At 34.7% G+C, this 144,179-nt stretch overlaps 2 protein-coding genes across 2 annotated transcripts; both read right to left on the reverse strand.

The window, feature by feature from the left end:
• Positions 1-8,807: 8,807 nt before the first annotated feature.
• LOC145692326 (uncharacterized) lies at positions 8,808-9,155 on the reverse strand. Its single transcript, XM_081767624.1, has one exon. The coding sequence runs from the start codon at positions 9,153-9,155 to the stop codon at positions 8,808-8,810; it is 348 nt and encodes a 115-aa protein (XP_081623750.1).
• A 107-nt stretch (positions 9,156-9,262) lies between these two features.
• Positions 9,263-9,784, reverse strand: LOC145692327 (uncharacterized). Its single transcript, XM_081767625.1, has one exon. It carries the CDS (start codon positions 9,782-9,784, stop codon positions 9,263-9,265), a length of 522 nt encoding a protein of 173 aa, XP_081623751.1.
• Positions 9,785-144,179: the final 134,395 nt, after the last annotated feature.

Below are 144,179 nucleotides of genomic sequence, written 5' to 3' on the forward strand. Positions count from 1 at the left end.
AATGCAAAGTGAACTAAAAAGTAAAAACGAAAAGAGAAAGAAAGAACGAAAGATAAAATTGAATGAGTGCTATTTTACTGCTAATTTTTTATCAGAAATATCCTATATTAAAAGTCCAAACCGTATCATAATGAAAAGTTACCAATGTTCAAATGGAAAATTGGATGTTCCTTATAGATGTAGCAGACCTTGCATGTTTCAAATTTTAACGTGAATAAATCACATTGAATTATAGGATGGAAACAAATTTGTGTCGAACTAGTATAAATAAAATTTTGTTTTCAAATAACCAAAGAGGTTGCCATTTTCTAGTCTTTTCCGAAGATTTATCTCTTCCGAACATCCAGCATCACTTTCATCTCTTGCGAATATAAGTAGTCATCTCTCCTCCTGGCTTCTGTTTTCTTCCCTACTTGATAATTATCTTGTTTTGCTTGGTGAATCCGTTTACTTCAATCATCAGAAATGTTGCCTAAACTATTGTTTTTGCAAAACTCTGCTTTCTTTTAAGCCCCAAACGGAAACATGATGACAGCAAGTTTCTGAAATTGTTCCTATTTTCATTACTATCTTCTAGTTTTAGATAGTGTATATTTTAGATAGTGTGTGAAGATGAAGAGTGCACGTGCCCCGGCGCACCCACCTAAAACCGGCCGTGTATATATTTTATATACTTCATGAATATTTTATTAAATTTGCTTTGTTTTCTCTTTTCAGCTTTGTTTTCCTTTACAAGTTTGTGTTCTTGCGTCTGTGTATTGTACATTTTTAAAGGTGTTGATTAATTAATTAATTAATAATAAAGAAAAGAAACTAGGGGTCATTCTGTAACAGAAAAGCAACGTCTTAATCTGACCTGAGGAAAATGAAAGAGGAGACCTATATGAAAAAACTAAAATAGTACATATATATAGAGGAAACAAGACTAAAGAGGGCAATTGAGTCTGCCATAAATAAAACCTTAGGAGAAGGCAAAGGCTGGGGGAATTGGAGGAGGAAACATTTTTAGAAAATTTGTAAATAAAACAAATCGCAAATATAGTAGTTGGCTGACTTTATATTGTGTATACTCTTTACTTAAAATCAGTTATGATGAAATAACACAGTGTATGACAAAATAATTTCAGTTATGTTTCTAAATTAATATTTTTTAGGGTTTCAAATTTGCCGATTTTGATCGTATAGCTCCATTTAGTCGTAAAGTAAAAGATCACGAAGCTCAACAAAATCTCTCTCTTTTCTTCTTCATTTCCACAGAGAATTCTGCAACTTCCGAGTCAATACTTACTTTTCTCATACTAAATAATTTTACTATAGCTATTTTATTTCCTGTATGGGATTTTTATGATTCTCTTTTGAAAGCGAAAGAAACGAATATCCCTTTCTGCCCGAGCCCGCACAATTGTGCGGGTAGCTTTACTGTGTCACACAAGCGAGAATTTTTCATTTCTCACGCTCACTACGGCTTCGAAACACGCACAATTGTGCGGGTCCACCTTCTCAGAACTTACGATGGACCCACGGATTTTTTAAATAAAAATGTTGTATACATGTTTCATGTAATATGGAAAAAACCGTTTCATGAAAATAATCTAAGAATTTCTACTCTCATGCGGAAAGGGATAAAAAAGAAAGAATACGTAAATTGATAAAAGTAAAACAAACAAAAAGAGAGAAAAGAAATCAATAAGAACATAAAACCTCAAACAGTAAATATATTGCTACTGTCTGTCGTCGACTCACGGCCGACTTCGGTTTTAACTGCCTATCGTAAGTTGGCCAGGTGGTAACCTACTATTAGATTCGTAGCAAATTCTATTTCGATCAGTCGTCTGCCGAATATTTATATTATAGTTACACTAAATTAGAATTTGCTGAAAATTGGAAAATATTATTTAACAACATTGTTCAGAGATGTCGTTACCTTACTTCTGTCTTCTTTACGTAACTAAGCTTCTATGAATGTCACTTCATTAGTTTAATTCTTTAATGAGACATTATTATTATTATTATTATTATTATTATTATTATTATTATTATTATTATTATTATTATTATTATTATTATTATTATTATTATTATTATTATTATTATTATTATTATGAAATGAACATATGTTGCGAGAAATAACAGCAATTTTTACAAAAATCAAACTCTTTTAACTTTATCACAAAGAACTTGATTTTATGGTTATTATGTATCTTCAGAATATATTTAGTTATAATCTTTTATTCAAAGAACCAGTCTTGTATGTTGACAATAAGTAACCAGGATTCTTTGCATGCCGGTTATAAAATTTTAAGCAAGTTTGAATCATTCTTTAAATGATAATTAAATGAAACTTAATTTCCATAATTTTGTAAATGATATATTAAGAAATCGACTGTTTCTATTTTAATCTTGTTTTATAATCAGCTTGAATCTTCTAATTTGAATATATTAACCTTCTGACAAGGGTCTTAACCTGTTACTATTCATTCTATATTACAAATTTTCTGGTCTGTTTTAAATTATTGTATAATGGTTTTAACATAGTGCTGAATCTTTGCCAATGAGCCGCTCACAGCTCTGAAACTGGAGTTATTATTATTATTATTATTATTATTATTATTATTATTATTATTATTATTATTATTATTATTATTATTATTATTATTATTATTATTATTATTATATGTCGTAGTTAATAATAACAATTTGACCAAATGTTTAGAACTGATAGAAGTCGATGACTAAGTCTGGGTACATCCATTGATGAAACAGGTCACAAACTTAATAGTCCCTAACTCGGAAGAACTGGAGGAAGTCAAACGCATGACCCACTAGACCTGGTATCCGGACAGGTCCGAATACATCTATGACCCGGAGTCAGCCGGTTTGACATGATGATCCAACAGGACTCGGAGGCGAAAAGTTCGCATATGCGTAGGGAGTATGTCTGATGCTGCTAAAGCAATTCGAACAAACATGATTCTCTCTTGCCTCAATCTGTGCGTGTGAAGCATTGCAGTTAAAAAAAAAAAAAAAAAAAAAAAAAAAAAAGTTTATCAGAATACTAAAGTGTCAGAATTATAGAAAAGATAAGCTAGATATTTCTCTTATGAGGGATCATCAAAGTTTGTGAAGCGTGTCGTTTAGGATATAAAAACTAAGAATAAACTGAGTTTTTTATTGCCTATGTTCAGAAACCACGTATTTGAGGACGATTACTATTTCTGTTTTATCGTAATCAAAGTAAAAACTGTAAAGGGCTGATTTCCACTACTTTCTGCTTAAATATAGGTATAAGGAAGGAGATAAAACTATTCTTGGGACGCTGAATCGATTAAAAGAAACTTGGATATCTCCATCATTAAATAAACCGAAATAATAGTAAATTTTAACAACTTACGGCTTTGGTAGAATGTTCTAGGTGATGATGGTAAAGAAGAACGCTTGTCATTATATCTTACGATTTTCTTCTATGATAATCAACATTGAAAAGGGAAATAGTTTATTTCTACCACTATTGCTATGAATAGAGACTTCCAAGTTTGTATAGATAGAGTGAAACCTATCCTCAGGTCACGGAATCGATTGCAACAAACTGATTCTTGATATCTATACTATGTTTGCTTTGTGGTGATCAGTAATGAAACCGGAAATACTAATAAATTTGAACCACTTCCGGGTTTGGAAAAATATTGCTGGTGCTGATGATATGCTCCCTTGAAACGCTGAATCGATTGAAAAAAACACTTGTCGCTGTATGTTACAGTTTATGTTATATAGCAATCTACATTGAAACTGAAAATGTTTTGGTTTTACTACTTCCGGTTTAAGTAGAACGTTAGTGGAAAGATGGAACCAATTTTAGATACGCTAAGTCTATTTCAAGAACCAATATCTCTCAATATATTTTACCATTTTAACTCATATACCTATCGACAGACAGACGGACGGACATAGCTTCTGTAATACTTTCGAAATTTACAGATAGCATACTTTTGAAATCTAAAAAATCTCAGACACGTCTTTGATTATTCACAAAATGAAAAGTTTCAATACGTAATTTCATGTCAGTAACCTCAACATTTTTCGCGATATAGCCTTCCTGTTGTAACAGTTATGACACCATATTCTTTTTTTATTTCTAGCTTTTTTCTTCCTTTGCAGGAAAAATATCAAAAACGATGAAACACATGCCTAATTATTTAAAATGGAAATTCTGTATACCAAATTTCATATCTATCCTTCAGAGATTGGGACTTTTTACTATAATTATTGCTACCCCTATTACCCGCAGCCTTTCTCATCGAGTTTCCAAACATCCCTCCTTAATGGTACCTTACGTCAAAAATCTTCTGAACTGTAAAAATTTAAAAGTTCTAGCTTGAGTGCTTTGGCCTCACGTTGACCAGTCAGTCAGTCAGTCACTTACTCAAGATCTCATCTATCTATCTATCTATCTATCTATCTATCTATCTATCTATCTATCTATATATATATATATATATATATATATATATATATATATATATATATATATATATATATATACAGAGAGAGAGAGAGAGAGAGAGAGAGAGAGAGAGAGAGGAAGAGGTACAAATATGGAATACCATTTACTTTTTGTTTGACGAAATCAATATATTTGCATAAATTAACACAAAAAACTCTATAAATACTGTGTAACATATCCTTAAACAATATCCAAATTTTGTGCTGCGTAAAGGAATGGGAAATATTTATAAACATCAATTTCCAATAAAGTTGCAAAATTCTTACTTTAGAAAACGGGGTACAAATATGGAATACCTTGAACATTTTCGAACAAACACTTTCAACAAGCAAAATTAGTGAGCTAAAAAAGTTGAAAATTAAACCAAGTTATAGGAACAAAGTAGAAACGAACACCATTGAAATATTACGTCATTGTATAGTTCTCTTACATAAGTCACAAACGTAATAACCATGTTCATAACCTACACAAGCAGTGTGAGCCCACTCAGTGCACATCTGGCACATAACCCATTCTTCCCCTTCCTTATCACATGAAAATTTGCCCGAGCAGAAGATGCATTTAGCGTCCTCGGTTTGTTCCTGTCACCACGGCATGGCGCGTCCTCAGGTTGCGGATCGAGGAGAAGGCCTCTAGATATAGAGGTTAGCTGCGAATATACCGAATAAGCAGTCGCGGACAGACGACTAGGAGTGGTCCTCCAGCTTGGGGGTTTGGGTAAGGCTAACACCCTCATCCTGTAAAAAAAGGTACTTGTTCAGAAACATTCACAAAAGCCTCGGACAAGGTCTGATAACTTGGCACGACATCAGCAAAAGAAAATGGACATGAGATTTGGAACATGGAATATTAGAAGTCTTTATAGGGCAGGCGCGTTAAAATCTGTAACGAGTGAGTTAGAGAAATACAGGATGGACTTAGTAGTAGTTCAGGAAGTTAGGTGGGAAGGAAATGGATCTGAGAATTCCGGAAATTTTACGTTCTTTTACGGGGAAGGAAATAAAAATCACCAGTTAGGAACAGGGTTTTTCGTTCACAAACGAATATTACCAGCAATTAAACGGGTTGAATTTGTTACTGACAGACTTTCTTTTATTACTCTTAAGGGACGGTGGTGTGATATTATTGTTTTAAATGTACATGCTCCAACTGAAGATAAGGGTGACGATATAAAAGATAGTTTTTACGAAGAAGTGGAACGGATATTTGACCAACTCCCGCGATACCATATGAAGATTCTATTAGGGGACTTCAATGCGAAGGTAGGACGAGAGGATATTTTCAAACCGATTATAGGGAACGAAAGTTTGCATAAGGAAAGTAATGACAACGGTGTTAGACTCGTGAACTTTGCATCATCCAAAAACCTAATCGTGAAGAGTACAAAATTCCCACATCGCGACGTTCATAAATATACTTGGACATCACCAGATGGAAAAACACATAATCAAATTGATCACGTTTTAGTAGATAGAAGAAGACAATCTAGCATAATTGACGTCCGGTCGTTTAGAGGGGCTGATTGTGACACTGATCACTACCTGGTAGTAGCGATAATACGGGAGAGATTATCGTTGAATAAAGGTAATATTCAATGTCCGAAAACGGAGAGATTTAATTTAAAGAAATTAGAAGAGAGCCAGGTAAGAGAGGAATACCAGATTGAAGTTTCGAATAGATTCTCGGTCTTAGAAGACTCGGAGTGCACTAGTGTTGAGGATACTTGGATTGAAATTAGAGATAGCATTAAAAGTTCAGCAATAGAAAAATTGGGACACGCGGAAATACGTAGGAACAAACCATGGTTCGACCAAGAATGCATTAAACTAGCAGAGAAGAGAAAACAGGCAAAATTACGGTGGCTACAAAATCCGAATGAAATAACTACACAAAATTTCGCAGATATCAGGCGGGAAATTTCCAAAACTTTTAGAACAAAGAAACGGGATTTTTTGAAAGCTAAAATTAAGGAACTTGAAGATAATAGTAAAAATAAAAATATTCGGGACATGTATAAGGGGATCAGCGAATTCAAGAAAGGCTATCAACCTCGTGCTTATATATTAAAGAAATCTGACGGAACAGTTCTCACTGATACGGATAGCCTCTTAAATAGATGGAAAGATTTCTTTGACGATTTGCTGAACACGCAGCCAAAAACTAATGTGCGTGGAGAAAAGGAGATACACACTGCAGAACCGTATATTCCAGAACCCAATCGAATAGAAGTGGAAGCCGCTATAAAGAAATTAAAGAAACACAAATCTCCGGGTGTAGATGAAATTCCGGCTGAGTTAATTTTAGCTGGAGGCGAAAAATTGTGGAACAAGATACACAAACTCATTCTCCTTATCTGGTACAAGGAAGAATTGCCACAAGAGTGGAAAGAATCAATCATTGTTCCAATTCACAAGAAAGGCGACAAAACTGACTGTAATAATTATCGAGGCATTTCTCTTCTGTCAACATCCTATAAAATCCTTTCAAATATTCTGTTAGCAAGATTGACCCCATACGCAGATGAAATTATTGGAGATTATCAGTGCGGATTTAGACGAAATCGATCAACTATCGACCAAATATTTACCATTCGCCAAATACTCGAAAAGAAGTGGGAATACAATACCCCGGTACATCAACTATTTATTGATTTTAGAAAGGCTTACGACTCGGTTAGGAGAGAAACATTATACAACGTTCTTACAGAACTTGGAATACCGAGAAAGCTAATTAGATTAATTAAGATATGTTTAAGTGAATCCCAAAGTAAAGTCCGGGTAGGAAAATTTTTGTCCCCGAGCTTCCACGTCGAAAATGGCCTGAAACAAGGAGATGCGTTGTCGCCATTATTATTTAACTTTGTGCTGGAATACGCCATAAGGAAAATCAAAGATAGCAACCAGGGCCTAGAGTTGAACGGCATTCACCAGGTTATGGCATATGCTGATGATGTAAATTTAATAGGGGATGATAGGAGAACAGTAGAAATAAATGCAGAGATCTTATTAAACGCTTGCAGGGACATGGGTTTAGAAATAAATGCAGAGAAAACTAAATACATGGAAGTGCGTCGGGACTGTAATACGGCAAATTGTGGAGGCGTTAAAATATTAAATAATGCTTTTGATAAAGTGGATACTTTCAAATATTTAGGATCAATATTAACAGACGAAAATCATATTCACGAAGAAATTAAATGTCGACTAAAAGCAGGGAATTCGTGTTACTACTCGGTTCAAAATCTCTTGTCGTCGCGAATTCTGTCGAGGAATTTGAAGCTTAAAATATATAAAACGATAATCATGCCTGTAGTTCTGTATGCTTGCGAAACATGGTCGCTTACTCTGAGGGAAGAACATAGACTGAAAGTATTTGAGAACAGGATCCTGAGAAGAATATTCGGACCCAAGAGGAACGAGAATGGGGAATGGCGGAAGCTTCATAACGAGGAACTACATAGTTTATACGGTTTACCCAACATTGTTAGGGTCATCAAGTCTAGGAGGCTTAGGTGGGCAGGTCATGTAGCTAGAATGGAAGAAAGTAGAAACGCTTTCAAAGTCTTGACTGGTAGACCCATAGGAAAACGACCATTAGGAAGACCTAGGCGCAGATGGGAGGATAATATTAAGATGGATCTCGCAGAGATAGGAATACAAAGTAGAAACTGGATGCAATTAGCTAAGGATAGAAGTCAGTGGAGAGCTTTTGTGAACGCGGCACTGAACCTCCGGGTTCCATAGGCCATAGAGTTAGTTAGTTAGTTAGTTAGTTAGTTAGCTATAGGGTGTTCCACCTTCACCAATATCAATATCAGAAGAGTCGTCTCTCACACTAAATGAACTATCACTATCACTCGCAGTGTCGGACGTTTCACATCTTGCTGGTCTTCGTTGTCTCTTGTTTCGTTTGGCACATTGCTTCCTTGCTCCCAGAGACATTTCAATGGACGCTTTATATGGTGATGAAGTCAGAATATTGGCAGTTTCTGATTTTCTTCCCCTGCTTCCCCTTTTCTTCCCTACGTTAGGCATAGGCGATATGTCCCATGGAGTAATCACTGTACCGCTATTAGATGCTCCTGCTTCATCGGCACAAGAAACACTCCCACTGCTTGGCCCAATTGCTTTCTGCTCAGCTTCACTGACACTGTCCGTTGTTCCACTAGATGCAATGAAATCACCATCTGTGAAAACATTCCGATTTACTGGGTAGAGCCCTGTAATTCGAAAGCCATTCACGGCGATCTCACCAGTCTGGCATTTGAGATAGGCCTTACCAAAGAGTTCAGCAATGTCCATGTTAGTCAGAGGGGCCTATCATGAAGCCTTAGCCACATCCGCACTTCCTCGCTATAGTAAGACTTCAGTAGACTCATGAGCGTTCTGTCCAGTGGCTGCATTTTGTGAGTAGCATGAGGGGGGAGGCACAAAATGCAGACATTATTCTCTCGACCCAAGTTAATGACATCTAAATTTCTGGAGTGGCTATAATGACCATCCAAAATCAAGAGAACAGGTGACTCAGGTGACGATTTCACTTTGTCGATGAAGTGGAGGAACCATTGGGTAAAGAGATCATTCTGAATCCACACTGAGGGATGACAAGCAGCGACAGACCCAGGCGGGGCACCTCTCATCAGCTGATTGTTCATGTTTTTGCGGGGGGAAATGAACATGGTGGAACGAATATTCCACTAGCACTCATGCAAGTTACGACTGTCACCAGAGAACCTCTCTCAGCAGAACTTAGTGCTGCCACCTACCGCTTATCCTTCACTGCAAGAACTCGTGGTACTTTGCTCTGCACCACACTCAATCCAGTTTCGTCAACATTAAATATCCTGTCTGCTGGGTATTTTTTCTTCTCCATTTCTTCAGTTAGGAGGTCGAAAAATTTGTTGACATTTTCCTTTGTGAAGTCGTTGGGCCGTTGGAAAGAAGTTGCTGTTGGCTTTCGAAACGAGCATCTATCCTTATGCCTTTTCAAGAAGAGGCGGAGCCATCCTCTACCAGCTCTGTCTCCCAGAAATGGATTTGGAATCCCGTTACTTTTGGCTATCTGAAAGGCCATGATTTGTAAGTCTCGTCTGGTCGGTCCAAAAAATTTGCTTTCCATTGTTAGAGCATATTGAAGTAGTTGTTCTTCGATTTCTTGCGACAAAACTGTCTTCCTCCCAAGCTTGGTTTTGGTGGCTTCATTCACTGTCACGTCTGATTTAGCCAGTCGGAAGAGAGTTGCGCGTGGAACATTAAATGTCTTGGCTGCCTTCAAATAGCCCATCTTTTTTTGTCGCACCGATTTTATTGCCTCCTGCATAGTGATTTGTAAATTCCAGGGAATATATTTTTCGGGAATATTCCCTGGGAAGATTCCCAAAATGGAAATATATTCGGGAATTTATGTACAATGAGAAAGAAAATTGCATTCTATTACTATATTATGATTTCAAAGTTGAATTAATTTTTATATCACATCATATTATTACTGTTTTCCCCAGAGGATTCTTTAAAATGTATATTCTGAGCGGTACTATGTTACCACTTGATTATATTTAGAGAGTACGCATAAATGGATATTTATTTACAATATGTTCTATCAATTAAATATGTGTGAAAAAATTATATAGTAACAGTTTAAATTTATATGTAAGTGGATTTGCTCAACTTGACTCTATTACTGATATTTTAAACACATTAAATTTATAAATGTTATAAACCAATTAGATTGGGTAAATGCTAGAAGATACATGTCTCAGCAATTTATCAACATTTGCGCATACAGATTTACGTTCACAAAATTTTCAAGATACTTACTTATCTTTATATTTTAGCACGTAACATTGCCATACATCACCTTTCATTCTACCTATTTCTCGAAATTTCATACGTAAATTCACATGTAAAAGAAGTCTGAGTACCTCTTCAGAAATTCGAGTCAGAGAGAGGAGACAGACCGACGTCTATTACTAATGGTGGTTCAGGGTTTATTAATAGTACTTCATCTCTATTTCTACATAATTCTAAATTACTTTACAAAGTGGTTACTTTTCATCATTTGTAAATTAGTGCTTTCGTAATTTTGGCTGTTCTTTAGCATTGGGGGCCAGTTTTTGCACCTACTTTTTTGCGATATTCTATTCCGATAAGGTTGTTTTATGGTTTCATACGTTAAATTACGTTACCAACATTAAATTCAGACAGCATTGCGGAGCGAGCGTTAGCAAATGAAGGCGGGTTAGAGCCCTGCATGGCACGTTGTTTTCTATCTTCGTTATTCGCTTTCTTTTCTCACATAAATCACTTCCACTTACCTTTCCGTTTTGCATAAATCTCGTACTGCCCTAAAAAATTGTGTTCGATACTTTCTTGACTACTTGAACACCACTATCAACTCATTTCTTCCGTAAATCATCCTACTTTTTTAGTTTTGGCCCCCCAATACTAAACAATTACCTTACTTTTTAGTGCAAATGGAAATGGAACTTAAAAAACATATTATTAGTTATATAATGTACTGTCAAAGAATTTTAAATTTTTAACCTCCAAATTCTTTAAAACCTAGAAGTAAATCATAATATATTAAAATAAAGTAATTAGTCATATGGTTCTTATAATTTGGAAGATAAAGAGAGAAATGAAAATAAATTCCTTCCCGGGAATTTATAGGCCAGGAAAAAAAAACGGGAATATTCCCACTGCCCATCACTACTCCTGCATAGCAACCTCATCCCACATTTTTCTAGCAGGTGACAATTTTCTACCTTTCGATGTTGTCGCCATATCTACAGTTGAAACACAGTTCTAGAATAAGGGTCTAAATATGGAATACCAGGTATTCCATATTCGAGCCACTACTGTCTTGCGAAACAAAACGTCAAAACACTCACAGTTCAACAATAGAAAAAAACTAGATATATGGTAATGTCGCTACAAATGTCCTCTTTCCAAACGAACAGAAGTGTATTTGAATAGGCACGTGTATTAGAAATATACGACGAAATGCTCCTTACCTACAAAAAATTCACTTCACCGGGAAAACAATCAAAAGAAACCGACGCGTTGCTTTCGGCTTTAAACTCAACAATGACTACTTTTGTTAACAAAGGAAGGAAGGAGGGATTGTTTCACAGTTTGTTCGCTAGAGTACTCACGTTACTTTACGAGATATTATAGTATTCCATATTAGTGCCCCTATTCCATATTTGTACCTGTTCCTCTATATATATAGGAAGGAGAATGCATTTTCCAACTTGAGTTTATTGGAAATGTCGAACATTACTGACAGTTGAAGTGCAGTTGGTGTGATCATCTTTCTTAGTCTAATATTCAAGATAAATTAATTATTATTTTAATAATGTAAGTAAATGAAAAATATCTTTGTTTATTTTTAATAGTAGAATAATAGTATTTAGTATTGAAGACAAAGTTATGGGCATTTATCAAGGATATTATTACAATACTATTTTAATTCAAGGATCTAGGAAATACAGGAAGCGTTGCATTTCTTTAACACCGCATCTATTCCCATAAATACGTTAAATATTATTGAGCTGTATTTACTTAAATGAATACAATAAACGTACGTTAAATACAGTGTAATACAAACTATTAATATTCTCAACTTTAAAGAATCGATTCCCTACTATCTTATCTTAATAACTATGTCCAGTATCACTATAGATATCATACATATATTGCTCATGCAGTCGATACATAAAATTAATTAATAAGTATATTGCGGCTTTAGTGCTGAATCTAGGAAAACTTGCGGTGAGTTCTAGCCCCGTGAGCTCCTGTTACGGTACTTGAGCAAAATACATTAACATAAGTTTCTACTGTGGTTACCTTTTGTTACTTAAATGGAAAGTATCTTCTGAATTTCAAAGTGCCATCTTGGATTTTTAAATGCAATACAGAGAGGAATTTTTCTTTGCGTATTTCTCAGGTTTTGGAATTTGAATAATATTCCAAAGCTTTAAAAAATTCAGATTGAGGAAAAGGCTAAATTGCTCTACTTTGGAATAATCTGGATGTTATAAGAAAAACTAAGTTTGGAACTTTATGTGTATAACTTTCATGCTCACAAGAATGCGACGGTAGCGTTAACTCTATGCATTGTCTGGTTTGATTGACTATGCCAATTTATACTTCCAGTGTTTCAATGTAAACAAACTAAATAAATCATCTTTTGAAATCTCATTTTCACAGAAACGTTTGTTGCTTTTAAAACATTATTAAAAGAAATGATACAGATAACATTGTAATTCAATGTCATAATATTGTAACCTTAAATTTTATTATACAGATATGGCGGGTATAAAACACTCTTAATAAAATAGGAAGCCGTTGTACATTTGAATTTGTAGACAAACCAAAGTGTTATTAGATACATAATGTTTGTGTAGTCCTACATAAAAAGATGTATCTCGAAAAACTGCATGAATATGTTCGGCATACAGTTTTCCTGCAGATACACTAATCCACTAAATCACTAAAAATTTTATGTTTCATGTTTGGGATTACTTCAAAACGCTCAATGAAATACTAGTATGAACACATAGAATTCTGTTCTGATACGCTTCGTTAGACTTAACGGATCTGACAGCATGATCCTTTCACCAATTCTTAGATCACATCTCTACATTAAAAAAAAAAAAAAAAAAAAGCTTTGCTTGTTCCTGTTCAACTACAAAAGTTATTAGGGAATCTGTCCTAAGCAGAAATGTTTTCCTGTGGTCTTTGTGTCTACATCGGCGGTAAATTACTGCTACATTATAACCACAATTAGGCGTTCTATTTTCATAATAAATAGAGCAACCCAAAAGCACGAAAAGCATAAAAAGCATAACAGCTGTTCACACATATGGTTGGTACCTTAAATATGGTTGTGGTTGTCTAAGGGTCCAGAAGAAACTAATTTTAAAAGCATAATAAAGCATAATTTTAGAAAATAAAGCATAAAGCATAATTTAAAATATATAGCACAATTCTTGAAAAAATCTCTTTAACTATGAGTTTAACATACTGTATTAATATTTTTTAAAACCAATATTTACAATACAAAATCATTGAGAACATAACAATGCAACAATGAAAAGCTTATTTTTATTTCTGTAATTTTTTTGGTGTAGTCCTTTGATATGGAGAAAAGAAACAAGGAGAAGAAGAAAACTTCGGCCAACAATGAATAGTACAAAAGAACTCCACACTATATTGTTATGTGTACCTCTTGAACTTGAGCACTTTCTGTACTTTTTGGTGGCATCTTTTACTGTCCCTTTCTGTATATATGCACCTCTAAGGCGCACACAAGTGATAAGAAAACTGACTCGAGTAAAACATCTCTTTACAATGCATTAAGTAGAAAGTTCGTTAAATATGAAAGAAACTGGTTGCATAAAATATTAATAAATAGATCAAAATATTTAGAATATTTAATGTATAGTATATATTATGCATTATAGCTACACGATTAATGTAAAACAACGATTGAAATTAATAATAAAGCATAATTTGGAAAAAAATAAAGCATAATTAAACGAAAAATAAAGCATAATATGGGTTGCTCTAATAATAAATAAAGCGTACGTAAGTACATGGCACTAACACTAACAATTATCGAACACTTACAATCCATAATAATTAACTTCCACGTGTTACCGTAAGTTGCGTTTGCCATCATACTACAATACTACTTTATTTTGGGTATAAACCCGAAATATAGACATAAAGCACATTGCTTCCTTTCTCTCTTCGGAATTCAAAGAAAAAAACGTCGTTTCTATGGAGAATAAATGTTCATAATTTCCTGAATAATTTATTTCTCTTGTTTAGGCCACAAGCTTTTCCTCCTACAGACCCATTAGAAACCTTTTCAAAATACAAGATGAAAACAATATGCAATCCTTGACGAAAGAGATATATTATATAAGACGTAGTTAAAATTGTTCCTGATGAAAAGGGCAATATTAACTGGAAATTGTTTGATTAGGAGGAAATTAAAATACATTGAGCGTTTCTTTGTATTTTAACCTCTACATAACATTTTATTTCTTATCCTCTACTACAGACAAAAAACGAAAAAATATATACTGATTGCAGCTTATTATCGTTCTATAACATGTAATTCATGGCTTGGAAAATGGAGATGACATATTACGTGTTTCATTTTTTTTATGCTGCAGTAGTTAATAATAATAATAATAATAATATTAAAAGGAATATGCGTATCTTTGCTCAGTTAATTGACGTCAAACTTGAAATAATACTGTATTAGGTTGTTAGTGACTTTTTTGCATAATATTTGTTGTTTCAAAATAATAAAATGGTTAGCAACTGATTTCTGTGCTCCCAACATTGTACTGGAGTTTGGAATATGTATACATTGATGTTTACTTAATCACGGGTATTGTAAACATTTACATTAAATGTTCAGCCTTACTGCTATTTTACCTGGGTCGCAAAGGAAAGGTTAATGTGTAAATACATGTGTTGTTATATAACCGTTTTCGTATTTACATACATTTTATGACAAAATATGAACAACATTTCTAATAATATAAAATTTTAAAAGATATTTCATTGTCGAATATTTACTCAATAAAATATTCAATATTTTATTCTAACTTAATTTATTTACTAACGACAGAATATCACATAAATAATTATTATTATTTGGAATATAATATTCAGGTTGTGAAACGATTATAACAGAGGACCTTAGGGGGTCCGTGAAGGTAAGCAGAAAGATCACAAAGGAAATCCAAGATAATAAACAGGTTTGGCTAGATAGTACAATTTAAATCACTTTCTTTGATGTCCCCCCCCCCCCCAAATTTTACATGCCAGAGACGCCAGTGCACCTGAACACAAGTTAATGTCATTACGATTTTGATCGAGTGCGAGGTGAAACTTGCTACCACATATGGTAGCTTGCTTTAATGTTTTACATAGAATCTAGTCAATTTAATTGAATTATTAAATAGAATATTTTCAGTGTTGAAAAATTAAGTTTCCAAAAGACGATGAGATAAATAGTGGAAATACTTTAAGTTAGACGTTTCACATTTATTTATGGTAGATATTGTAGCTGTTACTAACCATTTACAGATTCATGATTAATTATGACAGTTCATTTTTAAAAACCTTCTTTCGGAATTAGGCATTATCGAATATTTACTTGTTTTTGTATACTCTAAGTTGTTCAACTCTTGGGCCGTATTTATTCTACAACCCTTTGATTTATACATAGAAGATATCTCTTTTCAATGTATTAAGCTTGGATTTTACTTGTATGATTTTACTGGCTTCTTGTAGAATAAATACGGCCCAAGAATTCTGGTTTATTTAAATGTTCTTTGGATTGTGAAAAATGGATTTTCATTATACATAATTTTAGTATTCATTAAACTAGATTTCATTTCATATAAATACTAAGAATGTATGACGCAAATTATAATTTTCACAAAGAACGGAAAATTTAATACAGATTTAAGAACAAACTGCAGGGTGGTCCGGAAGTGGGCATAGCCCTCCTTTAGTTTCAACAGTATAGTGTTAGTTATGGCAGAATGTCTGTACACAGTTACTTTGAAGTCTTAAGAGTTTTAAGAGTCATAAACATCGGTATGATCACCAGCCATGTCCTAACACAGCTGAATTTTGCTCCAAGCTCTCGCAGATGTTTTGCGGACATACTCTGGAGTCACGAGGGTGAAGGCGTGTTCCACAGCTGCTCGTAATGCCTGCGTTGTGTGATATCGAGCGTTTCTTACTTCTTGCTTTACGAAACTCCAGAGAGCATTGTCTGGCGTCGTCAGATTGGGACTTCTTAGAGGCCAGGCAAAGGAGGAGGAAGATGCTCAACCTCTTTCAATCCAAGAAACATCTGATTCAGGTAATTGCGCACGTGAATCTCGAAGTGCGCAAGTGCTCCATCCTGCTCTATCACAACAGTGCTTTGACCCCATTTCTTCCAGTTGAGGCACAAACCACTCATAAATATAATGCGGGTAAAACCTAAAACCGTCAGAAAACACCAATTAGGAGTACGCCCACTTCCGGACTACGCTGTACAAAATCAAATAGTTAAACTTTGCAATTATTTCAGAGAAAATACGAAAATACTTTGTCATATAAATCAATGATTGGAGAAGCTAACGTGACCATTAAGATCAATACGAATTATTCGATTTTAAAGAAGTAAGACCAATAGTACACAAGACGTAGACTACATGAGATACAAAGATATCCAAATGGCGTCCTCAAGTGAAATAAATATTTATTTTCAATTTGTGTTTCAAGATTTAACTATAAATAACTTCGAAACGATAACATGTACGAGGGAATGTTGTGAAGTAATTATTTGTCTTTTCAAGAGCGTTCCAACAAGCTCAAAATCATTGTTGTACTTCTAACTGTCATCATGAATCTGTAAATGGTTAGTAACAGCTACAATATCTACCATAAATAAATGTAAAACGTCTAACTTTAAAGTATTTCCACTATTTATCTCATCGTCTTTTGGAAACTTAATTTTTCAACACTGAAAATATTCTATTTAATAATTCAATTAAATTGACTAGATTTTATGTAAAAACGTTAAAGTAAGTTACCATATGTGTTAGCAAGTTTCATCTTGCACTCGATCAAAATCGTAATGACATTAACTTGTTTTCAGGTGCAGAGAACATTTTTTTTATTTAGGTAAATATCTAAACAAAAAAGAGGAATATCACTAAACCAGATTGCAGGCCCGTATCCACGGTGGGGCAAGGGGGGCCGGGCTCCCCTAAACTTTGGCTGTCCCCCATAAAATATCACGGTAGGCTTGAAAATGAGCTATTATATGGTAATAAATTCTAATATGATTGGGTCGCCTGTGCAAAGGTCATGCTGTGCATATGGTGGGATATGAAAGGTGTGGTGTACTATAAGCTGCTGCAACCGGGTGAAACTATGAATGGAGAACGTTATCGACGACAATTAATGCGTTTGAAGCAAGCTCTGGCCAGAACACGACCAGAATGGGAGAACAGACATGATAAACTTATTGTTCAACATGATAACGCTCGCCCACATGTCGCAAAAACGGTCAAAACCTATTTAGAAAATGTCGGATCTGAAGTTTTACCCCACCCGCCGTATTCACCAGACGTTGCTCCTTCGGACTACTACTTGTTCGATTGCATGAACAACGATTTGATTGGACAGCGGTTTACTTCTTCAGAAGATATCGAAACATGGGTCTCTGACTGGATCGCTTCCAAGGATGAGGACTTCTTCCGCCACGGAATCCGTACATTGCCTGACAGATGGGCGAAAGTGGTGGCTAGCGATGGACAATATTTTTCTTAAGGTATTTATGTATTTTGTGTTTGTACTACAGCTTCAATGTGTGCGTACCAATCGCACGAATTAATTCCTAGACCAAAAAATATATATATTATATATGGGAACAGAAATACGAAAGAACTATATATGTCACCTACAAAAATAATTTCATTCATATATATATATATATATATATATATATATATATATATATACCTGATGAATATGCAAGACAAACAAATACTTTTCAGTTGTTTTTCAAACGCTTTTTTCTGTAAGCTTTTGGTTAGTTTCTTATGCTTTTCTTCAGCCGTTTGTCTGTTTATGCTCCAGCAATAGTCTGCCATCATGCTAGCACTCCAACTACCCTGGTATCTATGCTCCATATCTCACATATAATGGTAAAATCTCTCATCTTGCTTCTCGCTTACTTGATCAAGATTTTCTGGAAGTCAATGCAAGACACGTATCTTAATATTCATGTCGCATCAAAGTTGAAATTTCAACAACATAGTTTCCACTCGTACAATGTTCTTATAATATGGACTTTTGTAACTAACGAGAACATTCTGTTACACTTTTGAATGCCACCAAGGAATCGCTCTCAGCTGGATTCATTGTTGCTTTAAAATCTCTGTTTTCCATAAGTTTTCGTACATCGGGGCCAATAAATATGCCTTCTTTCACTTTTCCAAAGGCCAAGGATAATATATATATAAAAACTTGAAACATTGTCCCTGTTTGTCAAATGCTTTCACAAAATGTTTAGTGAGTTACAACATGGGCAAGTCAAGATGTGCAAGTAATATTTTGTTCAAACGAACTAAACGTCCATGTGCAATATTTTTAGATACTGGATTCCAAAGTAACCATTATGGCCATTCCCTTCTTACCCAATGCTCACTTCTTGCCCTACTATCCCACTCGCAGATGAAACATGGCATTTTCGTATATCAAGATTGGGGTTCTAGTAAAATGCCCAAAATCTTGAAATCACCACACATTCCCCACCCATGTTCATGATATTTAATATTCTTTAGAATTAATTTCATCTTTCTTTCAATGAAATCGAAAGGGTAATAGGTACAAATTAGTACTTATTTTCTTTGCGTAAAGGACACATTTTAAACTTGTTTTGTTAGAATCAATAAAGAGTCTCCAGCTAGTGCAAAGTAGAGAAAAACTTAACTTACACTGTTCTACAAAATAAATAAATAAATAAAATAAAATAAAAAAGTTCTATTTCTGGGTAACAAAGTAGTGATTCTGAAAGGATTTTCACTCCTAATTCAAATCTGATTTTAGTTTTTCTGCATCAGGGATAGTTTTTGACTAATCAGCACGTAATGTTTGTGTTTTTAAAGCATTACTATATATTGTTGACACTATATATTACATAGAATTGTAAATATGCGAAACAGCTGTCGACCGTACATAATAGTTTACTTTTTTCTTTTGTACTGAGTGTCTCTCTTGTCTCTAATGATACACCAGCAACAGTCTGCCAGCATGGTGGGCATCCACTTCCCTTCATAGCGTTTTTTAATGGTGGATATATCTTTATGAAATCTTTCTCCGTGTTCATCGGGAATGTCACAGCAATTACTGGAGAAGTAATCCAGATGTGAGTCCATGATATGCACCTTCAAGGACATTTTGCACCCTAAATGCTGATAAGCTGCAAGCATTTCATCAACCACCTTTTTGTATTTAGTGTCCCGTCTTCTCCCAAGGAAGTTTTGGGTTACTTTCGTAAAATTCATCCATGTGCGCTTTTCTTTCTCTGTGAGACATGCCTCAAAACCTCTATCTTTCTGTAGTTCTCGTATCTGCGGACTTACAAACACGTCCTCTCTTATTTTTGCAGCTGACAGTCAAGGAAATTTGTTTTAAAATATGCAAAATCTGGCCCATTGGGATCCATTGCCTTCACAAGCTGTTTAATAAATCCAAGTTTTATATGTAGGGGTGGAACAAGAACATTTCTAGGATCCAGAAGACTGTCCCGTTGCACATTCTTTTCACCAACTGTCCAATTGCGTTTAGGCCACTCCTTTTTCACATAGTGGGAAGTTCTTTCCCAACTATCCCATTCACACAAAAAACATGCATACTTCGTGTAACCTTGTTGCATCCCTTGAAGTCACAACACAACTTCCACTTATGTTCACTGTACTTAATTAAGGTCAATATCTTTCTGAAAATTTTCTCTCTCTCTTTGGTAAAAGTGGCATATGCAACTGGGAATAAAGGCAGTTTACTCCTGATATGCAGCAATACACCTTTTAAGCCATTCTTCGAAGCATCCAAAAATAATCTCCATTCACCAGATGGTATGTTATGTGCAAGGCTGTCATTAATCTATGAACATCATTGCAGAATGTCACAGAACTATCACTGGCAAAATAAGACACAAAAGCACGTCCTTTGTTCCTGAAGGTTATGTTGGTTGTTTCGTGAAGACACTTCAGGTTATATTCCTGTAACCTGGAGCCTAACAATTCTGCTTTCTGTTTACTGAGTCCTAAGTCTCGCACTAAATCATTTAAACCATCCTGCTGTAACACACATGGCGTGGACGTACTCATGGTTTGATACGGGGGATCCCTTCTTTTTTCTGGAGAAGATGTAAGTTCTGTAGTGCTACTTTCTTCACTATCACTCATCTCTTCTATATTTGTGGGCCTTGAAGAAACTGGTAAAGCTTCCGAATGTGCCACAGGTCGTCTTGCTGACGGCAGATCCGGATAAACAATATGTTTCTTTGATTTGCTGTTCGTGAATTCCTGAATTTTGGTTAAGCAGAAATAACAGCCTGTCAAATGAACCCTTGGTTCCCTCCAAACCATCGGTACAGCAAATAATGAAACATTTTTTCCTTGCCACCACTTAATTAATTTACAATAACACGTAGCAGAACACATATTAGGTGACCACTTATCAAAATCACCAGCTCCGACGCCAAAGTACTGCTTATATGCTCTCTTGATGATGGGTGTGATTTTCTTCCTGTTCCTCACGAAGGTGAACTCGCCATGAAAAATTGAACTTTGAATTTTGATAGCTCCATAACTATGGGACTTACCGTAGTCGGGTCATGACTTCACTTAGGAACTAGTATGTGCCCTATTCAAATATCCAAGTTTCAGAATCCTGCGGTACTTCTGCAACAATTTTTATAGTGGTAGTTGGTAAGCACTTCAAATTATATACCTGTAGCCTAACTCCCTCTATAAGAATTGTTGCATGAGTACTGCAGGATTCTGAAACATGTATTTTTGGATAGAGCACATATTAGTTCCTAAGTGAAATCTTGACCCGACTACGGTACGTCTCATAGTTTTGGAGGTATGGATCTTTAAAGTTCATTTTTTTATGTTTTCAGCAGCCTATAACTCCGAAAGGAAGCATTTGTGGACCCCAGTTGGTCTATACTTTTTGTCTTATCTTGGTGTCAGGAATCACCTCCCAAACGTTTTCGGTGTTGTTTTGAAACAGCCTGTATATTACTTAAGTATACATGCTCTTGTCTTAGATGAATATGAAATTGTAGGCGTTCTTTCCCGTAACTGACTACTAAGTGTACCTAACCAAGATTTGTTTTTCTTCAATGATTGAAAAGTTGCAGCTGAGTTCTCTTCTTATATAAGTTCTATTATTAAAAAAAGAAATCATAGAAAAACTTTTTTTAACACATGAAATGTAAATGGTTACTGCGTTTTCTACTAACTTGAAGGTTGAGGTTTAGTTTCTGTTGTAAGCTTACTTTTATTTTCTTATTTTTAATTTAATTAAAACTTGCATCTATTTTCACTTCGATTAAATGTAGCCAAAGACTTTCGCCAAACAATCTTTTACAGTAGCTTTAGGCAGTAAGTCTCTATTCCGTAGGAAAAGACATACCGAAGATACCTCGCGATCGAGGTCTAGTTTTAAATCGCGGTCCTTACCTTGATGTTTAGGTCTAGATGGATGAAAGGCACACATAGGGAGGAGGTGGCATCCTCACTCTAAGTTCTCAGTTTGAGGTGAAACATTACTGTGACACGTGTGCAATTTTTCGTCAGTGTATAAAAATCACTGCAAAACCATATTTTGAAATTGAAAGGACCAAACAGTTTATAAATGAGGATGGACGTGAGACGACATATGACAAATGCTGAAGTCTTGTCTCTTGTTTTCCAAAAAAATGTTTGAGTCTCATCTCTTGCCCATCTCCATCAATAAATCAAAGATTTATTTTACATTTTTTTCAATTTTCTGTGAAGAAATGCCCTGTTTCAGCACTTAGGCTTGAAATCATATCCCAGTAATTTCTTTAAAAAAAGAAAAAATAGGTAAGTCTTCAGGTTTCGAGGTAAAAGGGGTGTTAACTTCAGCTAGTGATGTTTCGTCACTGTAATTTCATTATTCTACGTTCCCTCCCTATGGATACGTGGCTGTCTTTACAGTTTTTTTTTTGTTTGCCTTATATCAGTAACGAATTTAGAAGACACTTTTTTTTTAATTAATCTCCGGATTGCGGGGTGCGTGGAGTATTCAAGCATAGATATGATTAACAGTTCTTTTTTTCTTTAGAAATTCCGGAATTTACGGACTTCAGCCCGAAAGACCTCTTCCTGTAACGGCCACTGCCTTATATAATAATACTCTACAAGTAAAATTCTCAAATAAATATGAGTAACTTATCGGACATTCCCATTTCAGTTGCTATTTTCTTCTATTCTCTATTTAAAACGTGCCTATTATGATGTTTGTACCTCTAGTCCTATATTACTGGAACATTCCTCACTATTTTTATTAATATGTCTTTCATAATCAATTAATACAGCAGCAAAACCTCTTGAGCATAAACACACACAATCCTCTGCAGACAAAATTCTAAACAAATGAAGACTTTATTCCGTGTAGCGCTTCAGGAAGAACCAATGAGAATACGAGTCACAGAGATGCTTCCGCTGAACACCAATGTAAAAACAAACTTGGTTGTCTGTCATCGCAAACATTAATTCAAACTCACGGTCGACCTCTATGTCGCGATGTAGCGTACATTTTCGGCATGTGCTTACCCATATGAATCAATGTGTTTGTGCCAGTATCGAGGTAGCAACCTACTTAAACCTCGACCTCGATCGCGAGGTATCTTCGGTATGTTTCTACCCTTTCCCTTTGGTTCTGTGTTGTCACATCCACAAGGACAGATAACAGAGTGCTGTTAAGAATTAGCTACTTTATTCAGTTTGAATCGAAATTGTGACTGTCTTGGTTTCTATTATTTTCTGCAGGAAAATACTTTTCATAAGAAGAGGAACGGGTTTGGAATTTTAGTTTAAAGTGGCAGTCATGTGGATGTAGTATAACTTCAAAATTATATATATATATTATATAATTATATATATATCTGTAACGCCTTATATATTGTATGTACACTAAGCAATCAGTTACGAGAAAGCAAGTTACGAGGTTTAAACACATAAAATACACGAAACAGATTATTTTGTACCAACGGAGCGCACCACAAAGGAGGTAATATTACAAGTGTAGATTTAGGCCTACACCTTTTCTTTGTTTTACTAACATAACCTACGTAAGTATTGTATTATTGGTATTCTTTAAAACCGTGCTGGAAAACTGAAAATCTCCACCCGAGCGAATCAGCGCACAATTTATAGTAATTTACTGTATACCTGTCTCGTTTCTGCAGGTACTTTTAATTTTACTTGAAATTAACTAAATATCCTTCTATATGAAATTAAGTATATGTCGAATCCATACTTTTGGATCCAGTAGATGTTTAAGAGAGAAGATGGAATAACCTACTCTTTGGAAGCTCAATTGATTGAAAAAACTGCGTCTCCATATATATCCTATCGTTTTACTGTACATAAATTAGTATTGAAACCGGAAGTAATAGTAAATTTCAACCACTTCCGATTATTGCAGTTTCCCCTGTTATGATATGTTCGCAAGACACTTTTAATTGATTTCAGAAAACCACTTGTCGGTATATATTATCATTTTGACATATGATGATAAATGTTGAAACGAAAATTGTTAATTTGAACTACTTCCGGTTTGAATAGAGGCTTAATGAGGAAGATGAGATCTATTCTTGGGATAATGGATCGATAGCAGAAAACCACGTCACGATATCTCTTACTGTGTTTGCTTCGACACCTTTCGAAGACGAACGGACGGACAAAGCCATTCTGTAAGACTTCCAACACTAATGCATATATAGTTCGGAAGTCTAATAATTGTGGAATTAAGTTTTCCTACTCTCTTACTTTGAATTGACAAGGGAACACATGGACCAAAGACATCCAGTATAAGTCTGAAATGAAATGAAATCTTTCAGTTTTAGGTCCCACGATTATGCCGCCTAGACTAAAGGAGACGATGGTGCTGATGAGAAATGAATGGGATGGTGGAATGAGTAAAGTGGGAGGAAACGGGAGAACCAAGAGAAAACCCACACATATGGTGTTTGTCCATCACAAAGTTCACCTAGCGCGAGCTGGGATCGAACGAGGTAACCAATGCATCAGAGGTGAACGCTCTACCACTGAGTCACCGCGGCCCCTCCAGTATAAATGTCACTTCTTATTCTGTTTATGAAGCTCAACAAGGGGCATTTATACCATAAATCCTGAAACCAATGTTAGTATGTATGATAGGCTAAATTTGAACACCTGACTCTTGTGCAATTCTGGTAACATACTGTTTAAAACATTTCACTTAAAGTGTGATTCTAGACATTTGTTTCTTTCAACATTTCTTCAGGTTGTATGCTCTTATGCATAACAACAACATTGTTCGCTTGCCATGAGACTCTTTCTTAGAAAAGAATGAAAGAAGAAAAGAGCATTTCATCTTCTATAAAGGTCGAGTTACCCGGAACTCATGCCGCATAACTATAACGAACGACAGGTATTTCAAAACATGAAACAAAATCATCTTCGTATTACTTTCATCTACCAAATGTATACAGCTAGCATTAGAAACCTTTAGGATAGACTCGCTCCTTACCTCTCTACCAGAGAATGTTGCAAAGTATTTTTAGAACGATGTTCAATAGTAGTTCCTTCTTCTCGTTGCTTGAAAGAAACACTGGGTTCTCGCTGGTAATAGCTAGCGCCACAGGCAAGAACAATATCACATGCTTGAGTGAATGTTGTGACATCAACATGGGAGCATTTCCAGGAATTCAAACTAAACATTAGGTGACCTTTCCATCCCTTCGAGCCTCTCTAGCTTGCTTCTTGCAAAAATAATGCACTTTCCTCACACACACACACACACACACACACACACACACACACATATATATATATATATATATATATATATATATATATATATATATATATATATATATATATATATATATTTCAAGAAACGAAAATTTTGATTTTGATTCTAAGAGTGAGGAGCCCGCGGAAGTGTTTTATAAAATGTTTTATCCCTGACAAAATGTGAGTTTCGTTGCAAAATGTGAAACAATGGTAGACCTCCAAACTATCCGAATTCAATACACAAAGTTGAAGTAGTACACTTATAGCTACTGGTTGTTTATTTATTATTTATTTATACATATTTTTAGGTATTATTAGCAGCTATGGCCTTAAGCCCGTCATGTATGAGGGATGACATAACTCATCCAGCACATTATCCGGGGAAAGAGGAAGGAAGGAAACGGCCTGTTACATATTAGGTAATATCTGAGTATTTACCTGATAGAAATTAGAAAAGCCCAGGAAAAAACACTCACTGGAAATGACTTGCCTGAAAAGGAGCTCTGTTACTTTCGATCGAGTTACCCTATCGGGAATCAAACCGTGTACCACTTGCATCAAACTACCAATATTAAGTTAGCTACTACGCTGCCCGTGTCCACATCCTACTGATTGCAACAGAGAAAGAAGGACAGAAATAGAATCTGTTCCCGAACGCTGAATCTATATAAAGAAACCATTACTTGCTATCTCTTACTGTTCGTGTTCTATGAAGGTAAGTTGATTATTAACACTTCCAAAATTCTACGATCGTTGTCCGAAGAGGAAATCGTAGTTTTTTTTTATCACTTCTAGTTTGATCAGAACATAAAAGTCAAGAAAAAACTAATTCTCGGGACGCTGCATCTTTGTAAAAATCATCTTTCGTTTTCTTAACTTTTTTCTGTATGAAAAAGTATTGAAACTTAAAGTACTAATAAATTTCAACTTCTTCCAGTTTCGGTGAAGTGTTGTGGGTGGTCGTGGTATGTGTTACTGGATACGCTGAATCAAATAAAAAAAAAAACAGTGTGTCAATATCTGTTACCTTTTTTGTTCTATACCGATAAACTCAAAATGACATTAAAATACGTACATGAAAGGTTGTGGCAAATCTTTATCAACTATGTATGTGTGTACAAAACTAGGCAGAAAAATAAAAAAAAAAGCACATTAACTATCATACTGTGCAGTGCAAAAGCCTGCGAGGGTTTACTTTTCACTTTTCTTCTTTGTAGTGGGTATTTTCGTCGCCACATCATTTTCTAATTTCACTATGTATAATAAGCATTGTAGAATTTTCTACGGAACGGTCTCATATCGCAGCTTTAAATTTGGAGGAGGTGAATTCACCCACTCATCATTCACAGATTTCATACCCAATCAGTAGGGCTTTGGAATAGCATTATAAGCACATTCTCAGAAAGAATGGGAACAATGAAAATACTCCAGAAGACATACTATCTTTCTGTAATTCATATATAAACCTGTGAACATGATTTACACTCAGGGAAAAGCATTTAAGTCACGTTCAAACTCTTTGATATACTAATGTTTTTTTTTTCACATCGGTATACTGCAAACATTATACTATGCATTTCAAATAAATGCTATTTACATTGAAATTAGTATTTTTTTCTTTTGTATAATTTACCTACAAATAAGTTAAGGAGTAAAAAGTTGATCCTTTATTATACAAATTATGATGCAACACGATGCTTTAGTAAAGTCAATTTATTTCCATTTCTTGTGGTATAGCTACCTCTCTCACTAGACCCCTCAATTAAGTTTAGAAGAAATTTATAAGAGAGAAACTGTGTGAGAATGTGAAAATGAGATAATTTTTAAGAGTGAATGCGAGTGAGTAGGGGTGAGTATGAATGAAGGTGAAGGCAAATGAGTGTGATTTGAATGGTGGGTGTGAATGAGTATGAGTAAGGTAGTTATGTGTGAATTGGGAATGAAGGCATTGAGGGAGTTTCATGCCAAGTCATTTTTCTAGTTTCAGCCTTCAGTTCTAAAATGGATTTCTAGGTTTAAAAGCTAAACGTATTTAAAGAAAATAAAAAGTAAGTTCATAGTGAATTAGTAAATTTAAAAACATCAAAGATATATCTTTACATTACAGAAAAACCCGATTATATCAGAATACTACTTGACTCGTTTCGTGTAGTTCTGGGTTAATTTTCCTCCCATCTACATTTTGTGTTGAAGTCCAACAGCGTGAAATATTATATGAAATTGATACTTTTATTTTAACGTTAAGACAGTAAAACTAATTTTATTAATTTGGATAAATGCTAGAATTGACACCATTAGTAAAGATTGACTAGACAGGGTTCGATTTCGAGTAAGACTTTATTTGGTACGAATCCCTCTTTAAAATGTAGGTCTCTGCGTCTTGAAGCATTTCAATTCAAATAATATTTATTTTCTTCTTTGTTTTAAAGGGAAAATTTCTACCAACTAGGCAAGACATAAAGAATTGCGGATCACAATGAAAAAGGAAGCTGTGCGATATAAGAAAGTAGAAACTACAATAAATTCATTGCATTTGGTAAGTTTACCGCTATAACATTAGCATACATACAGTACATTATGTATCAGTTCATTTTCAATATTATCTCAGGTATAAATAAATAAATAATAATTTAGAGGTGTCTGCGTGGACTCAAGTCGCCTTCAAAACTTAATCTAGAATAAAAGGCGCGCGCCACCGTTTTAGACTTTTCAGTAATTTCTTAAACTAAATTATTTTATGCTACAGTAATTAGAAAAACTTTCGTTTGTTGAATACAGACAAAACTTTAATACGGAAAATTTCATCAGGAAACTCAGCTTACAAAGAGAAGTACTTACTGTGCAGTTTTCCATGAGAAATGACTATCTCATACTATAGCGTGATTAAGGAAACATTCATTCGTGAGACATGAACACAACCACAATAGTTGTTTCAGAGAAAATCATCTGGAAAGTACTTATCCAAGAAGAGTGAGTCTAGGGAGTTTTTCATGAAAAATAATTTATCTCGCATTGTAGAACTATATATGAAATATGAACAAAATTGAGTGACTTGTTTATTAGATATCGCTCAATAGAATACACATCAAGAATAAAATATCCTTTCTTATTTTATCCCGGGAAGTAACTTATATCACAATATAGGGTTGTTAATAAAATTAACAAACAAAATAATTAAAGACATTTTCGAGGAAATCGAATTTTTTAAATCACCCTTATGTAGCTACCTTCTTTTGGGATTAAAAAAAAATTGTGAACCCTCCTAGGAATCCTATGAGAAAACTAATTTTAAATTTGGGCCAGATGTGTTATACGGTATTGCCTCTAAACGTGTGTACGTAATAAGAGAAGTACAGAGTCAGACATCCTACTTAGAGACTATGAGACGTGTGAATCTGTTGAAATCACGCATTCAGCTTTTACACGATAACGGTAATTTTTCTCTCCTATCCTCACTCGAAAGTAAAAATGGAAGTGAACGTAAGATAACGAAAACTGGAAAACCATTTTGAAAGCTTTTTCTCGTTTCCCGCTTGTGAAGGTGTGCTTATAAGAAAATAAGGAGGAGATGATAACTGCTGGTTTTGTTGAACAGGCAAACTACATGAGAAGTTGAATGTGAGGAAACTGAGAGTGCCTTCAAGTGTGTGAATGAATGTGACTGAGTGAGTATGAATGAAGGTGAAGACTATCGAGTGTGATTTTAAGGGTGAAGGCAAATGAGTGTGAGTTAGGGAATTGAGTAGGTGTGAGCTTGAATATGAGGGTGTCAAGAGCAAGTAAGGGTGAGGAAGTTTAATGCTAAGTCATTTTCCGGTTTCCGCATTCAATTTTGGAATACATTTCCAGGTTTAAGAAAGTATTTCCGGAAAATAAAAATAATTTCATAACTCGTTTGCAAATTTAAAGATATAAAAATTGTATCACTACATTACTGAAGATACGTACCACTTGATATTTCATGTACTTCTAGGTATAGTATTCCCCTGATCGAAATTTTGTATTGTAGTTTTACAGCGTGAAATATTAAATCAAACTTCTATTTTAATATTAGGTAAATAACAACTAGCGATGTCGTGTATACACCAGACAGTTTTGAAGAAGTTTTGATTGTATAGTGTCAGGTTCCTCGATTATTATTTAAACCGGAAGAGGTAGTAGATTAATACCACTTCCGGTTCTAGCAGAGAGATTAGAGTGAACGTGGAATTTATTCTTGAGACACGTAATTGCTTACAGAAAACTACTTGTCTCTAACAACTACTGTTTCTATCTGTAGCTATCAATGTTAAAACCGGAAGTGTGATTTCTGCCCTTTCAGATTCGAATAGAGAATGACGAGTAAATATTATACATGTATATTTTCTTAGAACGTTAAATCGGTAAAACAACAACAACAACAACAAAAAGCTTCAAACTGTCTTTCTTTTTTGTTCTATGTAGATCAATATTGAAACCGGAAATTGTTGTAGGTTTCTATCACTTCTGGGTTTAGTAGAGAGTTAAGGATTGAGATAAAAGTTATTTTTTACGACGTTTAATCGATTCCAGAATACCAGTTATTGACCTCTATTGTCATTTTCGTTCTGTAGTGATCTTATTAGTGCCATTCCTAATATTACCTCCATCGACAAACTTTATTCCTAACTTCAGACCCTCTACATCTTGATCAAATTTCGCGAGCACTAACGTAGTTCTTGAGTTTTTTTCGGACAGACGGAGAAACACACATGAACAGGGTAAATATTGGGTCAATGCATAAGTTGGTGCTTTTCTTATATTTTATATTTTATTTTTATTCTGCAGTTCTTTGAATTCAAATATAAATACAACATAGACACAACATTAACATATTCTACAAGTGTAACAATATATTTCACATATTTTACTGTCACTCACATTAACTCACAATCACTCAGTGATGTATTCATCTCCACTATCTGTGACCTGCCAACGTTCAGGTAGCAGTTCAATGTCTCGCCTATAGAACGGTTTTGGTTTTGACTGGAAGAAATCTGTTAGCCATTGGTCAAGGGAAGCTTTTCTGTGGTGTTCTTTCAGCAGTTGCTTCATTCCCATACACTGCACAAATAGTTCTCGAAACTTCTGCCGCACCGGATCCTCGGTTAAACTTAAAGAGTAAAATCTGAGGGAAATGATCACTTTTCTCAACTTGACATTTCATATTAGTTTTCTGAAATATATACAATAATACGTTCACAATCAAGAAGACCTGTGTTTCACAAACCACAAACTCCAAACTACGGGAAAACAACGGAATAACGATAAACAATCGCTTCACGCTGCATTGTTGCCAACTCAAAAGAAAACCGCAGGAACCCCAATATATAAAGAAGTTTTGATAAGCAAACTACTTTAAAACGAAATTAGTTAAATTTAGAGTATTAGTTAAATTTAGACCTACCATTGATTTTTCTTCTATACGGGAGGTATAAAACATGATATGTACTAGTTTAAGCAGTTAAGCAAGTTCCAACCTAACGAATTAAATTTAAAACACTCAACTTTTATACAGCTAAACAAGAATATATATGTTTCTAGTTGAAACTAGATCATCCATTGCAACGAATGTTGTGATGACTTATGACATTGACACGTCATCCAACGATGTTTTTCTAAGAATTGCAGATTTAAACATTTGATTAATTTTCCCGCTCGTTCGAAATTTTTAACTTGTTCCTGACAAAAAGAATGTGTTTTCCGCATGAATAAGTAAATGTTTCAACAAACAAAGTATCTGATTCTAGTGATTGCAGAAAGATTGAGAAGGCAAATGTTCCATAAACTGTTTTAAGTCAGATGACAGTGAAATTTTTGTTTGGTTACAAAGAATAAGTTTCTTTCTTTTTATATTTCCCTGACCATTCGAAAAAAATGAAAGGTGGAAAAAGATTTCCTTGTCAGGAATGAAGTATGCCTCTCTAGGGAAATACATTTTTGTTACAGTAGTTATCTCTGACATATTTCCCTTCAATTCGTACACCGGGCAGCTGGGACAAGTAAATTTTCAAACAAAAATTCTTCGGAAGTTTACCCCGGTGATGGGCATTTTTGATTGTTTCTGCCCCTCACTCGTACTCATCCTTATTCGACTACTTCGTTCTTACACTCACTCTCCTTCACCCTCAAATATTCTTGATGTATTCACCCTCAATCTACTCACTCACACTCAAATAATATTGATGCCTTCACACTCGCCCTTAGTAGCCCTCAACCTCATCCACCCAAAATGAAGGTGGGTGAGGGTGGCCCTCATAAGGAAAAATTGAGTGAGGGTGTCAATCTCTGCATCTGACCAAGAGTTTTTTTCTTTCCTATGCGGTTCCCTAGTTTTGAGCCGGAGTCCGTCACACTCTGTGTTGTTCAATTTGTGATTCACCATTTCACTACTTTCACAAATATTTTCGTTCATTTTTACTCCATATCAATTCATTCAATTTTTTGTCATTTTATTTTACTTCTCTATCAATGAGATCATATTTTTGTATCATATTTTTTTAGTAATTATAATATCTAACATCTATTAATAACATCGCTTGCATTTCACTATAGAGTTACATGTGAAATAAATTCTATTATTTAAAAACTTGTATTGTATTCGGGAACTATCTCATTGTCACCTGAATCTTTGTTTTCATTTATTTTAAGGTATAAATTTTTACTACATGCTTATGAGTTCTGTCATTCTTTGCTAGAACGAAAGTGACTCTTGTACGGGCATCTGTATATTGACACACTTTTTCCTTAGTTTATACTACGCACCATATGTTAAAATTTACTCTAACTGTCGTGAAACTATTTCGTACATAACTATATATTGATATTTATTGTTCTGCACCCCCCCAAAAAAAACAGTCACCTAATCTACACGCATCTTCACACGTGGCCTTGAAATGAAAAGTGTGCTATTATTGCTATTATTTAGTATGATATATCATACTATGGCCATAAGTAAGGAAATTAATCTTATTGTGGACTGTTTGCCATAAGACATTTGTAATGAGTAAGTTGACAATGAAGGATGAAGAATGGCGAGCTTGGAACTTAACATAGGAGGAAAATGATAGGGAGATAAGACACATTATTGGATTAAAGATGGTTCAGAGAATATATCTTAGTATTTTTCCTATGGATATATATATATATCAACTAATGGCGCTGAATACAGCAATATGATGTTTTGAAAAGGGAAACTTTTTCGTATTTTTTCCTATTATATACAAAGCTAAATGGAAGTTTGTCACAAATAAAAAAAGAGAAGAAATGAAACACAAAACATGGTTTCAATGCTAGTCTTCTCTCCACCTCCATTAGAGTATTCTGTTCCGCATACGGAAACCAGCCAGGTGTATAAAATATTGATCTCCCCACTAGTGATGTAATTGATGGTCAAATCCTACTGGGAGGTACACAGTTTGTGACCTCGTCAGGACAGAGGCCCTTGTCCATTACGAAAAGAGAACTGATACATCCGGTTACAGTAAATTTCTCTATATTGACGTCGAAATTTCAGGTAGTTCAATTGTATTTGTTTTTGCACGTATCTAAACGTTAGTGGCATAAGGGCTCATATGTGATATATCTGTGTCTAAACTAAATTCTCTAAGCCTCTATTGAGACAATTGTTTGACGTAATCTCACCTTCACCAGTAACTACTATCTCTTTGGATTCGTTAAAGAAAAATGACGTATATAGTTTTTTTAGAATTGTACTGAGATATCTACTTCGGAAACATGAATAAAATATGCTGTATTAATTCTAACACTCCGAAACTTCCTCTTCATCAGTAAACTGGAAAGAGACTAAGTAATTATATGTTCTATGAAACCCAAAAGTTCAATAGAGCTTTTGCAAAACCTTTCCATTAGCTCCCGCCCATAGCCAACAGGATTCAGTTCCTACTTTCTGCTCATATTTCTTGAAGATCTACCTTAGCGCTACGAATTCAGAGTTATTTTAGGTTCAGGTCTTTATAGTTAGCCGTATTCTTCGAAAGAACGTAGTGTATATATATATATAATTAAAAGTAAAGGAGGTATTTTATATTTTCCCCATAAACATCCATGTACTCTTACATATAAAACACATGAAACTTATTTTTATTAAGTTTCAATATTCTTTCTTGATGTCGAGCTGAGAAGAAAGTTATTAAAACAGACGTATCTGTCGCAATAATATAAAAGTGTATTCTGGTTGATCCGTGTCGTCAGATACATACTTTATTTAATTCGGAGGTACAGAAGATGAGCCTCCTTCTGTTCATTATGTTACCTTTGAATATTTATCAGATATAGTCTGATAAGTAGATTAAATTCGTTACGATGTTCAAATGAAATGGATACAAGCAGTTTCAAGAGAGAGGGAGCTCCTTGAGGGTTATTTTCTAAGCTACTTATGAACTATTTTTTCACATTAGCATTTTACATTGTCTAAGTAAATGTAATTAACAAATAATTGAAAAGGATCAACTAGCTGATAACATTTTGTTGCATATTTTTTAAAACAAAAATTACTTTTTGGGTTCGAGGTTCTTCCTTGCGATTCATTGGGTTATTATTGTCCTCCCATGTGGCCTAGGCCTTTATAGCGGCCTTTCTGCATATTGAGTTTCCAGTCAAACTTTTGAACGCTTTCCTACTTTCTTCCATTCTGATTATATGACCTACCCACCTGACCCTTACGTAAGTGTCACATTATGCAGTACCACATTATGAAGTTTCCGCGATTTTCCAATCACGTCCCTCTTGGGTCCGAATGTTCACCCCAGAAATTTTTTTTTAGTTGGTGTTTTTGCACCAAAGTAAATGAGCATGCTTGTTTTATATATTTTAAGCTTCAAAGTTCTTGTTCTTCTTCAAGAAGAGTTTCATTTAAATACTTCATGATGTAGTTTAATCTAACTAGTTTTCTAAGTAAACCACATAACGTAAGAATGTTTTATGTTATCCTTCTAATAGAGTCATGGGCCTGTATGAAATCAATCAATAACATGTAACGGGGCGTTGGATTTCCATTTTTTTTCCAGTGTTTGGTGAATGAATATTTGATCGAAAATTGATCGATTGCTCCTAAATCCGCTTTGATAATCCTCAATAAGTTCGTTTGTGTGTGAAGTCTATCTTGCTAACAGAACGTCCGAGAGGATTATACAGAAAGTTAAAAGAGTTGATATCTCTATAATTATTTCAATAAGTTTTGTCGCCTTTGTTTTGAATTGTTATTTTAACTTGTTGATTCTTTAAATTTTTGTTGCAATTAATGCTGGTTTGTGATGAGGAGAAAGATATTGTGTCTCCAAATTCACATTTTGTCTCTCCAGGTAAAATTAATTATGTGGGAATTTCATCTACATCCGAAGATGTGTGTTTCTTTAATTTCATTAAAGCAATTTATATTTCTCTTCGATCAGGCACTGGAAATATATGGTTCTGCTATATGCATCTCACAGTCTTTAAGAACATGATTTTTTAGCTGAGTTTTTAGGAAACTGTAATGAAGTCTTTCCACCTGTTCAAAATATTAGCCGTGAGAATGGTTCCATCCGCTTTCTCTAATCTCTTGAATAATCTTAATTTTCACAATATCCACCTATAAAATAGCCTTTAGAAAGACTGCCTTTGAGAAAATAGTATGAAATAAACTCACCTACACCAACAAACTAACAATAATATATATTGCAACATTTAAAATTGACGTTGTCTTGTGTTTGAGATCGCATTACGAAAAGAAATGAAATCTGTAAGTTTTACGTCCCACGGTTATGCCGGTTAGGCTAAAGAAGACGGTGATGATGAAAGATGAGTGAAATGAAGAAAGTGGGAGGAAACGTGAAAACCCCCACGAGCACGTTGTTTGTCCACCACAAGGTCCACACGCTGCGAGCTGGGATCGAACCAGGGACCCCAAGCACCGGAGGTGAACGCTCTACCACTGAGCCACCGCGCCCCTCAAACTACGAAAAGACTATTGGTCTGTGTGAAATGCATTTTGGAACATAACTAGTAATATTATAACCAGTAATAATATTTGAATCACGACACTTTGATTAAAAGTCGTATGCTAAGGGGATAGAGTTGCAAATTTATATAAAATGAAGCAACTTATAAGTTTTTATCATTATATATTCCAGTATACTAAAACGCAAGGAAATCCAAAAAACTATTCTCCTTGTGTTAAGAAATTAAAATTCGTTGATACCTTCGTTACACTGGTTCGTACACCGACACTTCTGCTATATGCATCTCACCGTCTTTAAGAACATGATTTTTTAGCTGAGTTTTTAAGAAACTGTAATGAAGTCTTTCCACCTGTTACACTGTAACAAGAAAGGTGATCGAAAATAAACAGATCGAAGTAGACAGTAAAGATTGTATAGTAAAGATAAAGCATGTATTGGACCATCTTAAATATTTAATTTGCTTTACATCATTATTATTGATTATATCATGTGGTGGGACTAGTAATTATTTAATTTTAGTAATTATTTATTTATTTAATTTTCAACTACATTATTCAGCAATTGTTCATTACTACGTTTGTTCTTGATTTTTAAAAAGGGCAATCGAACGAAACTTTATTGTACTTACGAAAATTAGAAACGTTCAAATTATCAACTGTTTCTACTATTTAATTCTCAAAATAGTTAACAAGAAAATCATAATATAGATATGGTATGAAACAAAGTGCAAAAATATTTTCAATAAAATTTAAGTTTAGTAAGGAATTTTAATTCTACTTCCGTAGTATTTAATGTTTTAACAAAAAAAAATTGTACTTGATAACATTAAATTTATTTATGTTCAGCATTACTGTATTATAAATTATTTTGGTCTTAGTTATTTTTCTCATAAGTGCTTAAACCAAAATTAGTAATATTTCAAATTCTCATTTAAAAATTCTATATATCTATATCTATATCTATATCTATATCTATATCTATATCTATATCTATATCTATATCTATATCTATATCTATATCTATATCTATCTATATCTATATCTATATCTATATCTATCTATCTATCTATCTATCTATCTATCTATCTATCTATCTATCTATCTATCTATCTATCTATCTATCTATCTTTCTATATATCTATACAGTAGGTACAGTTCGAAGCATAGAAAATTTTACAAAAAGTTAAACTTAGGAACAAACTCATGCGGCGTGTGCTTATGCATTCCGAAATACATTTCTCATCGACTAGTTACTTCCAGTGTTCAACCCAACTCACCCCCATCCTACACCTTTCCTTGTCTAAAGCGGTGTGTGACGTACTGTACTCTTTCCATTCAGGCGGAAAAAACTAAAACCAGTTTACAAGGTTTATTGTTCTAAAACCGTCTTTTTCATTCGTTTGATCTGAAATGCCTTTCTAGAGCCTGAATAAAACAATACGTCACAAAATGTTCCCATTTCTTCATAAACACCCTTATTTGCATTCTTTCCCTTCTTCAAAGGCTGCATATCACATCAACCTAGGAAGGTGCTTGTGAAATCTATGGAAATTGTTAATCATGGCAGTAGGTTTTGTGCTTCCCAAAATCTGTAATGCGGGTGCAGAGCTCTAAAAACTACTGACAGAAATGAGCGTTATTCATTTCTTATCAGTAATTGCAGGCAAATGTTACAGTTGACGTCATTTGGACAGAAAAGAATTGTGTAACTGCCCCCTCAATTGAGCTTGAGAAATGCATATCGTTTGATGAAATGTGTAATAATATAATAAAAAAGGTTCGATCCCAGCTCGCGCGAAATAAACTTTGTGGTGGACAAAAACTGTGAGCGTGGGTTCTCCCGTTTCCTTCCACTTTTTCATTCTACCATTTCCTTCATTGCTTATCGTCACCGTCTCCTTTATATTCCCCGCATAATCGTGGAACGGAAAATTTAAAGATTTTATTTCATTTCTTTACTAATAAAAAATGAAACTTTTATGTTGGTGGATAACGTCCGCCTTCCCCCCGGACCTGGGCAAAATCTAAAATTACGCTACTTTTAACTACAAACCTATATAGTTACGACAGCACATTGCTTGAGCGCTTACATTTGGTTTGAAGAGCCTAAGTTATCATCCCAAGCCATAACAGTTCATGGACGACATCGAGAGGGAGAGAAAGATTCAAATATGGAGACAGAAATGAATGATTTACATATACAAGTTTCGAATTAGAAAAAAATGATCGGACAGCATCCGTATTAGTATGATGAAAATTGTAACTTTGTGAAACGGAAGAAGGAAAGGTTCCGAACTACGTAATTTCGACATTTATTCTAGTAATCATCAAACGTTTCCGGTCTCCCTAGCCTTAACAACCCCTCTCCAATCCGGGGGTATAAGTTACGTCACTGATAAAGGAATATATGGGATGTATTCATGTTGCGGCCAGAGCGCCAATCGGTATACCTTTCTTGTGGTGACAAAGATACTGATTAGTGTTTGAAGTTAAGGTATGTCATGTTACTCTCCTGGTAACCCATAACCCGGTCGAAATTCAAATAAATATATTCACAATGGTTTTATAAAAAAGCAGTTAGTAAGTACGTAAGTTGTATAATATCAACTATGCGTATATATTAGTATAAGCCATTCTCTTAAGTTTATATTAATAGAGGTAAAGGTAAAGAAATCGTTGGAGTCGTGTTTGAGAAAATTATATGATATTCAAACAAACTGGGAGATAAACGTGCAAACCTTCGATGTACGGAATTTAGACGTCAGGAAACATGAAGGATTAAGGAAAATATTGATTTTGTCAGTTTTATAAAATATTCACATCTGCAGAAGCTTGAAAATGAAGACTGATTACTGATCAAGCACGAACATAGTTCATTAGCTCTTCAGAAAGTCAAGACATTAGAAGAACATTAAAAGAAAAGCTTATGATATATTAAAATAGTTTTTCTAACTTTAAAGTCTTGTATGTCAAAATGACGAAGAAACAAATTCGTTCTTGATACTTTCAGTTAATGTATATTTGTTAATAAAAAGTGAAATCAAAGTTCTTCAGGTGGTTTCCGTTCTTCCTTTTTTGGTAAACAAATATTGAGTTCGTGTTCCTAAGTGAAAAGTTAATCCTCTTACTAGTACATTAAAGTCTTACTTAATCCGAGGTGTGCCGATGAATTATTAAGCAAAGTGGATTACTTTTAAAAAAGAAGAAAAAGTGGTATCTTAGGATGTAAGGAATCAAACTTCAAATGCACTTTGTAAAACAGAAATAACCAAATAATCAATGGTGCTGTATCATAGATTCTACGACTAAGTACTGGGTAAAATGCAATTTCGTTTTATTACTTTAATTAACTAACAGACTCTCTACAATTATTCGTTTTACTACACAACATAAAGAAAGGCATGTAGGAGAAAACAATGATGAGTAAATAAATAAACTAGGTTTATGAATTAGAACATACCAACATGTAATTTCATTTGGATATGGATGAGAAATCAATAAACGTTTCAAATTACTCTTAAATAATAACTCAAGGATACGAATTGAAACTTCTGTTTTCCTGTCTAAAGTGAAACAGGATCCTTACCTAATTTTAGTGTGGTGATTTGAAATCAACGAATCGTTTTCCCATATCAGCAAAGGTTTTCTATATGCAAAGGTGGAATATATAATGATCTACTGATTTGTAATAAGCATTCAATAAAGAGTTGCAACCAACCAGAAAATATAATGACAAAAGTTGTAAACCATTAAAGAAAATTTGACTTATGTGAAGCGCACAAAATATACATTATCTGCCCCGTCATTCAGTTGGCGACTTGAGTTTGTGGTCTTCATGGTGCTTAATCTCGCACTAGGCACGCCTCCCCTTTCCTGATACGCTTTGCTACCTCCTTAATGTGTTTGTGAAACCTCTTTCTTGTACTTCACCAGTGCACTGAAGTTTTATGGAAAGTATTTGAGGTGAGACTGGAGAGTGAATATGAGTGAATGAGTGGGAGGTGAGTGAATGTTCCTTTTTGAAAAGGTTCGCACAATCTATTCATATCGGTCATGTTTGACATTGCCCATATCTTGTTGAGAACATCGGGAAACAAGTCTCGTGCCTGAAGCTTCACGCTGTTCATGGTATTTCTGAATACAGAATCTTTAATGAGCTTGCAAGTTTGCAGGTAATCACTGGCGTCTCTGGCACGTAAAATTTGGGGGGGACATCAAAGAAAGTGATTTAAATGGTACTACCTAGCCCAACCTGTTTATTATCTTTGATTCCATGTGTTACCTTTCTGCTTACCTTCACGGACCCCCTGGGGTATATCAGGAACTCTGTTACCTATTATATTGCAAATAAATAAAATAATTATTACTTATATGTTGTTCTGTCGTTAGTAAATAAATTAAATTAGAATAAAATATTGAATATTTTGTACTTCAAAATATTGGGGGGACGCGTCCCCCTCGTCCCCCCCGCCAGAGACGCCCATGCAGGTAATTAAAACTGTGCTCCTTAACCTTTACATAGAACAAGAAGAGAAGTATTGGACTAGATATTGAAAAAATCTTTGTACGACGCTTATATAAGTTAGTCCATCTTTTTAACATCCCACGATTATACTCCGAGTCTAGGGAAGATGATGATTATGACAATGAACGAAATAGTAGAATTGAATTGGTAAGAGGGAGCGGGGAACCTTAAGGAAACCCCTACACACTGTGCTCCCCTATTGTAATACCCAACCAGGACTCTTAACTCACCAGAAGTGAGCGCTATACTACTGAACCACAAGCAAACTTAATATGTAACGGAGATAATAGAACGTTGTGATTGTCAATGCATCCGTCCTCAGATACCACACAAGCTTGATATGATGTTCGCGAAATGTAACAGTAGAATGTAGATTCGAGTGGACACGTGCATTATTACTTGTCTTGACAGACTATGAAGTAGATCAAGGATGTCGTTTGCGGGTAGGAGGGGTAAATTTGCCACTTGGGTTTGAGAAACATATAATTTTTAATGGTCTACTAATACAACAATAAAAAATGTGAAATTCTTAGGATAGTACATGATCTCCCGCCCTCCCTCTGCTCCGTGACAAAATCTAAAATTACACTACTGAAGCAGATAACGCAACAAACATGAGTGGTCGAAGAACAAGGGCCACTCGTAGCCAGTTCTAGTCTTCGAGAAACGAACTTATATTCATAAAGAAATACACTAAGTTTGGAAAAGATACACTTTAAAATGTTTATGTAGTTGAAAATAGTTCTACAAGTGCTGATAAAAACAGTACTTATCGCAAGACACGTTACGTACTACGGTAAAAGCATCCATTGTACAAAATCTGTAGGTGATAGGGCAAAACAATTACTAGTTTTGTACTCACTGCGTAAGATTTGATCTATCTATCATAGCGTATTTCATGTCGCAAAATCTTAGTAGGGTTGTGGCGCAATTTTCGAAAAATCCTAGAGAAAACTATTTATTTCTTGTAAACTTAATAGTTCATACTGTTTGATGACCACTTTACCAATTAAGATGAAACCGATAATAAATATACACGAATTAGAGTTTGGATTTTGACAGTACAAGACAGTAAGCAATACAGTTAATAAGATACAACCTAATATTACAATTAGCCCTTAAACTTTAATATCTGTTCCACTACAGCATTCTTCAAAATATGATGCATATATATTAACTGATCAGTAGCATCAACCTGAATAAAATGGTCTCTATCAGGATAAATTCTAATGCATAGGTATCGAGAAAAATTATTTTTTTTTTTTTTACATCGATAAGTATGTCGTTTGTTAACGATCTGTTGTAGTTTATAGTTTTCGTTTGATGTTATAAATTACTTGTTTACTGATTTATTGTATGTGAAAGTTATACACTATTAAGTAGCAGATTTTATCTATTTCTGTTCAGTTTAATCTAACAGTAACACACATAGCTCTAACACTGACGTATATACTTTTGAAAGTAACTCACACATTCCTAACAGTAACCAAAATTTGCAGGTTTCCTTAAGAAAGTTTCCTTCGACTGAGAAAATATTCCCTTTCTTTGTCTAATTTTCCCTGCATGGTTGAGTGTTCAATTCCTATGACAGAAGTTACATGATAAGACCAATTTAACTATGTTAAAGAAAGTGCCAACCACATCTGTTTTACTCATTTGCTTTTTGCTTCTGTTTTTTTTTCCTTTACTTTTTAAACAAATAAATACACACAAATACATCCAGTCTACAATGTCTTCAAATTATGCTTCTTTGAACACCCACTCACCCACATAGAAACTTGGTTAATTTCTGAAGAAACAAGAAACATTTAAGCATTTATACTAGCCAATCAGTCAGCGCGAGAATTTCTCTGCATTCTCACGTTCTATAAAAAAATTCTCATGTTCCCTTTTGGCTAAAATTTACCTATGAAATTTCCCTACATAAGGAAATTTCCCTCAAACTACGAACACTGATATTGGCGCACATATTACTTGTAATTCTAGTGTATTGTTACCATGTAACGAAACAAGTCTTACATATGAAATGTATGCCAAACGGTAGGTCTAATTTGAGCTAAATAAAATGATTCATGTGAGTGTAAACCTCATACGCAGTTTTCGACAAGCTAGAGAAAAACGAATTTCTTTGCAAACCCTGAAAATTGACCCAGGGTAAAAACCACGCTATGTGTTGAGGTGAAACCGATCTAAAATATACGCTCATTAAATTCTTCATAGTAACACTAGGAAGACGAGTGTATACTATGGTTAATGAGTTATAGCCTAAAATTATCTTTAACTCTTAGATTTTTATTTCTGTTTAACCATATTGTACAAAGATTATATATATATATATATATATATATATATATATATATATATTATATATATTGCTGGCGGTGGCTCACTGGTAGAGCGCCAGCCCACCAGTACTATGTTGAGCTATTTGGATCCCAGACTGCTCCAAGTAGAACTTTGACACCGTGTGTGTAGGTTTTCTTGGTGTTCTCCCACTTTCTTCATTCTACTCTTATAATCCATTTCATCACCACCTTAATTAAGCTCAGTGCATACTCGTGGAACGTTAAACAAAAAAGTAAAAGGTAAGATATTGTGCAAAGATAGACTACCCTGTATCAATCGTTAGATCACACTGAGTTCAACAAAGTGACATGAGTGAAGTTATAGTTTTTAACCTACAGATTACGAATCTGAAGCCGGTTATCCTGTTCCGAGTCACTTTTTAAACAAATGTTTAAACGAACATTTTTAAAGGAAATCCCATTTTTTTATTTTATTTCTTTTAATAAAATTATTATTTTATGTACAATGTAAACTAGATGAAGAAATGTGTACATGGCACATTTGGACAATGAGAAGAATAAACCAGTATTTATAACTTACTCTTGTAAGTATTGCGTGCAATTTTGCATGAACAATAGAATGGAAAAATGATAACAAGCAAAAATTCACATTGTGAAATAATATGTATACGAACAAAAATGCAACTGAAATCAATACATTTATACATTGTCAACCAAAGAAAAATGATACTCAAGTGGCAAAAAATAAAAAAATAAAAATAAATAAATAAATAAATAAAGTGACAAAAACATAAATTGATGCATATAAGCATATATGATAAGCTCAAAATAAAGAAGAGACATCCACGAAGCTTTCCTTTAGTAAGATGTAGGGAGCGTCACGTGTCAAGTCCCAATAATAGTTTGTGAGTATTGAAATCATATTTTCCTTTGTATCATTGCTGAAGGATCTGAATTGATTGGTGAAACCTTTCGCCATAGTCATTAGACACAGTTCCTAGGTTTCCGGAGAAGAAAGCGTCTGAGATATTAAGGAACTGGTGATACTTAAATCTTTGTCCTTCCTTTTCCAACCCTTTTACAAATACCTTCATAAGGCCCACTTTAATGTGAAGAGGATACAAAACATTTTTTGAGATCAATAAGAGGTTTCTCTTTCACATTCCTAATTCCGGGAGTGATGGATACATGAGTAGGCCATTCCTTTTGTGTATAGTGCGTTTCACTTGCTCTACTGTTCTAAGCACAAAGAAGTCAACAGTACTTCATCTAGCCTAATTGTAAAGCTAACACCAAACCAATCACCTTCAGGTCTTCGTTCACTTAAACTTATCATATTTTAGTTTCTGCATCAGGAATTTCAAATTTCGATAAATTTCCTTCAAGTTTATTGTGTAATAGCACTGTTCATCACACTGTATGTAGCTCCTGTCTTTCGAAATATCTAGTACTGCGCAACGGAAAACTTCTATTTGACAGGGATCGTAAGAACACGCATCTGTAGATTATTTCATTTCTGATACGTTGATATCGAGTGTGACACGTCGGATTGGGACTTAAAGACGACATACTGGGGCCAAAATCCAGAAGGCAGCATGACACGTTATTGACAAATTATTAATAAAGATCTCAATAGACAATAATCAAAATTTAGAATAGAATTGATATTATATTATCACCAAACTAATATTAATACAAGAAACAGATACAAAAGAAAACAAATGAAAATAATCAAGGATTTCTGATGTAATTCTTAGCTATGGACGACTTCGGTATGCATCTTCTATGATGAATCTCAATTTGTATAAAGTTTCCATGCTTCTTATTTAATTTATGAATATTAGTAGAAAAAAAAATAAAATAAAAAGGTAGATTATGTGAGGTTAGATTTCATAACATGATACATAACAACATCAGCAGCAGTAGTTGAAGTAGGATGGTAGATATTATTCTTAGTAACAGAAGTGCGATGATGAGTGATTATAAGTTTATCATTGTTGATCCAAGTGGGCTATTAAAGTCGATAGCGAACAAAAATACGATGGTAGAACAATAATATACACATCGTTAGTAAATCAGTTCCTATTCTCCCTAAGTTAATAGGCATGACTATCTCCACGAAACACAAAATACAATAAGTATCTACTATTTATACAAGATGCGATATGCCTCTGCGGTCATATCAAAGTAATTCATTCGTATTTCATATTTACTATGTAATATTTAACTTCACCTTTAATACATTTTTAAAATTCGAAGAAGACATATTTGTGTTCTATTTAGATAGCCTTAAGAAAATCTGGAGAATAACTATGAAATTCCTCGATAGATATATATTTGCTTCGATACCCATGAATCACCGCAGCACATCCAATATTTCTTGACCTGATATACATTGCAAAAGATCCAGATAAAAGAAAGACGTATTCAGTAATAATCAGAAAACTTACCATCATTTTAGAATACATACTGCAATACTTATTGGAGTACGGGAATTTTATCAACTATTATTGCAAGTTTAGTACTGATAATTTTGACAGAATTATCCATATTAAGATTATATCATGTCTGAAGGCTTCGGTGGTGTTGAGGGAATGGGACCCTCAAGCCTTAAAAATTTAAGCTATCATTGTGTTTGGCATATTTTCTACGACAAAACACTCAATTCTTACTTGGGCAATGCTATCTGCTTCAATCCACACTGAAGAATAGAATTTCCTCAATAATTAGTTTTATTGCGATTCTTTATCTGCACAAATTTTATAAATTCCGTTAACGTTTAATAATTGCAGAATATAAAACGTATTTATTTCAATAACAGAATAATATATTTTCTTTTTTTTTTATTTCCGAGAATAAGTTTCTTAAAGAGTGTTCATGGTCTATTTATAATGATGTTCTGAAATGAACTTAAGTACAAATATATAATCTGGGTATGATTGGAAATATAATTATTTTATTACTATTTCATTTCATTTTTAGTCGGCCCGGATAGCGTGTGGTCTAAAAGGCCAGACAACCGACATATTAGCTACTGCGGGTTTCAATCCCGCCTCGGACATGTTTTTGTTGTACTTTTCACCTTACATTTCAATGTTATCTTTCTCTTTCATAGTGGTTCTGACCCCACTTTACACTATATAGCTTCGGAGCTGACAAAGGACGTAAAAATGGCATCATTCGATTTCGTTTTCCAAATGCATCAATAGTTTGTGACACTGCTGACATTTTGCTATGTTATACTATCGGTGTTATGCATTTGAACTCAATTCATAGTATGAGACTCAGATTCCTTTATTATCATCTATTGCCACATATCAGACTTCTTCATTCTACATTATAAACACACGTAGCTCCAACAGTGTGCAACACTGCATCACTACACTTCACAGTTACGTTTAGTGATAATAGTGCATTTTAAATGTGTGCACTTGTATATGGTGCTATTTCAAAGAAAATATTTTTATGCTGAGTTGGCAACACTGCTTCACCTATGACAACACTGTTTGCGGTTTTCGATAGGGCATTTTGTTCTCATTCTATTGTGAAACTTTTGTTTTGATTGCTTTAAGGGTTTTCAAGATATTTACTTTAAATGTACATAATTCCATTATATATATATATATATAGGATATTTAAATTTTGAAGCCCCGTAGCTTCTATCCTTAAATTTTGCTCATTTTCATTTCTCATGATGCTCTATCAGATGTGTTATGTGGCAATAAGATTTTAGCGACAGTTTATGGGATCTTCCTGTGACAGGAGAAACTAAACGATCTTGTTAGAGACTTAAACTTACCCACAAAACAAGCTGCACTTCAAAGTTATTCAAGACGTCAAACCCTGAAGCTGCAAGACTTCAAGGTTAGAATTTTCTTCAGAAAGAAACCAAAGTGAGATTCTCCCCTGATAGGCAACATGACTTCTTTTTCTTTTGTAAAAAAAAAAAAAAAAAAAAAAAAAAAAAGTACAGCAGAAGTGATAATTGAATATATTGCACAAGTTATAGGACTGATGTATGTATTACAAATATAGTATAAAAGAAAAAAGTGGCGGTTATTCTCGGGCTCATCAAAAGCAAGAATGATGTGTATCATTCTCCTCAACGGTAATATGCACCTTTCTATTCCAGTTAAGTATTCAATTGTAGTGCTCCACTACGTGCGTTACAACAGTTAATTCTATGACTTGATGTGCAATCCGCAGATCATTTTAATGTTATATGTGAATATGATAATATTACAGTGTACAGACATAATCATATGATATGTAGGAGAGGAAGTTAAAGAATATGCCACTTAACACGAAAGACATAAATCAAGAAGTATTCTTCCAGATATTGATAAGATAATCTGGAGAACCAGTTTACAGAATTAGAAAACATGTGTTTCTTTTCTCGCGTGTATCATTTGGTCTTCGAGAGTTGTCTGTTTATTCATGAGACAACAGAAGTATAATGCAAATCCCTCAGTCTTTTCTAATGCATTATTATCTGTCGCCACATATCATACTTCTCCATTGAACATTTTCAGCACCTGTAGCTCCAGCAGTTTGCAACACTGTACCACTACACTTCACTGTTATGTTTAGTGTTAATAGTACATTTTAAATCTGTGCACACTTGTAAATGGTGCTATTTCAAACAGAAAATATGCTGAATTGGCAACAATATTTCACCTATGGCAACACTGTTTGTGGTTTTCGATAGGGCATTTTGTTCTTATTATATTGTGCAAAATTTGGTTTGATTGCTTTAAGGGTTTTCAAGATATTTGCTTGAAACGTACATAATTCCATGATATAATTTTTGGACATTCAAATTGTGAAGTCCAGTAGTTCCTATCCTTCTGGTCCATAGCACCTTAAATTTTACATATTTTCATTTGTCATGCTGCTGTATCAGATGTGTTTTGTGGCAATCAGATTTTAGAGATAACTTGTGTGGCCTTCCCGTAGGAGTAATCAAATATGCTTCCCTGGCACGTATCTTGAGTGTAGGATCCTCATGTTCATTACTCATATCACATTCACTGTCATCAACATCATTGTTGTTTTCTGTATATACTTCTGGGCAGTAGCCCAAGGAAACATCATGTGGGTTGGGTCGTCTAGCTGTCTTATAGAGCTGGGTATTGAACTGATTTTTCACCCTTGGACATTATTCCCTGTACATTTGAAAGGTAAGAATTGCAGTCATTTAAGTGATCACGTGATTAAAATCATAACATTGGTGTAGCGAATGGCATACAATTGTCAGCACCAAATAAGCATCCGTTTAGATTTACTTCACAGGATTTACAGGAAAACGTCGGTGTTCAGGACTTGCCGATCTTCGATGAAAAGCAAAATTCAAACACGTTTCTAACAATAGGTGTTATGCTCGTGAGCTTCAGTTTTGGAGTTATCTGTCCCGACAAATCACAGAAGTTGTCATCGATTGTTCTAACATTAGTAGACATTGTAAGAAATGTACAATGTATATTCACACCACAAAACAACGTTTGCAAATGTTACATACTTCCTGCACAATGAAATATCCAGACGTTAATGTGTCGCAAGAACAGAAATTTTAATATTGCCTACCTGCTGTAGCACATTATTTGAACAATGATATGAACAAATTGTCAATGTGGGAAGGTGAATTCCTCACTGAAGTCACTTTACTCTTCTTTCTCTTAAATGTTTCCGATCATCTTGTCCGTGACGGGAGGATCATTCTTGTTTAATATATTAAAGTGTATGGATAATTATTATAACTGGTAAACGTTTTTCACTTATTTTTCCAAGCTAGTTCAGGAAAATTGAATCCCAGTTTAAAACACGTCGTTCAAAAAGAAGCCAAGTTCCGAACAAGTAAAAGCAAGTAAAATTATCTATACAGCTAAATTCTTCAGCCAAGGTAATTTATGATATTAATTCTGTCAAGTTTTTAAAATAAATTTTCTCACTCGGAAAATAATGGATGAATTTGGGCAGCTGGTTACGTTATCTATACAGCCAAATTCTTCAGGTAAGGTAAGAAATGATTTGTTGTAACCAGTTGTACGAGTTCTTTAAATACTTTCAGGGTGAGGAAGTTTATTTCAAGAACTAGGCAGATTTGATATGATAACTTATCTTGGCTTAAGAATTTGACTGTGTTGATAACTTAAAGGGGATGTCCGTGTTTTGGCTACTTACTAGAAATTTGCCAACCAATACCTTGTTATTGCTAGCAGAAGCTTAATTTTTGATCGGTAGATGTGTATAGTAGTTCTATGTGTCTGTATTAATTTTTTCCCCTGAATCTTGCCTTTTACGCATATGGCATGGGCTCAGATTTTTAGCACAGCCCTAAAAATGTTTACACCTTTTACTTGGAAACTAGTGAACGGATTCGTTTAATTTTTATACCACGCACCCTACACTAGCTGGTAATGCTACCGAACTAGGATTATTTTTCTAGGTTACATACAAAGCTAATAATTAAGTTTTTAAAAATTCGAATTTTATTAATGTGATTTTGTATATTCACCAAAGAGTAATTGAGAGAAATAAAGCAACTGTGCTACAATTCTAGTTCAGTACACAGAGGTACATATAAGTAAGATTTGTGCAAAATTTGGCTACTTTAGCATTAATAGTTTGTGAGAAAATGGTACATGAATGTCCAAAAATGCAATTTTGAGAAATTTAAAATTTAAAATTTACGATTGATTTTCAACAAATAAGGACGATCACAACATTCAGAAAGCACCATAACCATATTCTTCGTCTTTGGCTGTGTCTTCTTCATCCTTCCTATTCCTTCTTTTCCTCATTCTTGATTCCTTGGTAAGCTTCAAGTCGCCAACTCAAGTTTCGATATACGCTTTCTGTCCATGTCTCGCAGTAGTTTGGAGGTGTATTCGCCGCTTGAAATTCCCATCTTTTCCAAAACACCAGTTCTTGCTTCATGGCCACTATTAAAACACAGAACAGCATCATATACTGTGATTTGTAAGATTTTTGAGGCCGCAAATGTAAATTTTGGTCATCGTTGGCATATCAGTGCATTGGAACTTTCATTGGGGTTCTGTGTTTTCCTATGCAAACATTTTCACAAATGTGCGGGATCCACAAGAGCTCTGCAGATAGGTTAGACAGCATCCGTCACTGCAGCACGCAGTGACTGCTTATGTTCATGATGTTCTTCAGTTGCCTGAGATCTCTTATACCCACACCAAAATTTTCTCCTTTGGGACAAAGCATATGCATTGGTTTCTTGCCAATTGAATATTCATGAAAGTTGCCCAAACTGTTTTCTTCATCTCCTGTAGATTGCCAACGTCCTCCCTGATTGCTTTCCCATAATATACCTTTAAGTTATCAATTTCTTTGGCACTAAGTTTACTAACACAGACTAATAAGGAAAACAAAGAACTCTGAACGCAGAACATTGAACAACAATAAACAAAACGATCTGTGTATTCTTTTCGGAACAACAACAACAACAACAAAAAAAAAAAAATACTATATATTTACATCATTACAGAAGAGTGTGATGATCAAAATGCCTGGAATAATCGTCAAAACTGAATGAAAATACAACGGAAGCGCACTATAATTTACATTTCCCGAAGGGAATCTCATGTCATTAAACATGAAACTTCAAACTATACAACTTCAAAGACTGTAGATTCTGAAAATGCTACTTTTCAAAAATCGAAAATTTCGACCCCAAACACGGACATCCCCCCTTAACCAGTGGGCCAAATTCTTCCAATACTTTCAGAACGATACAATTTATTTGAAGAACTTGGCAGAATCGATATCATAATTTACTTTGGGAAATTGGCTATATAAATAACTTTATTTTCTTGTATTTGTTCGAAATTTGACTTCTTTCTGAAATAAAATGTCTTGAAGTGCGATTAGCAAGTTATTAGCAAGCTGAACGTTTTGTAGATTTAATTTGATAGATTCAACATTAAATTTTCTGTAACTTGATAATCCAAATGACCTTTTGCATTTTGTTCTAAATTTTGGTGTCATTTCTTTAAGATGGGAGCAAAAAAAATATATTTCACATATTTACATTTATGTATGTTTTAATATGTTGATTGGATGAGTATTGACTTCACTTTAAAGCGAAAATCATTTCTGTGGGAATTAGTTCCACCTTTTTCCTATTTTGACTCTACTTAAGGGGCTCTAGGAGGTTGAAGATGCTGTTTTCCCATTGTAGTGAGAACAACAATTTTCTAGATGTGTAAATGTTACGCTCTCTCACATGAAAACTGCAGTTACAAGAGGTTCATAGGTTCATATCTCAACCTCCCATGAACTCCTGCACTTAAGCTTTAGTGGTTTTGTGGAACATGGCATTATTAGTAAGCAGCGAGACAACGAGAATATCGCTTATTTCTCGTGCATGTGATCCTTCATTCAGTCCTGGCTCGTGCCATGTAGGCTTGGTGGTGGATAACACGGTGTGCGTGGGTTTACTCAGGATTTGAAAATATGTTTTCAGTATTTTTTTTTAAAAAATCTTTGAGTTCCTTTAGTTGAGGGACCCTGTAGGTGATTACTGTCACTGAACATGGGCTTGCTAGTAACTGAATATAATTTTGAGTTGCTAACATTATTAGTTAGTCAGCAATCATATCGGGTGCAAAACATAAATTTGGTCTATGCAAGGAGTAATCTGGGGGTTTCATGGCGTAGTTTGCCCCCCTTAACTGTGGTAACTAAAATGTGGGAATTTTCTGAAAATGTACATATTACTCTCTATCAATGTGTGTATTTCGTATTCCTAGCTAATCGGAAACGTGTCAAACATTTATGTCAATCAGTTAGTCAATGAGTGAGATAATTGATTACTCTGAAGCGATTGTATTGGCCATGGCGTGTTACCTCCTAAGCAATGTGCGTGCTACCTCCTACGATGTACAAATTTTCGTATTTCTAGCTAGTCGGTATCATACCAAGCACTTATGTTAGTGAGTGAGTCAACCTAAAATTAAAAAAAAAAAAAAAAAAATGAGGCAGTTAATATCTGACTCGGATTGTTCCCTATATGCAAGATTCGGTACTTTTCTACATGTCACTACTAGTAACTGTGAAATTTGACATTGGTGACGTTAGTTTCTGAGCAGCGATATCTTGAAAATTACCATATTGGTCAATATAGTCGTTTGTGTCAATAAAACCTAAACCTTCGGCCCCTGGTTCATCACCATAGTTTTAAATTTGCAAATTCCTTGTACGCTAGCGATATGTGCTGCATTCAGGCAGTCCTGTGATCTACAATTATTAGTTTGACTATTTACTATTACATTATATTGACTTATATTAGAAATTAGCGTTTAGTATAGATTGGCATGATTTGATTTTATAAATAGGATTTACACTGTTATTGATTATTTTATAGAAATAGAAAAAACAATATGTGTGTGATTTTACTTTCGTGCGTAAAATTAAGAAGTGGTGACATATAATTCGTATGAGATCTCTGAAGTTCCTAGGCCTAAAGTGTTAATGTCACAAGTACTTGACTAATCATGTGGCAGAGTATAGCTATTGCGTATAGTAGTATTTTGAAAAATCTATTTTAGTGCTCGTCACTGTACTAATGATGAACCCTTTCCAGTTACCTTATCTTCTTTTAAATAGACTCAACTTCTTTTTATGTATCCTACATTTGGAAAGTTTCTACCTTAACTTCCTGCCAAACTTTTGACACTGAAACGTTGTTGACATAAATGCTTGACGTTAATACATTTAAGAATGAATTCACAATCTTGCACAAGAGAGTCTGGTATTACCTGTACACAACACCCGGTTTCTACAAAGTTATTCAAAAGTTTCAGAAAACACGTAACTCAGAGTTTGTTTTATCTTCATAAAATACTTTCATGAAAATTTCCCTAGGCACTTAACGAGCGTAAGAGTCTTTGTTCCTTTGTATACACATTATTTTCCTTTGGAATGATCAAATACATTCCAATTTTGTTGTTGTTGTTGTTGCTGGTATCGTTCCTTTGTTTCTCTGAATACTTTTGTCTCTTTTAATTACATTATGTTCTTTATACAATGAAATTTTCTGTTTTCCTTTTTTCAAGAGGAAGCAATCAGCAAAATTATACTTTATAGCTACAACACTTCATGCAACAGCTTTTAGCCATATATGTTGCCTTCTACAGTACTCTTTTGTAGATTGTCATTGCATGGAAAAGATATTCTTTATTTTAATATCAGACTGCATCTCAAAATTTGGTTTGCTACCTAATATATTTGACGTTAATGCGATTCACTTTGAAATGAAATAAAATCTTTTAGGTTTATATCTCATAGTGATGCCATGTAGGCTAAAAAAGATAGGTGGTTAATGAAAGTGGATAGTTATAAATGGTGGAATGAGAGCATTGGCGGAAACGACAGATCTCAGATACAATCCATAGGCATGGTATCAACTACAAACTCATTAGCCTAATATTAAACCAGGTCCTGTCCCCTGTCTTATTAGCCCAAACTGTGTTACTCACAAGCAAAGCGTACGATGTCAGGACTATTGTTGCGCAATAAGAGTTATATGTACTTAAAGAACGTCAAATAGTTAGTCAATTAGCAAGTTATTACCTGCAGTCCGCCAACACAGAAAAGGTGATGGTCTCACCTTTAGAGAGGTGAGAACCTCAAAGGTAAAATTGGGGTCTATGCCAAACACAAGAAAGAAAACGTTTCTCCCGTCTCTTCTATGTATTTGGGAAGGCGAGATAGTGATTCGAATGACATGTTCAAGCCATGCAGTTGATGTGGAAAGTAGGAAGGATCAAATGATCCAAACAAAAGCTGTTTGTACAGTGTGCACACCTTAGAATGACCATCGACTCGCAGCGATAACACAATGCAGTAGTAACGGAGTCGAAGCAGTATTGAAAGCATGTCTGGAGTGCTTCAGATTCGATATCCAGGTATCTCGTTTTGTAGAAAGCAAATCAAACCATGTTGTGAAACGGCGGAGCACAGAACTGATACACCGTAAACGACTGGGATTCATGAACTTGTCACTGTGTCAGATGTTCGTTTCCTGATAAAGTACGATTGTGTCAGTGACAAATTTGACAAAGTTCTTGTAAGGACGGAAAAAGTGCACGTCCAGGGGTTGGACTAGTCCTGTACATCCAGCCGGGATTAGTTTCTTCGTGTACGTCACATTCGCAGGAATAAATTTACAGGAAATTTCGTTGTGTTTGTTAGTTATTGCAAGATGTGCACATTGTACAAACTACTTTTGTTTGCATCATTCGATCTTTTCTTCTTTCCACATCAACTGTCTGGCCTGAACATGTAATTTGAATCGCTATCTCACTTTCCCAAATACATAGGAACGACGGAAGAAACTCTTTTTCTTGTGTTTGCCATAGACCCCCATGTTAGCATTGAAGTCTCACAACTTTTTCACTATTGGCGGACTGCAGCTAATAACTTGGTAATTAAGTAACTACTTGATGCTCTTTAAGGATATATAACTCTTATTGCGCAATTCGAGACCTGATATCGTACCCTTTGCTTGTCAATATTTCAACTGAGAAGTATAGAACATAATCGCGGGACGTAATATTGAAAATTAAATTGAAAGAACTAGAAGGCGGTAGTAGAGGTAGTAGTCAAGATTAATCCTCTAGTTTACTCTCATATAAATTTGCCCTACAGCCATCCGGATTTCTGTCAAGCGGGTACATGAGTACGTCCTGGGAGATTAAGACAACTGAAGTTCAATGCAGACCTAATATGTTTACTATATGTGGCGAATTGAAAGCATGTGTCCTGACATTCAGATAAACGGAAGATCACTGTCGACTGTCCCTACACACCATTACGTTTTAGTAATATTTTAATTAACGTTCCTTACTTCCATTTTTGGTACTTCATGTACGTAAAACTAGGTTTCAAGGTAACTAATCGAAGATCGGTTATAACGAGGTATTAAAAATGAAATCTTTCAGTTTAACATCCCACGGTTATGTCAGTTATTCTAAGGGGGATGATGACTAAAGCAAGTGAATGATGATGGAAGAATTGTTGGAATGATAAAGTGGAAGGAAACGGGAGTACTCCGAGAAAACACACAGACACGATGTTGTCTATCACAAATTTACTTAACCGGGGATCGAACTATTGATCCTACGCACCAGGGTCTACCAGGCACCCTAGGCACCCTACTTTACCACTTTTTTCATTCATCATTTATTCTATGTAAGAAGCAATTACAACGAAGTGTTTATAGAACTTTTGTCACAGAATAAAAAAATCAGCTGAAGAAAAAATCTTACATCAATAGCGGTAGAAGTAAAGAGAAACATAAACTGTAAAAGATGCAAACTTCTTATTACGTACATCCTGCCAAAATTGTGAGTACTGTTGTTTTAAATGTTGTACGTAGAATGCTACCCCTGCTTCTAAGTTAGTAGTAAAAATTTATTTTATAGTCGTTCCTATATACCAATTGACACTATGTTGTTTAGTAGCTGTATAAAAACAATACTCTGGCCCTAAAATCATGTTAATATTTATATTGTTCACGGAACTACGAGGGAGAAGGGCTAAAATTAGCGCAATTGAAACCATACTCTTTGGGATTCAACACAGATGATCCATGATCCAATGTATTTACATTATTACATTTTTGACAAATTGAATCAACACTGAAACTATATTTGCTACTTTGTCCTTAGTATCAATAAGATTGTATAAATCGTAAACAAAATGATTTGCTAGTGACATACAAGGTCTTACCATTGATATTTACTCAGATATATAAATCAAACTGCTGAGCAAGATATATATATATATATATATATATATATATATATATATATATATATATATATATATATATATATATATATATATATATATATATATATATTGTCCACCCCCTTGTCGTGCCTTTTGTAGCAATTTATTTAGGGAGATTGTCCTCTGAACATCTCTAAAATGTCCAGGAAAATTTAGTGAACTTATCTCAGGAAAGCAAACACAATGCCAAGTTTCATTATTAAAAATTTGTATTTTCATTAAAGTGATTTGTCATTAATGTGTAACGTGTATTGTGTGTAAGGAATATGCAAAACATTACCAGATCACAACTCGCAAAGCCTGATTATTTTCTCTATTTGACAACGTTGATCAGATAGCAAACACATACCTCTCGAATTGATGTACGAGTAGTTGATTGTCCTATGGAAACAAGGTGCAACTTAGCAAACTCCAACAACTTGGAACGATGTAACTACAGTAAAAAGTGTCTATGTTGGCCACCATCCGTTCCATTGAAAAGTGGCCAACTTAGACAGGTGGCCAACTTACAGAAAATAAGTGTGATTGGTGTATTTTTAGAATAGAATTTCTAGTATTATTTGATCATAAAATTTTAATAAGCAATTCCACGACATCTACTTTTAAATAATGTATATTAAGTAATCATAACAATATACAGTACTAGAAAAAATACTACAGTATATTTAATATATGTGCCTTTTTCTTCCTGAAATCTAGTCTGGTACACTGAATTATTCGGATGGAAAACACAATCACACAAACAACTATACAATCGAAACACATGTACGCAGTTTATTGAAATTGGTATTGTAGCAGAGTTATTCAGATTGAAAACAAGAAAAGCAAAATTATAAATTCAATAATTTATATGCAGTTTATATGATCTTTTTCGGCAGTGACAAAATATTTTCTGTAGATACCTTTCGAAAAGTAGCAAATCAGTTATTAATAACGAATTTATTCATTGTGGTTCATTCTAGACGTATGTCTTTCATTCTTTTTTTGCACATTTGAACATTCTAATTTTGTAGTAACTGCCTCTTAATGAGCTACAAGTGTTTTCCTTGGAGCGAAAGACGTTTTGAGAAAATCTTAAGGGAATTCATATCTCAAAACCTTCCCTACCTTTCGACAGGCAGTCACGTGCCAATAAATGAAAATTGAGATGGTTAACTTTAACCTTGAGAATTTTTCGGAATTACTAAAGCTCCCCACTGATGAAAGGAGCCGATATAGATTATGTTTTTTTCCAAAACAGACAGGGTAAACAAATACGTACAACCATTTCCTGAATTCCTGTACGTGCTTTTTCTTATTCGCACCTTTCTTCACCACCCGTTTGCCAGGGTAGTATTCTGGCCATTGACCTCCAAGAACAAATCGTGGGAATCTGTGCTTCTATGTCTTTAGTAACAAATACAGAACATTTGGCTCTCATACAGGAATACGAAAGAGTTAAGGAAACTAACAACACGTATTCGCGTGGCCAAGATACGCAGGTAAATTTATCATTATCATCATAAGATAAACATTGCTTCAATGTGGCCAAGTTCCAAGATAGACCGGTACCAACTTACAGAGTAATGAGTAATGAATGTCTTATGGGAAAATGCAGGTTCAAGACGAACCAGGCCAAGATAAGCAGGTGGCCAACTTAGAGAGGTGGCCAAGTTGACAGGTTTTACTGTACCAAGATTTTTAGAACTTTAAACGATGGTAGAAGTTATAATTTATAATAATCCACCATGACTAGTAACTATTCGCTGTCTAATACTCTCGTTGTCCGCTGACTTTCTCCAATCCTCTATGAATGAATCTCTTTGAAAGTTCTCCTTCGAACGATCTCCTTCGAATGATCTAGTCCCATCCTTGGTAGAGTATTTATTTGGAACACGTCGATTTCTAAACTGCTACCTTGATTCACGTCATTCCACATGTTTGCTTATCTCATTGCCGAAATTCACATTTCTGCAATGATCATCAAATAGACAAAATCTCCAGATGTCTATCTCCGTAATATGACAGTTTTGTCACATCCCAAAATTATCTTAATATTAACAAATAAATTTTACAATGACTTTACAATAGTTCTTACTCTGCAACTTGCTTATTTGTTGTCCTTCGTCATCATAACATTACAAATCCACATGTCTGTGTTTACAGCTTACATAAAACAAAAACAATAACTTGGACAACATTACAATCTCATCATAATTTTGAAAGATCTTATTAATGTCTTCCTTTTACTTAATTTTAAATTTTGCAATTTCTTGTCTTGTCTTTAATTCTGTTACATCTTTTTGTCTTTATTTTAACCAATTTTAATAGATTTTTGAAATATAATTTTATCTATATCTAACTCCTCATCAATATATATATATATATATATATATATATATATATATATATATATATATATATATATATATATATATATATATATATATATATATATATATATTACTGCCTGTCAAAAGTTTCCAGACAGACCAAAGAACAGACAAATATTAAGTTTGGCTTGTAATACGGTGGAATGTTGGACAAGATATTTGGTAGTTTAAGAACACAATGATAGTTTTAATATCAGAATAACATAATAACGTTATCCAACAAAGGAAATTGGAAAATTTTTTAAATGTTCTTCTCGTCAAAGAAACCGCCCTTCGCCGCTATCACTCGTTTCCCTAATCGGGGCATGTGGCTTACAAGTTTTTGAAGATTTTTATCTGAATTGTTATTCCAGGCGTTCTGCAGAATATCAAACACATCATCAGCAGATGTTGGAAAGTGTTTTCGTACACTTCTGCCAAGCTCTTACCAGAGAAGTTCGACGGGGTAAGGATCTGGAGACTGAGGAGGCCATTCCATGATACAAATATCTCCTTTGGCTTGTTTCTTCTTAAAACAATTAGAACAAGGTTTGTACATGTACTTCGGATCAGTATCTTGCAGAAAAGTGATTCTGCGACGAATCAAATCAAGTTCTGAGGGAATAGTATGGCTGCTTAAAATTGAATGATAATCATTTTTGTCCAGATTTCCTTGCATTCTGTGAATCCAACACACCCCAAAAATTGCGAAACACCTCGAAAGTATTACAGAACCTCCTCCATGTTTAATAATCGGGGTTGCACAGTTAGGACGCATTTTTCTGTAACAGATCTTTGAACATAAACTCAATGTCGTGGCCCAAAAACTTGAAATTTTTACTACCAGTTCATAGTACGCGTTTTTACTGCTTTGTTGTCCAATTTTTGTTTTTGTGGTTCCATTGGAGCCTTCAGCAGTTTGATTTACAAAATTTAAGTAGTAAACAGCTGTATTCTCTTAAAATGAACAACTTGTATGTCACACCCAAAATTATGTTTGATGACAGCTCGTGGATTTGGCCCAATATCTAAGTAAATATCGATGGTAAGACCTTGTATGTCACTAGCAAATCATTTTGTTTACGATTGTATACAATCTTATTGATACTAAGGACAAAGTAGCAAATATGGTTTCAGTGTTGATTCAATTTGTCAAAAATGTAATAATGTAAATACATTGGATCATGGATCATCTGTGTTGAATCCCAAAGAGTATGGTTTCAATTGCGCTAATTTTAGCCCTTCTCCCTCGTAGTTCCGCGAACAATATAAATATTAACATGATTTTAGTGCCAGATTATTGTTTTTATCCAGCTACTAAACAACATAGTGTCAATTGGTATATAGGAACGACTATAAAATAAATTTTTACTACTAACTTAGAAGCAAGTGTCTGGAAACTTTTGACCGGCAGTGTATTTATATCACAAATAATAGTGTCTAAGTACTTACAACTTTGAGGTAGATTAAAATGTGAGAAAGGAAGATTCCTATCCATCTGTGCAATTACGTAATGCAACAGTTCTTGGGTTACATTACCAACCGTGTCTCGTTACAAGGTAAGCGAGCGAATAACATAGAGACTGGCTGCTTTGTGCTTACATTAAGTAGCCTGAAAGCACCTTGTGAATATAAGCAGCACACTACTTCATATTTTACCCTAAACATCTAATGTTTCCATAGAAAACAACTGCATAAACTTTGTATTTGTTTTTCTATCATTTGAGGGATATGTAGAACATTTGCCAAATACGATATTTTACTCAAAAGATAAACATTTATAAATTTTGCTCTAGAATATAAAGAGAGAGAGAGTTCTGGACTTATTAACATTACTTGAATGACCGCAGTGTATTGACGACAGTCTCATAGTTATGAGTAACAGTGTTCGTGATGTTATAATAAAATGTTATCCCTAATATTTTGACACTGTCATCCCGAGGGACCACAATTAAATCAGTAAAATCGATACTATTGTTTATGACTAACATATGTGATCTACATTTAATCTAGCTCCAGATGCTATCTCATAGTCGTGAACACATTTAATTCTGAAAGAATAATCTAGTTTAGAGGATATGGAAATCTGCTTACATCATCTGCATAAGAAACCACCTTTAGAGCAGGTGTAATAATATTTAGACCAGAGAGTCGTTCATTCATAGCATATGCTGAGATGCAAGACTAATAGCAAAAGTCAACATCGAAAGGGGGTCACCCTGTTGTATTGAACGATCTAATGAGAATCTTTTTGGAAAGGTGACCATTAACGTTTAACTTTGTGTGACCATCTTTATAAAAATATTGCATCCATGTAACAAATTGATTACTAAAACCAAATTTTCGAAAAAGGGACCTTAAATAAGAGTGTACAATATTATCAAAGGCGCTTATAGAATCTAAAGTAATAAAAGCCGCTTTGAGAGTGTTAACAGGAAGTAATTTTTTTTTTTTTTTTTTGTTTAGAAGCCACATATTGCAAATTATTTACTAACTTATCCATATAGGCCCTATTCAATGAGTCGAATTTTGATACATCACCTAAAGATATTTATGTCTGTATTAAGAAGTGACATAGGTCTATAATGACTGACGTGTGAAGGTTTAGCAGTTTTGGGGATAAATACAGTGATGGCTGTATTAGGCCGTTAAAGAGTTTCTATAGCAAAGAACCATTCATTGACAACCAATGTTAGTATATCCCACATTATGTTCCAAAACGTAACATACAAACGGCCTGGAATAGAGTCGTCACAGGAGATGTGCCTTTTTTTGCAGCATTCGTAGCTCTTTGGGCTTCTTCTTTTGTAAATGGGGCACATAACATTGAATTATCTTAGTCAGTTATCACGTGAGGCACACTGTTAAATAATTTACTATAATAGCTGCTAGAAGTATCTATCCCAAATATTTGGTAGTAATAGTCATAAAAGATGGTGTAAATGTTGTCCTGAATGGTTTGCACAGAGCATTGATAATCGCTTAGAGGTGTGGTTAGTTTCCTCCGTCCAAGTGTGGCATCTTAAATGATATGTGTAAATGAGCATTGTTCTTCTTGTGGAAGCCCTGGGACTTTACTACGTAGCTGAATCCGGTGAATTTTCCGTTTATAAAATCGTAATAAATTTGCTTTGTATTTGTGTATTAGGTTAAGCGCAGTGCGATTTGTCATAGCCTCAGTCTGTGCCTCTAAAAGATATCCATAATAGAAATTATAGAGCTTCCTCTTATAAGCATAAGTGTCAGAACTGATACGAGAGCTCTAAAAGATAAGAATATCGCCAAAAAAAGCTTTGGATTTTATCCTTACAGTATTGATTATACCCTCAAGATATGTTTTAATCCACTTATTTTGTTTCAGTTAATACTCCTACTTTTAGAGAAGAACCAACAAAATGTATCATTGTTGAACAGACTTTCATTCATGTGATAATACCCGCGTCATTGAACAGGCTTCGTGTCAGTAACTTTAATTTCCAAGATTACAGAGATGATAACTGAAACATGTTGGGTATCGATTGGGTAACAAAAGAAATTCGAGTTTTGAGACCACCATTGATATACAATCTGTCAATACAGGAGCTCTAATTATTTGTAATGAAAGTGTCTCCCCGTAAGTCTGGGCGCTTAAAGTCCCATACATCTGAAAACTACAACTTAGTTACTAGCTCATGCAAAGTAGAATAACTAAAAATCAGTTCCGTTTTGTTGGTTATAACTAAAATATGGTCATCTTCAAATATAACACTATTTGTGTAATGTACCATTACAGTTGAGGTAATGAAATTTTTTTTGGAGGGAAAAATATTTTTTGAACGTACTGTGTACTGTAGATTTTTAATATATAATTTACGGTACATGTAGTAAATTCATTTGTTCTTACTTAAAATCAATGTGCAAGCTTCGGAATAATCTAGTAGGAATTATATATCGGGGAATAATATCTTTATTTATACATTATTTTAATGTAAACATTTTATATGGGCATTTCAAATTGATGAGTATTGAAATTATACACTTAAATTCTATACGAAAACATAGACCCGGAATTGGACAGATATTCTTGAAATTATCCACAAATCTAATATTTGGCAGAATAATTCAGACCCGCTTTGTCCCTCTGAGTTTCCCATATCCTAACAAAATCCGGTTTCATCCAGTTTTTATTATTTTCTATTCGCTTTATACTTTCTGCCGTTAAACTCTTTGTTCTGATTGGAACTATTACCGACGCTAGTATTAAGGTGTGATTTTTGTCATACTCTACTTGGGAAAGGTATGATGTCAGACCATAATTTTCGCTCCTTGGAAATTTTATTTTAGACAGGAAAACTAACCAAAATAATATACCAATTAGTTAAATAATTACAAAGATTGAAGAGAATATATATACATATAGAATATATATACATATATAAATACATATATATATATATCATGCGGCGGTATCTTCTAACATTCACATTTTATATTTATTGGATATTTCCGAACTATGACAACAAAGAAACCGTTCGGGGTAGGTACCAAGACCCTTTACATATATTTGTTTACTCAATTCACCGTTAGACAAATATATGTAAAGGGTCTTGGTACCTTCCTCGAACGAGTATGTTCACGTCTCATATAGCCGCGCTGCTGAACGCGACGCTAAACTAAAATAACCTCACCTCAATTCACCATTATACTTTTTATTTTAATATCATATTTATATTCCACACATATTTATATCTTAATATACATATGCTCAATAATCATTTAAACTTTCAAATTAATAACCCTGATAAATTAAAATTTTTGTTGCAACACTTCACATTAAAGAATCCGAATATATCACAAATGTAACAACTGACCGCACATAATGATAAAATTAATATTCTCAGTCATTTTATTTAGACTAGTAGATATATAATTCATAAGGGAGGCACGTAAACACAGAATATGTATAAATATATGACTCTAATATTGTTAATACTGTGAAGATATGTGTATTTGGATACATGGCAAAGTTTCTTATTTTGAACAATGGGACATTTTATTTTAAAAGAACATTACAGTGAAAAGAATAACCATTCGTTTTAAGTTAAATCACCTTTCGACTTTTTTTTTATAAGTTCATTTTCCTTTGCTGTCTGTCATTTACTTCTTACGTTTGTAATTTCTTAATTAATAAAATAACAGATTGCTTCCCCGTCAGCATTCCTATCATCACCTTACCTTGGTTAATCTACGAGCATGCACTTTCTTCATCGAGACGCAAATCAGAGTGAATAACCCAGAACATGAACCCGGAAAGAAGGCCATACAAAATCAATTGAGAGACTATTTGAAGGGACAGTCGACATGAAGCCAGGGACGAGTTAGAATGTAAACCCCGAGCTTCTTTTTGAAATTTACGATTGAAAGCCTTGCTCTGTCTCATAGGGCACCTTTGTTTCGGCTAACGCCAGATAGCCATCCGACAATGTATTGTTTTTTGAGAAGAAGTTTTAAGTTTAACTAGAATCGCGGTCTCCGTAAAGTTGGTTTCTCAGTCCGGGTCTCGCCGACCCTTAACCTTGGTTACTTGGAACAACGGACAGCCAAACAGAGAGATGTACGGACATCAGCCCGCTGGAGGAATCGTCGAGAAGACAACAACCAGACTTTTGGGCCCAAACAAGTACAACATTTACGTTTATGGCTACCAATAGAAACAAAAGTAGAAATGACTGATAATCCGAAAGGAAATTCCGAACGAATAATGAAAAAAGTAACATTTTATCGTGTATTGAACCATCGCTCGCTATTGCAGTGAGTCAAAATATGATGGAGAAACGTTTCCTCAATAGTCCATAACAACGAATACCTCCACGAATCGTGTCTCCTGACATATCAGCTGGTAAATCAAGTTTAAATGATATATATTGAATGGTTGATATTTGTCAAGTTCAATACTGGGACGGACGTTAAAAATTAAAAATCTCGAACCAGAGAGTAGAGAAATAGGTAGAGAAGATAAAGAAAAAATGGCGCACCAAAAGAATAAACTAGAACACTAAATATACAAAGATAAGTGGTCGAATTTCGACATACCACAAACCACAGCCAAATATACTTTCATATGCCGAAAATGGTCACCTACTTAATATGTTGAGTTGAGTTGGTTTTGGGTTTAACGTCCCGTTCAGCAGCGAGGCTATATGAAACGTTGACCTACTGATTGACGTGGAATCCGAACCACATGAGCTCCCGCCAGGAATCAAACCCAGGTCTCCCACGCCAAAGGCGCGTACGCTAACCGCTTAGCCACGGAGGAGTTCCCTACTTAATATGTAGCCTAAGATAAGTATCTCCAAGTGCGTGACGAGTCCGTGCCCTCAATGAGATTTTCATAAATAGAAAGGCTTTAGCGAAATCCCACTCCTCACTGCATCCGCTCAACCGCCATTGGATACTGCAGCCTTATCGGCAGTATGAGTGTGGTCTCTAATTTAGAATTTCTAAAAAAAAAATATCCGATCCCTTAGAAACTGAGAAGAGTTACGAGTAAAGTATGGAAAACTAAAGTAAAGTCGATAAAGTAGAGAAAATTCTGTGATTTACTAAAATTAACAAAAATTAAATAAAGTTTGTACCAGTAAGTCATCTGCCAAATCTTACTAGTAGCTGCTATATCCGCAAAGGCGCCAACCTTGAGGTGTCATTTAATTTTAATCACTTCCTAGTTCAAAATAAAGAGAAATGAAATTATTTGGAGGGGGAAGTCGATAACTTGGTTCGGAATAACGCGATTCTACTGTAACATATTTTCAATTTTATTCAATTTTATCCACCTTGTAACCTCTGCGAAGAGCAGAGAACTTAACTTTATCAGGTGACGTAGAAAAAATTAAGTAGCAGAGTAGTATCGCAAATATAAACTGAATGTGTATTTTCAAATTGTATCAATTCTGCCAACGGTTATTCTGTTCTGTGATTAACTGGAAAAATATTCGGAACCAATTGCTATATGACTGCTGTTCGTATCGTCAGGTCAGATGATCAGTTAGTATGTATGTTTACTATCGAATGTCAAGCCATAAAGTGAAAATACAATCCATCATTTTTACGAAACACACAATCCTTACACAAATACTTTGACGTAATGATTAATGTACTATATATTATATATATAAATTCAAGCAATACCTTGTAGCAAAAGTTACCACTGGGCACATATATGCATGGGTGTCCTATCATTTATTCATACTCACTACCATATATATATATATATATATATATATATATATATATATATATATATATATATATATATATATAATTAATATTATCATTACTCACATATATATTTATTTTTATCCACTTTTCCTTAGTCAATTTATTTTTAGACACTCTATACTCTACAATTACACCCAAGACTATTTAAAGCAGTCTCATTACATAAATTAAAATCAGCACACGATTCTAGTACATTAATCAACACGCGTGAGCTTGTTCAATTTATTGCATTCCTTATATACACATAAGATTACGTTTACTAATCGTAAAGGACACATATTCTGTTCGTCGAAGTATCTATCGAAGACACTTCTCCCATTTCTGTGATTAAGAGATCAAAGTCTTGTCACTGACATCATGATGACTAATGTTACTTATTCTATCCTTCACTTACTATCCCATTCAGTGGCGATCTTTCAATTAATATCACCTTATACTACCAGGTGCTAACATTTAACGTTAGATTCACACAATGTATATGTATGAACTAGAATTTTCCAAGTTCAGAAGGACTTTCGTTTGTATTGAGAACACGACTTCTGAGGTGGAAACACTGGTCAAGTTTGATAATTCGTATGGGAGGGATGGAATCTAAATGTAGTTTTACAGAATAATTTCAATTTACTAACTTGAGGGTAGATTTAAGGATACATTAGGGTTACGATGACCGGCCTGAATGCCATGCTGCATGCAGTTATTGTATTACTGACGATGTTATATATATATATATATATATATATATATACTCATATATATATACACTCAATAATCATTTAAACTTTCAACTCAATAAGCTCCATAAATTACATTTTTAGGTTGCAACATTTCAGATAAGACAATACGAATACATAGGCACGTAAACACAGAATATGTATAAATATATGGTTCTAAAATGTTAACACTACTTTTGGGCCCAAAACAACTACAACATTTACATCTATAGTTACAAATGGAAACAAAAGTACAAATGACTGATAATCCGAAGCGGAATTCCGAACAAATAATGAGAAAAAGTACAATACCGACCTGTACTGAACTATTGCTCTCTATTGCAATGGGTTGAAATATGATGGAAAACGTTTCCTCAATATTCGACAACAAAGATTACCTCCATGAATAGTGTCTCGCGACATCTCGGTTGGAAAATCAAGTTCAAATGATATATGTTGAATGATTGATATTTTCCAAGTTCAGAAGTTAGAAGGAAGATTAAAAATAAAAGAAATCTTGAAGAAGAGAATAGCGGAATAGATAGAGAAGAGAAAGAAAAAGAAAAAGCAAAAGCGGCTCCAAAGGAATAAGCTAGAACACTAAAACTACATAGATAAGTGGTCGAATTTCGACATACGACAATCCACAGTTAAATATACTTTCATATTCCGAAAAAGTTGGCCTACTAAAATGCGTGGCCCAAGATAAATATTTCCAAGCCCAGAAGTAGTCCGTGTCCTCAGCGAGATTTCCACAAAGACAATGGCTTTTTGGAAATCTCACTTCACGCTGTGTTCGGCTGAGTCCTTGGAAACTCCTGCACTACCGGAATAATGGTGTGGTTTCTTAATTTAGAATTTCTAAATAAAAAATTATCCGACCCCTCAAAAACTGGGAAGAGTTCCTAGGAAAGTATGGAAACTAGAATAAAGTCGATAAAATATAGATAATCCTAAGATTTCCCAAAATTAACAAACACTGAAATAAAATAAATTTTGCACTAGTAAGTTATCTGCCGATTGTTACTAGTAGCTCCCACATCCGCAAGGGCGCCAACCGTGAGGTGCCATTTAATATCAATCGCTACCTAGTTTAAAACTAAGGAAAATGAAAATATTTGGAGGGGAGGATCGACAGCTTGGAATGGAAATAACGAAATTCCACTGTAATAAATTTTCTATATTAATCGATCCTATCCACTGCGTTACCCCTGGGAATAGTAGTGAACTTAACTTAATCACAGGTGACGTGGAAAAAAAATTCCAAGGTTGCAGAGCAGTATCGCAAGTGTAAACTGAGCGCGTATTTTGAAATGGTGTCTATTCCGCAAACGGTTATTCTGTTCTGTGATTTACTGGATAGTGTCTGGAAGCGTTTGCTATATGACCATTATTAGTATTATCAGGCCTGTTCATCAGTTAGTATGTATGTTTACCATCAAATATCAAACCACAAAGTGAAAATACCACCCATCATTTTTACACGACACACTCTCCTGATACAAATATTCTGACGTAATGATCAATTTGCTAATGTTTAATATTATTTAAACACAATCCATATCCCGTAGAAAAAATCACAACTGGACACATATATGCACGGGCGTCCTGTTATTTACTCACACTTATTATCATATATATATCATTACTATTATTTTTTCTCCTTTATATGTTTATTCATTTCTTATTAACGTAGATTTATTTTCAGACACCCTATACTCTACAATTACGCCCAAAACTGTTCAAAGCATCTTATTATATATATATATATATATATATATATATATATATATATATATATATATATATATATATATATATATATATATATATATTAAATCACCAATCTACAGCAACTTTTGTACACTGATCAATACGCGAGAATTTGTATGAACTGAGACTAGATTCTTCCAAAACAAATCATAGTATATTTCACTTTACGGCATCGAATTTTTTATACCCGATGAAAAAATATACTTAACTACGTTGAATTATATGTCAGCAAATGTGAACAATGAGATCGTTCACAGTAAGCAACGGAAAGTGAGAATTTAAAACTGCAGCCTGACAACGAAAATAATGCCATATAAACAAACTTCAAGTTAAGTTGAGAAGCAAAATTGACTATTATTAATAATTTGATTACTGGTCTATATATATGACTGTGCTTTTTAGGAATATTAATTTACAATGTAAGTTATCTAAATACTTATTCATGTGGGCCAAAAATAATATTTACTCATCATTTATTGCCAAAGAAGGATCATTTTAATGTTGACCAGTTCACTAAGTATCAGAGTAACTCAAACCTAGCGACGAATAATTCACAATTGACAACTCGACACGAGATGGCATTAATAGTACGCAAACTAACTTTGCACTAGTAAATGAAATTTGTGCCTTGTCATCGAAAACTATGAGTAATCTAGGGAGTAATTACGGTACAGTGTTACCATGAATTTGAGATGCGAATTGGTTTTTCCGTTTAGATTGACTACGAGATATGACTAATTAAGCATTGCACTGTCGATAAAGAAATAAATCACATTTTCAGTCACACATCACTACGGTCAAAATACTAAAATTTACACAGATATACATGTTACATCCGACATAGACCAAGAACACAAAATGCAATACATATCACTACACATGTTAAATCATCCTATCACACACTTCAACTATACGTAAATCAAACAAATTACTGAACTTCACCATCCTAAACCATATCTATGGACTATGAAAAAGAAAGGAATAATCAGAGCCCAATTGCTCTAGTATTAATCAAATCATGGTTTTCCAATTACATAATTACTGTCAATGCCCCAGGAGAGACATTTTGAAACTACTAATGGTAAGGGTCTCTTTCCGGAAGGGAAAAGAGCCCTTATCAATTATTGACTTAGTCCATTGCCGTTGGAAGCTGTGATCAACTCAGGAATAAGTAAGAGTCTCTGTGCTGAATTACACTGACATTGTGTAATTAAAATTAGCTGGAAGGAAGCGTACAAATACCGCCATGTTAATAATAATAAAAAATCACATAAACTACATATGCAGACAAAGCTATATTAGGACAGGCCTATCGCAACCTAACAAAAAATTTTGAGGATAACGGGAGTTATCAAAAGAAACACTACTCTCAAACTGTTTTGAAAAAAAAATCACACACTACGATGAATCCTGTCCATCACTATTAACATTTACGTACATGGCGTCGCTTGATTTGAAGTCCATATCACTGATTTTAGATTTTCTGTCTGTTTTCACTGCAGAAATTTACTGTTTAACACGCCTTTCTGCTTCCAATGTATCTATTTAACTAATTTATACATCGTTACCTGATTTTCGGTGCTTACTACTGCAGAAAACCAAAATATTCTTGAAGGAAACTAACGTGATAGTAGTTCATGTTTTCCCAGGTAGAGAAGTGACAAGAAGTGCGCCTTAATACTAGAGTATTGCAAATAGTTACAAGCAGAACAAAGAGTTTTGCGGCGGAAAGTATAAAGCGAATAGAAAATAGTAAAAACTGGATGAACCGGATTTTGGTAGAATATGGTCATCTCAGAGGGACGAAGGGGGTCTAAATTATTCTGCCAAATACCAGATTGTTGAATAATTTTAAGAATGTCTATCCAATTGCGGGTCTATGTTTTCGTATAGCATTAAAGTGTATAATTCCAATACTCATCCATTTGAAATGCCAATATACAGGTTTACATTAAAATAATGTATATATAAAGATATTATTCCCCAAAATATAATTCCTACTGGAATATTCAAAGCTTCCGCATTAACTTTGGTTTGAATAAGGAACAAAAGAATACACTACATGGACCGAAGAATATATATTGAAAAATCTACAGAATACAGTACGTTCAAAAAATATTGGGCCCCTCCAAACAAAAATTTCATTACCCCGACTGTAATGATATATTACATCTTCCCTTTTAATCTGTCTGTTAATATATATAAATATATATGTATATATATTATCGCATTGCTATTGATAAATCTCGTGTGTGGATTGATATGTTTATATGTATGTTTATTGTATGTTCATAAAATTCTGTTTAAATTTTCAGTAAATGTAATAAATGCTCGCCAATTGTAGTAAGATGGTTTCTTTTAAACTATTTGCACCCGTGTTGATACGCTGTCCTATATGTATGTGAGTGTGCGTGAATGAATGACAAATTTAGTTTTTAAGTGGTAGCATTTAATAGTGATTTACTGCCATAGTGTTTAGAAGTGTGTAATAGCATGTTATATGTATTAGTGTATGATGGAAGTTCTGAAAGACAACTAATCCTAAAATAGTCTAAAACGGCTCTGGGAGAAAAGCCAAAATAACAGAATGAGCCGGAATAACGACAGTCTTTTCAGGAATCTCAAAACTCATATTTGCGAAGAATATATATTACTTTAATTTTTTCTTGGCTGATTCAGATGTGTGTTCGATCTCCATTATGAAAATTCAGATACTGGATAAAGGTTATTTAACGTTTGGAAATAACAGACAAACGATTAAATTAAAACTTCTCGTCACCTGGGCTGGGTTAAGGCAACTCCCATTTATGCAGTTTCCTGGATCCAGGTCGGAGTAGTATGAAGGAACTCGTGTCTCATCGGGATGACTTCAGAATTGATCTTCAAGTAATAACATTCGAGTATGAATCATCCTTTTAATAACTATTGAAGTTCCTTTTCCATATTTCCATAATTATCCAGTAATCCTTTATCTCTAGTTCCCCCTTCCTTTCTCCTTTTCCTCTCCCACTTTTCCCCCTTTCTCCTACCTCCTTCTCTTAACCAAAGTTCAGTACCAACACTATTATATGTACAATTATTATATACAATATACGATGGATGTACGTTTACAATCTTAGGACCAACTTCTTGGAGAAAAGCAACGTCTATTTCTGATGTAAGTAAAATTCATTTTTGCTATTTTTAAGATAGTTCACAAAAGTAGAATTGTGAAAAGGAACGCACTGTTTAGTAAAGCACAACTGTTCGTCTTTGAGCACTGATCTGCGGATGTCTAATTAGGATTAGAAAATGATTACGACTCACCTGAAGTAGAAACTGCTGGATCATGTACAAGTTCAATACTCACTATTTCCACTACAGACGACCGGGTGAGCCGAAGTGATACCTCAGAAAGACCCTGATCCGTCTTCTTAGTTTGTTTTGCTTGAGGTGTAACTGCACCTGCTTTCTTTCTTCTCTTGTCTAGTGAGTTCTCTTGAGAATTTCTGACATCATTTCCTCTTTTCCCACTATGGCAACTCATAGTTAGGGAATGTGAATCTGTTTCTGTGGACATTGTGAGAATGGGGTTTAGAGAGGAAACCTCTGAGATATAAGGGAGACACTTAGGATGTTGATTACCATCAAGAGCACTAGAGGAGAAGAAGCACTGTCAAACAAGATTTTATTGGTATCTTGCTCTCTGTCGGGTTATATTTGAAGATTGGACTCAGACAACTGAGGCCTGCCAAGTAAAAATGGAGGAGAACTTGTTTGAAGTGTCAGAAGATGTGGCCTTTTGTCATGGGCGTCTTGGGCCAGGAAATTGCCAGAAAGCTCTCCTGAACACGCTTGGTCAGAAACACTACTAGAAGACACTATCTGAATAGTGACAACAGAGCAGTTTTGGATCACATGGGTGGCAAGAGGTCATTAACTGAAGGAAGTCAAAGTAGGCAAATTAGTAGATTTAACAACAGAAATAGTACGTTTCTGAGAATCACGAAACCTTACCATATCACCTTCAGGGTTTTCTGAGGTTGTTGAAACAACGGTTTTTGACACTGAGAACACTGATTCTGTCAATGGTCACGTTACTGACAGTAGTAACAAGTACGGTCCTGACCATAATAAGTCACAAGGAACCTTTTGTTACGAATTTCAATGAATGAAGATATAGACTATAAGAAATATATAGAGACAATTTTACGTCCGGATCTAACTTTATATATATGGTTACCGTCATAGATTTCATCTTTTATAGTTTCACACTTGTCATAGACAGATGAGGCACGTAAAAAATCATGATCGCTACATTCGGTGGGAATAGCATCTACTCTGAAGTGGATTAAAGGCCAATCAGCTAGCTCCAAGGTCACTGTGTATATTCTACTCTCATCTTGGAAGTTGTCACTATCATTATGTTCTCGTAACAGCTTTTCACACAGGACAGACAAGAATTTAATATAAACACATTTACGATAAATATCCAACTCTAGACTCAGTATTTGTTCTTCTTTCAACATGGTTTGAATAAACTCATGAATTTTGTTTGTTGAAGAACGGTAAGGAATCGCATGGAATCCTAATTTTAAAGTATTAACTCGTTTGACAGACGTAGTGTAAAGTGACTTTGCATATGAGCTTAAAGAAATTGAAATTAATGAAAACCTGAAGACCAATCAAACACGGAATACACTAGGCACATTCAATGTCATTCGCACTGCAAGACACTGGACGGAGCATCAGCGAAATACGTGTTGCCTTATGGGCAGCAAAAACGCAACTACCACCGAGCCACCGTGCCCTATAACAAGGTATTATATGAACATATGAAGTATACAAACGAAAATAGAAAAATAAAGTTTTCAGTTTTATTCCTATCGTACAAAAATTCAATGTGTAATTTCAAAAGAGAAATGGAATAACAAGAACAATTATTGGAAGATAAATTTATTATAACAAATAAGTTTAAAAAAAAAGGCTCAATCGTTGACATTTTTCCATTCTTATTAGCTCGTACACTTCTCAAGTGGATTCAAACCTAGATCACCAGTTCAAAGCGAGGAAGACCACAATAGGAATTATAAAATAATGTTGTGTTGCATCCGAATTGCAAGTACTCTCTCCTTAAAATTTGAAGTGTAATTGGTGTCATGCTTACTGTTATTATGCCCATAATCTGAAGATTCACTTTCTGACACCTTGAGTCTTGAGCAGGAACCGCTCAAGTCATCAAAAGTTTTGTGAATATGTCCCGTTGTTTAAACACTTTTTAGTCTAAATGAGAACCTTATGTAAAGAAATATTGGTGGGACTGTCTTCAAGGCAAAGCGCCATATGCCGAGAGGCACTTCCTTGTTGCCAAGATCAATCACAAGCTTCGGCAATGTCTTGTGTTTGGATGAACAAATTGTCATACTGTAACTTTCATCTGTTGTCGATTGAAAGTTTTGCCACCTTTGCTTCACGTTCTAGTTATTAGTATGGTGTTATTAAGAACTTGAAAAGCTGTATAATTCAAGAAGTCAACTAAATGTTGTTAAGATAATTCACAGTTATAATTTATCCCCTCACTGCTCGTTATCTCAATTAATAAAATTAATTACGCTCTCCATTGATATTGATGTCAATTAGTAATTAGTTTTCAAGTTTACATGTCTTCTCCTTTATATAGGTCAATATAGGTGTGAACCATACTAACCTATATATTGTTCCAGTCAGCAAAAACGTGGAACATTTTGGTGTATCACGCATGTAAGTATGAGTTAGATATTGTTTGCGATTTATTAACCACCGCTTCAACTTCATCGAATAGTGTCGTTTCAGAAATAGCACTTCTTAATCTCCATCTTTGTACTAAATTTCAGCTCAATTGGATGAGTTTCTTTTGATGAAGTGAAGTGAAGTTCTTCCATTCATATTTCTATGAGATTCTCCTTACAGTCGAACCAATAAATAATTTCAATTTGTGATATGCTTTAAACTTGCCAGTTTTTTATTACAACCCAGTAAGTAACAACTGGCTAATTAATTTCTTCATTTGAAGTATGGACATTTTTCTGGAGTGTTATAAACTTGAACTTTTAATTTGCAGGACCCAAAATTCAACAATTTGAAATAGTCCTTTTGGTGGGATTGGAGTTTAAGCACCAAGTCTAAATAAGACGGATCTTTACTGTTTAAAATGGAATCCGAACCCTATTTGGGTGGTATTTAAGGCAAACATTCTCATTGCCAATCCAACAATGGACCTTACACGTTAATCTGTAGACTATGATAGGACACTAACATTGATTTTTGATTTGAAAGAACTTACGCCTCCGCAGAAAGTATTGAAAAGTTTTTCATATAACTTTTCAGATTTTACTACTATTTTTATCAATAAAATCAGTTATTTTTACATTGGCACAGATCATGCTTATTTCCCGTCATATCTTCATTCCTTTAGTAACACAATCTATTGATTGAGAAACGGAAGAAAAATTGTTCTTCCTAAGTTTCCCCATAACATAGAAGGACATCTATTCTTTATATTTTCTTTCTTTCTCATCTCTCTTTATTCTTAAGTTCTGATGGATAAATAAAGAAAAAGAGGAAGATATATGTATTTACAAGAAAAACTTTTTCAGATAAAGTAGGGAGAAAAAGTAAGGGAGACGAGATAAAGAGGAAAAGACAGTTGCTACAAAAACATTTGAATATCGATTTTCTTTCCACCAAAACAGATGAAAAAAGATTTGCTGGAAATCCCGACAGGTGTCTCCTTACTCATCTTTGTTTGTGCACACACACCCTCTGAAAATGCTGTAAACAACCAGAAATCCAGAAATAGAGTGAGAGAAATAAAGATAAAAGACATGAAGCGAGAGAGAAAAGCGTTCCTCGTGTGTCTCCAAAGACCATAAAGAAGAGTATGACACATGAAAATGTTTAGTATCTTTCCACTAGTAGTTGTTTCCTTCCTTCTCTTAAGATCCGTTTGCTTTATGAAATATTACTTTTCATTCCACTACTGTGGTATATTCCACTACTGTGGTATATTCCACTACTGTGGTATATTCCACTACTGTGGTATATATAATGGTGTCCTAAACTATCTCCAAACTTCAACAGCTTATTCCTTCAAGAACTTCAAACATAATGTTTATATTCATATAAGTATACTTACACAGTACCATGGTATAAAACGTGAACCAAAATACATGCCAGAGGGTATGCAAGTAGAAGTAACCAAGCTATCAGTGAATCTGAGAGATATGTTGATATGCTGGAAACAGTCGCCAGCATATCAATTCATGTAAGTATATCAGTACATGTAATTTAAGAGGCAGGTGAATAATGACAGTGAATACTAGGAGTAACATTTAATTACGAATAATGTAACTTTGGAAGTGGCATACGCTTCTCGGGACAAAGCAAGTCAAGGTCCGACTGTGGGCGCAACAATTGTTAGAGTGTTATAAATACTACGATGTGCGCAGAGACAGGCACGAACATGATCCTCACATGTTCAAAAGGTGTCGCAACCTTTAATCATGTATTACCCCAGTAATTGGATATTCCCAACGGACGACGAGGAGACAAGGTCTAAGAGATAGTCCTGAACGTAAAATTCTATTATCTTTCCTCTGCGATATCTATCCCACCTAGCTAGGATATTCCGGAATATCCTATATATATATATATATATATATATATATATATATATATATATATATATATATATATATATATATATATATATATATATATAATTGTGAAATATCATCTGTATATTGATGTAAACTTTCTGTTACCTGTTCTTCGAAAGATCATGTAAACTTCGGAGATACTTTAGCGTACCATTCTCTCTCTGTTTCTCCATTTACAGGGTGTAACAAAAAAGGTACGGCAAAATTTCAGAGGATGATTCCTTATGGGTAGACAAGCAAACAAGTTCATATGAGCATATATTAGGAAATACATCGTTTCAGTGTTACGGCCATTGAGCCGTTTGATACTGTGAAATAGTCACATTCTGGTCGCCCCTTAATGACTCAATTTAAACCTCAAGAACTCAGTCCCTAATTAATCTAGGAAGATAATTTTGATATTAATGTGTTTCTGAAAGATGAAGCTTTACGTTTATATGTATTTCATTATGTAGGAGGTAGTGTGGCGGACAGGGGAGGGAAACTACCTATTTTCTTGGTTTTTCTTTTCTTTTTTTTTCCATCACGTAGTTACCCTCACCCGTTCACCGCGATACCCTCCACATACATGAAATACATAGCAGTCGAAAGCTCTATCCTTCAGAACCACATTGATACAAAAATTACCTTCCTACCTTAATTAGGAGGTGAACTATTGAGGTTTAAATTGAATTATATTAAGGGGCGACCAGAATGTGACTATTTCACAGCATCAGAGGGCTCAATGGCGTAACTCTGTAACGATGTATTTCCTAACATATGGTCATATAAACTTTTTGCTTGTCTACACATAAGAAATACACCCCGAAACTTTGCCGTACCTTTTTGTTACACCCTGCATATCAGGATGTGCAATAGGACCGTACAATATGTAAATAAATGACCATCCATACAAGGAGTTGCCTAAATCTAACATGCACCGAAGTTGCAAATAATAACTGAAGAACTGAACTACGTATGATTTTTAGATACAAATTGTTTATCTATTTTGAATCTTTATTTCTATGTGATTGTGATAGACTGCAATAGTAGTGATAATTAAACTTCATTTGGGACAAGATTGCTAGTGTTGCAGGTGTTTTTACCAGTGAAGAATACACAGACATGATTCTTATCTATGTTGAAACTTGGCGAAATGCGTCTGAAGTTTGGAGGTAATAACAGAAACGATTCTCAATGCGATGATTACCTTCAGTATATGTATTTAGACGTACGGAAAAAAGGCTTACAACACACGGCGCATACAAGGTGCAAGGAAGATGACACAGATAAGCATGTGACAATGAGGATAATGCAGAAAGAGTGATTGGTTATTTTCAAACAAAAAAGCAGCACATAGTAAGTATGTAATACTATTTATTTTGTAGTGTTTATTACATTTCTTAGTATTTAAGGCACCGCGCTTAAACTTTAATGAACTACTGCGAGTTGATAGATTCGCTTGAACAATCCATGAATGTCAAACTGTGAGTGCATCGGGGCTCCCAGAGGTATCGTGATCCAATGTGGACGTCGTAGTGACTTGTCAAATTTCATTTAAAATGCCGTAATACATTACATTAAACAAGAGCTAGTGTCTTCACGTCGCGCAATCTCACTATGGATAGTGTTCGTTCATTTGTGTGAACAGTGCGAGAACGGGTATGACACGCTCTCATAAACAGAATCAGGAAACCTCTTATCGCTTAACATGATAATTCTCACTCTCATTATCTCTCTCTATTATAAATTAAATATAGCGCAGTCTTATTTCTTTTACAGGTGTCTTTAAAAAAGTATCCTTTCTATCGAATCCTCACTCAAAGGCTGTTAATTTAAATTACGTATGCACTTTTCTGGAAATGTTGGCCAGCACAACTGGATCTCTATCTTATTCCCTATTCTCATGTAATATTATTCCGAAAACCTAAAAAAAAAAAAAAAAAAAAAAAAAAAAAAAAAAAAAAAAAACGGGGTCCGGGATTGCAGATGTCGTTTAACCTGGATAATAATATTCGTAAACTTACTTTCAAATCAAATGTTAGATGAACACGTCCATAACTTCCCTGCCCTGGAGGTTGAGCAACTACGCGTTTCCAACTGGAAAGATAGGAAAATGTGTATGCACTTGGGAAACCAATATATATATATATATATATAAAACAAAATATGAAAACAATTTACCTGGTGTTTTTTGTATGCAAAAATTTTCTCACCCCGTACTGAGAGGAACACGAAAAGGAAAACATGAGGAGTTGTTGGAGATAACAGCATTGACTGGCTTTAGCGAGATACGGGAAACGAAAAAAAAAAAAAGTACACATGAATAACAAGAATTTATCAGAAAGTCTTACTTAGTGGTAAGGCAACTATCCAACATGCAAGAGACTGGGTTTCGATTGTTGTCAGTTCAGCGTTAGTTGTTTCTTTGCTTGAATGAACAATATATTGTCGTTATAATTACTAGCAATTTAATAAATTTATAATAGTTCTATCTGTTATTTTCGTATCTAATAAGATTATTATTATTATTATTATTATTATTATTATTATTATTATTATTATTATTATTATTATTATTATTATTATTATTATTATTATTATTATTATTAGTAACCGTTGTTGATAAACTGGTATCTCTAATATCTGTCTTGGGCAGTCCGTTTCTAAGTTTATATACATTGCTTATGAATTTCGTCACACCACCTCGTATTAGAATCTTCTCTAGCTATCTTCTTGTCTCTTGGTATCCAGGCAAGGATTGATTTTGTCCACCTGTCATCAATTCTTCTTTTAATGTGTCCCTCCCACTGCCTTTTAAATTCCCTTATTTTCGCTACCATCACACACCTGTCATCTTCCTGATCATGTAGTTCTTTTCCTATCTTTCTGGGTTATTCCAAGTATACATTTCTCCATACTTCTTTGTGTAGACTAAAGACCGTGAATGACTTTGTAAGTGGCTTAATCTCCGATCTGTAAATTAAAACATGTTAACATTCGTTAATTTTTGTTTCATTTCAGACATATCGGTATTGTATTTTTCAATATTGAGTGTATGAAATTGCTTCTTCCGAATGCGCTCCAATCTAGTTTGGTGCATCTGTTGAGTTTCAAGATTCAAATTAAGTTCTTGGTGTTGGTGTAACCGACGCACGGGTTCTCATTAAAGAATGATAATAAACATGTGGATAGTTTCAAATATCTAGGATCAATATTAACAGACGAAAATCATATTCACGAAGAAATTAAATGTCGTCTAAAAGCAGGGAATTCGTGTTACTATTCGGTTCAAAATCTCTTGCCGTCGCGAATTCTGTCTAGGAATTTGAAGATTAAAATATACAAAACAATAATCATGCCTGTTGTTCTGTATGGCTGCGAAGCATGGTTGCTTACTCTCAGGGAAGAACATAGACTGAAAGTATTTTGAGAACAAGATCCTGAGACGAATATTCGGACCCAAGAGGAACGGGAATAGGGAATGGCGGAAACTTCATAACGAGGAACTACATAATTTATACGATTTACCCAACATTGTTAGGGTCGTCAAGTCTAGGAGGCTTAGGTGGGCAGTAGGGTGGAGTGAAAAATTGAAGTTTGCACATCGGTATTCTAATAGTGCGGGATTGTTGCTCCTCAATAAGTATTTTAAAAATCAATATTTATTTTTGTTGAAATCTAATATCTTTGGGTGCCACCAGCATGGTTAACCCTTTCCTTCCGCAAAATTTTCCGAATTTTAGGTTGCCGAGCAAGGAGAAATGGTTGATATTCTGCCAAATAATTGTCTTATAAACTTGAACTAAAAAGAATTGAAATGGAGAGTATGTGTTTTTATTTTGCCAAAGCATTTTACAATACGTAGACTGAAAATATTTCAAATATTCGTTGAAAGTGAAAAATTTCACTACATTTTCTAAACTGGAATTTCAACAAAGCCGAAAGCTAGTTATAGTGCATATAATCATTTTACTCTGACATAATGAAATGACTGAATATTGTAAGGTTCCGTGTGTCTTCATATCATGCGATAACCATGTGTGTACTGCACGTGTTGACAGTAAACAAATACAACGCAGACGACAGTATCGAAGAGGAGTCGCCCACAATCGCCAGCAGTCGGCAGGACAGAGATCGCCGAAGGTAGCCAACATTTTAGGATAAAAGACAGAGCACGCCTCAACAAGCATCAATCTATCCAGGTTGATCAAACCACCTAAAGCCCTAAGGCACCCGGCCATTGGGTTCCCTTTCTCTCTCACGACGCCCGGTCACCGAGAGAGACACCTAATCACACAAAACTTATCCCCTCTCATGACGCCCGGTCAAAGAGAGGAACCTCACCTACAAAGCCCTACGACGCCTGGTCATTGGGTTCCTTCCACTTTCTTACCTAAAATTATTGGAGGAACTACTTATTGTAATATATTTCTGTATTTAAGAGGATCTTTTATGATATAAGGTGATGGGAAAGTCCAAATTCCCGTGTACAATAATTGCTCTAGCTTACATAAACTGAGATAATTTTACAATATTTTCAAAAGAAAGATGTTAAATCTGGAAAGGCTTCGAGCTGTATGATGTGATGGGACTGCTACAAATGCTGGCAGAAAGGGTGGAATAATACGACGTTTAGAAGAGTCTGTTCAGAGACCTTTGCAATGGTTGGTTTGTCTGCTGCACGTAAATGAGCTCCCTTTAAGACATTTCTAGAATCAATTGATGGTAAGACAACAGGTCCTCATGCGTTTTCTAGACAGATTGGAAGATCATTATCAAATGGTGAAAACCAACTAGTTGTGGAATGTGATGTAATTGAGAGCCATCTTTCAGATTTCGAGAATTATAATGATCTCAGTGCGGATCAGAAGTATTTGTATGAGATTTGCAGGGCTGTTTCAAATGGACATTTTCCTGATTTTTTTTTGGCAAAACGCTATCTAGGAAACATTTCGCACGCCAGGTGGTTTACTACAGCAAACAGAATTCTTCGATTGTGTGTAGCTACACCAAACCTTTCAGAAGTATTAAAAGTGCTCTCTCAGTATGTTGCAAAAGTGTATGCGCCAGTCTGGTTCAGCATAAAACAGAAGCCTTTTTGCATAGATGGATCAAGACATTTCTTCAAAATGATCCAGTTATCGCGCTTCCTTCCTGAAAAGTACATGGCTGTCATTGATCCTGTACTTCAAAGAAATGGATACTTTGCACATCCTGAAAACACTCTCCTCTCTATGATGACAGATAAGAAGAAACATATCAGAGAACTGGACTTACGACGAGTCCTTAAGGCAAAAACCTCGCAAATGTCTGGAATCAGAAATTACGACATTCCATTACTCAATTTGGAAGCTGAAGACTACACAGAACTGATAAACTGGACAGATTTGGCTATAACTTTCCTTCCACTTATTATGGATCTCACTGCTGCGGATATTTATAGAGTCATTCAAGGTGATACCAGAAATATTGAAATTCCTAATCTTCCATGCCATAGCCAAGGTGTAGAACAATGTGTAAAATTGGTGGCAGAAGCATCGTCTTCTATTTGTGGTGTAAGTGTACGAGATGGATATATAAGGGCAAGACTCGAGTCCAGAAGCCGTATGCCTGTCTTCAACACAAATTCAGAGTTTCCTACAAAGGTAATGTATGTTGACATGTATCTCCACATATTATTTTGATATGAAGTTTTTCTAGCTCATTTTCAAGAATAGAAAGTAATGTGTTTTGTCATGTTTTCACATATTATTTGTATATTAAGATTTCCTAGGTTATTTTCAAACTTAGATCAGAAATGTTTATGTCATTACAGGACTTTTCTTATATTTGTAATTAATCTAGAAATTGTGTGTAGATGTCTATTGTAACATACACTACACACAAACCTAAGTCATATGTTTGTACTGAGTGATATATTTTTGTCATCTTTTTTCACGTATAATATTATAAAGCTTTCTTAGCTTATATTCAAACAGACAAGAATGAAAAATCGCCTCACTAACTTGTCTAATATTAATATATTTATCAATGATGTCCGTAGTCGAATATATACGTAGGGTAATACATACTACACATAAATCTAGTCCAATTTTATGTATAAAGTAGTGTTCTTTTTTATGTTTGTTCATATATGTTTATAAAATGTTTCCAACTGATTTTCAAACTAAGATACGAAACAAAAAAGTTGATGTTATGGCACTTCTGTAATATTAGTAATAATTATAAAGATGCTGTATTCGAATATAGCATATATGTAAGATATTTTAGTTTCATTTCTCCATTCAAGTATAATGTAAAAATGTAAGTACATTACAACTAACTTTTCGAGCCCTCTATATCTATAGCACTAAAAGGGTCTGACTCAGCGGAGTGAGGTTCTGTGGTGCAACACTGTTGTATAACAACTTTTCCGTATAGAAAAATATTGCCTCATTTCACAATACTCTTAAAAATACATATTTCAGCCAAACTTCAAGTCCGTATAGCACCCAAAGGAAATAACTCAGAAGACTAATATTTCTGTGACACATTACTCTAATGGTAAGACAACTTTTCCGCTCTATTAGAAAAATTAACACAGAAAAAATAATTTTGTCCCTTTTACCAATACGGTTAAAAATATTGGATTTCAGTCAAACTTCAAGTCCCGTGTGGCACCCAAAGGAATTAATTAACGAGACTAATATTTTTGTGACACAGTACTCTAATGGTAAGGCAACTTTTCCGCTCTATTAGAAAAATTAATACCCCCAAAAATTTTTGACCACTATTTCACTCCACCCTAGTGGGCAGGTCATGTAGCTAGGATGGAAGAAAGTAGAAACGCTTTCAAAGTCTTGACTGTAAGACCAATCGGAAAACTATCATTAGGAAGGGCTAGGTGCAGATGGGAAGGCAATATTGAGATGGATCTCGCAGAGATAGGAATACAAAGTAGAAACTGGATCCAATACGCTAAGGACAGAAGTCAGTGGAGAGCTTTTGTGAACGCGGCATTGAACCTCCGGGTTCCGTAGGCCATAGAGTTAGTTAGTTAGTTAATTAATTAATAAACATGTCTCCAAATGCAAGTTTGCTTGTATTCTGTATCGTTCGCTTCGGTGTGCATGTTTCTTTAGGCACGTTCTCCAAATGAAGATCATGTATTCTTAAAATATTTGCTGATAAAGAAGACGGTTTCTCTATAACTTAATTGTTTTCCTAATATTCGTATTGATGTATTTTCTGGATTAATTCAATTCAAAGATTTAGATATATAACAAGAGGTTATTATTTTAGATGGATAACATCTTATATATTGGTGGTTTTGGAATCTTATATATTGGATGATTTCTGCCAATTTGAAACTGTAGCTTAGATTGTCTAAAATAAAATTGTTTCCTTTATTTAATTGGAGAAGAAATTAGATTACTGCTTTACTTACTAATCATTTGATTACTAATTGTTAGTATGGTATTCAGGAATCTCGGCTAGACTTCATTAGAAATATTTGATCCTCATTGATACTAAACAGACCTTTTGTCATAGAGCTCGATGACTACAGCAACTGCTTAAACACATAATCTGAGTTATCAATTTTCTTCACTCGGACGTTTCAATTATTTCCTTCCCCGGTTTTTTACTTTATTTATCATAAATGTAGATTGTTGTTAAATCTATACGTTTCTTGAAACAGCAATTATTTTCTAAACAACTTCAACACCTCTTGTGCTATACCAATTTAACTTGTTTCTTTTTAGTATTGCTGAAAGCAATTCGCATTATACCTCTAATATAATGTCTAAATGTATTATATACTTTTTTATATGAAGAAGTACTTTTGTAAGCATGGTACCCTATGGATGGAGGCAGCCCTGCTTATTTGACTGTATGATTGGCTGACTGCTTACTTGATTGTACACCGCAAATGAACCACCACGTATATACTGCATATATATATATATATATATATATATATATATATATATATATATATATATATATATATATGGTGCCTTCCATTTCAATTCAGGCAGAGCATGTACCATCACCATCTCAGATATTGTTGAAACTTTTTTTATAGCAACTAGACATGTTTTTAAGAGACCCATATTTTTTTGTTTTGTCGAAAAAAATTTTCCCGCCAAGTAATGGGCCATCAAAGACGGGGAGTACAATTTATGAATTGTAGAAGACATGGAAAATGGTCAACTTCGGAGCCTCACCATTCGGCTACGGAGACAGGTAGAGTTATAATTCTTGTTGTGGTATGTACATAGGGATATAAATAAATTATATTTTATTATGGTTTGGTTTGCGCATGCGTATCTTTTGGTACATAAATTAACAAATGAACGTCAATTTATCTGAAAAGTCGAAGTTTGCGAATTTTTTTCGAGCACTTCCGGTTCGAATTTTAAAATTCTGTTTTCACGGTTGGTAAGACCTGGTTACCCGCTTTCCGAAAATATTTTTGTATCGCTTCTGTGTGCAACCGTTTTGTCGCAAAAAATTCGAGAAATTGTAAAATTTTCAAAAATTGCCATTTTTGGGTGCCATTTTCTCGAAAACACCATCTTTTAAAATTCTGAAATTTTGTCAGATGGTTCAACTTTACATGAATAATAAACACACCAAATACCATTCTCGACCAATGCTTCATGAACTAACTGCAGCGTTTTAAATTTAGCGAAGTTTCGTTAACTTTGATGTCACAGTTAGCAACACTGGGAACAATAAAAGTGCAATGATTTGATGATGTTTGCGGTTCACATTCATTAAATGAAGAATAAAAGGTTTTCTTGACTGTTTTTTTCATTATTTTGATCAAGAAGGCTCTCTGAAATAGTAAAATGCCCCCCCCCCTACTCCTTCGTTTTCTTAAACCGAAATAATCTGAGGTGGAAATTACGATTACGAAACACACAAATTTTAATTTTACTTGAAATGGCCATCCAATAAATTCTGATCTACAAAAAGCCTGAACTATTACCTCAATGATGATTTGGAATGCTCCAGATAAAGTCTCAATTAAGTGCGATGTCATTACAGTGATCGAAAAAGGACAAAAAGTTAAAAAAATCGAAACGTCTTCTTACGCGTTCCAAAGAAATTTACTGACTTTTTAAACAGAACAATCCCAACATAAGAATAGATCACTCGGAATTTTACAGTATTCGACTAAAGTGGGTCCGTCCGCAACCTGCGAGGGAAGTGTGTATGTGTGTGTGTGTGTGTATTATGGAAATTTTAAGTTAGCTGCTACTGCGTTGCTACAAATCAAAGGTGCAGCCTGTATTGAAGCTGTCATGAGTGACCTATTTCCTTTAGTAGTATGATCCGTAGAAAATGACTACTTTCTTCTTCAAGAATGTGGTGAATGCTGTAAGAATTGTAATTCATGACTACATCAAGAAAATCCAAAGAGAATTAATTGCTACCGAAAAGCACCGTATAAATTTTCAAGATACAAATTCTATTTTACTTCATGTGGACTTTGCTGAAAACTGGACTGTTATTCTGCAAAGTGAAATTCAGAATTATCACCGGAATATGAAACAACTGACAGTTTTGTTGTAATAAACGACGATAAAACACACGATTCGGCTCATGTACTCATAGCCATAGACAAGATCCTAAAAATACTCGAAGAAAAGCGAAAATATGTTTTATAGAAAAAGTTTGAATACGAGAAAATGAGTGTCTACAATTACCCAAACCGTGTCAGTGATTTCTGATGGTGCTGCATCCCACTTTAAAAATCGCTTTCAGATGTTCGAGAAGCAGACAGGTCCGATAAAGCAGTGGTTTTACAGTGAAACCGGCCATGCAAGGGTTTCTGCGACGGTATTGAGGGGGGCGAGGTGTATAGAATGTGGCAACGCGGCATAACCTTAGACAAATACAGATACACAGTATTAAAACCGCAGAAGAAAAAAACGAAATGAAATCTTTACGTTTTACGTCCCATGCTTATGCCGGTTAGGCTAAAGGAGACGGTGATTATGAGAAATGAATGAAATGGTGGAATGCAGAAAGTGGGAGGAAACAGGATAACTCAGAGAAAACCCATGAGCACAGTTTTTGTCCACCACAAAGCCCACACGGCGCGATCTGGGATCGAATCAGAGACCCCAAGCACCGGAAGTGAACGCTCTACCACTGAGCCACCGCGCCCCTACTAAAATCGCAGAAGAAGTCGTGAGTATAGTGCAAGTAAAAACTCCGGGTATTACTCTCGTTTTGTTGCCTGGAACTGAATCTGACGACTTCCGGAAGAAGAAGAAAAAAGGGAAAGTATCCAACCAGTAACTGGTATTCAACGAAGTCATCTTTGGCTTTCGGGAACTGGCGAAGTTTTTATGGCAGTAACGGGTCACCATTAACTAACTTCATGCTTCCCCCAAAATCGAACTTCTGCAATTCAAAGTGTAGATTTAAGAAATCTGCAAAAAGGAACTTTTGTTACATACATATATGTATGATAACCAGTGGTACGTAGCAGAATTATTATGAATAAATCATGAATTACGTGAAGTTGAAATGCTGTGTATGCTTCCACCAGCATTTGTCACTATCGACAATGTGCTACGCATGGGCGGATCCAGGACGGACTTCTGGAAGGGGGGGGGGGGTTATACTGCTACTTAGAGCTACTCTTAAGAGCTCCAAACTCTGAGATCGGTTTTATTTATATATAAAATGAAAAAGTTTCTTTCCACTAGATCCACTCCTGAACGAGTTGTGAGTGAGCCAACACCTATTGGATCACCTGCACGGTTACATGCTATTAGCGAAGACACCAACCATGCAAATGATTGGTCCATGTAAAAAATAAAATAATAAAAAAAATCAGTGAAATTCTGTTTCCGAAGACCATTTTAAGTAAGTGAATTTGAAATTTGTGCGTTTCATAATCGTAATTTCCACCTCAGATTATTTTGGTTTAAGAAAACGGGGAGTAGGGGGAGGCTCATTTTACTATTTCAGAGAGCCTTCTTGATCAAAATAATAATTAAAAAAACAGTCAAGAACACTTTTTATTCTTCATTTAATGAATGTGAACCACAAACATCGTGAAATCATTGCACTTTTATTGTTCCCAGTGTTGCTAACTGTGACATCAAAGTTAACGAAACTTCGCTAAATTTAAAACGCTGCAGTTAAGTCATGAAGCATTGGTCGAGAATGGTATTTGGTGTGTTTATTATTCATGTAAAGTTGAACCATCTGACAAAATTTCAGAATTTTAAAAGATGGTGTTTTCGAGAAAATGGCACCCAAAAATGGCGATTTTTGAAAATTTTACAATTTCTCGAATTTTTTGCGACAAAACGGTTGCACACAGAAGCGATACAAAAATATTTTCGGAAAGCGGGTAACCAGGTCTTACCAACCGTGAAAACAGAATTTTAAAATTCGAACCGAAAGTGCTCGAAAAAAATTCGCAAACTTCGACTTTTCAGATAAATTGACGTTCATTTGTTAATTTATGTACCAAAAGATACGCATGCGCAAACCAAACCATAATAAAATATAGTTTATTTATATCCCTATGTACATACCACAACAAGAATTATAACTCTACCTGTCTCCGTAGCCGAATGGTGAGGCTCCGAAGTTGACCATTTTCCATGTCTTCTACAATTCATAAATTTTACTCCCCGTCTTTGATGGCCCATTACTTGGCGGGAAAATTTTTTTCGACAAAACAAAAAAATATGGGTCTCTTAAAAACATGTCTAGTTGCTATAAAAAAAGTTTCAACAATATCTGAGATGGTGATGGTACAATTTTATATTTTTTTGCCTGAGTTGAAATGGAAGGCACCATATATATATATAGATAGATAGATAGATAGATAGATAGATATAGATAGATAGATAGATAGATAGATAGATAGATAGATAGATAGATAGATAGATAGATAGATAGATAGATAGGCCCTATATATATATATATATATATATATATATATATATATATATATAGGGTGCCCATTAAGTACTTTACCACCCATAAAACTCAGAAACATTGAAATTTATGTCAAAACGAGAAAACACGCATTTCATCATTTCAAAAGTACCACGTATTGAGAGAAACAAAGTTGTTCCAGGGTCCTTTGGAGGGTCCCAGACGGAGTCCAACTCAAAATTTTCAAATAGCAAGGGGGTTCAAGTAGTAATGTTATATCATTTGAAAGCTATTTTTAAAAGAAAGACGATGAAATAAGTTTCTATGCTCTATAGTAATCCTGTACAAAATGGCAGCAGGTCAAAATGTTAATACAGTTTGCATTGAAAAGTCTTTGGCAACCCCTAGAAATCTGAAATGGCTCAACAGATATCAAAACTGAAAAACACCTATGCCATCATTTCAAAAGTATCAGTAAGAGAGAAACAAAGTTACTCCAGGGTCTCTCGGAGGGTCCCAGACGCAGTCCAACTCAAATGGCGACGGGGGGTCAAGTAGTATATCGTTTGAAAGCTATTGCTAAAAGAAGGAAGATAGAACAGATCTTATGTTTCGATGCCAACCCTGCATGAAATGGTGGGGTATTAAAATGTTAACAAGCCTTCATCGAGAAGTCTATGCCACTTCCAATGATCCGAAATGGTAAAACATAATATGCCAAAAGCTATTTCCTTATTTGTAAAGTACAGATTTTCGATGTGGAAATATTTGTTCCAGAATCCCTGCAGGTTTCCAAGTGGAATCCAACTTAAAATTTGCGAATAGGAAAAGGATCAAGTACCATATTGTTTGAAAGTTATTGATAAAAGAATGAAGATGATACAATTTCGGAACGACTATGCAAACCGTGTCCGAAAGAACAGGAATTGGGTGAACTGAGAGATATGTAAACAGTCACATCTATTGAAAGGTTTAATAAACTGGGTGCTATGTCTGCATTACTAATTGATACAATACTACTTCAAATAGAAATGTACTACCATGAGCAAAATAAATGACGCGTCTCTTTATTTTGAAGTTTTTTGAAAATATCTCCGTTTTCTTTATATGTTCGAAATTTCGGAAGGTTTCCCCAGCAGGACAGGTTAATAACAAACCCGTTTTTAATATTTGTGTTAGATATTAGCTTAAAATAAAGAAATTAGAAGCAAAAAACATTAAATCGACAGAAATCTCGAGAATTACCAACTCTGCTAAAGTGGGAAATTTTCAAGAACACGAGGGAATTCTGCATTTCAACACGAAGCAGCGACATCTATGTCATTGAGAGAAATGTGGATTAAATCTACAAACTAAACTTTTAACGAATATTTCTAGTATGTCTTATTATATGCATTATCTGCAAACTCCAAATATATGAATATATGCTAAGTATTAACATAAAGATAGAGCAAATAGTGGAAATTATCTATGGAAAAGGACGAATTGGTAGGACGATCGTAATGAAATATCGTCTTTACCGGAACAGGCTCAGTTAACGTAAAAAAACAAATAGCTCAGTTAGTTAAAGCAATGAGTCTGTATACTAAAGGTAGCGGGTTCGATCCCATGGAAATGCCGTTTTCATTTTTATCTCTACACTACGGTTATTTTATTTATTTTTTTTATGTGGGAAAGAATTAAATTGTAACGTATGTGTAAAACTCATGACGATACCAAAAAAAGAAAAAATGCCGTTGTCGCACTTGCATTAGCGTCCCTAATTTTGTTTGCAAACAGTTTCGTAATTATTTCCCCTGTGCTCACTGTTCACCATATGCTCGCTGGTGCATAACGAATGTTTCCCAGTAAATGTTAATTCTAATTTGGAGAATTTTATAAAGTTTTACAATATTTCTCACTAGATACTCTTCTATCTACGTGTTTGGATATTTTGATAACAGATGTCCCTATTAAAAGTTTAATTTTCCCTAGATGTTTAATTACGGAAAAGTTTTACAATGTATTTGTATTGAATTGAAATTGTTTTGAATTTACTACATAAGGTAAGTAGACCGAAGGAGGAGAACTCAAGTAATTGATATTCTACGTAAAAGCAACCTATTGTAGAATGATGATGCTTCTTACCTTCAGCACATAATCTTTACGTTAGAGAGTCAGACAGAGAAAAATCCTGGTTTTTCCTCCTCTATGACCACCCATCTTAAACCTCTACATATCATTGTTCGTCTCACAAAATTTCGGTGCTCCAAAAACATTCAAATAATAATAATAATAATAATAATAATAATAATAATAATAATAATAATAATAATAATAATAATAATCCTGAATATGCCATCCTTACATAATGTAAGGATATCTTAGTTTCCTAGTTTAAATCTTAAATATCTTAGTTTAAAATGCTTTCTTTAGTACTTATTTAAGCAACCATGTAGGAGGGGGTACGACTTTTTATTTTGCCCCTCTCATTTCAGTACCCTTCCAACAGAAAGTAATTTTTGATAAGCAGGACAGACAAAATGAATAAGAAATATATTTACAGCATCCTCTCCCCTTTCATGATTGGAATATCACGTAATATTTTTTATTCTACGAAAGATGGCCCTGTGCGGTTAGGGGTAGGTAACTAAAAAAATACCTAATATATAGCGCCCCTTGATTGTAATATTACCGCTTCTTTATTTGTACGAGGGAGCCCCTACACAATCAAGGGTGACAAAAAGAATAGGAAGAGTGTCTATTGATTCCAGTGGTGGATCCAGCACGAACTCCTGGGGGAGGGGAGTTGAAGTGAAACATTCTTTTGATGATGTGAAGCTGTCACAAATTACCACTTAACTAAACTAAACAATAGTGGGGGGAACCGGAACCCAGTCAGTTTAAATTGATGTAAAAGTTTAATTTTTGGCTTCATATTAAAAGTTGTGGTTTCAAATGAGAATTTCAGTCCAAGTGGTCAATCATCAAATCTCGTGGGGCTCTTCAGTGTAGGCTAATACGGCCCCCTTATGAGAAAAGGCAAAATTATTAACATGTTTATAACTTTCGAATTTTTCGTCTATTTTAAAGAAATATTTTGCTTCGTATTAAAGTGTTGGTTCCAAATGACAAATTCAGTCCGAGTGGACAATGATCAAATCTCCGGGGGGGGGGGGCTCTTCAGTATAGGGGGCTACGGCTCCCTTATAAGAAAAGGCAAAAATATGAAAATGCTTATAACTTCCGAATTTTCCGTCTATTTTAAAGAAATTATTGGCTTCATATTAAAGCCTTGGCTTCAAATGACAATTTCAGTCCGTGTGGACAATGATCAAATCTCGGAGGGCTCTTCGGTGTAGGGGTTTCGGCTTCTTTATGGGACAAGATTCACGTAGTTGATATTGCAAAATTGTTTTGTATATATAAGTGGAAACTTGCACCATTTGGTTAATTTTACCTCTTATGTTTTGCAGATTCATATTCCAAGCAATAGTTACTTCGCAGAGCTAAAAGAAGGCACTTACTAGTTTCATTAAAATGAAATGTCTTTTATGAGAAGTTCTCATGGAGCCACAAACGAATAGGCATCCAAACGTTGGTTAAGTCGAACGGTTGAAACCCGTTGAGCTCGCTACAATTATTATTATTATTATTATTATTATTATTATTAATAATAATAATAATAATAATAATAATAATAATAATAATAATAATAATAATAATAATAGAGCATTCACCTTTGGTGCATGGGGTCCGTGGCTCGATTCCACTTCGCGCCAAGTGAAATTTGAGGTGGACAAATACCTTAGCGTAGGTGCACAATCGACCAACGTTAAACTAGATATTGCAATTTCAATAATAATAATAATAAAAATTAATTCAACTGAAAGGACTGTAATTTATGTGGACAGCAATTATCATAAATATGCAACCATTATAAAAATAATGCTTTGAGTAGAAAGATAATCCTTTCCAAGTGTTAACGAATGCGCACGAGATAAGACATGTCTCGAGAAAGAGACAAGACGCGCTTTGTGACATCCAAGATAATACGAGGCAAATGTTTTGGACACGAGATAGCTTGTAAAATGTCTCGTCTTGTCTGGAATGTCTCGAAAACAAAAGTCTAAGTTTTAATATTATCTTTCAAGATCTATTCTCTCAGAAGTAGTTCTCTGCCTTAAAATTAATAACGACATTTGTGATTTAAAAAAAGATAAACAATGCCTAAAGTTAATAGTTAACTTTTCGAAAAGAAGCTTCATTAAGGGTGAACCTGAAAGATGTCCACAAACTTCGGGAGGTGATTCGTGACATCAAAAGGAGACAAATGGTCCTCTTGCAGTTTTCGAATTCAGCTTCGTTGTCGAGATACAGGGTTGCCAACTGGTCGTGTTTGAGAAACTCACTGAGAATAAATTCAAGTCCAAGAATAAACTACTACTCATATATTTTTCAGGTCAATTGACTTATACCATGTTGTAAGGTCAAATATTTATTTATGAAGTGTGTACAAAATTCGCCAGGGTCTTTTCTGAGAAAATCGTCGAGAAAAAGTCACCTCCAAGAATAAACTACCCCTTGTAAATTTTTCTAAGAGAAATATCTGATACTGCAATATAGGGTTGTTAATTAAATATTGATTAATGAAAAATAAACAAAATTGTTAAAACCATTTTTGAGAAAATAGCGTTTTTCGATTTTCGGCTGTTTGTAAACCACACTTATTTTAGGTGGTAGGAAAAAATGGAAAAGCTCCTGTAAGAATACTAAGTAAACCCTAAGTTTAAAATTTGGTGTAGATAAGTTGAACGGTATGGCCTCTAGGCGAGTGCATATAAAAGTGTGCCGAACGGACGGACCGGAAGGACGGGTGTCGAAAAGTCACATTTTCGGTATGTAGACGCCATGAAACATGTAAATCCGTTGAAATCTGAATTTGATATTATTTTCACAATCACTATTTTCTTCTCTCTCGAAAAAGAAAAGCCTAAGTTTACCACAAAAAGCTAGGGAGTTTCTCAAAAAATATTCAATTACAGGGCCACCGCACTAAACTTTTTCAATTCAATTTCTTAACTGTGTTAGGCCGCAGTTGTTACTGAAGTGTGTATTTGGATAATACGAATAAAGTTATCGTATTATTCAAATACATCGAATGTCAGATTATCGAATAAAAAACTTCGATTGAAGAAAATACACACTACAAAACTAACTCACACTTTGAGCACATTTTCATTAGACATATAATAGACCAATTAATGCAATCATTGTTTATGAAATATGAAAAAAATCAAATGAGTCACTTTGGGAAAGTCGTTCAAAAAGAACACGTCAAGAGTAACCTACCTCTTGTGAATTGTTTCGAACAATGAGTTAAGATATACTTTTGGTTATTAATGAAATATTTATTTGCGAAATTTGAACAAACTCGCCTGTCGTTCGAGAAAATTGTCGGGGAAATAACCTTGACCCCAAAAATAAACTATCCGTTGTAATTGTTTTTCATAGAAATGACTTATACTAAAATATAGGGTTATTAATGAAATACTTATTTATGAATTATAAATAAAATTGTCCGAGTAATTTTTGAGAAAATCGTGAGGGAAAAATAACTCCCCGAATAAACTATCTCTTGAGGATTCTTTCAGGGTAAGCGAGTTATTCCATATTACTAGGTTTTTAATGAAATATTTATTTCTGAGTACGAACAAAATTGCTTGACTCATTTTTGAGAAAACCGTGGAGGAAAAACACCCTCAAGAGTAAACTACCCCTCGCATATTTTTTCAGGACAAATGATTTTTGCCATATTGTTCGGTTATTAACGAAATATTTATTTTTGAAATATGAATAAACTCTTTTGAGTCGTTTTTGAGAAAATCGCCCAGACAACACTCCACCAAGAATAAACTACCCCTCGCATTTTTTTAAGGACAAACGAGTTATGCCATATTGATAAGTTATTAATGAAATCTTTATTTATGAAATATGAACGAAAACATTTGAGTCCATTTTGAGAAAATCACTGAGAAAAAACTCACCCCCTTAGTATAAACTACCCCTTGTAGATTTTTCTCAGATAAATGCCTTATACCACAAAATAGGGTTGCTAATTAAATATTGATTTATAAAAAAAGAAAGAAAACAAGATCGTTAGAGCCAGTTATGAGAAAATATCTTTTTTCTATTTTCATCGTACAGGAAACTACCCTTGTTTTGGGAGTAGGAGGGAAATAAAAAAAACTATAGGAAATACTATGAAAATCTTAAACTAAAATTTGGTGCAGATAAGTTGAACGGTATGGCCTCTAGGCGAGTGCACAGAAAAGTGTAGCGAACGGACGGACGAACAGATAGACATGTATCGAAAAATAACTTTTTCGGTGTTAGGGGCTATAATACGTGTAAATTCGTTGAAATCTCAAATTTGATTTTTTTTTCGAACACCATACTTTCTTCTCTCATTTGTCACTTCAAAGTAAAAGGAACTCAGAACTACAGATAAAAGACACCTACTTTTACACATAGACATTATTTATTGATTTAAAACTGTTTTAGTTTGTGTCATTTCACTTCCAATTGAAAGGTTTTACAATGATTAACGGCATACCAATGACGAGACGGAAGTTTTCAGGAAGTAAATGCATTCAGAAGTCTAGATTGCATTACAGCTATCAGTCTGTTTTTATTTCTGCAATTGTTAACAGCTGTAATTTCGTCCAAACGCTACATGAAATAATTTTTGGTTGACGTCATTGTGTTACAATTTTAGTATTGTTCTCTTCAGACTTGGTTGAAGTTTTGACTTAACGGTTATACATTTTTTTCTTATTTCATCGTTACACATAAGAATAAAATGTTGTGGTGACTGGATAGATTCGAATCTACGAACATTGAGTTTTTATTCTTCAAACAATTTACCAATGGACCAAGCTTTGTCCTCACGTTAACGTACGGTTACAGGGTTTATTACGATTTAAATAAAATGGCTGGCTGTTAGAGTTTCCTGCCCAAATATTTCGATAAAAAATTTTCATTGCTTCGTACATTGTTTAGATACACATTTTAGGAGAGTGAATTTTGGTGTATATAATAATTTCATGCCAGATAAAAGCTGGATAAGTTTTAATAACATGTTTCATATGTAGTTCTTAATAATAGACTTGTTCGGGATGACGTTCCAAGGTTTAGCATTGACTAGCAGTTTTTGCTATTAATATCCCTTCTAGCAATATTGGCAGTAGACAAAAGTTAGCCCGTGTTAAAGCTTTTTGCTCCTAATTTAGTAATTTTACTTTATTATTTAACGAATATATTGAAAATTGTCAGAGACACGTATGCAGTAATTTATTTCGGGAGGGGTCCGACTTCAATATTAGGATAAATTATAATAAAATTTTAAAAGATAATCCCCAAAATTAGGCTAAATTTACAGAAAAGTTGGGGTTTCAGAGGGGGTCCGGACCCCCTATACCCACCCCTAAATGCGTTCTTGTTTGTCAGTAACATTTCCTCATTTTGAAACCCTCAAAAACTTCGGATAGACTATATAAAGGAAAACGAGTTATTTTCGATGAAATATCACTTCAAGGAGACGCGTCAGTTTTATTGCACAGTGTGGTATCCCACGTTCACAATGGCAAGAGTTTCTTTCCTCTGATTCTCTGTCATTGTGCTCTATCGAAAGGTTAGGTTTGTAACATATTACTCCTACGAACAAGCATGACTGGCAGATAGGAATACTGAACACAACTCCAGAGAAATGCATGCTGGAACTTACGTTTATAGCTACGCTTTGGTGATTTGCCCTCAAGGTCAATCGAGTGGTAATTCAGTTCCGTCTCTGTTCTTAAGCCATGTTCGTATTACTTCGAACAGTTTTGATAATGAAAAGCATGCCTCTTAATATAACAGACTTCTTTCGCGTAAGAAATCGAAACTCAGTTGGTCAGAGCAACTAGTCTGTAAGAATTAGGTTGTTAGTTAGTTAGGAGCCCAGTACGAGTAAGGGTTTTTATTACTATTGTTTTTATCTTTTTTATGTGAGGAAAAATCAAATTGTGACATCGCGATATCAAATGTGTTTGATTAGGTAGCTTTGTCTTACCTAAACTTTAAACATCAGTAACCGTCGAAATTATTTCACTAACCGATCACTTACTGAACATTTCAAACACGTCAAACCAGTGGCATAACATGAAGGTTAACCTCTCCTCCGCAGTCCTTAGTTATGCGTCCGTACTTTCAAGGGCGGACTAAGGGCCGGGCGACTGCCCGGGGTGCCAGAGAAAGAGGGGCACCAAAACGAGCCTCAAAAAGTAAATTTTACAATGTGCTTTCTACTGACGTTTTTGGTTTATATTCTTGTAAAGTAGTGGCAATTATATGATCTTTTTACATTTCACTATGGAAGAAGAGAGTTTCATAGTACTAAGGGGGCTGTATCGAAAAATTGAGAGATGGCATGTAGAATAAAGAGTGCCGGGAATTAAGTATTGTTTGTTTGTTTGCTTGAGTTTAGCGTTCCACGGTTATGCCTTAATGGGCAAGGGAGATGTGGATACTAATTATAGTGGAATCCGAACCACTTTTATCGTTCAACAGTAATCCACCGGGAATTGGACCCGGTACCACAGAGGGCAGGCGTGCTAGCCACTAGACCAATAGCCACTAGGTATTGTTTATAGCGGGCCATATTCTTTGTGAAGTTTTCCTAGGTAATGGATTTCTTTTTGAAAATGGGTTTAAAACAGGGGCGTCATTTAGGGAGGGCAGGGAGGGGCATTTGCCCCTCCTGAGTTTGAGATGTATATAGATTTTATCATTAGAATAGTAGTAAATCAGTGAAAAACGCGAAATTTTACTTATATCAAGAGGTCTTGCCCCCCCCCAAAGCAAAATCTGAAATGACGCTCCTGGTTTAAACTATTAAAAACACTATGATAAAATGTAAAATATAGGCTACTACTAGGGGAAGGGCGCCAAAAAGTCACTTGGCCCGTGTGAAAATTTGGCCTGCTCCGCCCTGGCGTACTTTCTGTATATTTTTTGGCCTTGCAGCTTGTGCGGTCCCCACGCCACATTGTTGCGGGGGCGCTATTTACGCCTAGCTTTCGAACGTAATTCAATAACTGTTTAAGAAATTCTACCATCAGCGTGGAAACGGGAATATATTTTTCTAAGTCCCATAGAACTTTCACTCAGAACGCCAGATGCAATTTTTCAGAGTGGGCTCTGGCTCATATTCAGGAATAATAATAATAATAAATATGAATGTCTTTGGAGAGCCGAAATTATGTGACACGAATCATTATAGATAGAGCTTTAAGATGAGTGGTCATAGGGGAGGAAAAACAGGATTTTTCTCTCTCTGACTCTCTAACGTTAAGATTATGTGCTGAAGGTAAGAAGCATCATCATTCTACAATAGGTTGCTTTTACGTAGAATATCTATTACTTGAGCTCTCCTCCTTCGGGCAACTTTGCTTATGTAGTAAATTCAAAACAATTTCAATTTAAGACAAATATTTATAGAGAAAATTAAACATTTAATAGGGAAATCTGTTATCAAAATATCCAAACTTTTTTTTTTTTTTTTTGGTATCGTCATGAGTTTTACACATATGTTACATTTTGATTCTTTCCCAAATAAAAAATAAATAAAATAACCTTAGTGATAAAAATGACAACAGTACTTCCACGAGATTCGAACCGTCTACCTTTGGTATACAAACTCGTTGCTTTATCTAACTGAGCTATTTGCTTTCTTACGTAAGCTGAACCTGTTCTACAGTAAAGACGATTTTTCATTACGATTGGGCTAACAATTCGTCTTTTTCCATAGGTAATTTCCACTATTTGCACTTGGCATAGATTCATATATTTGGAGTTCGCTGATAATGCATATAATAAGACATACTAGAAATATTTCGTTAAAATTTTCGTTTGTAGATCTAATCCACGCTTCTCTCAATGACATAGATGTCGCTGCTTCGTGTTGAACTGCAGAATTCCCTCGCGTTCTTGAAAATTTCCCACTTTAGCAGAGTTGGTAATTCTCGAGATTTCTGTCGATTTAATGTTTTTTGCTTCTAATTTCTTTATTTTAAGCTAATATCTAACACAAATATTAAAACGGGTTTGTTATTAACCTGTCCTACTGGGGAAACCTTCCGAAATTTCGAACATATAAAGAAAACGGAGATATTTTCAAAAAACTTCAAAATAAAGAGACGCGTCATTTATTTTGCTCATAGTAGTGCCTAGTACTACTTCTGACGCTATCACTAACATTACTATTACAAGTAGTAGTACTATTATTAGTATTACTACAATTTGCTTTAAAAGGCTGTGTTAACATTTTCAGTCCCCCGCCATTTCACATAGGGTTACTATACCCACAAGATTTTTCCATCTTCCTTTTAACAATGGCTTTCAAACAGCCATTTACAACTTTTGCGTTGAGCCCCGTCTGGGACCCTATAAGGCACCCTGGGGCAACTTTGTTTCCCTATTATACGTAGTACTTTTAAAATGATGAAATACGTGTTTTTCAGTTTGATATCTGTTGAGCCATTTCAGATTTCTAAGGGTGGCCAAAGACTTCAACGCAAACTGTATTAACATTTTGACCTCCCGCCATTTTGTACATGCTTACTATAGAGGGCATAAGCGTAGGACGTAAAACTCAAAAATTTCATTTCATTTTTTTATAAACTCGTATTAACCCTTACGATACGAAGTGGGGGTTCGTCGAACCCATAATAAATTATATTGTGAATTGTGCTTCTCTGCGTGGACAAAAAAAAATCCGGTAAAAGTTAACATTGTGTAATGGAATGTTAAGAAAAGAATCTTGCTTGATTTTGCTCTAAACGAGTTCTCGTTTATTTTGTATAGGGAAATAATACGAAATGGATTCAACAAGTCCCCTCCTTGGTAGTGCATGTTACCTTTATTTTCGTTCTGACTTAAGATATCGTTAAGGCTTGGCGTTTTTGTTTTCTGCTACAAATAAACCCTGGCATGTCTGAACCTGGCAATGCTAACCTTTTTGCAACACTAATGGCCTTGCCAACACTGATAATCGTCACTTTGTTTGTTATTGTTGAATATGGTCAGTGATTTTGCAGTACTGAAAAGAGAACTAATATTTTGAACATCCTCAAGGTGACCAGACGTCCCGTTTTAGCCGGGACAGTCCCTTTTTTCCAACCGTTGTCCCGTTTTTTTCTGATTCTCGAACGGGACGCCTGAATGTCCCGTTTTTAAATAAAAATGACCTAGGTGTCCCGTAATTATTATTCAAAATATAAATCGTCAATGCAAATTCTACTCTCTTCCGTACCAACACTCGTTGCCAAGGTTCAGCCGTACCTAGAACTTCTGAATGTTCATATGTGAATTCAGTGTTTGTGGTTCAAGTGGGAATTCTGAGTGTTCAACTAGTTAAAAGAATTGTTGTGTAGAACTTGCAATCGAGAACCATTATTTGTTGTGTGGTACACGTAAAGTTAGAAACGGTGTGTTATCACTCTTAGTTGTGTATTTTGTAAATTGAGAACACTGCTGAGTTCCAAAATGCAATCTGGAAGTCAGATCCCCCCCTCCCCCCGTAGCCGATTCGTATGCGTCCCGTTTTCGCAAGTGAAAATTCTGGTCACCTTGAACATCCTGCGAGTTAGACGTTTTGTTTTATACCATTGCAGTGTTTTCGTAGCTTCAGTGCTAATATTCTGAAGTCGAATACTGTTTCTTTTGTGTGTCGTATCGCGTAATAATATCAGTGAATGTAACCTATTTGTATAACCTACATGTATAATTTCATTTATTATGATGATTATTATTATGAGATAATGATGTGGTGTTCTACCCGAATGCAGATCATGTACCCGAATGTCCCTGGGCGAGACGAACCCATGGTGGTTTGCCATTTCCTTCCATGGGATGATTATGACGTCCAGAGGACGGGACCTACAGTTTAACGTGAGATCCAAACCACTTGTGATCCCGCTTGCGGAATCGAACCCAGGATCCCTTGATTGCAAGGCTACGACCTTAATCACTCACCCACCCGGGACACTATTTCATTTATAACTGATTATTTAATAAGACATCTGAGAATTTAATTTGAAAATTAATTTTTCCCTATGGGTTCAACGAGCCCCCCCTTGGTATGCTACGTTATAGAAAACACCTTGGTATCGTAAGCGTTAATTAATTTCTTTAGGCAGAGGGTGTTTTATTACGAAAGAAACACTCACTTTTTCTTCTTCTCTCTCTCCATCCACAGATTTACAACTACTTAACAATACTTATCAATTCAGAAAGAATTTTAATGTCGTCCCCGTAACGGCTCCGTTTGCTACTTTTTAATTATTTTAGTTTTCGCATTTCATTGCAAGAATGGAAGTTTTTGAATACAAATTTAGTAAATTGTTCAGTTTTTCAAGTCACAGAGATTGTTTTTGTTTATTAAAGGAAACAAATAGGATATCTAATTAGTTGAAAACTCTCGATGCAATTATGACGATTCATGTGGTTGTAGTAATATGGCTGTTGACTAACACAAATCAGATGAGTTGTTACTGGATTTATTGAAATTTAGTCATGTATGTTGCTTGTTAGTCTTTAGCAAATAAAATTCAACAGTTCAAATTTTAATATAACTCACTTATAATTCTACGCACAAAAAAAGGAGTTTAAAATCTACAATGTGGGTTATAGGTTAGCAGTTCAAAATCTAGCCTTTTTTGCTTGAAAAGCTTATTTCTGAATTCCATCTAGCCTATTTTCTTCAGAGGTTGTTGGCAACACTGTTTGTGCAACGACAGACTTAAAAACAGCACAAGCAGAGGAAGTGATCACACGGAAGCGATCAGGTAATGAAGAAAACGAGTGAAAATACTTATTACTTGAGTTGAGCTGTGTTCTCACTATTTCGATTGAATGCCTATCCTAAAGGGTAGAAAGAAGTTCATATACACTTTTTAAATATTTCTCATGTGCCTATTTCTCGCATACGAAGAACGGACATTCAGTCAGTCCCTGATTAAACCCTTTTGTTGTTTCAAGTTGGTAGATGAACACAATATCCTAAGACTACTGTGTGAAAAAGGAAATAAAGCATTACATGTTCTACTTAGTACTGTTTAAATCCACGTAGAAACTAATTTCACTAAACCAAGATTCAGGAAGCAATGTCAATGCATGTACTCGTACCTACAAAAATTTGACACATAATATCATGGAAAAAAATCGTCAAAAACACTAATTCACTATTGTAGAGAACCCTTCGGAAGACAAACGTAGTTATTGGTTAATGCAGACATATGTTAGTTACAAGCCACACAATCTCGACAATTGCGCTGTTGTCAGTTAGGGTCTCTTTTATGTAAGAGAGACGGAATATTTTAAACGTCAGTAAAACTCATTACTAACAAAATTAGTATTTCTGTAACATTGAAGATCTTGTCGATAATGCCGTATCAAGTAAATTGCTGGTGATGTGAAGAAATTAGGGCCAGATGGAAAGGAAACCAAGCAAACTCTTCGTGAAGCAGGACCTTTATTTTATTTGAATTACAAAGATCGGGCTTGTTACCTACTCTATTTAGATGAAGAAAAATGCAAATTAATGTGAAAGAACGGAAAGAAGTATGCAAGAATCATATGTAGAGACATGATTTGAGAGTTTTAAAGAAAGCGTTAGAAAGTCTATGTTAAATAATTGTTTCAATTATTTACGGTTGGCCTGGTGCCAGCAAAGGAGCAGCTGGAGGAGGGAATGGTGTTCCGTTGTGTTCAGCGATGAAAGCAGATTCTCTCTCTATGCAAGTGATAGTAGACTGCGAGCGCGACGTCAACCTGGAGAGCGTCTGCTCCTACATTGCGTGCGTGCAAGACACAGTGGTCCCCCCCCCCAGATGTTATAGTGTGGGGCGCGATCAGCTACAACTCTCGCTCACATTTAGTGTTTGTGAATGGGACATTGACAAGCACTTCTTACGTACAGCAGGTGGTAGAACCGGTTTTACTGCGTTTCTTCAGACAGGAGGGTCCTGTATTCTTTCAGCAAGATAATGCCCGGCCACATACTGCCCGTGTCACAGAATGTGCTCTGTAAGGTGTATCCCGACTTCCCTGGCCAGCACGCTCCCAAGATTTGTCTCCTATCGAACATGTATGGGACATTATGGGTCGACAACTGACAACTGCTCCACGTCCACCTACCACTGTTTCTGATTTGCGCGACCAGATTGAGCAGGCATGGCAGAATGTACCGCAAGACTGTAACCGTCATCTCTATGATCGAATGCAGAATCCGTGCCTGTATTGCAGTTCGTGGAGGGTATACACGGTACTAAAGTGGTGGTGATAGTGTGATGATGGACGTGCCGTTCAGAATACAAGGTACTGAAGGTGCTAATATTGTAATCATCTCATATTCGTACCATGTACAGCATATGGAATAAATGTGGTTCAATTTGGAAAACAATTTCGTGGTGTTCAATTTTATTATCCGGCAGTATATATATATCATAGGATAATAGGACTAAAGTGTGTGTATGTGTGTGTGTACACGGAATACGATATAATGAAACATTACAGGAACTACATAATAAGTAGACGAAGAAGTCGTTAAGTGGTTAATAATGCATGTCTAATGAATAGTCCTACGTATTCAATGGAGTAAGGGGGAATTATCTCCACCAAGTAATACTAGCTTCCCGGATAGGATGACAATACGCAGTGCTGCATTGTACACATTGTACCCTTCTTAATTCTGACTTATCCGAAAAAAATTAACATTGCTGCTAATGGTTATACAGCATCCACAATATACATATATACGAGATGCATCTAGAAAGAAAGTTTGCGAAGTCCCTCAGGAAAGCACGAATGACGATACCGGAATGCCCTTGCGCAGGAGTGAAGGATAATACGTAGCTATAAACAAATCACAAGTGTAGTTGTGCTGAGGCAATGGTGAGAGAACTGTGGTACGGTAAATGTGGCTGCGCACATACAGTTTCCCGCCGACTGCTAAGAAATTGCCGGCGTCAGAGATACGTTGACACAAATGTATGAATCGGAGGTTACGAGATATGGTCAGAAGATTGTGCATACCGCTCCAATGAGCACGATTTTTACCATAGTGCCCGTCCGTCTATAGTTACGATTGAATTGCTGGAAAGTATGGCGCAAGCAATTCTGCACAACCGGCGGTTCACAAAGTCCGAATTCATATGTCAGTTTCTACATATCTACCGTTTCCTGCTAAATGAGATTGTCACCCAGTGACTGTAGGTTTGAAAATTGTGTGTACGATAGGTTATAAAACAACTGATAGCGGAGCACAGGGAGAAGCGTCTAGCGTCCACTTTGACCTACCTGCTGCATTATCAAAATAATAGTAACTGCTCGGTGTGAGGTTGTAATACTAGTGATGAATATAAAGCATCTTGTTATCAGTGTGTTTCATCATTGTTACTAGTGTGTTAGCAGATCGTCTGTAGTACGAAGGGGATGTAGAACAAAGGTGTATGTTTAAGCTGGCAGACATTGGTAATGCAAAGTTGAAGATCTTTCTTCTTTTTTTTTTTAAAAAAAAAAAATGTGGGTGTGCAGTTAGTTGCTGCAAATCCATTTATTGTGAGTAATGTGTTAGGTGTTTGGCGACGAAAGTGATCAAGTTGATTATGATAGGAACAGAGCTCATGGCAAAACAACATTAGTGACGAGTGCTAGTGGAATGAAAAAGAGTTTGAATAACAGAGATTTCCGAGCATTGAAACAAATTGACACCACGAATCGTAGAGAAAATGCTGGAAAAGTGACTGCAAAACTCAGTCAGCAAATTAATTTATTTCAGTAATCACAGTCCGACGCAGATTCCTTAACGTTCGCTATCAGGTTGCATCTTCCAAGCCGCCGATTATCACCGACATTTTACTGCGACAAAGTTATGTTGAGAACATACAAAATGGGCTACCGATGCCTTAAAACCGTAAGATTGTCTGATAAGTCATCTTTCATTTTATGTCAATAGAACAACCCATGTTTACATACGGTGGATCCGAAAAAGGGTTATGATCCGGATTATCTTCTTCCTACTGTTAAACATTGCAGAGGCTCTGTGAAGTTAAGAACATCAAACTATTCTTGTATTTCGTGGATCTAGCTATTAGGCTAATAGAATTTATTACTGCCGCTGGTTAAGTGGATATTTTAGGTGGTCACTTGCTTACTATTTTCCAGTTGTTGTTCCGTCCCAATGGCGCATTTACACAAGATGACAATTAACAAATTCACACTGCTGGAGATGTTGAGGCGTGGTTTTATGAACATCAGAGTTAATAAGAGCTCCTAACCTATCTCCTCTCCTAACCCCCATACCTCAACGTTATTTAGCACCTATGGTTAGTTCTGAAAGTTACGGAATTTTTGTTGCATTACATAGGTGATGCCATAATATTATTCTGTGAACCAACGGCGCCGACTTTCTAGAATTTATGTAGGTACATATCAATGGAGGGACGTGTTAGCCTATGTGTTTTCAGGGAAGTCTCGATATTTGATTGATTTATTTTTAGTTAAAATCTGTTATGAACACTGTCATAAAGGGCTGTGCTGAGATAAAGTTAAATATAAAGGTACTATAAGGATAAGTTGGGGCTGCTCTAGCTCAGTCGAGAACACAGCTGACTCAAACGCAAGAGAAACGTGTTCAAACCCTGGTCAAAACTAAAAATCTTGTGGATGCGGCGCGCCCACAAGATTATTTGCGTGGGTGCCGGAGCACCCACGTAGTTGGCGCGCATGCTGTGAACCACTCCTTACTTAATTGTGTTCACTTCGCGATGAGTCAGAGTTGTTCTGCAGGCTAACGGTGGGTTCACTCCGTATTAATCAGGAATGGATCGTATTCATGTGTTCAGGACCGTCTGTAGGCAATTTGCTGCCCCGTGCAATAGGATCCATTTCTCCCTCTTATCCTGGAAAGAACGCATCTTGTAGCCTACAATTTTAAGTTGTTTCATCATAATGTTACTAGTAATAATGAAAATATACAATAGGATTCAATCATAACAACAATAATAATAGAGCTTCCTCGTGCCTATATCTTTAGCATACGGATTTTTGAAGTGGGAGACTCCAACTTAATTGTAATTGGGAGCTCAAGTAGTGCAGATTCCACATCTCGTATAGGTTCGCTGCTGAAAGGAACGCTAAACTCTAATACTCCACCAATAATAATAACAAATACTTAACGAAAACAATTGGAATATATTTGAGAACGTACGATATTGTTTTTTTAAATATAACATAATCCTAAATATATTTATTCATTCATTCGATACGAAATGAAATAATGAAAAGCTTATAAAAGGAGTGTCATGTAAGATTCATTGTATCGGGTTCTAGGCGACGCTGCCAATTCAAAACAGAAGTAAGTTACTTATAGCCTCATGTTGACTTCTCATCTTATCAAATTAAGAGCAGAAAAACACATATAATTAACTACACTTTCATTTTTAAGGTAGATCATTATTGTGTTTTTTTTAAAGAGAAACTATTTTTCTTTAAGTCACCCCTAATTTTTGCAAATGCACGTGAGAAACTCAGTGACTCAATGGTACTGCGCTTACCTCTGTTATATGTTTTTTTTTGTTTGATCCCAGACTAAGTAACTTTGTAGTGGACATCATGTCCGTAAGTTTTCTTGGGGTACTCCCATTTCCCCCACTTTCTCATTCCACTAATTCTTCCATCATCACAGAGCCCTTTCGTGGCTAAGTGGTTAGCGTACGTCTTTGGCGTGGGAGACCCGGTTATCGATTCCCGGCGGGAGCTTATGTGGTTCAGATTCCACGTTAATCAGTAGGTCTCGCCTCATGTAGCCTCGCTTCTGAAAGGGACGCTAAACTCAAAATCAACGCAACTCAACTCTTCCATTATCTCACTTATTTTAATCATCGTTTCCCTTAGCCTAAAGGGTATAATCGTGAGACTTACAGTGAAAATTTTCATTTTAAGAACTGCACGTGTTTAACATACACTACAATTGGCCCTTCACGTGCTTAAATTATTTTCTTAATTATCTGTATACATTCAATAGTACGTTGTAACACTACAGACTGGTATAGTCTAATTTAAGAAATTGTAAAAAATATTGACAATAAGCCGTGGCCTATAACTTTTATTTTACCATTGCAGAACCACTCTTTCATGAAGAGTGTGCAATAGGCCTAATTCTATATTCAAAAATAACGATACACATTCTAAGTTGGTTACTTTAATAGTAAAAGGCAATACAAGCAATACTATAAACATTTTGTGACTGCATTTATTTACTTCCGGTTCGTTAACTTACCAAGAATAACAATTTTCCACCAACGCAACCAAAATACCAAAAACACATCAATAATCTTAGAATTACAGTGTGTGAGGGTCATTTGCTTTCCATGAATCGAGATAAAGTCATAAACCTCAATTCAGGTCACTTCAAGCAAGTGCGTCACGCCAGATTTCTTTCTTCCCATACTGCTCCTGTTTTCAACCGCAACTTCTTTCTAGATATTTGAAAGCATCACGCAAAGATTGAGTATAGATATGTACCAACCAAGGAGACAAATTACTGCTTTCCCTCAGAGAGAGAGAGAGAGAGAGAGAGAGAGAGAGAGTGAGAAAGAGAGAGCGAAATCATATGTAATTGGCTTTTGTAATCTGCTTGTGTTTTTATTAAGACTTATAAACATTATGGAAACCCATTCTCAAGATATTACTTGAAAACAAGTAACTAAATAGTTTTACGAAATAATAGTATACTTAACGTTCTCAGAATACCTTATAAGAGTAGTTTATAATTTGACAAAATAAGATATTCCTATAAGTTATTTCCACTATTTATATACAGTAGGCAGAAAATCTAATGAACGTAATTTATTAAACAATATTTTACCCTGTGAAGATGATAATACATTATGAGTGTGTTGAGTTTGATTCTCTGTTCGACCTATTTATCTCTAAACCACCTAGTTCATAAAACTAAGGTGGTAATTTTGGTATTCAATAAAATTCGTAGATAATATAAATGTCGTCATCACTAAGATATATAGTAAGTCTTTCAAAGGATATTCGTAATTAAAACAAAAATTAATTAAATTGGGTCTAAATTGAATATGTTTTCAAAACACACGAAAAATCACATTAGAATAATAAAAGAATATGACTGAAGGTGAAAGTTTTGCCTAATATTAGCGACAAGTTATACCACTATTTTATAATCTTCACGTAAAATTTATATTTTACTTCATCAAGAAAGAAGTATTTATGTTAATCGTAGTTTTGTTACTATTATGTTTTTTGTTAAAAGATTTAATTATTTGTGTCATTATTGATTAAGGTAACAATGTTTTTGATTTTCTGACTCACAGAATAGTTTAAAATTATTAACTTATCTTATTTGATCATCTGTAACCATCGTGAACGTTTGAATGAAATTTCCAAGTTGTTAGAATTCTAAGTTTTGTTGTTGATAGAGGTAATTTTCGCCGTTCTTTTTTTTTTTTTTTTTTTTAAGTTATCCATATTTTGAGTAGACGTTAATCAGACTTAAATGTACATACTTTATCAAAACTTTCCACGATCAGTGCAGATAATTTCTGATGCTTCCAGTTCACACAGTTCAGTCGTTCCTAACAAAAGAAAGAATTTTTCTGGACATTGGCAAGTAGTTCTAGAAACCTCAAATATTCAACGACAAACTTTTGAAAACAAAAACACACTCATATAAACTTCAATTTCTTTCTTTCCTTTTCTTTTCTTCTTCAAAATTCTGTTCCTGTACCTTATACACCTTTTACCCCAAATCACTTCTTCGTAGTAATGCAAAGTGGGCATTTTTTGTGGAAAATTTTTCACTGTATTTTTCCGGAAAATATTTAGCTCTAAATGCATACTTAAAATCAAGTATTATTTATAACTTCATATTAAGCTATACAATTGATTGAATTCATGTACAGCAATATTAAATAACAGCAAATTATAGTTTTCCAATAACCTATTTTCGTAACTGGGAAATATTCAAGTATTACATCGTACTAGGTAATATCTATATATCTAGTAATCTGTATATGTAGAGTACAGGGAAAATAAATGCTTCTGAAAATGCCTTTGATTAATGCACAAAAGCAAAAACTGTAAAAACAAATAAAATACTGCACAAAAGTTATAAAGAAGATTGTTATTTGTAAAAAAAAAAAACAAAAAAAAAACAAGAAGTTATAGACGATTTTATTCTGACTTGATTAATTGAGTCAACTATAAAACTGAAAACTTGAAAGAAGCATGTGTACATTTAAAAGTTTAATGAGTTTTTTATGTAAGGCAATTTTAATTTTCCAGTAATGTATACAATTAACTTTAAGGTAAAAAAAACAAATACTCTTATCGATTGTAGCTGTGCCATGTTATTTTAAACAGTTTATATAGTGGTAACAAGTTTTGTTCATTATTATAAATTCCAATTCTTAAAAAAAAAAAAAAACACTTTGTACTGAAAGAACTTTGTATTGAAAAAAATATGTTTATTTTTTTATAAAAGTTATATGATAGAATATGAAATGAGAACACAATAATTATATGATAGAAAAAAATTCGCATATAACCAGAATGAAAGAAATATCTTTTATTTTATAAATGAAAATGACGATACTTATTGCTGTTGCAGTTTTGTACGTACTTTTCTTTCACACATTTTTAAGTGGCATAACTGCACAAATCACAAATTAGTTAGAATTTTGTCTCTTTTCTGAGTGAATATATTGTAAAGATCCCCACATCACGACAGACGCACGTGTCAACTCAACGCGTGCTATTGATTATAAACAAGCTAGCAGACAAGAAACCGACACGAAGGACACCGAGGAATGCCGAAAGAAGACGGACCTCACGGGAGGACCCGAAGAGGACAAATAAAAGGAGGACTACCGAGGGACACAGCATCAGTAGTCCAACTGATCAAATCACCTACATCGCTCTGAGGTCACACTGGACAAGGGGTACACCTATCCTTTACGAGGTCGCACTGGACTAGGGGTCCTTTCTACAACCAAGCCTCGCGAAGCTGTCTTGAGCTGTCTATCTATCTATATCTATATATAGATAGATATATATCTATCTATCTGTCTATCTATCTATAAGCTGTCTGTCTATCCTTCAAGACTCACCGGAATCGGCAGGTGCCTTGAAGACTGCCTTGAAAGAAGGGGCACCGTGCAAAGCACCTATTCTCCTCTTACTTGGGCATTAACAAGGACACTATTTTGCTCTTTGTAAATCAAAGACGTTTTGTATTTATCAAATTTTAATAAATTGACGAAGGGGATAAAATCTCGGCCCATTATTGACTCTACCAAAGTCATTTCATGGTGATAGGCACCGGAGTTTTGTACGGAACGCCCCCATTATTAACTTTTTAACAGGCACAAGATCAGTATCAGAATCTGTTTTATCTAAGTTTCTACTATCAAAATTCAGATAATATATATATATATATATATATATATATATATATATATATATATATATATATATATATATATATATATATATATAAATTCTTTCCCTCTCCTTTTTTCTCTCTTACTTTCCTTAAGTGCGATTTATGCCGGAAACTAGATTAGTGTATTCCTTTGCATATAAGTCTGCTGAATCTATATTATTTAATATATGCATATTGCACTTCATTTGTTTGTTAGGGCTATGTCCTCCATGTAATATATATATATATATATATATATATATATATATATATATATATATATATATATATATCAATTATTGCTTAATAGCATATACAGTGTGTTTCAAAACAACACTGACAACGTTTGGGATGTGATTCCTAACACCAGGATAAGACAAAAAGTATAGACCAACTTGGGTGCACAAATGCTTCCTTTCGGCGCTATGACGAGCCGAACATCTGTCGGAAAAATGCAAAAAGAGCTATAACTCGGGAAAAAATGTTGGATCGAAGTCGGGTAAAAGGGTACTTCCATTGGTTTTAGTCGCAGATTCCATTAATGTACAACTGGTTGTGCTGCGTGAGCAGCGCAAGGGTGACCCCTAAAGAAATTGGAGATTTCCTGGGATATTTATTAAAAAGTTTGATGAGAATAATAAACAACACTCAAGTACAATAATTCAGCGGGTAATAATACGGTACAATAATTCATATCATAGTACATCGAAAAATTCTTAAAAAAAACTGTTACAATTCGGCGGATGGAGAGATAGAGCTTGTTGCTGGTAGACATATCAATCACATGATAAATATTCGTAAACTGTTTTTTTCTCAGTATATTTTTTCGTGACTGAATGAATAAGGCAGGTGCTTTCTGCTCGTGGTTTCGAGTTCAATCTCACGTGGGAGTACCTGTCCGGTAACTTCTGTCTCAAATTCCCTTATAGCTGAAAAGGAACGTTAAACTTCAATCAATCAATAATTTGTACCATTTGGAATAATAACTTGGAAGTAGAATTTTAAATCTAGTAGATAAATTGGTGTAGTAAATACTATGTGTGACGTAAAAAAAGTAACATGAACGTATGAACTTAATAGAGGTTTCTTCATCCGGTAACGGTGTGTTCTAGCATGAAAACTGTAAGAACATTCCGACTGTATGAATGAATTACACAAGCCTGAAGTGGAAAAAGTGTTTAAAATCTAATAAGTTATTCTTGTAGATTTCGGGGTGCTGGTTTCAACGGAATAGTTGAAAAAGCTCTATCACGTAAGGGTTTTCCACAAACGCAAATCTTGCTATACGCCTTGGCTGTTTCTCTGAACGATGTGTAGAGAGCACACTAAATACATTCTCGCTAGGTGTGGGAAGACTAATGATAATTTAGTTTCAGATTTACAAGGTAACTGTATAGGAAAGAAACACAATACACTCCCTACTATTTAACTTTACTACTGTTAACCTAATTTTTTTCTTTACTAAATTTGTTAAGCAGACACCACTCTTTATTTTATTAAATTTTGTGCAATTGTAACGTGAAAGAAGGTCATTTCTGATAGGATTGTCAGTTAGTTTGTTTGTAAGCATACGTTTCCTAAAGGTAATTGACTTAGCTGTGAATGGAAACGCTATTTGGTGTTCGCTTTAAATTCTCCATAGTGTTTGTGAAGTGGTCTAAGTGATCATAAAGGGTTGCTGAAATTCAATAGTTTTGTTTGTTGTTGTTTTTTGTCAATAATTTGTTTTATTGCATTTGTGGAAAATATGTAGTGAAGAAATATTAGCAGAACAAAACAAAGTTTGTTCAGAAAGTAATTCGCTTATTTTGGTGTGACCAAGATAAGTCCTAGGCTCCTTTCTGCACATGTAAAAGAACTTCGAAAGTGGTGGAAAAACACAGAACAGTCTTTTCGTTTTGATGTGCCTATAGTCTAGAGAGAATTCCGAAATCATACAGATGGCTATTATTTTTGTTTGTTCAACATACAGAGGTTCAACAACAAAAACAAAGCGCATTGTTTATCCAAATCTACCTTCAGCAAGATGCCCCGTCTTGCACTGCTCTGAAATATATATTTCAACCCGTCCAGAAACATTAGAGGATACTAACGTAACTTCTGAAGATGATGATGATCAGAGTACAAATGAATTTGGAACTTGCAGGAAACAATGAACCTGGGCTATTTTTAATGATTTAGTTAGAGATTTTAGTGTTACAAAGGAACGTACAGAGCTACTGGCTTCTCGACTGAAGAAAAAATCCTTTGGCATCAAGTACTTCTTTTTCTAGTTTAGCAACAGAGAAAGATTTCACGCCTTACTTTTGTAAAGAATAATGACTACTATATTTTAATCGATTCCTCGAAACATAGCATTAAGGCAGTGTTGCTACACAATGGCAGTAGATACGGCTCAGTTCCAGTTTCTCACTCTCTGTTACTATAAGAATATTACGTAAATATATCCGTGATCCTCACCAAACTTAAGTACGATGAACATGGCTGGTCAATATGCAGTGATTTTGAAAGTTATCTAACTAATTCTAGGACAACAGGCAGGTAACACCCAACATTCGCTTTTTTAGTGAATACGATAGCAGGAATAGAGCCCATCGCTGGACCCAGAAAGTTTGGCCACCTCGAACATTCCTTCAGCCTGGAGGTAAAAATGTAATACAAGACAGCTTAGTTGACCCTAATAAAATTCTGCTTCTACCACTTCATATTAAACTTGGAGGGGTGAAACAGGTCGTAAAACCTGTCAAAAGAGGGAGAATGTTTTCCAGACTGGACTGAAAAATTTCCGGGACTTTCAGCAGCTAAATTGAAAGTGGGTATTTATTGGTCCTGACATCAAAAAACTAATGAAAGATAAGGAGTTCGATGTTATGATGACCGCTCGTGAGCAAGAGGCCTGAAAATGGTTAAAAGGAGTCGTTCGCCAACTTCTTGGTAACGTTAAAGATCCTGACTTCAAAATCATTGCAGAAAAAATGTTAGTAAAATCCAAAGATTTGGGATGCTCAATGAGTTTAAAACTACTTCCTTAATAAACATTTATTTATTTATTTATTTATTTTGCACCTATTACAGGGCATAAACCCCAATTACAATAGGCTTACAAACAGCAAAATATAAAAATTTCGTAAATAGAATAAAAATACATAGATTCAAACAAAATAAGTAAATAAAAGTTACAATAAGAGAAAAGAAAAGGAGAGAGTTCCATACCTTCTTTTCAAGTTATCTCCATTAACATGGGATTTCATAATCCAAAATAGTAATACAAATACACAGATTCACATGCACATACATACATACACACACATGTGCATATACACATACACACACACACACATACATATATATAGATTCATACATGCATACATACACACACATATATATACATATATATATACATGTATACATATAAGTACATATACATACATACAGATACAAACATACATAGATATGCATAGAGTATTTCTAAGAAGAACAGAGAATGTGCTAATCTATACTAAAACTAAATGAAATCATAATGATTAACTAGCGAGTCTAGGATATTGCACGCAAAAATTCATATAAATGTAAAACCTAAAAAGAAAACATCATATTGTTTATTACCCTTGGAACCACTAGGACATTTCATTATAAAACAATAACATAATCTATTCAAGGATTACAGAGTCAATATTCTATTTGTTTCATTAAACTCGACCAAATTTGATAATTTTCTTTACTATGTTGATATACATGAGAAAAGGCATCGCAAAATCTACATCTGTATTCATTTTTATAATATTATTATATCTTTTACATAATTTAATTACAGGAGAATTTGAATGAGCTTCTGAATATGATCTTTTACAGCAAAACGGAGGTCTCATTCGTAGAGATTTGTTGTTGATATTAAAGTACAACAATTTGAGAAACTCTGGATTATCGATTATTCCATTTACAGACTTATGGAGGAAAACAAGTTCCATAAAATGCCTTCTATCACACAAAGATATAAAGTCAAACTTTTTTAGCAACGCTGAATAAGATACATTTTCTTTGTATGATGGTCTTTTATATGTTTTATAATACAAGTATCTCAAAAATTTATTTTGTACTCTTTCAATTTTCTTATTGATAGACTTTTTAAAAGGTGTCCAAATTATAGATGCATACCCCAACTTACTACGAATGAGACTATTGAATAAAACCTTAAGCGCTTGCATATTTGTAAATTCTTTCGTACTTCTGATTAAAAATCCCAATGATTTATATCCGTCATTTATTATTTTTAAAATGTGTGTATTGAAGCACAATTTATTGTCTAACCTTACACCCAGATCACTTACTTCTTTAACTCTTTGAATAGCTTCTTTGTTCAGCGTATACTGAAAATGGAGTGGATTATGTTTTCTAGAAAAAGTTATAACTAAGCACTTCTTCATATTAAAATGTAGTTTATATAAAATGCTCCATCTATAACACTCATCCAAATCTTCCTGCAATTGTAAAGCATCATTGTGGGTCTTTATTTCCTTATACAATTTCATATCGTCCGCAAACATTAAACAATTAGAATGTTTTATTACTGCCGGCAGGTCATTAATAAACAACAAAAAGAACACAGGTCCAAGATTCGATCCTTGAGGTATGCCAGAATTAACTTCGTACAATTGGGAACTGACTTGATTAAATATCACAAATTGTTTACGGCCTTTTAAGTACGATGAAATTAATATTAAAAGGTTATCTGATAAACCAAAAGCTGATAACTTTTTAAGCAGTATGTCATGATCTAATTTATCAAAGGCTTTAGCGAAATCTGTATAGATGGCATCTACATTATTCTTGCTATCAAGTGAATCAGAGAGATATTGAGTAAAATTAATTAAGTTAGTCACTGTAGATCTCCTGGAATAAAATCCATGCTGGTATATATATAAATAAGATTTCACATGATTATATATTTTAGCATAAAGAATCTGTTCAAATATTTTAGTCGGAGTAGAAATTAATGATATCGGTCTATAGTTTTCAACTTCAGATGGATTACCTTTTTGTGAGTTGGGCGGATTTTACTAATCTTCCAAGTTTCAGGGAAAACTTGTGTTCTTAATATAAGATTATAAATATAACACAATGGTTTCATCAATACTTCGCCACAGCCTTTGAACATATAAACTGGTATTAAATCAGGTCCCGAGGATTTTGATGGTTTCAACTTTCTAATTGCTTTTGCGTAATCCTCTTCAGTAACAAAATTTATATTCAAGCATTGAGATACCTTCAAGTTAACCGAATCGGTTATATTATAATTAGCAGGATCTTGAGAATATACACTTTTAAAGAATTCAGCAAAACCATTGGAAATACAATTGTTGGTATCTGGAGATTGTTTTCGATAGGTCATATTACTAGTTGCTAATTTATTTTCTTTTTTGTTGTTGATAAAGTTCCAAAAGGTTTTCGGATTTGTATTTATCATATTTTCAGTTTGAAAAATATACGATTTATGTGCCTTATCCATAATACTTTTTAATTTTATACGCAATTCCTTAAATTTGTTTAGATTATAATCTGAATGCAGTTTTCGTTTTCTATAATATTCTTTTTCTTTTAAAATATTAATTATTTCTGTAGTAAACCAGCATTGGTATGAATGTTTCTTATGTAACGTCCTCTTTGGAACATATATCAATAATATTGTTGAAAATATTATAGAAGCAATCTAGAGCATTATTAACATCCTTATTTATAATTAGTCTATTCCAATTTTCCCTCTGTAGTCCCTTGTATAAGTTATAAAAGTCTGCTTTCGCATAATTGTATACAGTGATCGGACTACAGTTGATTTTCTTAACCTGCTCCTTGATATAAAATTGACAAGTAAGAGAAGGATGATGTTTATCTTCTTTTACAAAAGGACACATATTATGACTTACTGCAATGCCACTCTTCACATTACATAACACTAAATCCAAAGTTTTGTTATAATCATTTTTTATAGAGTTATATGATTGTAAATTATATAAAGACAAAAAATTTGCTAATGAGATACAAACAGATCCACCCTGCATAAAGTTATAAGAAGAATCTGTAACTGACGGAATATTGAAATCACCAACGATAATCATTTCATGATATTGAATATTTTGTATGCTCTCAACCCTGCCAAAAAAATCATGATATTTATCAATTTCAGATTGCTTCCCGGCAGTAAGTGACAAACAGGAAGAGCAATTCCATCGAAGTATCAAGCGTATGGAGCGAACGTACCAGGGAGGATGGAACGTCAATATGCTAGCAGAGCACTGTTGGATGCTACAGAGAGACCTTCCGCAACCAACCCACAAAAGAAATTGGCGAAGACAGTGTTTTCATGCAAAAGGGAACACGAGGACCTGTAAACATATTTGTTCGAGTTTTGTTTAAAAACAGAAGGGTTAACTTTTCATAAAGTAAGAACATATAAAATGTTTTCCTTTCAGTTATGACTCTCTTTTGTACAAAAATTTTACGTGATACAGAAATATGAATGTTGTTTCTGGAATTAGAGTACCAAAACACGTAAAGATCAGTAATTATATTTTAAAACTTTTTAGTTACCTTAAATTTGCAGGTTAGTGTTATGTTTCTTGAATTTATATAGTCTCACGAAATGTGAGCTGTGAGCTTCACCATTTACGAAATGTTCATGCCTCCTTTCACTACTAAAACTACATATCCGCTCTCACTTGTTTCCATATGTCTCTCACAAAGGTATTAATTTGACAAATTCACATAATGTTACAAGAGACGGTTACATATGAAATTTTGCTTACTTAATTTAAATTGTACTTCGACAATGCCAGCAGTGTACACATGATTAAATTAGTACCACTGTTCGCTATCCTTTTTGTATGTATTGTCTCACGAGACACTAACTAGTGATGCTGAATTAGTGTTTAAACGTTCTTGCATGTGTACTGTCTAAAATGGACATGAAATATTCAGTTTTATGTTCTACTTTAATGCCCTTTAGCCAAATGAAAATGGATGATCAACGAAAGGGAATCATTACGAAATAATTGGTGGGGGAAAACAGTAGAACTCCGAGAAAACCTACGGATAGGATGTTGTTCACCAAAAGCTCAAGTGCCCTGAAATCGAAGCAAGGACTCCCGCACACAGAAGGTGAGCGTTCTGCTCTAGACACTTTGATTCCTTCCCCCATTGTATTCGAAATTTCGAGGGGAAAGGAAGAATGGCAAGACTTTACAAGAACATTTTGAGTGTGTCTATCTGTGATTTGCGTGTATTTTATTATTGCTAAATCTTGAACCTTAAAACAGACATTAGTATCTGAATGTCGCTCATACTAGCTTCGGAACTCCTTTTCCTTAATTAAAAATAAAACCACTTTTAATAAATAATAGAGTTACATGTTCTTGTCCAGACTGTAACACTATTAGTTATTAAAAGTGATTTGCTTTGGTCAAATTTTATTTTTAATTAAAACATTAGTACTATAAATGTGGATGATGTGTTTCCAATTTATGTCAAGTGCGTATAAGGACAGATCAAGTATAAAGAAGGAGTTCGAAGCGTTCACAAAACTGGTGGACATTCGACACACAGCTGTTGCTATCACAAATACATTTACCGTAATGTGCTATTGGGCAGTTACAGCATTCGTCGAGCAAGGAAAAGCAAAATTCTTTGGTCTACGCTTTGAGAAGTCTGCTTGTTGAATAGGAAAAAGTAAATAATTTACGTGAAATTGCTTGAAATGGAATTCGAATTAAGACGCTATATTTGAAGTAGAATAAGGTGAGTGTTACTATACTACATTTAATATTACTAACTGAGACTTTATAACACACAATAAGTGTGTCGAATAGGGGGTATCACATAATTCGTGTTCAAAAAGTGTTAATTACATCATTCCGTTTATGATTCTATTATCGATCTAAGCCACCAGAGTAATTATCGTAATAACATAAACCTACTTTCCTCTCAAATCATAATGTAGCATGTGGAAATTGAAATGGAAATTGGAGCTTGTAATCTTTCATTATACATATTGCACAAGTTGTATTAAACTACAATATTTTACTAGGAGAGGAAGTCGGAAAATAACTTCTCCCTCCTTTTATCCCGAGCAGTCGTAAAGCAATGAGGCAAAAAATACGATTTTTAATACGAGAGCCAATCATATGTTATTTGATGACATGCGACCATGATCCTACAGATAGCGCTATAGTAGTGCTGACAGAAAGCGCGGCTAAGCTCCTCATTCTGTACTCGGCAAGTGTGGAGACTGAAACAACCATTGTGTAAACTTCAGTTACAGCAGAGATGGCAAAAATTTTCTTTGGGATCCGGATGATTTTGATCGTACAATGTATTATTAGATTTTACTGTGTAATTCTCAGTTTCCGTACTAAATCCGTTTTGTTTTTTGTCCAAATAAAAATTAATCCAGAAGCTTCAGAATAGTTAAGAAAATTATATTTCAGGAAATAATATCTTTATTTATATATTATTTTTCCTTCGTAAATTTTCGAGTAGGGGCATTTCATTTGGATGATTATGAAAATTTTATATTGTTATTTCGATGTAATTCATAGGTTAACAATTGGATAGAATTTTCTTAATTTTTCCACGAATCCAATATTTGGTAGGATATTTAGACGCCCCTTCGTCTTTTGTCTTGTGTCATCCGTCGGTGCAACATCGCCGGTGTCATACCTGATGTAAAATTCAATAAAAAGACAAGAAATTTATTAAATAAACAGGTAACGGTAGTTGTATTTAATAAATAAACAATTTGGAAGCCCGTTGGAGTTCTAATCCGTTGGAAGTGCATCGAAAAACTAGCAGAAACTGAAATATGAAAGTTCGTGTCAGGATCGCAATTTTTGATTTCATGGACAGGTGTGCAGTGTCAGTGATTTAATTTTTTCATTTTGTGTGATCTTCAAACTAAGATTTGGTGGTTTGAAAACGTTTAAAATATTTCCTTCACCCTCCCAAATTCAGTTAGGTTGCGGTAGTCTGTCCATATACAGTTTTGTGTGTTTAGTTTATTTGATTTTTTTAACATGGCGGTATAGGTACTTTCTGTAATTTACGAGTTTAGTTTTAAAATGTCAGAGTAAACTCTAACAGGAACTCCCACTTTATTCCTGATTTGATCCGGCTTCCAACGTAGTATGGGTTAAATAAGATCGTGACGGTTCCTTTCTCTGGGGTCACCAACAATAATATTATAATTGAGAAAATGGGTTATTCTTTTGTGCAACGGCCACCTGGCCCTAACTATCCCCTCCTTTTCAGCATCAGAGTCGATTTAAAATGTGGTGATATTTAGTGACTTGTTTAATGTAGATATGTGATAGATGGTTTTGTGTAGTAATATGTATTGTGTGTGTAGTTTTAGTTTGTTTGTGAGGTGGTATGTAAGTGTGAGAGTGTTATTAACTTATTTAACGACAGTGTATTGTTGGTTGTCTTAATTATTCATCTCTTCTGGCCTAAGTTAATAAGTAATTCGTTCATAATTTAGATCTATCGTGAATTTGCTTCGACCTTCACCTTTGTAGTACTCATCGTCTCCATTCTTGTTTCAACGCAGTGCCATAGATATTAATTTTCTGTGTAAACATATGAGCCCATGAATTATTGTTAAATTATTATAGTTTTACTATGTGCATTGCGAACTACAAAAATGTTTACTATTATAGATCTGTTCATGTATCTGACTTATTCCTTTAATATCTATTCTTTCGAAAGCTGTAAGGATCTAAGCATGTTTACAGTATCACGTGGTTATCCATCGTATAATCGAGTTTATTTCGTGGTACATGATGTAGTCATGCAACCTTAAAACTATATTGAGCGGGGTAATTAATTTGAAATTGTAAGTAAATAATTAAATATATGTATATTGAATTATAAATATGTAATGAATGTAAGCATGATACTAAAGAGAATCGTATAATGTTGAAATACTTTGACTAATGTAAGTAAAGGTCTTATTACCTTAATTATATTAATCGATTCCTTTAAAAGACTTCTTCGGTTCAATTTAAATAATTACGATTAACCAATAGGTTACGAAGTGCAAACATAGTTGATCATTTGTACACAACACTCCTTTCCATAATAATTTATGATGTAGAGGTCACTATTCGAATATTAATTATCATATATAAAAAGACACTACCTTAACGAGTGGCAAAAGAATAAACTGGGCTCACGTATATATTAAGGTGTCCTATCGATTAATTACACTCGTTATATTCTATATATGTGTTACTATTACTTACTTACATTTATTCACATTTCATATCGTAGATTCATTTACAAACACCCGATTTTTTTAATACGACCAAGCAGTCACATTCTATAAATTAAAATCTATAAGCCACTAAATGAAATTCTCGAGCATTGACCAATACATGAAAATTCGCATGAACCAAGTCTCACTTCTTGCAATATAAACAACACCCTATATCTACACTCCGCAGCCTAATGACTATATATATACAGGTAGAATTAGTATTATTTACTTTATTCACATTTCTCACACGCAAATTGCTGTGTAAGATCAATCGTAATTCTGTACTGTTCTGAAATCAACAATGGGATTCCTCACTAGCAGAAAGGAAAGAAAGGCAAACTTTAAAGTTAGGATCTAACGATGGAGCAGCGTTCTGTATGCTGGCTTGTAGTTAAAGACGAACGCAAAGTTGAATTTCATGTATTATTTAATTATTAAACTACAGAACGTATAATACTCTTCAGCATAGGTGACCAGTAATGCATTTTATTGATTTAATTACTAACATGGACTATGGCTATCATATATTTCCAAATAATCATGCAAAAGGGGTAATTTTAAGATCACATATCGCTATAACTATTCTTGGTAACATAATACTAACGACGGGCGATTGTTTGCTCGACGTTAGATGGAGCTATAATATAAAAATAAACTTTGTACTCGAAAAACGAGCTTTGTACCCTATTACACGCTACTTACGTGTTGTATATTACGAAACAATGGTGCAAAATCATGATAGATCTAAATTATGTACGAATTACTTATTAGCTTAGGCCAGAAGACATGAATAATTAAGGAAACTAACAATACACTGTCGTTAAATAAGTTAATAAAACTTTCACATATACATACCACATCACAAAGAAACTAAAACTACACACATAATACATATTACTACACAAAACAATCTATCACAAATCTACAGTAAACAAGTCGACTCTGATGCTGAAAAGGAGCGGATAGTTAGGGTCAGGTGGCCGTTGCACCAACCCTAACCCATTTTCTCAATTATAATATTATTGTTGGTGACCCCGGAGGGACATATCAAAGATGGATATGGAAGATCCCTTTCTTGGAGAGAAAGGAACCGTCACGATAATATTTAACCCATACTACATTGGAAGCCGGATAAAATCAGGAGTAAAATAGAAGTCCCTGTTAGAGTTTACTCTGACATTTTAAAACTAAACTCGTAAATTACAGAAAGTACCTATACCGCCATGTTAAAAAAAATCAAATAAACTAAACACACAAAAGTGTATATGGGCAGGCTACCGCAACCTAACTGAATTTGGGAGGGTGAAGGAAATATTTTAAACGTTTTCAAACCACCAAATCTTAGTTTGAAGATCACACAAAACTGAAAAATTAAATCACTGACACTGCACACCTGTCCATGAAATCAAAAATTACGATTCTGACACGAACTTTCATATTTCAGTTTCTGCTTGTTTTTCGATGCACTTCCAACGGATTAGAACTTCAACGGGCTTCGAAATTGTTTATTTATTAAATACAACTACCGTTACCTGTTAATTTAATGAATTTCTTGTTTTTTTATTGAATTTTACTTCAGCTATGAGACCGGCGATGTTGCTCCGACGGATGACACAAGAAAAAAGACCAAGTAAAGACGAGCCAGAACACTGAGGTAGAATACTGTTTCCAATCACAGCGCAGAAAATTTCGCGGCGGAAAATATAAATGAATGAAAATTAGTTTAAACTAGATCAATCCGGATTTTAGTAGAATATGGATATCTCTTTGGAACGAAGGAGCGTGTAAATATCCTACCAAATATTGGATTCTTGGAAAAATTCAGAAAATTCTACCCAATTGCTAACCTATGAATTACATCGAAATAACAATATAAAATGTTCATAATCATCCAAATGAAATGCCCATACTAGAAAATTTATGAAGGAAAAATAATATATAAATAAAAAATTATTTCCTGAAATATAATTTTCTTAACTATTCTGAAGCTTCTGGATTAATTTTTATTTGGACAAAAAAAAGTACGTACGTAAACTGAAAATTATACAGTAAAATCTAATAATACACAGTACGATCAAAATTATTCGGACCCCAAAGAAAATTTATACCACCTCAACTGTAACTAAAGGTTACAAATGCTCAGTGGTATTGCCACACATTGAGAAAATTAAAGTTTGATATTTGCAGCAAGAGACCTACTCTTATTAAATCTGGTGTGCACCTTTTATAAGACAATGTGAAATTTCATTACAATGTGTGCGGCCGCAATTCAAAAGCATCTTGCTACCCTCGATTGGGAACGCCTTGCCGATGTGCCGTACAGTCTCGATCTTGAGCCCAGCGACTTCCATCTCTTTCTGACATTAAAGAAAGCTGTCGGCAGAAGACAGTTTGGAACCAATATCGAACTTAAGATGGCTGTGAATTAGTTCTTTTCTCATGTATGATAGAAATTTCTTTTCAAAGAGAGATTTCTAAGTGTGTGAAAAATTGGCAGTGTCCTTGGTTCTTACGTGCAAAAATAAAGTAAGCCTCGTTCTGTAATTCTCAGTATATTATCTATTTTGCATAAAAGAGGTATTCATAGCTTCCAGGGAAATTGATTTTCGTACTTACCCTCGTCTTTCCTGTTGCAATTGTTCTTCAAGATTAGTTTAAAGGAGTGCAAGGTACCAAGAGATGGCAGCACGTTTCGCCTATCTTTCCAGTGTATTTTGTAAAGGGTAAGAATATTCACAAAAATTCATTCAACTTCAAGAGGTAAATACGCTAACATTGTCCAAGTCATACTTAGAGAATAACCCATGCACTTTTGTCTTGTTCAATGTTGCGAGACTTCTATTGGAAGCATGCTTCTGAAGAGTAAAATTAAGTGCTCTGTAAAGTAGTTAAAGGAAAATAATTTTTAAAAAACTGAGCATATTAGTTTCTAGTTATAGATTCAGTTTTCCTTCTGCAAAGTTTGAATATTTATTTCTTACTATGTTGAGCTGAGTGAATTATTGTCACTCCTTTCAAAGTACAGTGGAAAGAGATTAGAAACATGCTGCCATCTCTTACCGATGGTCAAGTCTTTACACTTAACTTCAGTACACGTTAAGCACACATGCAAGTTTCTAACATAGAAATACAAACCTAATGATTGAATTTCGTTCATCTACTTTTGCTACAAGGAGTAAGAGTGAGGCGTAAAATGCTGAAAATAGTCGTTGTTTTCTCTTCTAATTTCGAGTGTTTCATGTTTAATGGCAAATTGTGTAATTTAAGAGCAAATATTCTCGAAAAATCTAAATGTAAAAAGTGTACTTGTTTTTTATTTCAGAGTGAGCATGCATCGTTTTAGCTTCCCGGAACTCATTGATGTGCATTTAGCCTATGGTGAAGCAAGAGGAAATGCCAGGGAAGAACAATATATTTATCAACAGAAACATCCTAATAGACATATCCCTCACCATTCTACTTTCTCACAGAGCAACCAGAGACTGAGAGAATCAGGATCTCTCAATGTTTGAAAGTTCGACACAAAACGCAGAAGAACAACAAGATCTGTGGACTTTAAAGAGGAAGTGTTGCACCAGGTTGCACATAATCCGTCTACAAGTACACGCCAAATTGGAAAATGTATTGACACATTGCATGCAAGTGTGTGGAGAGTTGTGCGTGAGCAGCAACTTCACCCATACCATCCGCAAAGAGTCTTAGCATTAACACAAGCCGACTACGTCCCAAGAATGCAGTTTGCCCAGTTGTTTTTGGACCAATGCAACCAATTTCCATTAGTTTCCTTCGCTTATTCTCTTTACAGACGAAGTGTATACAACTACCGGAATTCGCATGTATGTGGCCGAGAAAACCCGCATGCGGCGGTTATCAAGATCATCAACATAAATTCAGTGTCAATGTGTGGGCTGGTATTCTGAACAAGCAAATAATTGGACCACATCTTTTGCCTTCACACTTTAATGCAGACATTTACAAACGATTTTTCACAGACGCACTACCAGAATTGTTAGAAAACGTTCCACTACTTATTCGTCAGCAAATGTATTTCCAGCATGATGGATCACCTGCACATTTCGCGCAACTTGTTCCTAGACATTTAAATGAAATCTTTGGAGAGCGATGGATTAGACGTGGAAGTCCTATTGCTTGGCCACCACGATATCCAGACTTGTAGGGATATGAAACTTATTGTGTACCAATCACCCGTAAATTCAAATGAGGAATTGGTTGCTCGAATTGTTGCTGCATGCGGCAGTATTAAAGAGTCACCCAACGTTATGGCTCGAGTACGTGCACCATTAATGTGCCGATATTACGTCTACATCGAAGTTAACGGGAAACATTTTCAACATTTGTTATGATTTTGAGGAAGCAATTTCTTAGAAGATAAAAATGTAAGAACAGTTTAATACAATATTATATCATTATAGTAGATACATAAAGATTAGATGCGACAGTACAAAATGTAAGAAAAATATTAGGAAAAGTGGCGGAACGTTTGTAGTGTAGAGAAAAGTAATGCAGAAACTCCAATTACGGCACGTAATTATACCGGAGTAAAATATCTTTTAGTCAGACAGATCATCACTAATAATAATTAACATTTACAAAACTCTGGACCCCATCTCATATATATATATATATATATATATATATATATATATATATATATATATATATATATATATATATATATAATGAATTTGTAACTCACTTGAACGATGTATTTATCGGAATTCTTTTCCTCCGAAAATTTCTTCTACACTTACACCAAGTAGATCAATCGTACATATCTACCTCGTCTTCGTTTTCATTATAAAAGTGTATGTCTAATTGTAACAATGTACTATGACTTTTACTACTTGAAACATTGTATTTGATTATTGTTTAATTTTTCCCACTGTTTCAAGAAAAAATCTCGGTTTAAATCCGAAAAGTGGTACCCTACAAGGGATCGAACCCAGGACCACACGCATAAAAAGCACCTGCCTTATTCATTCCGTCACGAAAAAATTTAATGAGAAGAAACAGTCTACGCATGTTTACCATCTGATTGATATGTCTACCAGCAGCAATCTCTATCTCTCCATCTGTCGAATTGTAACAGTTTTTTAAAGGATTTTTCGATGTACTATGACACTTAGCCGTTGAAATATTGTACTTGATTATTGCTTATTATTCTCTTCAAACTTTTAAAAAAATATCCCGGGAAATCTCCAATTTCTTTAGGAGTCATCCTTGCGCCGTCCATGCACCACAACCAGTTGTGCATTAATGGAATCTACGACTAAAAAGAATGGAAGTACCCTTTTACCCGACTTCGATCCGACATTTTTTTCCCGAGTTATAGCTGTTTTTGCATTTTGCGACAGATGTTCGGCTCGTCATAGCGCCGAAAGGAAGCATTTGTGCACCCAGGTTGGTCTATACTTCTTGTCTTATCTTGGTGTTAGGAATCACCTCCCAAACATGCTCAGTGTTGTTTTTAAACACCCTGTATACTTCTTCGTGACTTCAAAGTAACATCGTAAATGTCTAATTCTTTACTTCACAGGAACACTGACTTTCATTGCACTGTCCATCAGTTTCAGACTCAATATGGAGACAAATCCAACACGGTAATCAACGCAATTATTGTAATGGAATCGTGGTTCTACTAAAAATTTGAATTTTGTTTGTAGAATTCATTATCCAGGCGTTGGTTTTCGAACTAAGTGCGTATTCGTCATTTTAGGATCCGAGACAAATTGGAACACAGGAACTGGAAGGGTTAAAGGTTCTAGTTTTAAATTGATATATACGAGAATTATGTATAAACTACCGCGTCATGTATCTCAGTGATACTCGCTTGGAAATTTTATTTTTAATGTTTCGTTTTCAATGGTTTGTCACACACTACTGGCCATTGTAGTTTCGAATAATTTTGGATCAACGATCTTGGGAAGAAGAAAAAACATTATTAATTTTCATCTTTTGTTGTGTAAAAATAGTTTTGAGAAACTTTCGCGCCTATCAAGGGTAAAGTTTAAAATATGTTTCTATTTTAGATATAACTAAACATTAAGTCAGATATTTGGTGTACTCTCTTATTGATCAATAACCTGTACATATAAAACGTTTGTGGAGGGTTCAGAGTTACTGTAAAGATTTACTGCATAATAGTTTGCGCTAATTTCTTCAAATATAAATGTTTCCAACCAGTGACATACGGAGAATTCTATCCAGGAGATTCAAATCTGGAAGCCTTTCATTTTCGCACGCCCTTGTTTCCAAAATTTCATAGACAGTAATCATCACTGTTGCCACACTTGGTACAATTGTACCAAATTCAGCCCTTTTTGTCATTCGTCGGCTCGTTGGTACCACGCTGGCATTTTAAGCCTTTTTTGGTGAAAAATTTGGTACGATTCTACCGAATTCAGCACCAATTAACAAATACTTGTCACATATTCAAAACTGTCAGTAAGACTTTCTCTACATCTCTTTCTTTTGATGTCTTTCAGGGAAGCTTCTAGGACCCTGGACCGGTTGTACATCTTTTTACAAATGTCAGTTTACTTACCTTATATTCTTCTTACAGTCTTCTTGTATTCTTCTTATATTCTTCTTATATCCTTCGGTCGTGAAATAGGCGAGAACCAAATGCAATGATTTATATTTTAATATTTTATTATTTATAACGTACTGTTTACACTCGAACTCGGAGATGATTGATTTGTTCCCAGTTTTATATTTTTTCATATATGGCCATAATACCGTTTTGGTTTAGTGGTCACTTTGAAATAGAGGCGCGTTTGGTTTCGTTATAGTACATACCGAAGATTATAACTGTTCTACCTTTTAATTTGCGGCCTCTGTTATACTTCCTATGCGCAACAAAAGTTTCATCTACTTCCAAGGTTCTTCGGGTTCCTCCTATTTGGATGTTTTGAAAAAGTATTTTTTTAAAGAGTACTTTCTCGAAAAAAATGAAATGAAATCTTTGAGTTTTACGTCCCACGGTTATGCCGGTTAGGCTAAAGGAGACGGTGATGATGAGTAATGAATGAAATGGTGGAATGAAGAAAGTGGGAGGAAACGGGAGAACCCCGAGAAAACCCACGCACACGCTGTTTGTCCACCACAAAGTTCACTTGGCTGGGGCAGTACTTTCTCGACTTGCACTCTTGGGAGAAGGGGTGGAAGTGTTCTAGAACTTCACCTATTTTAGTTTCGTGTTATTATAGAGCCACTGGTATTACACTGGTATAAAATAATGAATTCAGCCCTTTTTGTTTCAATTTGTTATTATTTTTCAGCCCACTCCAGAGATTGGACTGTGGCAACACTGGTAATCATTATTTTATAAATTTAGGCCGGGACGACTTTGTGTTAAAATAAAAGAAATCTTTAAGTTTTACGTCCCACGGTTATGCCGGTTAGGCTAAAGGAGACGGTGATGATGAGTAATGAATGAAATGGTGGAATGAAGAAAGTGGGAGGAAACGGGAGAACCCCGAGAAAACCCACGCACACGGTGTTTGTCCACCACAAAGTTCACTTGGCGGGGGCTGGGATCGAACCCGGGACCCCAAGCACCAGAGGTGAACGCTCTACCACTGAGCCACCGCGGCCCCATTTTGTGTTAAAAATAAGTATTTAAAAAATGACGCTGAAACATTGTAAGATCAGAACTCTCTCAACTCAATATTGAGATATAATGGACTGTGAACCTCCACTTTCCGGCTCCCATAATTACTAATTATGACCACAAGCACCATGTAACTGAATTGTAATCCAACTGGCTATCTTTTTTACGAATTTCTTATCCGAACAAAACTGCATAGCAATAACATTAGTGATTACGATTTCCGAAACATTCCTACTGGTTACAAAAATTAGATGTGCTTTTCCCTGGCTTTACGCAAAAACATAATCTATTTTATAATATTTAAAAATGTTATTTTCTAACCATTTTTAATTTTTATATTTTCAAATCAAGTTAAAGACGGGACAGAGGAATATATTGCATTGAGTGCTCATTGAATTGCTATCACCTATCTAACACTTTGTTGCTTCACCATGTTTTGCTCAGAGGACGCCCTGGACACAGTGTGGCATGAATTCTGGTAGTTGCTTATATATTTCCACAGGGATCTGACACCATATATTCCTGATAGCATCTCACAATGAATCCACAGATGTCGGTGCAGGAGTTATGGTCCGAATACCTCGTTCCACAACACCCCATAAATGTTCCATAGGATTAAGACCCGATGAGTTATGGGGCCAATTCATATGCAACAACTCCGTGGAATATTTCTTAAGCGAAGGGGAAGTTTTCTTACTTTAGTTTGTACTTCAGTTTGTGAAAGGAGGACAGATCGATAACCTACCAGAAGCTTGTATTTCTTGAGCATTATATTCATTAAATATTTAATTCTAATTAAATTGAGTATTATTTTTACGTCCTTTTTTCCAGTTTTTAGGTCCTTTTGTAGATATTTTTAAGTCTTCTTATAGGTCCTTTTTAGGTAATTTTTAGGTCTTCAACTTCCGAGCCCTAGTCATAAAGAATGAGTGACGAGCGGGTCGTCTGCTGTGGAAGTTAATGCATGCCAGTGTACCTGCATAGTGACATGGGATATGTGTGTTGCGCATCCACCATTGTACTGGTCACGTAATTCTCGGACACTGATGGCTCGTTTGGCTGTCACGGACTCTTTGACACTACACTCACCCCACGTTTTGAATTTCCGTACCCCCTGCAGTTTCGTCTCTTAGAGACCTTTATCCTATTTTGTTCCCACTCCTTGTACACGTTCACTACACAGGAACAGGTGCATTCAATAAGTATTGCTGTCTGCGCCATTGACGCACATATAACTCGTGTACCCACAATCATGCCCTATTAAAATGTGGAAAAATCATACCCACCTCCCATTATAGCAGTGTGCTTTGCCAACATGTAGCCTCGAGTGTGTTCTTTCTCTACAATACTCGGGATGGTCATGCAATCAGTTCGGCTGCTAACTACACTTCTGAAGGAGTGGTTGCAATTCAGTGACTACTCAGTGTATATATGTTAAAAGATAAAACGAACAATAGTTTAAAGAACTAGCTAATTTCCTCGACTTGTTTAGATTTTAATGCCTGCCTTCAAATTCACTTAAATCCCGCATTTCCGCAAAACCCCCAGGAAAAAATAATTTCGGACATGCTAAGAAATAGTTTTGTCTAAGTCACAGTTTGTGCTCAGTTGCGATATTTTTCAGCGAATGACGAACAGGATACTCTTAGATGAACTGTATACTAATTTCATCGATGTCATTTCTCCCTGCACGAACAAATTCTTCGCTAATGTTCATCGGGATAGGAGAACGCTCTGAAACACAGGTTAGGTTAATCCTATCAAATTGTTCATTCACGACTGTTCGATGTCGTCATTTTGCAGCAAGAAGCGATTCTAGAGACGACGAGGTTATGTTGGACAATGTTAAAAATATGGAACTTACTTTAATCATATATTCACAGTGAGTACTAGCACCTTTCCTTCTAGAAGAATGACAACTAACAATATCACGTGCACACCACGTAAACGAGTTTGGTTTGTGTGTCGTGATATTTTCTTAATTACTATTGAAACCAGAAGCAGTAATATTTTTCTATCACTTCTATTTTAGATGGAAAGATTGGAGTGGATGTAGAATACATTCTTGGAACGCTTAATTGATTGTAGAAAACCTCTTCTTGCTATCTATTACGTTTTTGCTCTATACCGATTAACGCTAAGTTCGGAATTTGTTGATTTCCATCATTTCCAGTTTGAATAGGGAGTTAATAGAAAAGATTCTATTTGTTTTTATAACACTAAATCACTTCCATAAAATCGCTTATCTATAGATTTTATTGCTTTTGTTGTATGTAGAACATAAATCGCGCCGTGTGGGCTTTGTGGTAGACAATCATCTCTGTGTGGATTTTTTCGGGAGCTCTCCTATTTCCTCTCTATTTCTTCATTCAACAATTTCATTCTTTTACTATCCCCTTTAGTTTACCGACCATAACTGTGGGGTGTAAAAGTGAAAGATGTCTATTTATTTATTTTACATGTGGGTCAATATTGTAATGGAAAATAATACTGAATTTGTAGCAGTTACGGTTTTAGTGGCGACTTAAGTATAGAGGGAAAATGTACTCTTGAAATGCTTAATAAATCGCAAAAAAAATCACTTCTTACTATCTATTATTGTTTTTGCTCTGTAGTGATCAACGTACACCCAAAATATGGTTGATTTTTTTTATCCGTTCCGGTTTGAATATCACCTGCATCGACGAAGCCAATTCTTAACTTTTACCCTTCTACATTTTGGTGAAAATTGAAGGTGATCCATCGACTAGTTCCTAAGATATTTTATCTCTCGGCCGGACGGATATTATACATTAGGGTGAATCGACAATAACTTTTTTTTCGAAATGTTAAGGTGGGTAGTGCAGAAAAGTTGCCATTTGTAGCCAGAAAGTCGCCTGATATTTTTCAATTCTTTTGAAGGTCGTTTAGGTGGCGCGCATCAACCTTGAAGTTTTGATAATGATCTGGGTATGCAATCACGCACAACAATTTCACAAAAATGTCATTATTCGGCTATATTATGTATTTTTTTCTGTCCTTATGGTCGTTTATTGTTTTGTTTACGAAAAATATGTTAAATTCGTCCCTCAGAAATAGTTTCCTATGCTGTTTACTTACGCTTTTGGTCAAAACTGTCAATTTTAGGCTAAAAATGTCTTTTCCTATTGATGTTTTCCAGTTGGGTTTGACTTTGATTTTTATTCGAAAGTTTCCCGCTATAAAAGATTATTTAAAAGATATAGCTTTCTAATGGAATATCGATATACCTTTAAATTAATATACCATTCACAACCCTATACAGCCAAATATGCTGTAACTCAATTTTCTAGCAAAAATTCAGGATTGTTAGTGTACTCCTGGGAGTAAATTCTTTCTGGATGATTTTCTTGAAAACGGTTCAGGCAGTTTTGTTCATGTTTAATAAATAAATATTCAATTAACAACTTAATGATATAACGTAAGTCATTTTTCCTTAAATAATCTACAAGAAGTATTTCAATCTTAGAGTGATTTTTTTCAAGAACGATAATTTCAAACAAATCTTAGTGAGTTTTGTTCACAATCCATTAATAAATACCTAGTTTATCAATAATACAACGCTACAGGATAGGTGGTATCTCATTTCAAAATCTACGAAAGGCAGTTTACTATTGGGGGTGGAATTTTTCCGGGCAATTTTCTTGAACATGGATCAGGTGATTCGTTCCTCTTTATAAATGGACTAGCCTTTGGATAGCTAGGGAATTCGCCCACATACCTCTTCGTTTACTAGGCCTATATCATATTTCAGCCTTTGCTTCCGTTTTTTTGTACGGATAGAGTACGTTTATGGCATGATTCTCTGCGAAAACTTTAAAGCCCGTTCCGCTTAGAATACACAATTCAATGACAGTGAAATATAAAAACTCATGTCTGTCTTATCCCAACTGCGTGCAAAAATTCATATCAAATGGTTCACCCATTTTCCTGTGATGACAAAACTGATAAGCTCGAAGTCATCTTTATATATTGCCTTTTTAAAAAAGAAACACGTAGAAATTGACCCCTTTCTCCCTTCCAAAGTTTAATTTCCGGAAACATTGTGGCATATGCCTACTTGGTTTGAATAAGAATCTTATATACTAAGTTCCATGTCACTGTCTCTAAGTAATATCGAGACAAGACCGTCTTAATATAACAACTGCATTCCACAACATTTTTCTTCCCTTCTAAGGAAAACATCGAAAAAATCTGAAATATATCTTTTATTATTTTAAATTAAAAGCCTAAATTCCAGTTTTGATACCTGGAACCTTAAGGGATTTCTAGGTATAGCAATCTTTATTTTAATAATTGCAACTCCAACCTTTTTTCTTCTTTTTTTCTTTCCTTCTAGGAGAAATATTAAAAAACGCTGAAACATGTATGTAATTAAATGAGAAGTTCACAAACCAAACTTTATGTCTTTAACCTTCAACAATTCGGAGATACAGACATGTAAATATAATTATTCTCACCCCCAATTGTCTCTTTTTCCATCGAATTTCTAAAAATCCTTCCTTAATGGTATGTTTCACCACAAATCGTATGTCCTGCCCAAATTTCAAGTTTCTAGCTTAACGGGTTTGGCCTGAGCATTGACCAGTGAGTCACTCAGAATTTCTTCTGTGCATAAATAGATATTCCGTTAGCAACCCTACACTGAGGAAAAATATATGTTGCGTACGTAAAATCGTATGTTACATTCTCAAAACCGTATGTTACGGACGATTCTCTCAAAACCAAGTTGGTGATTTTGTTAAAATTGTATAAGTAAGTATTTTATCTATACTTTAATGTAGCCTAAGTAGTTTTGTAGTTTTTTTTAATAGCCAGAAGAGGTATAATGAGATGTACAGTATTATTTTGAGATTATTTGCTGAAAATTTGCTCAAGTGGCTTTGTTCACATTTTACAAATAAATATTTCAATGACAATCCTGCAATTAATATATGTCATTTCAAATGAAAAATCTACATGGTGTAGTATAATCTGTGAGGCGAGTTTTTTTCAAAGTTTTCTGGAAGGTCTTTTATCATTTTACTCTTATTTCATAAATGGATGTTACAGTAATAACTGCGTCATGACTTGATTATATTTAACAAATTGGAGCGAGTAAGTTTAGTGCTGTGGTCCGTTTCTTCATTTACTTTCATATTGTAATTTTTTAAAACGTTTTAGTTTGCATTGTTCTTTCTTTTTTAAATGGATGGGTGAAACTGAAAGTGATGTGAGTCATATTTTTCCGTCTTACTAATACTACTTTTCTGATACACAAAGCAGTTATTTCCTTTATCACTAGAACTTTCGCAGTTGAAATCAGTTATTTTCAGAATGCAAATGGCTTACTTCACATTTTCTGTTAACACATTAATTTATTCTGATCCAGATCTTCTTTATTTTTTTTAGGGCTAAGTGATTTACACCATTTTAATTTTTAGCTGTTCCAATAGTTCTTATGTCAATGTTTATTCACATTTCACAAATTCTGTATGTTGAATATATACTGATTTTTCTAAATGCTAATAATTGACTCTTTCTAATAATAATGGTTGACTCTTAGAGGCTTACACTCTCATTGACTATGCAGTGCAAATAAATCGTTATCAATGTATTATTCATGTGAGATACACGAAATTATATTTTGCAGTGAAAAGTGTATAGATAATATGTCGGAACAGTGTGATGAGTGTGTGAATTTGATCCAATTGCATGATTTAAAAAAAAGATAATTGAAACAAAATAGGTGTTTTTCAGAAATTTCGTTGCTTTGTAGATACAACTATTTAAAGATTAGCGATGGACAATTCTAGAACGACTCATTTCAAAAGGACGGATTCTTCAATGGAATATCTGAAAGGAATCGGAATGACTTTGACAGAATCAGAAGACGGATTCACTTGTGAAATGATGGATTCATTCAGTGTAGTAGACCTATTCTTCGGTGGATTCGGTTGATGAAGTCAGATGAGGGAAGCAAATAACAGACGAATCAACCCAGTTGATGAATTGATATAGATAGGAGCATATAGAAGTAATACTTCAAAACAGGGAGATATTATATGGCGAGGAAAGATATAATGAATCTAATGCAAATGTTTAAAGAACAACTTCTTTCTTTGGCTTTTTCTCTGTTTTTTGTATATTACTAACGAGAGCAAGAAATTAGGAAGAAATACAACTTGCAGTGCATGCCTCGAAACATGGTAATATTTCCTTCACAATTCTACTTATTCCCCACTCCCTTACAAAAATCAATATTATACAGCCAAAGTGGCTTAGTGATAGAAAATTCATCTCTGCCTCTTTGGGTCCCTGGTTTTATCTCCGCTCCGCTATGCTGGTTTTGTAGTGGACAAACAAGATGTACCTAAGTTTTCTCTGGGTTTTCCACCTTTCTTCCCACTTTCATCATTCCACCACTATCATTAATCTCATAATCACTGTCTCCTTTAGCCTCGGTGCATAACGTATAATGTTAAGCTAAAAAGAACTTTGCAATAGCTTACCAGATAATTCGTAAAAGTGGTTTAACTTTGCTTGGGTGACAGGATGATTCATATTAGAGGACCATTAGGAATTTGAGATTATTCTATTCATCAGAATCGAGTCGTTGTTTGAAAGAATCAAATGATAAAACCAAAAAAGTGGGAATCATATCAATTACTGGAACCAAAGAATTCGGTACGGATAAATGAATCCTTGTTTGTAATAGATTGAAAGTGTGGTGATTTCGAAGAAATAACCAAACTGCCTATCAATACTTGAGAATTTTAAAGAACAGTTTAATGAGCTTCCTCAGTCTGATGTGGGGAAGGATTATAAAAGTTCAAACTTTATCATTGCAATTATGTTATACCTAAATACCTCGAGTGTGTTGGGCATGAAAGGCTATGGCAACGTGAGCAATCAATCTGAATAACTTTGTAGTGAAGAAACCAGAAGCTAAAGTTACTAGTCAGGTAATTTTCATCAGTAATTAAATTCTCTGCATTACAATATGTAATTGATGTTTATTGAATAACATATTGAAATTCTTTATTAATAAAATAAACTGACAGCTACGATGATAGATAATAACCAACGAAAGTGAAATTATTTATCAGTATTGTTAATGTTAATGAAGAGTTGCCTAGAACTAAAATGTAAAGAAAATGCCACACTATTAAAGAAATTACATGTTATTTCACGGAGCAAAGTTACTAAATGTTTATATGTTGTTTTTTTTTTCACTAACCTAAAATTACCAATATATTCAAGAAACATAAATCACATTATAAACGAACATTAACGACAAATAAAGGTGTCATTTGAGGCTTTAGTGTTTTTCCATAATTTTGAGATTTATATACGTTTTAATCAATAGGATAATAGTATACCAATGAAAGATGTGAAACTCCACTTACATTAAATGGTCTTGTCCATTTCCGTCAAACTAAAATCTGAAATGATATTGCTAACAACAAATCTTTCCATTCGAAATTTAAGTACCTTTCTTCTTCACTTCTTTTTCATTATTTAAATTTCATAGAACATTCAAGGTATAATAAAATATATAATACCAGTTAATTTCGCATCGAATAGACAAGTAACCATAAGCGGAAAAGTGAGAAAAAGATAAAAATTATATTTCTATTTTTAGAGCTCACTGTACTGAGATCCCGATATGACAATGAGGAAGTGTTCTGTGTATGTGTGTGTGTGTGTGTAAGTATGTATGTATGTATGTATGTATGTATGCATGTATGTGTGCGTATTTTAGGGGCGAATTCAGGGCGTTCACCGTGTTCCGACCCTGCCTCCGAACCAAAAGAAAAAACTTCAGAATTCGACATTTTGCACATTTTCTTAATAAAAAACTATATATATTTAGTAGAAGAATGGTTGAAATAGCGTAAAGATTTGATTTTAAACTTTATCTCTACTTTTTTATTTCCTATAAAAATCTATTTCTACATTTTTCCTGAAAATAAGCAGTACTTTACAATCACTTACATTTCTATCTAGAAGAACACTGGTTTAATACTACATAGACATATTTAGTAATGAGCGCAAGAGTCTTGGTTTTGCAGTTTTTGCAAGAGTCTTGCAAGCAAGACCAAGACCAAGACCAAGACCAAGACCAAGACCAAGACCAGGAATCCCGATGCAAGACCAAGACCAAGACCAATGGGTGCAAGAACAAGACCAAGACCAAGATCATACCTGCAAGACCAAGACCAAGACCAAGACTCTTGCGCTAGAGTCTTGTACAAGTACCGATACTACTTGATTTTTTTTTATATAGAATGTAAAAAAGAAGGAGATGGATTTCTTGGCTTCAGTAAAAATGCTGCAGGAGTGAATGTGTTCCCAATAGTTTATTGCAATCCGTGTGAGTCGATCTGCCCCTGTAGCATATAGCTACAATATGTCGTTTTCTGAATTTGTTGTTCGCGTTTTTTGTAGATATTGCTCGTTTTCAAGCCACACAGGTGTCATCTTGCGCCATGTGAGCTTTTCTTGGTGGGCAAACTCTGTGTCCGTGGATTTCTCAGTGTTTTTCTGTTTCCTCCTACTTTCTTCATTCCACCATTTCAGTCATTTCTCATCATTACCGTCTCCCTTAACCTTGATATATATAAACGTGGGACGTTAAACTAGATACTTCATTTCATTTCAAAGCATATTAGTGGTGTTCTTCTTCCAGAACTAAAGAGAAATATAGTATTGAACATCGGTAATATCGGTTCGGCTATATGGGTATGGCCTTGGCTCCGAAACTCAAGCATCCGTTGGAAATTTTTAGTGTGTGCTCATAAAATAAATATCGAAGTAACATTTTCATGACATTGACAAGAACTTAGTGCATGTGACGGCAAGTTTGATTTCATGGACGAATGCTAGTACGTTGATTGTTTATTGATATAACTTTTAGCCTCATTAGGTAAACGGCACATCGAGGATTGAGCGATATAATATACTACAACAGTAAATCTATATTATAAAATTGAAAGTGACTCATTTCACTTTCACGCTAAAACTTAGGGGAGGGGAGAAGGGGAGTTATAAAATAATAAATAAAACTTAATAACTCTTGAACCAAACGACCAATGTCGATTAATTTTTTAACATAGATGAGGTTCAAGCCTGGAATGTTATCTCTTAGTTCACTTTGACGGAGCAACGTAGGGGAGGAGGAGGGGGGAAGATGTACAAAAGTCTATATAAATAAAAATAGAAGTGACTAAGTTTGTGACTCAATAACTCCTGAACCTATCCCAATCAAATTTTTAACATGTATGAGGTTCGGTCCTGGACAGTTTTTTAGAGTTTGTTTCGTTTTGATGGTAGAACGTAGCGGAGGAAGAGGTGAGGGATATATATACACATACACACACACACACACACACACATATATATATATATATATATATATATATATATATATATATATATATATATATATATATATATATAATAAAACTTAATAACTTTTGAAACACCCGACCGAACTTGATCAAATGCTCAACATAGAGGAAGTTTAGGCCTGGAGCGATTTTTAGTTTGATGGTGCAACGTAGGGGAGGGGGAGAAGGGGGATATAGGCCTATATGTAAACGACTAAAAAAAAAAATAAGTGACTATCATTGTGACTTCATGACTTGATCCAGCCGATCGATCTCAATCAAATTTCCAACATAGATGAGGTTCGGACTTGGGGTGTTTTTTATCAAATCACTTTGAGTTAAAACCTAGGGGAGGGGAAGGAGATGCAAAATGTACAAAAATAAATAAAATTTAATAACTCTTGAACCGAACTCGATCTTGTTTTCAACATAGATGAGGATCGGACCTGAGATGGTTTCTGTCATATCACTTTGACGGTGTAGTTTAGGGAAGAGGGAGGGGAAATATTTAAAAAATGATCGAAAACGACCGATATTAAAATTGAATCTATAGTTTGGGGGTTCACTGAGCTAAACAGTATCACTTCCGATGCTGTTTAAATTCAAATTCAGCCCCATAGCTTGGGAAAGGAAGGGAAGATATATAAAAATGATCGAAAATGACGAATGTTAGTGTCGAACCCATAGTTTTCGATGTCGCTGAGTTGAATACTGACCTTCCGATACCTTTTACGACCAACTTCAGCCTCGTAAATTGGGGGAGAGGGAGATAAACAATACTGATCAAAGATTAGTATCGAATCCATAGTTTTCGGCGTCGCTAAGGTGAACAGTGACACTTCCTATCCCGTTTAAATGCAATTCAGCACAGCAACTTGGGGGAGGAAGGAGATATATAAAAAATATTGAAAATGACTATTATCAATGTCGAACTCATGGTTTTCGAGGTCATTGGGATGAACAATGAAACTTCCGATGCCGTGTTTCGCAACATAGGGGAGGAGGAAATATATATATAAGTTTATTGAAAATGACCGATATTATTTCCGAATCCATAGTTCTCGGTGTCTGAGACGAACAGTGACACTTCTGATGCCGTTTAAATCCAAATTCAGCCCCACAACTTGAATAGAAGGAGGGGAGAGAAATATAAAAATAATCGAAAATTATCGATATGAGAGAGCGCTTTACTAATAGTAAAAAGTGACTGATTAACGAAATATATTATTTGGTCTAGGAATTAATTCGTGCGGTTTTATAAAAGATGGCGTAACTAGCTTATTGTCCCATAATTTCGTTGATCCAAACATGCGTTGAAAACTACTGTCATTGAGCATCTTGTTTAGTATATGTCAGTTGCTTGAAGCGGAAACAACAACATTTTTTCTTCAACTGAAAATGGCGCATTTTGTGCCTGATAAAGTGTTTTTGCGGGGAGTTATTCTTCATTGCTTTAACATGAAGAAAAGTGCTACCGCAAGTCATCATATTTTAGTGGAAGTGTTTGGTGACCATGCTCTAGCTGAGCGAACGTGTCAGAAGTGGTTTGCACGGTTTAAAGGTGGTGATTTCAGCTTGGAAAACCAAAAGCAATTTGGACAGCCAAAAGAATTTGAAGATGAAGAATTGAGAGCATTGCTTGATCAGGATTCGTGTCAAACGCAGGACGAACTTGCAGAAGCATTTGGAGTTGAGCAAACAACAGTTTCCAAACGTCTCAAAGCCATAGGAATGATTCAAAAGATGTCTTATTGGGTTTCACATGAATTGAAAAGAAAGACGTTGAAAGAAGACAAACCGTTTGCGAATTGCTGCTTCAAAGACAGAAAAGGAAGGGATTTTTGCATCGAATTGTAACTGGTGATGAGAAGTGGATTCATTACGAGAATCCTAAACGAAAAAAGGCCTGGGTGAAGCAAGGTGAACCAGGTCCTTCACAACCGAAACGAGATATTCATTGTGCAAAGGTTATGCTGTATATATGGTGGGATTTGAAACGTGTGGTGTACTATGAACTTCTGAAACTTGGTGAAACTATTAATGGACACAGCTATCGACAACAATTAATGCGATTGAAGCAAGCTCTGGCCTGAAAACGACCAGAATGGAATAACAGGCATAATAAACTTATTTATCAAGATGATAACGCTCGACCACATGTCGCAAAACCGGTCAAAACCTATTTGGAAAATGTCGGATGGAAAGTGTTACTCCACCCGCGATATTCACCAGACACTGCTCCGTCTGACTACTACTTGATCGATTGCATGAATAACGATTTGATTGGACAGCGGTTCACTTCTTCAGAAAATATCGAAAAATGGATCTTTGATTAGATTGCGTCAAAAGATGAGGGATTCTTTCGACACGGAATCCGTAAATTGCCTGAAAGATGGGAGAAAGTAGTGGCTAGCGATGGACAATATTTTTGTTAATGTATTCATTTACTTTGTTTTTGAAATAAAGCTTCAATTTTTATTAAAAACCGCACGAATTAATTCCTAGACCAAATATTATTATTATTATTATTATTATTATTATTATTATTATTATTATTATTATTATTATTATTATTATTATTATTATTATTTAGTTTAACCCGACGAAGTGGGTAATTGATGCTATTGTGCTGCCAAAATGTCCTGAGCCGTGGCAAAAAGGCGAACTAAAGCTCACCCTCACACACCCACGCGTTGAACCAATAAGGGTTCAGCTGTTGCTAAGCGAGAGAAAGCGAGTGGAATTCTTTCAGCCGATAGCAGCGCTTGCAATGAAAGACTAGGGATCAAGTCAATGTGGTATATTTATAGTAATCCATATTCACAAGTGAGACTTCAAATAACTTGGAGTTTGATGCCGTTATTTTGTATTTCTAATACAGGTCGAAACTATTCATATAAATTGAGCTTATTCAAGACTCGCCATTATTGGCAGGTTACTTGCTGCAACTGAAAAGGTTCGACGTTCGGTGGTCCTCAGCTAGTCTCTTCGTCTTGACGTAGCAATTTTCTGTTTTAATACCTTCCTTCAACTAGTCTCCGTCGCTCCCTCCCTCCTTTCCTTCCACAATACTCTGTAGCACGTCCCTCATAATACAGTTCTTCCTCAGCCAATATCCTAACCAGTTCCTCTTCCTCCTCTTAACAATATCTAAAATGCCTTTTTTCCCCTACCGCTAATATTTCTAACACCTTCTCATTCGTTTTACGTTCAACACAACTAATTCAGTTCTTTTTTTCTCCATGCCCACATTTCGAAAGCCTGCAATTTTTTAAATAATTTTTGTGTAATCTCCATGTTTATGCTCCATAGATTACATATTTGAATCAGTAAAACAAAATCTCAATATTTAATTGGAAGTTTGTTTAATACAAGGATTAGCTATCGTGGTTGAAAAGAAAAATCTGACGCCTTTAGAGTGTAAAACTAATGTTGCAATTCATGGTATTTCAATAATCTGTGCCGTCTTGATTTTCTTTCATGTTTCTCAGGGGTAGCCTTCCCAAAAACGTTGTGATTTAGGCATATGTTATAAGTAGTGAAGCGTGAGCACCCATTAAAAAAAATAAAGGTCATCACCTATGTTCTACACTATCATCACACTTACACGAAGTTAAACTACTGTATATTACATTTAGAAACATACATTGTATTTCCGTTACTATTGGCGCATTGTAGAGTTTATTATCCCTTATATCCATAGTAAAATTTTCCTATGAAATCCTTGAGATTTCTTAAATGCAAGACTTGCAAGACTCTTGCATGCAAGATCAAGACTAAGACCAAGACTGGGTGTGCAAGACTAAGACCAAGACTGGGTGTGCAAGACCAAGACCAAGACCAAGACTGGATGTGCAAGACCAAGACCAAGACCAAGACCAAGACCAAGACCAAGACCGGTCTTGGTCCTGGTCTTGCATTTGCTCATCACTAGACATATTAATCTATACAACATTTGAAAATGACATTCAGTCTCAAAGCTATAAGCACTGATAGGACACATGTGACAAAAGTGAGGCAGGACGTACAAGAAGTTCAAGATTCAAAGATAATAATGGATTCCAGTTATTTGTTATTCGAATATTCGTAAAATTACTCTAATTATTAACTAATGAACTCTATATTATATGAAACTTGGAGGTTTAATACTGCATTCACAAAATCTCTCCACTGACTCGTTTTAATATTAAAAATAAGTTTTTGGATGTTCAAATAACATCGTAAAAATTATTTGAATAGCTAATATTTGAAGAATTTTAACACTACTTGTTAGTGCAAGAAAATCAACTAAGGAGGAAGCAAGGAGTTCGGCGTGCTAAAGCCAACAGTATGGTTGTGTTTTGGCTAGAGATAAAATAAATAATTTACCACATATGATATAAGGTGTTCAGAGCATAAGGGAATTAAATATACTTCCCGAAGTTGTGAGAAAATGACATAAAGTTTGTACCGTACGCTTAAATAAATGGAAAAGTAAGTACCACGGCATTTTTTACATGATAAGAGCTATTAAGAATATCTGGATAAAACTCTGAAAGAAACTTGAGTTAGATACACCATATTCGCAATTATTCGAGGTAACTGGGACTGAGCCTGTCTCGGATACGCTGAAACTAACGAGGAAGGTCCATAAACCGTGAGAGCTGAATTTTAACGAAAAGTTGTGACAAGATTCAGTTCGAGTTGCTAAGTAACGTAGTAATAGACACTCGATGCGCAAATGCTTCATTGAGCTGCTACACCGACGCCATCTTGAAATCCAGTAGGTAATGACCAATAATACCCTTTTGGCACAAAAATGTAAAAGCTTTTGATAAATATGACTTCAGTATTGTAAACCAAGGTAGAGCATCTATATGTAGGAGTACTTGCAGTGCATTATCGCCATTTTGAAAGGCGCCATATTGAATCGCGATCAAATATGATAAATGGCAAGGGTATCGTGTAGGGTATCAAATAGCACTGGAATTTACTCCTGAATCCATTTCCGCAATCAAAGTTTACATATCTGTTTTCACTTCAGAGTTAAGAGCTCTCTTACCCAAAGGAACATATAAAGACTGTGTGAGTTAGACTTGTGTTACGAAACACGGTCGTGCGAGCACTTGCAAGATTTTAACTAATGCAGTACAATAGCCACTATACTAATCATATCTTGAGACTAGAGAGAGAAATCGTTAATTAAATTGAAATTCCTGTAGTGAAAAATGGAATAGCAGCACTCTAACAATTTATACCTATTTCAAAGTGTGCTATATGCATGAGTCTATATGTGTTGCGATTATGCATAGCATTTAAATGTTGTAATATAAGTTAGGTGCAACGGCACGTATGACTTTACAAGAGTATGTCTTCAAGTTATTAGAAAATTAATAGAAAAATTATTATAAAAATAATATAAACTTATGCACATAAGCAAATACTAACCTACTAATCTTTTGCTGTTCAGTTGTGATGATGGAGATCCAAAACGAAGTGATTAGCACACAGTATCGTGGAGCAGTACAAACACTTAACAAATGCACTTTCGTCACAATCTTCATGACCACATACACTATTTTCTATAGTCTCCAGAACAGAGCTGGATTTAGGTTTGGTGGGGCCCTAAGCTACTGAAGATAATGGGGCCCTTTATATGTCCAGATGAACGTAAGACCCAATATACAGAAATGAAGAAATCAGTGATATTTTACGATGCAGGCTAGCAGAAGGGGCCCCATTATTTGCTTCGTAGGGGTCTACACAAACGAAGCACTGTTGCTATATGTAGATGTTACTTTATTTATTGTTTTTCTTAAATTTTGAAAATGTACATTCAATTTTTTCCTTGAATTTTTTCGACCACCAAGAATATGGGGCCCTAATCTATAGCTTGTTTAGCTTATACGTAAATCCGGCACTGCTCCAGAACATTTGTAAATGAACCAACTATTGCTCCTATGACATACCCACATTTCTGCCATGCATATGCAAGCATGTCATTTAGGACTGGCGCACAAAATTGACGATACACAACAGAATACATTTTCATTGTGAAAATTCTGCCTTATAACTTGTACACCGAACAAGCGAACACCTGCTACAATTAGTTATTTATCACAGTTTTGATATGAAAACTAGTCTTGCCGTTATTATAAGCAAGTGTTTTATCGTTAAAGGTGGAAAGTTTCAGATATTTAATTATTTAATATTGAAGGAAAAAGCAAAAAAGAGGCTTGTTTTATGGATTGCAACTTGGTATTCAATCGTGTAACAATCTTTATTGCCATCTATTCTTAGCAGATGTGTAAGCATTCTCTTATCACTAATAGCAGAACAGACACAAGAAAAGTGAATTCCAAGTTTCCAGGTGTATATTATAAGAATAGGCTGTGAACTGATAAGTTAAATCCTCTTCATTGTTCAATGCGTCAGCAATAAATCGATTGTACTTAGACGAACTGGCAATAATTACATTAAAATATTTTAACTTCGTAATATGCACGGTATATTATAGGTTGTCGAGTATTATAAAAGAACGCAACATTCTGCAACAATGATGGTCTTTGCCTAAGGTTTCAAGATTGGAGAAGAAAACTTAATACACTATAACGGACCATGTAAAACAGATTTTTACCTAAAATAGATTTTTGGTTTGATTCAGTACAACGTCCCACATTTATGCCTGCTACGCTAAAGGTGACATGGACCTACTGATTATAGTGGAATCCGAACAATTTTGGTCGTTCAACTAATATTCACCAGTTTATATCATTTTCTAATATACGGTATATCCGAACAATCCCTTTGGTATTTTCTGCTCGTCAGTACTATTAGGCATGCGTTTCATTGACGAGCAGTCGATTCCATCGCACTTTGAAATACGTATAACTTGTAGCATGCTGCTATTCCATTTTTCACTACAGGAAATTCAATTTAATTAACGATTTCTCTTATTAGTCTCAAGATCTGATTGGTATAGTGGCTATTGTACTGCATTAACTACTGCATTAGTTAAAACCCTGAAGTGCTCGCACGACCGGTTCCTGTGGGTAAGAGAGCTTTTAACTCTGAAGTGAAAACAGATATGTAAACTTTGGTTGCGGAAATGGATTCAGGAGTAAATTCCAGTGCTATTTGATACCCCACATGACACCCTTGCCGTTTATCATATTTGACCGCGATTCAATATGGCGCCTTTCAAAATGGCGATCATGCACTGCAAGTACTCCTACATATAGATGCTCTACCTTGGTTTACAATACTGAAGTCATATCTATCAAAAACTTTTACATTTTTGTGCCAAAAGGGTATTATTGGTCATTACCTACTGGATTACAAGATGGCGTCGGTGTAGTAGCTCAACGAAGCATTTGCGCATCGAGTGACTATTACTACGTTACTTAGCAACTCGAACTGAATCTTGTCACAAATTTTCGTCAAAATTCAACTCTCACGGTTTATGGACCTTCCTCGTAAGATAAATACGGAGATCAGCTGTTATTAAGTTGTTACGTTATGCTGAACGGAAGCAGACAAATGACGATCGAACCTCGTTAATTTCTAGCACCCAATTGCATTGTTGTACAAGATTCTGATTTCTTTCTTTACTTTATATTGAAATATCGAAACATCATACCACAAAAATAATGTCAATAGTAATTTTAAGAGCCAATTATTTAAGATATTAATTTGGAAGGTTGTTATTTCTGAAATAAGACTATCTATATCAATGTAGCCAAACTATGATCATCACATTTTGAAGTTACGATACAAATTCCCCCCTAACCCCAAAAGGTATACTTTCGAACTACATGTGGAATATATTATCGAAGGTATCCGAGGGAACTTTAGCTTACAACACCATCATTGCCATTATGATTCTTGCACATACGAAATTTTAGCCAAAGAGTTAGTCAAGGTTATCACTTTTGAAGATTCCGTTAAAAAAAATAAATAAATCCACATAATCAATCCACTAATTCTTGTAGATTCCACTGACGAAAGTTTCCGTAGTTCACAAGACACGCATTAATCTGAATGAGACTTACTTGCTGTCCTAGTTGGAATAACTAGGATACTGACACCTCATCACTCCAAGAAAACAGTAATCCAGCCTCCTGGTTACTTCGTTACTACAAGGTAAATCACAAGTCCAACTGAACTGTCCCAAAGCCATGTTTTATCTGGATGTAATCTGCCATACTTTACCTCTCCAAAAGAAACTCCAAGGTTATCATGAACAATAGCGATTGTTCCAACTGCCCACATTAACATGGATCCGCCAAGCCGTGAACCTCGAACATCACGTTCAAACAGATGACAGAACTGTTTTACACAACCCTCACTGACAAATCAGTTTACATTCAAATGTAGACATTCCCCTAACATCTTGAAAGCATAATTTTAGTTATTTTGAGGGTTGAATCACGGATTTAATCGTTTTCTTGAAAGTTTTCCAGGAACCATTCAATACGGGTCCCTCCTATGATACAGCATCCCGCCATACCAGCGTCTAGAAGCCTCTTACAACAGAACCATGGGTAATTAAAAGCGAATCATAGAATTGTTTTCATGATGACGTAACTGAAAACCAATTAAATCTAAACACCTTTCTTTTATCCCTCTAGAGTCTAATTGATTATTGGATACCTAAATTAGAAAAGAAATATGTTTTCGAAGAACGTAAAATATTAAATATGACCGAACAAGAAATTTTGAAGATTAAAATAAATTCGGTTATTACCTAGTTCAATCCATTTCCTACTTCCCTCTTAGTACCTTCGAAAATCCTAAGCAAATAAAATAATAATAATAAAAGTACCATCCTTGAAACGAATTTCCTTACTACAAACTGTATGAAATAATAAACTATTACAACAAATCCTACACTACCTTTCCCCTACAAACAAAATATTGAAATGACAAATAAAAATT

Source organism: Thermobia domestica, chromosome 8, assembly GCF_964235325.1.
Source record: "Thermobia domestica chromosome 8, izTheDome1.hap1.1, whole genome shotgun sequence".
Taxonomy (NCBI): domain Eukaryota; kingdom Metazoa; phylum Arthropoda; class Insecta; order Zygentoma; family Lepismatidae; genus Thermobia; species Thermobia domestica.

Excerpts from the sequence above, each read along its gene's own strand:
- LOC145692327 (XM_081767625.1), bottom strand. The coding sequence starts at position 9,784 with ATGGGCTATTTGAAGGCAGCCAAGACATTTAATGTTCCACGCGCAACT.
- LOC145692326 (XM_081767624.1), bottom strand. The coding sequence starts at position 9,155 with ATGAACAATCAGCTGATGAGAGGTGCCCCGCCTGGGTCTGTCGCTGCT.